This window comes from Peromyscus maniculatus, chromosome 6 (assembly GCF_049852395.1).
Source record: "Peromyscus maniculatus bairdii isolate BWxNUB_F1_BW_parent chromosome 6, HU_Pman_BW_mat_3.1, whole genome shotgun sequence".
In the NCBI taxonomy this organism is placed as follows: Eukaryota; Metazoa; Chordata; class Mammalia; order Rodentia; family Cricetidae; genus Peromyscus; species Peromyscus maniculatus.
This window is the reverse complement of record NC_134857.1, coordinates 22838274-22975729: the sequence shown is the minus strand read 5'-3', so window position 1 is coordinate 22975729 and position 137456 is coordinate 22838274. Positions and strand designations below refer to the sequence as shown.

The 137456-nt window shown below is 38.9% G+C and overlaps 2 protein-coding genes and 2 long non-coding RNA genes across 9 annotated transcripts; 3 read left to right on the top strand and 1 right to left on the bottom strand.

The window, feature by feature from the left end:
- The first annotated feature begins 16392 nt into the window (after positions 1–16392).
- LOC143273837 (uncharacterized) lies at positions 16393–94300 on the top strand. Of its 6 annotated transcripts, none has more exons than XM_076574022.1 (14): positions 16393–16785; positions 60239–60353; positions 60512–60685; positions 64770–64876; positions 65708–65845; positions 67833–67891; positions 76880–76910; positions 78150–78266; positions 80144–80216; positions 86658–86745; positions 88691–88773; positions 90705–90762; positions 92809–92837; positions 92921–94298. In XM_076574022.1, the coding sequence occupies exons 1-14, from the start codon at positions 16535–16537 to the stop codon at positions 92993–92995; spliced, it is 1398 nt and encodes a 465-aa protein (XP_076430137.1). In that variant the 5' UTR covers positions 16393–16534; the 3' UTR covers positions 92996–94298. The 6 variants fall into 6 exon arrangements, with proteins under 6 accessions (XP_076430137.1, XP_076430138.1, XP_076430139.1 ...); XM_076574023.1 differs by lacking the exon at positions 16393–16785 and adding an exon at positions 48341–48737; XM_076574024.1 differs by lacking the exon at positions 16393–16785 and adding an exon at positions 57835–58219 and having other exon boundaries at positions 88694–88773; positions 92921–94300.
- Positions 94301–95157: 857 nt separating this feature from the next.
- LOC143273793 (uncharacterized) lies at positions 95158–109754 on the top strand. Its single transcript, XM_076573788.1, has 10 exons — positions 95158–95161; positions 96062–96090; positions 96181–96241; positions 97689–97717; positions 97807–97867; positions 99669–99751; positions 102043–102148; positions 102680–102759; positions 108164–108262; positions 109253–109754. Exons 1-9 carry the CDS (start codon positions 95158–95160, stop codon positions 108236–108238), a joined length of 528 nt encoding a protein of 175 aa, XP_076429903.1. The 3' UTR covers positions 108239–108262; positions 109253–109754.
- Positions 109755–124478: 14724 nt separating this feature from the next.
- Positions 124479–126872, top strand: LOC143273836 (uncharacterized). The gene is made up of 3 exons (XR_013052036.1): positions 124479–124614; positions 124740–125468; positions 126734–126872. It is a non-coding gene; the product is annotated as an uncharacterized LOC143273836 (long non-coding RNA).
- Positions 124532–128103, bottom strand: LOC143273835 (uncharacterized). The gene is made up of 4 exons (XR_013052035.1): positions 127816–128103; positions 126701–126921; positions 125436–125615; positions 124532–124658 (listed from the first exon to the last, which is right to left on the bottom strand). It is a non-coding gene; the product is annotated as an uncharacterized LOC143273835 (long non-coding RNA).
- Positions 128104–137456: the final 9353 nt, after the last annotated feature.

The following is a 137456-nucleotide window of genomic DNA, read 5'->3' as shown; positions in this document are numbered from 1 at the left end:
TTATGTATACAGTGTTCTGACTGCATGTATGCCTGCAGGCCAGAACGGGGCACCAGATCTCATTGTAGATGGCTGTGAGCCACCATGTGGTTGCTGGGAATTGAACTCAGGACCTCTGGAAGAGCAGCCAGTGCTCTTAACCTCAGCCATCTCTCCAGCCCCACCCACAAATCTTAATAAACTTTGAAATTTGAAATCATGCCCTGTATCTTTTCTGATCATAATAAAATAGAATGAGAAGTCAACAATGAAAGGTATTTTATGAATCACACAACATTGGGACCGAGACTACACACTGTGAAGTCAGGGGAGATTTCGAATGTTCTCAGAACACCAAGAGGAAAAGGGAAGCAAAGCATACCAAAGGTGTAGGTGCAGAAGCAGCGGTGCCGAGGGACCAGCGCCTGTGTCTACAGTGAAAAAGTAGAAACAAAAATGGACCCAGTGAGTGGTTTGCTGATGCATTTCAAGGAATTCGAAAGAGCAAGAACCGAATCCAAAATCAGCAGGCGGGAAGAGATAGGACAGATCAAACAGGGGACAGAGTGAGCAGAGCCTTCGATGTGTGTGAAAAGAATAAGAAAATAAAGTCGGCTTTTCAAAAAGATAAAGAAAAGGGACACACTTTTAGTAGACCAATAAAGACTGAAAGGAAAAATGCAAACCAATACAACTAAAGACGGGAATGGAGACCCTGTCACAGAACCACAAATGTTATGGTTGTCATTACAGCAATTATATGATAACAAATGAGGAGAACCGGCTTAGGAAGACGGATCGGTGTGTGAAGTACTTGCCACACTGATCTGAGTTCAATCCTTAGACAGGCCATGGTGGTGTTCATTCACAGTCTAGCTGTAGGGATGTGGAATCAAACAGATTCCTGGGGCTCATTGACCGTACAGCCCAGCCCCTTGGTGAGGCCCAGGCCAGTGAACATTGTGTTCAAAACTAATTATTTCAAAGGTGGATATTACCTAAGGAATGACACCAAGCCTGGTCTCTGACTTCCTCTGCACATACACACCACACATGAACACTGCAAATGTTCGCCCACACACATCTGCATATGTGCACACACACACACAAATTAGAAAGTCTGAAATAAAAAGGAAAGAATTTTAGAATGTGTTTGGCCTACCAAAATTGAATTATCAGGACATAAATAGATCAGTAATGGATAAACAGATTGAAGAAATAGTGAAGAGTCTCCCTAGAAAAGGTGCAGTCCAGACGACTTCACAGGTGTTGATATCAAACTCTTAAAGAGCTAATGACAGCCGGGCGGTGGTGGCGCACGCCTTTAATCCCAGCACTCGGGAGGCAGAGGCAGGCGGATCTTTGTGAGTTCGAGGCCAGCCTGGGCTACCAAGTGAGTTCCAGGAAAGGCGCAAAGCTACACGGAGAAACCCTGTCTCGAAAAACCAAAAAAAAAAAAAAAAAAAAAAAACAGAGCTAATGACAGTTTTTCTAAGGCTGCACCACAGAACTAAGAGTGAAGAAAATTTATGAAAAACGTTCTATGAAACCCATATTACCCCGGCCAAATCCAGACAAGGACACAAAGTATGAAAACTACAGGGTCATGTCCCCAATGGATTCAGATGCAAATGTTCTCAGTGAAAGACCAGCAAACAGCAAGCCTGGTTATGGAGGTATTATATTTGTACTGAAATGTGATTTTCATTGTATGTTAATAAATAAAGTTGCCCAGTGGTCAGAGCTATTAGAGCCATAGCAAGAGCATGGTGGTGGTGGCACACGCCTTTAATCCCAGCACTTGGTAGAAGAGCTAGGTAGATCTCTGTGTGTTCAGGAATACAGCCAGCATTAGAGACATATGCCTTTAAGACCTGGAGGGCTGTACTTACAGGCAGTGACGAGGCAGTCATGTGTTTGGGTTTACAACCAATGAGAAAGCAGAACAGAAAGACTATTTAAAGACATACACATAGGAAGTAGCTCTCTCTCAGGGAAGCTAGGAGCACCGCAGGAGGAAGGGTAAGATTTTATCTCTGAGCTCTGACCTCTCGGCTTTCTCTTTTACATTGGTTCTGTGTTTCTTATTTAATAAGACGGTTGGTTACATCTACATCTGGTGCCCAACGTGACAAGAATCCATTAAAAATGGCTTGGCTTGGCAGCAGGTCTGGTTTCCCGCAAGGGTGGCTGGTTGCTAACCTGGGTGGCCGGCTTCATAGTCCGAGTGGCTGGCTCTCTAGCCTGGGCCCAGGACTGCTTGGCCTCAGGCCGGACTAAGCGTGAGCTGCTTGCTTAAAGCCGGTGATAAAAACAACTCAGCCTGCCCTGCCAAACAGGGCCCTTGCCTGTAAAGCCAACACACATGGTCAGAGCTTAAAGAAGCCAGAGCCAAGCCTTGACTCAGCTCAACAGTGAACACATGGCTAGATTTAAGCTTTAGCCAGCTTCTCTCTCTCTCTCTCTCTCTCTCTCTCTCTCTCTCTCTCTCTCTCTCTCGATTCACACCTAGGACACTAGGTGGCTGTTTTGAAATTTCCTCATATTTCTACTGTTCTACGCAGATTTGGTAAGTCATAACATATCAGATATTTTAAAGGAAACTATTTAAAAGAGAAAATTTTTTCCACATTAAAAATATGGGTTTATGTGTACATTGGAAGAATGGGTTTTGTTTGAAATTTTAGGCAGTCTGACAATGAAACAACTATATGAGAAGATTAGTATTGTTGGAATTATGCAGTTTATCACTATGCTTATCCTCATTTCACAATTTAAAAAGATAGTCAATTTAAGTGCCAGGATGACAGCTTTAGAAAAACTTGTTAAACCTGTAAAAATTCAGACAGAAGAAATTAACAGTGAAGTTGTTTCAAGTTTGGATCAGAAAGAAAGCCTGTTTTTACACAGTCACACTTAATTTATCCTGTAACCATACAGCAGGTGCCTGATCAAATGACTATACAAAATATTTGGGCTCCAATTGAAATGTTGGATTTAAAAAGGTTGAAGGAGGCAATAGTATCTTATGGCATGCATTCCCAATATGTAAAGCAAATGTTAATCTCTTGGTCAACATATAGTAGGATTGTACCACAAGACTGGCAGGAGCTGGCACAAACTGTTCTTGATCCCAGCCAGAGGCTTCAATTTTTAACTTGGTTCAAGGATGAAGCTAAAAACATAGAAAAACAATGGAGGGATAAAGGAATACAAGTTTGCCAGGATCAGCTTATTGGAGAAGGCCAATATGCTTCAGTAAAAACACAATGTTTGTATGACGTCCAAACCCTAATTTTATGTCGAATGGCAGCCTTGAATGCATAGGACAGAGTTTAGGAACCAGGAAAAAAAAAACTTAGTCATTTACAAAGGTTATGCAAGGCCCAAAAGAATCTTTCACAGATTTTTACAGTGACTGACTTCAGCAGTAAAGAGAATGGTCTCGGATTCAGAAGCTAGTAAGATAATAATTGAATCTTTGGCCTTTGAGAATGCGAATGCAGCATGCAAAAGAATAATCAGGCCATTAAAGGCAAGATCTGCTCCTTTGGAAGATTGGATTAGAGACACGGTTAATGTTGAGGCTCATGACCATGATGATATGTGGGTAGGAGAAGCAATTTCAAAAGGTTTGAGGAATGTTAGATGTTTTGGATGTGGAAAGCAAGGACATTTGAAAAGGGACTGTAAACAGGTCATTCCTAGAAACAATGATTCTTCAAGGAACAATGGAAACAGAATGCCCCTTCCTTCTGGAGTATGCAGAAGGTGTGGTAAGGGAAAACACTGGACCAACGAATGTAGATCAACAAAGGACAGACAGGGTAATCCTTTGCCTCAGTCTTCGGGAAACTCCCAGAGGGGCCTCATGCAGGACCCCATAGCAAATCCAATTCAAACCTTTCCTGCAGCCATAGAGGAAACCTCTGCTCTGAGCGATTAAATAACCAAATGCCTATTGGAATAAATCATGCTGGTCAGGATGATGAAACAGAGAGAATAGAAAATTCAGGAGAAAACATAAAGAAAATTTTTTGACAAACTTCTATTAAGAAACAGAGACCAAAATTAACGATAAAAATAAATGGTGTTTTGTTGTCTGGTCTGGTAGACACAGGTGCGGATGTTACCATAATTACACCACCAGAATTTTTGCTTCCAACTTGGCCTCTTCAGGAGGTAAACATTCAACTATTAGGAATTGGGACATTATCTCAGGTGAAACAGAGTGCAAGATAGCTGGAATGTATAGGTACAGAAGGACAGAGAGGAAAATTAAAACCATATGTGGCTAACATAGCTATGAACCTGTGGGGTCAAGACTTGTTGCAACAATGGAATACTCAGATTAATATCCCTCCAATTTCAGAAACAAATCATAAACTAGCACATGTTTCTGAGAGAAATATTAGAAGGCATTATTTTGAGTGGTCACCAGCCATCCATATTATATAAGAACAGGGCACAACAACTGATGATCTTCCAAAGACACAAACAGCTCTACCTTTGAAATGGTTAACAGACAAGCCTGTATGGGTCCAGCAATGGCCTTTAACAGCAGAGAAACTCCAGGCTTTAGAAGAGCTGGTAGAAGAATAGTTAAATGCTCAGCATATTGAAGAATCAACCAGCCCTTGGAATTCTCCTGTATTTGTTATTAAAAAGAAATCTGGTAAATGGAGAATGGTAACAGACCTTAGAGCAATTAACAAAGTAATTCAGCCAATGGGCTCTCTACAATCTGGCATGCCTTTGCCTACTCTGTTACCAAAAGGATGGCCTCTCATAGTTATTGATTTAAAAGACTGTTTCTTTTCAATACCCTTTCATAAAAAGACAGAGAAAGATTTGCTTTCACAGTACCTACTTATAATAATTCTCAACCAGTTAAAAGATTTGAATGGAGGGTCCTCCCACAGGGAATGTTGAATAGCCCAAATCTGTGCCAATATTTTGTACAACAGCCATTGGAAGTGATACGTAAAAAAATTTCTAAATCTATAATTTAGCATTATATGGATGATATTTTACTAGCTGACTCAAATGCAGATACTTTAGAAAGAATGTTTGAAGAAGTAAAGAAAATTTTTGCCTTGCTGGGGATTACAAATTGCTCCTGAAAAGATACAAAGAGGAGATTCTATTAATTATTTAGAATATAAAATAGAGCTACAAAAAATTAGACCCCAAAAGGTGCAAATTAGGAGAGATAGACTACAGACTCTTAATGACTTTCAAAGATTATTTGGAGATATTTCTCATCTATGAACTACTGTTGGGGTAAAAAACGATGAACTGACTAATTTGTTCAAAACCTTAGAAGGTGACAAGGACTTAAATAGTCCAAGAGAATTATCACCTGAAGCTGAGAAAGAATTGGCCTTGGTAGAAAAGAAAGTACATGAAGTGTACGTGGATCGCATTGATCCAAAGCTGGATTGCATTTTGGTTATTTTACCTTCTAGGCATTCTCCTACTGGAATATTAATGCAGAGGGAATATATTATATTGGAATGGATATTTTTACCAAATAAACCAAATGAAAAATTAAAACTTATGGGAAAAAAATCTCTGACTTGATTTGGAAAGGAAAATTGAGCCTTCGTCAATTAGCAGGAATAGACCCAGCAGAAATTGTAATACCTTTAACTAAGGAGGACATTGAAAAATTGTGGACAGAAAGTGAACATTGGCAAAGAGTTTGCAGTAATTTTTGGGGGGAAATTAACAGCCAATATCCCCAAAGTGATAGAATTGATCTTATAAAGAGAGCTGATTGGATCTTGCCTCGAATTGTACGGCAAAATCCCATATCTGGAGTTTGTACATTTTATACAGATGCCAGCAAACAAGGAAAGGCAGGTTACAAACCAGAAAATTTAAGTAAAGTGGTTCAAAGTCCTTATAATTCAGTGCAAAAATCAGAATTGTATGCTATTCTGTTGGTATTAATGGATTTTTCAGAACCTCTCAACATAGTAACTGACTCTCAGTATGCTGAAAGAGTAGTATTATATATTGAGACTGCAGAATTTATTCCTGATGCTTCAGAATTAACTTCACTATTTATTCAATTACAAGATACAATCAGGAAAAGGAATCATCCTTTATATATAACTCACATCCGATCCCATACTGGTCTGCCAGGCCCTCTAGCACAAGGCAATGATGAGATTGATAAATTATTGATAGGAAATGTGCTGGAGGCCTCAGAATTTCATAAAAAAAACATCATGTCAATAGTAAAGCTTTAAAAAAGGATTTTTCTATAACCTGGCAACAAGCCAAAGAAATAGTAAACAAATGTCCTACTTGTTCCTTCTACAATCAAACATCATTACCAGCAGTATGTAACCCAAAAGGTACTCAGAGGAGTGAAATCTTGCAGATGGACATGTTTCACTTTGCAGAATTTGGAAAATTGAAATATGTACACCACACCATCCATACTTATTCAGGATTTCAATAGGCAATTGGTTTGAGTTCTGAAAAAGCTGATTCTGTAATCACTCATTTGCTAGAAGTTATGGCCATCATGGGTATACCTGCACAAATCAAAACTGACAATGCTCCATCATATGTCACTGTTAAAATGAAACAGTTTTTTTTTGCTTATTATAATATAAAGCATATTACAGGTATACCACATCATCCTACAGGTCAAGCAGTTATAGAAAGATCAAACAGTACTCTAAAGGATATGTTAAATAAACAGAAAGGGGTAACAAAACCCCCAGAAATAGACTGCACAATGCTCTATTAACTTTGAATTTTCTCAATGCCAATGAGAAAGGAACAACGGCTGCAGAGAGACATTGGATAATAGAAAAAACTACAGAATTAAATCAGCCTATATACTTTAAGGATGTGCTGACCACTGAATGGAAACCAGGGTATGTATTACATTGGGACGAGGTTTTGCTTTTGTTTCTACAGGAGAAGATAAGCTGTGGGTACCATCAAAATTGATAAAGGTTCGATTTGAACATGAGAAACCTCTTAATTAGAGGAGGTGATAGTTCATCAACCAGCATGAACATTCAATTTAAACTAACTTGTACCAGTAACACGTGCCTTTTCATTTAATCAGATAATAACTTGCCAAAAAGGAACATCCCCAAAATTAGTCTTGGGGAAAGGTTTTTGTTTTTGTCTTTTAGGAGAATGAAGGTTAAGGAATCTGAAGAACACAGGACAAATGAGACAACTGAAGAAAAGGGACAAATCATCTATCCCAGGAAACAGAGTGAAACGGCATATTATCTAAAAAATTTTATGTCTTCCTACATGTTTGTTTCTGCTTTTCTCTAAAGATTTAACACTATTGGTCTTCTAATAGTCCCAGTTCAAATAAAATTTAAAGCTGACTTTGGATTTGGAGAATGGCTCTCTCCTTCTTTAAACTCAAGCATGTTGTTAAAAGGAAAATGTAAACTCCCTGTATCATGCCAGAATAAAAGAGCCATCTTCTGCTATGGGACAGGACAAAAGCCAAATTAATTAAGGGACTATTCTATTACTGATCTCAACTCTTTGAATCTATTCTGATTCTTTAAACTTTTCTTAAATATTAATTTTATATCAAAATTTACAAGATTAATTTATATATTATATATATAATATATATTAATTTATATTATATATAATTATATATATATATATAACTTTGTTAATATATGGTCATATAGAATACTAACTAATTCTAGAAAAAAGGCTTCAATTAGCTGCATATATATGTCTTTGTGTTCGAGTCTCTTATCAGTTTTCTGCAGGAAATCATGGCCAGGCCTAACATCAAATGAAGTCTCCAGGAGGAAGATGGGGCCCCACAACAACAACAATTCCACGTGGACAATAATAATATCATTAAGCTGACAAACATCATCCACAGATCAGCTTTGAACTACAAGGTGCTCAGAGCAATTTTGAGATGACTAGCTTAGATGATCCAGTCTCAAAGACTACTTGAATAAGGACTTGAGATAAACCCTGAACTTTGGCATTATACAAGGACTGGCTGATGAAGGTTATAGTTACCTTTCCTAGAATTTGACAATTAACCTAAAATTTTTCTTTCAGGATGAATATAACTTCACCCATACGCAGCAGGAAGCAATTTTGAGAATACAATGCCCACATTCCCAAAGAGGTGTTATGGGGCGGGTGGTTTTTTGGTCCTTTTAATGGGTTTTGGGTCTGGGATAATTTCATTGTTTAGAGGGCTTGGTTATAAGTTGTTGTCAAGGGTTAGGAAAAAGGCTAAGCAAAGGAGATAAGATTTAAGGTTCTTGTTTAACAAAAAAAGAAAAGAAAAAGACAATTACTAGTTTTAAATACTTTACATTGGATTGGATTGTTTTACATTATATACATATTTGATTCTGATATTTTTATAAAATGCTATATTTATATTTCTAATTGTATTTATACCATTCATTTAACAATGTAATGCAATTTTCTGATCTTTGAATGTTATTATTACCAAATATTAGGATATAAAGAAAGTTAGCAATTAGACATTACAATAGAACTTGTAGTCATATTAGATATGTTTTAAAAATTGAGCAGATATATTTTAGACAGGTCATCTTCAAACCCTTCAGAGATCTACAGAATATGGCATTTAAAATGTTTTAATAACTTAGAAATTTTTCTTTTTTGAGACATGTCGGCTCCTGGCAATACCAATCTACTTCAGAGAAAATATGGGCATTGAAGAAACTGCATATGGAGTTAACATTCATTGTGGCAAAAGTTAGCTACTGGACAACAAAATATCCTCGAATCAACAGGACAAAATTGACAGACAGGACATGAAAGAAATGACTACTGATTGTTTCCAAAACAAGTGTGCTTATGGCTTTATCAAAAGGAATCTTCTGAGGCCAGGACAATATGGCACTATCCCTGAAGTAGCCTTCACAATCCGGAAAAGGTACAGTGCCTTTTTCTTCAAAGGCAGCTGAACAGGCAGTGGGCCGATGGCTTCTGTTGTGCAATGGAACAGCAGCTGAAAACTCATGCCTCTCAATAGTAGACTGGCATTTAATAGAGGGATGTGGAGAAGAAGGTGATGCTGAGATGAAGCCATATATACACAGCCAAGAAGAATGGACAGCTGAATTCAAAAACCATCAACAATTTCCAGAATTTAAAATCCTGAATCATGACATGACACTAGTGGAATTCAGGTATTTCTGGTACATGGACTGCTCTCACTCAATGTGAGGTTGAACTGTTGACCTTGTGTACATCCTACTTCACAAATGAGTCTGTCAGATATGCTAAGCCTATAGGCTGAAGATGATGCCCCAACACTGTGGAGAAACCTCAGGTGACTGTCCAGGCAGCTGGCTGTTTCTGTCAACTTACAAATTTTTTAGAAGTTGCTTGCATGCACTTCCTGTTTTTATTTTTGTTAGCTAATATTATTTCCTTCTTGGGTCTCTGAGGGAGTTGATTAGTTAGTTATAGGTGAAGATTAATTAGTTATATTTGAAGATTAATCAGGATAGAAAGTGAATTAGATACATTTTTAACTTACCAAAATAGGATAGATAAGGGAATTATTTTCTCTGATTTGTCAAATACAAATGAACTAGACATCGTTTAGGTATTTGTTACTTGTATATATTGTATATAGTTATTGTACTTTTGTATATAGTTTTTCTTTTGTCTGTTGTAACCTTTTCCTTTTTTCTTTTTATTAAAATAGAAAAGGGGAAATATGGTAGTATTTTATTTGTACTGGAATATGATTTTCATTGTATGTTAATAAATAAAGTTGCCCGGAGGTCAGAGCTATTAGAGCCATAGCAACAGCATGGTGGTGACGGCTGCGGCGGCAGCACACGCCTTTAATCCCAGCACTTGGAAGAAGAGCTAGGTAGATCTCTGTGTGTTCAGGAATACAGCCAGTGTTGGAGACATACGCCTTTAAGACCTGGAGGACAGTACTTACAGGCAGTGATGAGGCAGTCATGCATTTGGGTTTACAACCAATGAGAAGGCAGAACAGAAAGACTATTTAAAGACATACACACAGGAAGTAGCTCTCTTTCGGGGAGCTAGGTGCACCACAGGAGGAAGGGTAAGATTTTATCTCTGAGCTCTGACCTCTCGGCTTTCTCTTTTACATTGGTTCTGTGTTTCTTATTTAATAAGACAGTTGGTTACATCTACACCTGCTGGCTACACCTTTAACCCCAGCACTCAGGAAGCAGAGACAGGCAGAGCTCTCAGAGTTCAAAGCCAGCCTGGTCTACAAGGAGAGTTCCAGGCCAGGCAGGGCTACCTAGAGAAAGCCTGTCTACAAAACAAAACAACAACAACAAAGAAAAACCAAAACCAAGAGGGTTGGAGACATGGCTCCATGGTTAAGAGCACCGGTTGCTCTTACAGGGGACCAGGCTTCAGTTCCCAGCAGCCACATGGAGGCTTACAACCTTCTCTAACTCTAGTTCCTTGAGAATCAATGCCCACTCCTGGCTTCTTTGGGCACTGGGCATGCACATGGTGCACATACAGACATGCAGGCAAATGCGCAAACATATACAATATAAAAATGAACCTTTAACATATCAAGAAAAGAGACCAAACAACAATGGTAACAAAGTTTGACAAACAGGACCCGCTGTGTTTTTGTGCTGTTGTCTGGCTGTCCCTGTTTGCTGTTCCTACTTAGTCTTAAATTTTCTGTGTCTCTTAGCATTTCAACTGAGTACGTACATGTTTCCATCTTCTCTCCTTGCATGTGTTCCATGTTTTATTCTAGAGTTTACAATATTTACTATAAATAATGCAAATCTACTTTCAAATAGCACCAGGATGTTTTCTTGAGAGCATAATTTTTTCATATAAAAATCTTCCTAGTCCTTTTGTATTATGATGCAGCCATTTCCTTGATCAATTTTAAGTATAGACCTAAGCATATGTGCATGCATACTTACATAGATAAAAATGTCATTCCTTTTATTATTGTGCATAAACATATATCATAGCTAAGAATAAAAACAAGTACTTATTTTACCTTCATGCAATCTACATTTCTGTCCTGTGTAGGTGCACATGTGTACAGCGTTGAGGAGGCCAGAAGAGAACATCAGATCCACTGGAGCTGGGGTCAAAGTGGTTGTGAGCCACCATGTGGGTGTTTGGATTTAAACTCTAGTCCTCACCAAGGACAGCTGGTGCCCCTAACCACGAAGCCATCTTTGCAGCATGACAATCTGCATTTCTGACCTACATCCTTTTTGTTTTTTCCTAACAAATTTTTAAATAAAGTTTTCAATTTAATCTTGGAACACTTCATACACATACATAATATATCTTAATGTTACTCCCTTCATTACTTCCCTAATTCCTAGCCCTCTCTTGGACCCACCAACCTGTCTCCTTCTAAACTGCGTGACCACTTTTTATATTTATTATAGTAGCAGCCTCTATGGTGGCTTACATAAAATGACCCCCATAGGTCCATAGTGAGTAGCACTATTAGGAGGTATGATCTTGGAGTAGATGTGGCCTTGTTGGAGGAAGTGTGTCACTGAGGATGGACTTTGAGGTTTCAGAAGCTCAATCCATGTCAAGTGGCTCACTCTCTCTTCCTGCTGCTTGCCAATCCAGATATAGAACTCTTGGCTCCTTCTCCAGCACCATGTCTGCCTGCACACCACCATGCTTCTGGCCATGATGGCAATGGACTGAACCTCTGAACTGTAAGCCAGCCTCAATTAAAGAGTTGCCTTCTGTGGTCACGGTGTCTCTCCATGGCAATAGAAACCTTAACTAAGACAGCCTGCAAGGACCACTAAGTGCTGACATATGGGCATGGTCATCGGGCTATCCACTGGGCAAGAGAACTGGTGGAGAAACGACTCTCCCTCCCTGGGCAGCCATCACCTGCTGAGAACTCCACAACTAGGGATGGCTCTCTAAACAATTTGATGAACACTTCTTACGTGGCAGGCTACTGGAAACAAACTTTCAGGGTTTTCGTTGTTGTTGTTTTCATTTGCTTGTTTGGGGTCTGAGAAAGCCCTACCTCATTAGGAGGGACAGTCTGGCTGGCGAATTGGCTCATGTTTTATACCCTCCTTCCTGTCTTTCTTCTGTGTTTATAAGGAGATTTTGGAGAAAATTCTTTTCCTTGTTCTTTCGTATGTGAGGCATTCTTGTTTCCTCAGGGTTATTGCTGGATGTTTCCTCTTTTATATTTTAATTTCTAGAATATGATTTTTTTTTCCTTACTATATGCCCAGGGTTTCCTTTTAAGTCTCCAGTCGTCACCCACTCTCCCAACTTCCGGGATTGATGGTTTGTTGCCTGAAGCAAACCAGCTTTAAATACTTCCTTTCTTTTGGGTTCTTTTTTCTCTTCTGATATACTGATTACATGAAAACTGCACACTGTTCAGTTGCCCACAGTTCTTGAATATTCTGTTCCCTTTCCTGATAATCACATCCGGTTCTACTGTGGTTTAGAAGTATTTATTTTCTCAGACTCTCCTCACCATGTCAAGTCTACCAAGGAGTACGTCGGATGCCTTCCCAGTTGGTAGAGCACTTTATTCCACAGAGGAATAAAGTGTTTATTTCATCCTATGTAGTGTAGTCCGTTTTCTTGGAAATCAGGGCATGAACTCAGAGCAGAAGCTAATGACTAAAGCTTTTGTGGATATAGTAGTCTGGGCTGGCATCTGTGGTCTCTTATACTCTGTAGCACTTGTGCTCAGCTCTTCTGACTTAAGAGTTTCCATTAAGAAGCCAGGTTTATATTCTAATGGGTCTTCCTTTATATGATACTTGTTTTTTCCCTTGCAGCTTTTAATATTTTTTCATTATACTATATTTTTAATGTTTTGATTAAATTTGATTTAACTATTCTTACATATATATGGAAAATATATAGATGCAACTTGCTGTGTGTAAGGATTATATACTTAATTTCATCACCAACCTGTGACAACGACATCCCAGCCTAAAAAGTGGGCATTCCCTCTGTGCCCTCTCTTTCTGCACTCTCTCCTTCCATATTCCCCCTCCATGTGGTATCTCTCACTCTCTCTCTCTCTCTCTCTCTCTCTCTCTCTCTCTCTCTCTCTCACACACACACACACACACACACACACACACACACACACACACACAAACACACCCTCTCTCCCCCATTAAAGCTCTAGAAAGGTAATATGGCTGCTACTCTTCTACCACTGATACATCCAGCACTCTTCTTCGTCAGTCTCGCATGAGTGTCGTCACTTAACTAACACTGTGTCCGTTATATATTGCTTATATGTACATGTTTTAGGTCTAAATACATGGTATTGGATAAACTATCAGGGTGCACATCTCTGGAAAAACTAATTTTTTCTCATTAGTCATGAAACATTTCTTATACAACATGTAGCGATGATTCTGCATGAGATTTTCCTCAACCAAAATAGCACATCAATGATGTTTTCATTGCTCAGGTCTTGTTTAAGAAGCCATAGTGCTGAGACTTCATGGACATAGCTTCCCTGTCATAGCTGGAAGACAAAATCTTTTAGCAGATTTCTGGATACTGCAACCCTTATCTTTCCACCTCTTTTCCAGCTATGTTCACTGAAATGCAGGTGTAGGAGTTGTGTTGTAGATGTTTCAAGTGGGGTTTAGTAAACATGTAAATGAGGCAGCAATTTATGAATACTCTATCTCCTTATACATCAGTGTGTACCGACCTATAAGGAGCTATTTATTATACATTAAGTACACCTTTCTTTCTCTAGGTGAAATATTCATCATAAAGTTTCTCCCACAAAATAGAAAGTTTCTAATTTGTTTCATCTATGTTATTGGACTTGAAAAACATATTCTCCTTTCCACCAAATCAAGTCTTCACAAGTAGATATAGAGAATGTATGCACATAAGGGGAATCTGTTTCTCCTAAGTTAGTAATGCATAATACGAATTGTTGTCTAATGGAATGGGGCACCATGCACATTCTTACCGACCTGTATAATAACTGCATTTTATAAATTCTAAACTAAAGTATTTTTAATAAAATACACATAGAGCTATAATGAGCAATAGAAATAACTATTTATAAGATAGAATACTGCTGAATTATTCATTATAAACTTTCTCTCATGTACTGAAAGAATGCCAAATCCTTACAACTTCTGTTAAGTAATTATCTCTAAGTCTTCTTGCAGAAAGGAACTTGGTTGATAATCATGTATGGGTAATATGTGCTTGAAAAAAGATCTCTTTGTTCTGGATAAGCAATATTCAAATATAATTTTCTCAAATTGAATGTACAGTTCTTCCTTACTTTCTTTTATATAATAGAAAAACAGAAGAGAACCTAATATCTTGTCCATAACATTTATATAACTATACTGAGTCAGAGGCCATATGAACTTGTAAAATAGAATTTGCTTGTTGTAGAAGAAATGTTGATGATATAAACTTTCATTGTGGATTGGAGGAATTAGCCCCTTTTCCACCCAGCTACATAATTTAAATGCTCTGATATGTATTTTACATAACTTTACCAGTATGTCAATATTGTACAGTAGTGAAGATGTGCTTACAGAACACAACAAGATCATAAACAGCTGAATATATAAGAAAAAGAACACAGATTGTGCATGTGAAACTCAGGCAAAAGAATATGAAAATGACTTCACTCTCTACATGGATATATCTATACAATAAGTATAGAAACTTTAGAATGCATCAGTAATAGAGAGAATCAAGCAGAAGAACATCAGGGCTGTGAGTCAAGGTGGGCATATTATTATATTAAGGCATTAATAAATTAAATGTAATGGCCACATCATTCAAGATCTCTAGGATGCTGCTATTCAGATATTGTACTTGTTAATTTTCTGTTTCTGTGATAAAACATCATGACCAGAAGCATCTTACAGAAGGAAGAGTGTATTTGGGCTTCCAGATCCAGAAGCATAGGAGTCTATCATGGTGGGGAGACTTAGCACAAATGGCCAACCTGGGAGCAGGAAAAGGAAGCTTAGAGGTTCCATATAAACCACACTCAGGAAGCAGAGACCAAACACAATGGGCAGAGACTTTGACCATTCAAAGCCTGTCTCCAGCGACAGATGTCATCTATCAAGTCTCCATCTCCCAGATGTTCCACATCCTCCCCAATTAGTACCACCCTCTGGGACCAAGTGTTCAATTATCTAAACCTGTGGGGGACATTCTCATTCAAAAACACCTCAGAGACTAATTATAAATATCTGGTATTGCAGATAGAGTGGAAATAATCAGAGCATAAAAATCATGTTCTATGAAACAATAGCATAAATTTCCTCATATCTAAGGAAATTTATGAACCAACTCTACAGAAGACATTTAGAACCTCAACAGCCATGGCTGGATAATAACTTCTCCACATTGTATTGTTAAGACGTTAAGCAGGGAGGAGGGGCTTGGACCTGCCTCATCTGGACATACCAGGCTCTGCTGACTCCACAGGGGAGATTTTGCTTTGGAGGACGTGGGAATGGGAGAATGGGTTGTGAGGGAAGACTGGGGGAGAGGGAGGAGGGAGGACAGAGGATTCCATGGTGATTGTATAAAATGAATAGAAAAATCTCTTAATGAAAGAAAGAAAGAAAGAGAGAGAGAGAGAGAGGGAGGGAGGGAGGGAGGGAGGGAGGGAGGAAGGAAGGAAGGAAGGAAGGAAGGAAGGAAGGAAGGAAGGAGAGAGAGAGAGAAAAGAAAGAAGGAAGGAAGGAAGGAAGAAAGAAAGAAAGAAAGAAAGAAAGAAAGAAAGAAAGAAAGAAAGGGAGAAAGGAAGAAAGAAAGGAAGAAAGAAAGGAAGAAAGAAAAGGCCATTTTTGAGGAGGTTCTCACTATGCCGCGCTGGCTCACTAGACCAGGCTGAACTCGAACTCACAGAAATCCATTTGTCTCTGCCTCCTGCCAAGGACTGGGATTAGGGTGTGTACCATCACCCCCACGCACACAAAAATCGTTATTTTACAGCTTTTCACCTCACTGAAAATTCCAAAAACACAGAACCAAAAACACCAGAGAGAAGATTCAGGAAATTCCATGTCCCTACGAAGGGAATCCATCCATGACCTCTTAGTAAAAAACGAAATAAAAAAAAGCCACAAACCCAAGGAGAAATTTTATAATGAATAATTGCAGTCCCCAAAGAAAAGAAGCACCAAGCAAGATTACAGTGGGGAAGAAAGGGATCCACCAAACCTGAGGAAGAGATTGAGACCTTGCAGGATATACACAAACTAAAGCCCAGGAGACCGCCACATTTACATTGCACATGCGCAGTGAGCACTATTTGCTCCATGAACTGTCACTTATGCCTGAGGAAGAACGAGCATGCTTTTGTTTACCAGTGTTGCTTAGCAACGACTGTTCTATAACTGGATGCTTCAGTTTGACTGGTCAAACCATAGCCTCGAACTTGTGGGAGTCACAGGGTTAGGCTCTGGTTGTTAGACGGTCAGTGGTTAAAAGTCCATCATTTCCTAAAATTACTTAGTGTTGAGTTGATAGAAAGGTGGTCGCAGCTATGTTGTCCACCCCGAGGAAGCTCTTATGCTTTAAGAAGGAGCCGAAAACTCCCTTGGGGTTTTGTGATGGCCCAAGCAGGGCAACGGGATACTTGTCCTGCTTTTACTGTGGAACTGAAGACAGGTACTGCCAGCCTTATGACCCTGAAAATGAATTTCATGAAGCAGTATGCATGGGAAAGCTCAAAGTGGTGCTGCGTCTCCTCATGAAGAAGAATTTTCATGTGAATGATGAGGATGAAGGGAAACGGTAAGAACACTTGGAAGCTAATGATGAGGGGCCTTGAGGAAATCGGGTGATGGGAGAAGCCTACCTTGACTAGCTCTGTTGAGGGCAACAGGGGTGAGGAGAGACCAGCTGTGCTTTCTGGACTACAGTCTCCTTGGTACCCGTGATCACACAGAGGTCCAGTGTCCAGATCTTCTTCTGGAGCAGGAGAACCATAGACCAAAGCTCCAGCAGGTTTACTGTCACCCCGCAATCCCCCTATGGAGCATTTTCTTATGGAGCATCGAATACACAATGGAATAATCTAACAAACTATAAGGAAATGGGATTTAATTTCAATGTACCTATTAAACACAATGTTGTGTGTAGATGTAACCAATCGTCTTATTAAAATAAGAAACACAGAGCCAATGTAAAAGAGAAAGCCAAGAGGTCAGAGCTCAGAGATAAAATCTTACCTCCTGCAGTGCTCCTAGCTTCCCAGAGAGAGAGCTTCTTCCTGTTTGCCTGTCTTTAGTCTTTCTGTTATGCCTTCTCATTGGTTGTAAACCCAACCACATGACTGCCTCATCACTGCCTGTAAGTACCGCCTCCAGGTCTTAAAGACGTATGTCTCCAACACTGGCTGTATCACTGAACACACAGAAATATACCTAGCTCTTCTAACCACCACTCTCTTGCTATGGCTCTAATAGCTCTGACCCCAGGGCAACTTTATTTATTAACATACAATTAAAATCATATTACAGTACAAAAAAAATACCACCATATTTCCCCTTTTCTATTTTAATAAAAAGAAAAGAGGCAAAATGTTATAACTAACAAAAGAAAAACTATATACAAAAGTACAATAACTATATACAATATATACATGTAACAAATACCTAAACGATGTCTAGTCCATTTGTATTTGACAAATCAGAGAAAATAATTCCCTTATCTATCCTATTTTAGTAAGTCCAAAATGTATCTAATTCACTTTCTATCCTAATTAATCTTCAACTATAACAAACTAATCTTCAACTCCCTCAGAGACCCAAGAAGAAAATAATATTAGCTAACAAAAATAAAAACAGGAAGTGCACGCAAGCAACTTCCAAAAATTTTGTGAGTTGACAGAAACAGCCAGCTGCCTGCACAGTCACCTGAGGTTTCTCCACAGTGTTGGGGCATCATCTTCAGCCTATAGGCTTAGCATATCTGACAGACTCATTTGTGAAGTAGGTTGTACACAAGGTCAACAGTTCAACCTCACATTGGGTGAGAGCAATCCATGTACCAGAAACACCTGAATTCCACTAGTGTCATGTCATAATTCAGGTTTTTAAATTCTGGAAATTGTTGACAGTTTTTGAATTCAGCTGTCCATTCTTCTTGGCTGTGTATATATGGCTTCATCTCAGCATCCCCTTCTTCTCCACATCCCTCTATTAAATGCCAGTGTACTATTGAGAGGCACGAGCTTTCAGTTGCTGTTCCATTGCACAACAGAAGCCATTGGCCAACTGTCTGTTCAGCTGCCTTTATAGAAAATGACACTGTACCTTTTCCGGATTGCGAAGGCCACTTCAGGGATGGTGCCACATTGTCCTGGCCTCAGAAGATTGTGGTGATATTTTATTTGTACTGAAATGTTATTTTAATTTTATGTTAATAAATAAAGTTGCCCTGGGGTCAGAGCTATTAGAGCCATAGTAAGAGCGTGGTGGTTAGAAGAGCTAGGTAGATTTCTGTGTGTTCAGGGATACAGCCAGTATTGGAGACATACGCCTTTAAGACCTGGAGGGCGGTACTTACAGGCAGTGATGAGGCAGTCATGTGGTTGGGTTTACAACCAATGAGAAGGCAGAACAGAAAGATTATTTAAACAGGGACACAGGAAGTACCTCCCTCTCTCGGGGAAGCTAGGAGCACTGCAGGAGGTAAGATTTTATCTCTGAGCTCTGACCTCTCGGCTTTTCTCTTTTACCTTGGCTCTGTGTTTCTTATTTTAATAATACGATTGGTTACATCTACAGAAGATGCCTTTTGATAAAGCCATAATCACACTTGTTTTGGCAGGAATCGGTAGTCCTTTGTTTCGTGTCCTGTCTGTCCATTTTGTCCTGTTGATTCGAGCATACTTTGTTGTCCAGTGGCTAACTTTTGCCACAATGAAAGTTAACTCCATATGCAGTTTCTTCAATGCCCATATATTCTCTGAAGTAGATTGGTAGTGCCAGGGGCCGACATGTCTCAAAAAAGAAAAATTTCTATGTTATTAAAACATTTTAAATGCCATATTCGGTAGATCTCTGAAGGGTTTGACGATGACCTGTCTAAAATATATCTGCTCAATTTTTAAAACATATCTAATATGACTACAAGTTCTATTGTAATGTCTAACTATTATCTTTCATTTCTTTATATCCTAATAGTTGGTAATAATGTAAAGTATTTAAAACTAGTAATTGTCTTTTTCTTTTCTTTTCTCTCTTTTTTTTTTAAACAAGAACCTTAAATCTAATCTCCTTTGCGTAGCCTTTTTCCTAACCCTTGACAACAACTTGTAACCAAACCCCCTAAATAATGAAAATTATCCGAGACCCAAAACCCATTAAAAGAACCAAAAAACCACCCGCCCCACACCACCTCTTTGGGAATGTGGGTGTCGTATTCTTAAAACTGCTTCCTGCTGGGTATGGGCGAAGTTATCTTTATCCTGAAAGAAAAATTTTAGGTTAATTGTCAAATTCTAGGAAAGGTAACTATATCCTTCATTATTATCCCATCTGTGTATAATGCCAAAGTTCAAGGTTTATCTCAAGTCCTTATTCAAGTATTCCTTCAGACTGGTTCATCTCAGCTAGTCATCTCAAAATTGCTCTGAGTACCTTGTAGTTCAAAGCTGATCTTTAGATGATGTTTGTCAGCTTAGTGATATTATTATTGTCCACGTGGAATTGTTGTTGTTGTGGGGCCCCATCTTCTTCCTGGAGACTTCAGTTGAAGTTAGGCCTGGCCATGATTTCCTGCTGAAACCTGATAAGAGACTCGAGCACAAAGACATATATATGCAGCTAATTGAAGCCTTTTTTTCTAGAATTAGTACTCTATATGACCATTCATATCTTAACAAAGTTTAAAATGTATATATATATTAACCTTGTAAATTTTGATATAAAATTTATACTTTAAGAAAAGTTTAAAGAATCAGAATAGAATCAAAGAGTTGAGATTAGTAATAGAATAGCCCCTTAATTAATTTGGCTTTTTTCCTGTCCCATAGCAGAAAATGACTCTTTTATTCTGGCATGATACAGGAAGTTTGCATTTTCCTTTTAACAACATGCTTGTGTTTAAAAAAGGAGAGAGCCATTCTCCATCTCCAAAGTAAGCTTTAAATTTTAATTGAACTGAGACTATTAGAAGACCAATAGTGTTAAATCTTTAGAGAAAAGCAGAAACAAACATTTAGGAAGACAAAAAATTTTTTAGATAATGTATACCTATAAACCATTTCACTCTGTTTCCTGGGATAGATGATTTGTCCCCTTTCTTCAATTGTCTCATTTGTCTTGTGTTCTTCAGATTCCTTAACCTTCATTCTCCTAAAAGACAAAAACAAAAACCTTTCTCCAAGACTAATTTTGGGGATGTTCCTTTTTGGCAAGTTATTATCTGAATAAATGAAAAGGCATGTGTTACTGGTACAAGTTAGTTTAAATTGGATGTTCATGCTGGTTGATGAACTATCACCTCCTCTAATTAAGAGGTTTCTCTTGTTCAAATCGAACCTTTATCAATTTTGATGGTACCCACAGCTTATCTTCTCCTGTAGAAACAAAAGCAAAACCTCGTCCCCAACGTAATACATACCCTGGTTTCCATTCTGAGGTCAGCACAACCTTAAAGTATATAGGCTGATTTAATTCTGTAGTTTTTTCTATTATGCAATGTCTCTCTGCAGCTGTTGTTCCTTTCTCATTGGCATTGAGAAAATTCAAAGTTAACAGAGCATTAAGCAGTCTATTTCTGGGGGTTATTGTTACTCCTTTCTGTTTATTTAGCATATCCTTTAGAGTTCTGTTTGAACTTTCTATAACTGCTTGACCTGTAGGATGATGTGGTATACCTGTAATATGCTTTATTTTGTATTAAGCAAAAAACTGTTTCGTTTTAACAGCAACATATGATGGAGCATTGTCAGTTTTGATTTGTGCAGGTATACCCATGATGGCCATAACTTCTAGCAAATGAGTGATTACAGAATCAGCTTTTTCAGAACTCAAAGCAGTTGCCCATTGAAATCCTGAATAAGTATTGATGGTGTGATGTACATATTTCAATTTTCCAAATTCTGCAAAGTGAAACACATCCATCTGCATGATTTCATTCCTCTGAGTACCCTTTGGGTTACATCCTGCTGGTAATGGCGTTTGATTGTAGAAGGAACAATTAGGACATTTCTTTACTATTTCTTTGGCTTGTTGCCAGATTATGGAAAAATTCTTTTTTAAACCTTTACTATTGACATGATGTTTTTTATGAAATTCTAAGGCCTCCAGCACATTTCCTATCAATAATTTATCAATCTCATCATTGCTTTGTGCTAAAGGGCCTGGCAGACCAGTATGAGATTGGATGTGAGTTATATATAAAGGATGATTCCTTTTCCTGATTGTATCTTGTAATTGAATAAATAATTCAGTTAATTCTGAAGCATCAGGAATAAATTCTGCAGTCTCAATACTTAATACCACTCTTTCAGCATACTGAGAGTCAGTTACTATGTTGAGAGGTTCTGAAAAATCCATTAATACCAACAGAATAGCATACAATTCTGATTTTTGCACTGAATTATAAGGACTTTGAACCACTTTACTTAAATTTTCTGATTTGTAACCTGTCTTTCCTTGTTTGTTGGCATCTGTATAAAATGTACAAACTCCAGATATGGGTTTTTGCCGTACAATTTGAGGCAAGATCCAATCACTCTCTTTATAAGATCAATTCTATCGCTATTGGGATATTTGCTGTTAATTTCTCCAAAAAAATTACTGCAAGCTCTTTGCCAAGGTTCACTTTCTGTCCATAATTTTTCAATGTCCTCCTCAGTTAAAGGTACGACAATTTCTGCTGGGTCTATTCCTGCTAATTGACGAAGGCTCAATTTTCCTTGCCAAATCAAGACAGAGTTTTTTCCCCATAAGTTTTTAATTTTTTATTTGGTTTATTTGGTAAAAATATCCATTCCAATATAATATCTTCCCTCTGCATTAATATTCCAGTAGGAGAATGCCTAGAAGGTAATATAACCAAAATGCAAACCAGCTTTGGATCAATATGATCCACGTACACTTCATGTACTTTCTTTTCTACCAAGGCTAATTCTTTCTCAGCTTCAGGTGATAATTCTCTTGGACTATTTAAGTCCTTGTCACCTTCTAAGGTTTTGAACAAATTAGTCAGTTCATCATTTTTTACCCCAACAATAGTTCGTAGATGAGAAATATCTCCAAATAATCTTTGAAAGTCATTAAGAGTCTGTAGTCTATCTCTCCTAATTTGCACCTTTTGGGGTCTAATTATTGTAGCTCTATTTTATATCCTAAATAATTAATAGAATCTCTTCTTTGTATCTTTTCAGGAGCAATTTGTAATCCCCAGCAAGGCAAAATTTTCTTTACTTCTTCAAACATTCTTTCTAAAGTATCTGCATTTGAGTCAGCTAGTAAAATATCATCCATATAATGATAAATTATAGATTTAGGAAATTTTTTATGTGTCACTTCCAATGGCTGTTGTACAAAATATTGGCACATATTTGGGCTATTCAACATTCCCTGTGGGAGGACCTTCCATTGAAATCTTTTAACCGGTTGAGAATTATTATAAGTAGGCACTGTGAAAGCAAATCTTTCTCTGTCTTTTTATTGAAAGGGTATTGAAAAGAAACAGTCTTTTAAATCAATAACTATGAGAGGCCATCCTTTTGGTAACAGAGTAGGTAAAGGAATTCCAGATTGTAGGGAGCCCATTGGCTGAATGAATTACTTTGTTACTTGCTCTAAGGTCTGTTACCATTCTCCATTTACCAGATTTCTTTTTAATAACAAATACAGGAGAATTCCAAGGGCTGGTTGATTCTTCAATATGCTGAGCATTTAACTGTTCTCCTACCAGCTCTTCTAAAGCCTGGAGTTTCTCTGCTGTTAAAGGCCATTGCTGAACCCATACAGGCTTGTCTGTTAACCATTTTAAAGGTAGAGCTGTTGGTATCTTTGGAAGATTATCAATTGTTGTGCCCTGTTCTTGTATAATATGGATGGCTGTGACCACTCAAAATAATGCCTTCTAACATTTCTCTCAGAAACATGTGCTAGTTTATTATTTGTTTCTGAGATTGGAGGGATGTTAATCTGAGTATTCCATTGTTGCAACAAGTCTTGACCCCACAGGTTCATAGCTATGTTTGCCATATATGGTTTTAATTTTCCTCTCTGTCCTTCTGGACCTATACATTCGAGCCATCTTACACTCTGTTTCACCTGAGATAATGTCCCAATTCCTAACAGTTGAACGTTTACCTCCTGAAGAGGCCAAGCTGGATGCCAAAATTCTGGTGTAATTATGGTAACGTCCGCACTTGTGTCTACCAGACCAGACAACAAAACTCCATTTATTTTTATCGTTAATTTTGGTGTCTGTTCATTAATAGATGTTTGCCCAAACATTTTCTTTATGTTTTCTCCTGAATTTTCTATTCTCTCTGTTTCATCATCCTGACCAGCATGATTTATTCCAATAGGTATTTGGTTATTTAATCGCTATGAGCAGGGGTTTCCTCTATGGCTGCAGGAAAGATTTGAATTGGATTTGCTATGGGGGCCTGCATGAGGCCCCTCCGGGAGTTTCCTGAAAACTGAGGCAAAGGATTACCCTGTCTGTCCTTTGTTGATCTACATTCATTGGTCCAGTGTTTTCCCTTACCACACCTTCTGCATACTCTAGAAGGAAGAGACATTCTGTTGCCATTGTTCCTTGAAGAATCAATGTTTCTAGGAATGACCTGTTTACAGTCCCTTTTCAAATGACCTTGCTTTCCACATCCAAAACATTTAACACTCCTCAAACCTTTTGAAATTGCTTCTCCTACCCACATATCATCATGCTCATGAGCCTCAACATTAACCGTGACTCTAATCCAATCTTCCAAAGGTGCAGATCTTGCCTTTAACGGCCTGATTATTCTTTTGCATGCTGCATTCACATTCTCAAATGCCAGAGCTTCAATTATTGCCTTACTATCTTCTGATTCTAAGACCATTCTCTCTACTGCTGAAGCAGTCTTTGTAAAAAATCTGTGAAAGATTCTTTTGGGCCTTGTATATCCTTTGTAAATGATTCAGGTTTTTTTCCTGGTTCTTCAACTCTGTCCCATGCATTCAAGGCTGCCATTCGACATAAAATTAGGGTTTGGACATCATATAAACATTGTGTTTGTACTGAAGCATATTGGCCTTTTCCAATAAGCTGATCCTGACAAACTTGTATTCCTTTATCCCTCCATTGTTTTTCTATGTTTTTAGCTTCATCCTTAAACCATGTTAGAAATTGAAGTCTCTGGCTGGGTTCCAGAACATCTTGTGCCAGCTCCTGACAGTCCTGTGGTACAATCCTATTATATGTTGACCAAGAGTTTAACATTTGCTTTACATATTGGGAATGCATGCCATAAGATACTATTGCCTCCTTAAACCTTTTAAATTCCAACAGTTCAATTGGAGCCCAAATATTTTGTGTAATCATTTGATCAGGCAACTGCTGTACGGTTACAGGATAAATTAAGGGTGACTGTGTGAAAACAGGCTTTCTTTCTATAACCTTATGATCCAAACTTGAAACAACTTCACTGTTAATTTCTTCTGTCTGAATTTTTACAGGTTTAACAAGTTTTTCTAAAGCTGTCATCCTGTCACTTAAATCGACTATCTTTTTAAATTGTAAAATGAGGATAAGCATAGTGATAAACTGCATAATTCCAATAATACTAATCTTCTCATATAGTTGTTCCATTGTCAGACTGCCTAAAATTTCAAACAAAACCCAATTTTCTTCCAATGTACACATAAAACCCATTTTTTTTTAAATGTGGAAAAACTTTGTTTTTTTAAATAGTTTCCTTTATGACTTACCAAATCTGCGTAGAACAGTAGAAATCCGAGCGAATTTCAAAACAGCCACCTAGTGTCCTAGGTGTGAATTCAGAGAGAGAGAGAGAGAGAGAGAGAGAGAGAGAGAGAGAGAGAGAGAGAGCAAAACCGAAAGTGAAAGCAAAGGCGTAGCCAGCTAAAGCTTAAATCCAGCCACTTGTTCCCTCTTGAGCAGAGTCAATGCTTGGCTTTACAGGCAGGGGCCCTGTTTAGCAGCGCAGGCCTGAGTTGTTTGTAGCACTGGCTATAAGCAAGCAGTTCCCAGTTAGTCCGGCCTGAGGCCAAGCAGACCTGGGCGGGGGCTAGGGAGTTGGCTGCTTGGACTAGGGAGCCGACCCCAAGCAGTTTTTAATGGATTCTTGTCAGGTTGGGCACCAGATGTAGATGTAACCAATCGTCTTATTAAAATAACAAACACAGAGTCAATGTAAAAGAGAAAGCCGAGAGGTCAGAGCTCAGTCCTAAAATCTTAACTCCTGCATGCAGTACTCCTAGCTTCCCTGAGAGAGAGCTTCTTCCTGTTTGTCTGTCTTTAAATAGTCTTTCTGTTCTGCCTTCTCATTGGATGTAAACCCAACCACATGACTGCCTCATCACTGCCTGTAAGTACTGCCCTCCGAGTCTTAAAGGCATATGTCTCCAATACTGGCTGTATCCCTGAACACACAGTAATCTACCTAGCTCTTCTAACCACCATGCTCTTGCTATGGCTCTAGTAGCTCTGACCCCAGGGCAACTTTATTTATTAACATACAATTAAAATCATATTTCAGTACAAATAAAAACATCACCATAGTTGTATAAACTGTAGAAACTACAGAGGTCAAGTAGTGTTCCTCATAATGTTTTCCTCCCACCAAAAATCACTCAAAAACATTCAATATGAATCTTTTATTTGTGTGCACTAACATTTATATTCCTCACTGAAAATAATAGAAATAATCAAAATTTGATAGATGGTTGTGTGTTCCTCTTCCTGTGCTCTTTCATTTTCTTGTTGTTTCTCACTAGTTTCCTGGGGATATCACTCTCCCATCTCCGTAAATTTCTCTTGGGTTTCTTTACTCATAAGTTTGTATATTTCTGAAAGTTTATTCAGTGCGGCCTTGATCAGCCACCATTTTAATAACACAATGTACTGACAAACTCCAAGTTCTCTGAAAGTTACTTCTGACATCTTTACTTACTTTTAATAGAGGTGATTGAAGCTTGCTGTGAATTTCATAATTTACAAATCAACAAATTAACTTGCTTTCCCAATTTTGGGTTTACTTGAGGTGACCCAAAATGTCCTAAATCCCCCTCATGAAATTGATATTAGATACTGATGTTAGGCATAGCATGCATCTAATTCATATGTATGCTGTGAATATAACTATTGTCAAAAATGGCCATTCTTATATATTTGAATTGAAGTTCCATACTGACTTCCTTTGAATTAAAGTTCCTTAAAAATCAAAGCCAATTTTGCTGTGCATTTAGATTTTGCTCTTGACACATTTCAGTTTTTATCAATAGTATACTTCATAACTATGTTAAAAACAGTATAAAGACTAATAATGATGTGTGTATATCACATTACATACCACATTTCACTTAGTAGGTATATCATGCATGGCACAATGATATGTATTAAGAATTGGTTTTAAGTGTTGCCAATCATTGTTGTACATTATGAATTATAAATGACATTTATCTTTAGCTTAATTAAAATGTAAGAAAAATCAAATCTCAAACTCAGTGCTGTGCCATATCTACAATCCAGGCTACCTGGAGGCTGAGGTCTCAGGAGCATACATTTACAGCAGAACAAGTCTCAAGTTTTGAAGAGATCAACTTGGACTTGAAAATATATACTTGTTCTGTACATTCAGTATTTCTTATATGTATATGTTTTAGGTCTAAATACATGGGACTGGATAATCTGTCCTGGTACACATCTCTGGAAAAGACTAATTTTTTCTCTGTCAGAGGTCATTAAATATTTCTTACAGACCATCTAGTGATGAGCTCTCATGAGATTTTCCTTATCCAAATTAGCATTTCAACTGATGGTTTCATTTTTCAGATCTCATTTAAGCAGCCATATTATTGAGATTTCATAGGTATAGCTTCCCTGCCATAGCTGGAAGACACAATCTTTTAACAGATATACTAATACTCCAACTCTTATCTTTCCACCTCTTTTTCAGTGATGTTCCTTGACCTGGAGATGTAAGAGTTGTGGTGTAGATATTTCAGCCTGAGTTTTGTAAATATGTAAATACAGATGTAATTTATGAATACTCTAACTAGAACCTTATACCAGTGTGTACAGACCTATAAAGAGCTATCCATTATATGTGCATTTAAGACGGGTTTTTATTTTTCTAGGTGAAAGATTAATCATAAAATTTCTTTTTTTATGTTTTTTTTTGTTTTCTTTTATTTAATAATTTAATTTTACACATCAGCCACGGATTTCCTTGTCCTTTCCCCTCCTGCCCTCCCAAACCCCACCTTCCCCCCAACCCACCCCCCATTCCCATCTTCCTCAGGGCAAATCATAAAATTTCTTGTATGATATAAAAAGTTCTACTCTAATTCCTTTACTCTCTGTTACTGGATTTGAGAAACATATTCTTCTTCCCACTAATCCAAATAGTCTAAAAGAGCTACAGGGTCCATGCACTCATAAGAGGAAGCCATTTCTCCTAGGTTAGTGATGCATTATATAAATGCTTGTCTAAAGGAATGGGACAGAATGTACATTCTCATGCACCCTGGTTAGAACTGTATTTCACAAGTTCTCTAATAAGGTATTTATAATAAAATGATATAGACCTATAATGACCAGAGAAAATGTCTTCCTCTGAAATAGAATCCTTATGAGGTATTCATCATAGGAGTTCTCTCATGGCCTGAAAGAATGCCACATCTTTACACCTTCTGTTTAGTAATCATCTCTAAGTCTTCCAGAGCAGTGCATTTGATTGATAATCATGTAAGGAGAGTATGTTCTTGAAAGATAGATTTCTTTATTCTAGATGAAATATCCTTAAATACAATTTTTCAAATTAAATGGACAGTTCTTATTTTCTTCCTTCTGTATATTGTAATAGGAGTAATGCCAAAGATATTTTCCATAACACTTACATTCCTATAATGAGCTGGAGGAAATGTGGGCTTATAAAATGGGACCTGTGTAATATAGAAGAAATATTGACTATAGACACATGAATCTCTCCCACCTGCCTATTCCCAAATAATGAGTTGGAGGTTTATTATCAATTACAAACTGTTTCGTGTATGGCTCAGGCTTATTGCTAGCTAGCTCTTACCTCTTAGATTAGCCCATTTCTATTAATTTATGTATTGCCATGTGTTTTGTGGCTTTACTTGTGTTCTATTACATCTTGCTCCTCTAGAGGCATGCATTGTCACCCCTAACTCTATCTTTCTTCTCCCCGTATCTCTCCTTGGATTTTTCACCTGGCTCTAAGCTGCCTTGCCATATAGGCCAAAGAGCTTTATTCATCATCCCATAAGAGCAACACCTATTCGCAGGGTTCGAAAGACCATTCCACAGCAATCGACAAAACTTTCATTGTGGATTGGAGAAATTAGCCACATTCTTATCCAGCTACATAATTTAAATGTTCTCCTACGTGTTTTGCATAAGTTTGCAAGTAGCTCAATAATGTACAGTTGTAAAGATGTGCTCACAAAATAGAATCTACTCATTCTGTGTTAATCATGCCTCATAGACTACATTTCAATTATCAAATATTGGATGAACGTGGTGTCTTCCAACCTTTTATGTAACCAATTTCAAAAAATTCTAACATTCTTCTTGTCCATAGTGCTATAAGATTTAAAAATGTGATAGTGTATACTTTTCACACAGCTTCTTCATTAATTGTAAAGAATGCACCATTCATAAACTTTTGTTTTGGAAAACAACAGTTGTTTCGTTTTCTTCTCTATTATGTAACTGCATTATCCAATGCAGTAACTATTTCTCCAGGGTGAAAATCTACCTAGATCATGCTCATGTGTTATATATCCTAAAATGAGAATACAGAATCTTGGTACATAAAAAGAATATATTCATTCATGACAAAATTTTAACGTAAGTTTCTGTCATGAAATGAAAAAAAAAAAACACCATGGACATGATATCTTCTAGACACAATGGATCTGATGCACAAGTGAATTCATAAAGACTGTGGCAGAACACAAAAAACTTGCACAGGTTCAACTACATGGAGTTCCAGCATTGAGGAGGGTGGAAAATGAAGTAGGGTTCCTATCCCTAACAAAGAAGGTATCTGAAATTTATACCTACAAGAAAAGGGAAAACCTGTTTTCTATAATGGAGTGACTCTGTGTGTACAAAATCCCATGGCCAAGAGTAGTTGGCCAACAAAAATGAATTCCAGGTTTTTTTGTGTATGTGTCAGGGGGAATTTGTGTTTTCTCATTTTTGTTTTTATATTTGTTTTGTGGTATTATTGCAAAAGAAAAAGAAAAGGGAAAGCTAAAGCTTAGGTTCATAATGTGGAAGGGAGGATCTGGAGTGAGTTGGGGGAAGGGAAAGCATGATCAAAATATCTTGCATGAAATTTTGAAAACCAGTAATCTTGTAATTGTTAAAAAATATGGATCTAAAAAATAAACATTTTAAACATTAAAAAAGTAATTTATAAAAGGAACAATAGACAGCTAACAACTACTGAAAGAGGGAAAATTAGTCTTTTCCAGGGATAAGTCCCCTAGTGGTCATGCAACAGTATTTAATCACACACTCTAAATAGCCAGACCTCCAACTTAGGAAGGAACCTAAGGCTCTTGCTCAGTGAGTTTCCCATGACCTTCATGTACATACCCTCTGCTCATCCATGCCTTTTCAATCATGTCCATTCTTGCTCTTTTAACAATAGCTAGGAAATGAAAAAAATCTTAATGTAGTTCAACTGATAGATGGATAATGAAAATGTGGTACATATACACAAAAGCAACATGAAGTGGACTCAGCAGGTTACATTCTCTCTCTCTCTCTCTCTCTCTCTCTCTCTCTCTCTCTCTGTGTGTGTGTGTGTATAAAACAGTAATAATTTTAAAAAGAGGCTATCAGTTTAAGAGGTAATGGAAAAACAGAATAATTTGGAAGGTGAAAACATTGGAAGAGATCAAGGAGGGAAAGAAAAAGGTAAAGTGATATAATTTATATGTTAATCAAAATATAATATGGAATTAAAAAACCAGAACTGGAGATATTCTGTAGTGCTTAAAGTGTTTCTTACTCTGCATTAGAACTAAAGTTTAGTTCTTAGAATGCAGTTCAAGTGGGCACAACTGCCTGTTACTTCAACTCCAGGGAATACAACACTTTATTCTAGCCACCTCAAGCACCTTCACACACATAACATATAGAATTACACAGAGAGACAGAGACAGAAAAATTTATTTTTTCATATATTTGTATTTTATTTTATTTTTTTCTTTAGAGTTTTTTATTCATTTTACATACCAATCAAAGATCCCTTCTTCCCTTCCTCTGCCCCTCCAGCTTCCCCTTCCCAACCCACCCTTCATTCCCTCCTACAAGAAGGTAAGGGCTCCCATGGGGAGGTACATTTAGTACAGGCAGGTCCAAGCCCCACCCCCTGAACCAAGGCTATGCAAGGTGTCCCATCATAGGTAGTGCTCTCCAAAAAGCCTTCTCATGCACCAGGGATGGATTCTGATCCTACTGCCAGGAGGCCACTTAAGCAGATCAAGCTACACAACTGTCACACGATGAAGAGGGCCTAGTCCAGTCCTATGCAGGCTCCACAGCTATTGATCCAAATTGCATGAGTTTCGACTAGTTTGGTTTGGTCATCTCTGCAGGTTTCCCCATCATGATCTTGATGCCCCTTGCTCATACAATCCCTCTTCTCTCTCTTTGACTGGACTCCTGGAGCTTGGCCTGATACATGGTTGTGGATCTCTGCATCTGCTTCCATCAATTACTGGAGAAAGGCTGTATGATGACAGTTAGGGTATTCACCGATCTGATTACCAGGGTAAGCCAGTTCAGGCACCCTCTCCACTATTTCTACTAGTCTAAGCTGGGGTCATCCTTGGGGACTCCTGGCAACTTCCCTAGCACTAGTTTTCTCTCTATACCCATGATATCTCCCTTTATCATGGTATCTCTTTCAATGCTTTCCCACTCCATCCATTCCAGCTCAATCATCCAGTTCCCTTATGTTCTCATCCTTCCCCTACCCCCTAACCTCCATGGCCCACCCCTCATCCCCAGTTTACTCACGGAGATCATCTCTTTCCCCTTCCCAGGGCAATCCATGTGTCCCTCTTTGGGTACTCCTTGTTAGCTAGCTTCTCTGGAGCTGTGGGTTGTAGTCTGAGTGAGTACATACCATGTTTGAGTGAGTATATACCATGTTTGTCCTTCTGAGTCTGGGTTACCTCACTCAGGATGATATTTTCTAGTTCTATCCATTTGTCTGAAAATTTCATGATGTCATTGTTTTTCACTTCTGAGTAGTACTCCATTGTGTATATGTACCACATTTTCTTAATCCATTTTTCTGTTGAGGGGCATCTAGGTTGTTTCCAGGTTCTGCCTATTACGAATAATGATGCTATGAACATAGTTGAGCATGTGTCTTGTGGTGTGATTGAATATTCCGTGGGTATATGCCATAGAGTGGTAGAGCTGGGTCTTGAGGAAAATTGACTCCCAATTTTCTGAAACACCACCATATTGATTTCCAAAGTGGCTGTATAAGTTTGCACTCCTACCAGCAGTGGAGGAGTGTTCACCTTGCTCTACATTCTCTCAAACATACGCTGTCTTCAGTGTTTTTGATCTTAGCCATTCTGACAGGTGTAAGATGATATCTCAGAATCAGTTTGATTTGCATTTACCCGATGGCTAAGAATGTTGAGCAATTTGAGAAATTTAATTTTTTTAATTTAAGAATTTTTTATTCATTTTACATACCAGTGACAGATCCTCCTCTCATCCCTCCTTCCACTCCCCCACAGCCTTCCTCCCCCTTACCCAACCCCCATCCCCTCCTCTGAAAGCGAAAGGCCTCCCATGGGGAATCACCAAAGCATGGTACATTCAGTTGAGGCAGAACCAAGGCCCTCCCCCTTGCATCATGGCTGAGCAAGGTGTCCCACCATTGGTAATAGGCTCCAGAAAGCCAGCTCATGTACCAGGGATAGATCCTGATCCCATTGCTAGGGTCCCTTCAAGTAGACCCAGCTACACAAATGTCTCCAGTGTGCAGAGGGCCTAGTTCAGTCCCATGTGGGGTTCCAAAGCTGTCTAAAGTTTGTGAGTTCCTATGAGCTTGGTTCAGTAGTCTCTGTATATTTCCCCATCATGATCTTGACCCTCTTGCTCATAGAATCCCTCCTCCCTCTCTTGGATTGGACTCCCTGAGCTTGGCCTGGTGCTTGGCTATGGATCTCTGCATCTGCTTCCATCATAATGATGACAGTTATGCTATTCACTAATCTGATTACCCAGCTGGGTAGTTCAGGCATCCTCTCGACTATTTCTGGTAGTCTAATCTGGGGTTGTCTTTGCAGATTCCTGGGAATTTCCCTAGCACCAGGTTTCTCCTTAACCCCATAATTACTCTCTCTATCAAAATATCTCTTTCATTGCTCTCCCACTCCATCCATCCCCCCCTTGACTATCCTGTTCCCACATGTTTTCATCTCCCCTCCTCTCCCCATATTGCCCCCCATCACCAGTTTACACATGGAGAACTCATTTATTTCCCCTTCTCAAGGTGATCCATGTGTCCCTCTTAGGATCCTCCTTGTTTCCTAGCTTCTCTGGAGTTGTGGGAAGAATAACTACTATATAAATAAAATTTAAATTAATTAGAAATGAAACATCTATTATTACATTGAGGATACAAATAAAACAACTGAATGTATAAGAAAATTAATACACAACTTGGATGTGAAATTCAGGAGAAAGAATGTGAAAACTATCACAGTAATTTTTCCAACATAATATTTGTATTGCTTATTGGGAATTGCAAAAAGTGTGTAACAATCACATTAGCTTCCCATTTCTCCCAGGTCCACCACCCAACACCTGTGTCCCTGCTCCAAATACACCAAGTAGAATTTGTGTTGCTCATGTACTCATTGGAGTCACTGGCTATTGGGAATTTCACTTTTGCAGGTTTTCTTTACTGGAAATATGTCTCTATACACAAAGCATAGAAATTCTTTCAAAAGAATCAGCATTAGAGTGAAAATCCAGTACAAAAACATTAGAGATACAAAGGTATGTGTATTATTATATTTAGATATTAATAAATTAAAAGTAATGAGCACATCTTTTATGATCCCTGAGATGCTACTGTTCAGAGATTGCGTTTGTTAATTTTCTGTTTCTATGATAAAACATCATGACCAGAAGCATCTTACAGAATGAAGAGTGTATTTAGGCTTTAAGTTCCAAAAGCATAGGAGTCTATCATGGTGGGGAGACTTAGCACAAATGGCCAACCTGGGGGCAGGAAAAGAAAGCTTAGAGGTTCCATCTCAACCACACTCAGGAAGCAGAGAGCAAACACAATGGGCAGAGACTATGACCATTCAAGGCCTGTCTCCAGTGACAGATGTCATCTATCAAAGCTCCATCTCCCAGATGTTCCACATCCTCCCCAATTAGCACCACCCTCTGGGACCAAGTGTTCAAATAGCTGAACTTGTGTGGGACATTCTCGTTCAAAAGTAGCTCAGACAGCAAATATAATTATCTAACACTATAGATAGTGTGTGGAGATTTTCAGGGATAGAAAATATGCTCTATGAAACAACAGCAGAAATTTCCTCATATCAAGAGAAATAAATACACCCAGGTACACAGAATAAATTTAGAATCACAACAGACATGACCAGATAAAAACTTCTCCTCTTAGTATTGAAATCATGTAAAACTAAAAACATTTTTTCATTTCATTTTCGTTTTTGTTTTTGTTTTTCGAAACAGGGTTTCTCTGTGTAGCTTTGCTCCTTTCCTGGGACTCGCTTTGTAGCCCAGGCTGGCCTTGAACTCACAGAGATCCACCTGGCTCTGCCTCCCGAGTGCTGGTACTACAGGCGTGCGCCACCACCGCCCGGCCTCATTTCATTTTCTTTTTTTTTTTTTTTTTTTTTTTTTTTTTTTTTGGTTTTTTTATTATTATTATTATTATTATTATTATTATTATTTTATAACACCATTCAGTTCAACATAATAGCCACAGAATCCCCTGTTCTCCCCCTCTCGCCCACCCCTCCCCCCAGCCCACCCCCCATTCCCACCTCCTCCAGATCAAGGTCTCCCCCGAGGACCGGGGTTGACCTGGTAGACTCAGTCCAGGCAGGTCCATTCCCCCCTCCCAGATCGAGCCAAGTGTCCCTGCATAAGTCCCAGGATTCAAACAGCCAACTCATGCAACGAGCCCAGGACCTGGCACCAATGCACAGCTGCCTCCCAAACAGATCAAGCCAAATGACTGTCTCACCCATTCAGGTGGCCTGATCCAGTTGGGGGCCCCTCAGCCTTTGGTTCATAGATCCTGTGCTTCCATTCATTTGGTTATTTGTCCCGGTGCTTTATCCAACCTTGGCTTCAACAATTCTCTCTCATATAAATCCTCTTCTTACTCACTAATTAGACTCCCAGTGCTCCACCAGGGGCCCAGCCGTGGATGTCTGCCTTCAGATTCCTCAGTCCTTGGATGGGGTTTATGGCACCACTATCTGGGTGTCTGGCCATCCCATCACCAGAGTAGGTCAGTTCCTGCCGTCTCGCGACCATTGCCAGCAGTCTTTTGAGGGGGTATCTTTGTGAATCTCCGTGGGCCTCCCTAGCTCTCTGCTTCCTCCCCTTCTCACCTTCTCATGTGGTCTTCATTTACCATGGTCTCCTATTCCTTGTTCTCCCTCTCTTTTCTTGATCCAGCTAGGATCTCCCACTCTTTCCCTCGACTGTCGCCCTTCATTGTTCCCACTCATGACCAGGCTATTCATGTAGATCTTGTCCATTTCTCCGTGTCTTTTTTTGGGGTCCCGTTTTCCAGGTAGCCTCACTGGTGATGTGAGTAGCAGTCTAGTCATCCTTGTTCCACATCTAGCATCTTCCTATGAGTGAGTACATACCATATTTGTCTTTCTGAGTCTGGGTTACCTCACTCAGGATGATTTTTTCTAGATCCATCCATTTGCCTGCAAACCGTGTGATGTCGTTGTTTTTCTCTGCTGAGTAGTATTCCATTGTGTATATGTGCCACAATTTATTTATCCATTCTTCAGTTGAAGGGCATCTAGGTTGTTTCCAGGTTTTGGCTATTACAAACAATGCTGATATGAACATAGCTGAGCAAGTGCTCTTGTGGTATGATTGAGCATTTCTTGGGTATATGCCCAGGAGTGGTATAGCTGGATCTTGGGGGAGATTGATTCCCAATTTTCTAAGAAAGCGCCATATTGATTTCCAAAGTGGTTGTACAAGCTTGCATTCCCACCAGCAGTGGAGGAGAGTTCCCCTAGTTCCACATCCTCTCCAGCATAAAGTGTCTTCAGTGTTTTTGATCTTAGCCACTCTGACAGGCGTAAGGTGGTATCTCAGAGTTGTCTTGATTTGCATTTCCCTGATGATTAGGGAAGTTGAGCAATTCCTTAAATGTCTTTCAGCCATTTGGGATTCCTCTGTTGAGAATCTTCAACAAATGGTGCTGGCATAACTGGATATCAGCGTGTAGAAGGCTGCAAATAGATCCATATCTGTCACCGTGCACAAAACTTAAGTCCAAGTGGATCAAAGACCTCAACATAAATCCAGCTACTCTGAACCTGCTAGAAGAAAAAGTAGGAAATAGTCTTGAACGCCTTGGCATAGGAGATCACTTCCTAAATATAACACCAGTAGCGCAGACACTGAGACAAACAATCAATCAATGGGACCTCTTGAAACTGAGAAGCTTTTGTAGAGCAAAGGATACGGTCAACAAGGCAAAGCGACAGCCTACAGAATGGGAAAAGATCTTCACCAACCCCACATCTGACAGAGGACTGATATCCAGAATATATAAGGAACTCAAGAAATTAGACATCAAAAGGACCAACAGTCCAATTGAGAAGTGGGCTTTAGAACTCATTTCATTTTCTTAAGGAGGTTCTCACTATGCAGCTCTGGCTCACTAGACCAGGCTGACCTAGAACTCACAGAAATCCATATGTCTCTGCCTCCTGCCAAAGGCTGGGATTAAGGAGTGTACCATCACTCCTGAGTCACAAAAATAGTAATTTTACAGTTTTTCACTACATTGAAATTTCAAAGAACACTGAACCAAAAATATCAGGGAGAAGTTTCAAGAGAGAAATTTCCTTACAAAGACATGCCCATTAATGAAAAAGGAAATAAAAAAACCAACACTCAGCAAAACAAGAACAAAACCAAAAAAAAAAAGATATCATAATGAGTAATTACACCCCCAAAGAAAGTAAGTACCAAGCAAGATTGTTGTGGGGAATAAAGAAATAAAGAGATCGAGATCTTGCAGGATATATGCAAACTAAAGCCCAGGAGACTGCCACACTTACATTGCACATGCGCAGTGAGCACTATTTGCTCCATGAACTGTCAGTTATGCCTGAGGAGGAACGAGCATGCTTTTGTTTACCAGTGTTGCTTAGCAACGACTGTTCTATAACTGGATGCTTCGGTTTGACTGGTCAAACCATAGCCTCGCACTTGTGGGAGTCACAGAGTTAGGCTCTGGTTGTTAGACGGTCAGTGGTTAAAAGTCCATCATTTCCTAAAATTACTTAGTGTTGAGTTGATAGAAAGGTGGTCACAGCTATGTTGTCCACCCTAAGGAAGCTCTTATGCTTTAAGAAGGAGCCGAAAACTCCCTTGGGGTTTTGTGATGGCCCAAGCAGGGTAATGAGATACTTGTCCTGCTTTTACTGTGGAACTGAAGACAGGTACTGCCAGCCTTATGACCCTGAAAATGAATTTCATGAAGCAGTATGCATGGGAAAGTTCAATGTGATGCTGCGTCTCCTCAAGAAGAAGAATTTTCATGTGAATGATGAGGATGAAGGGAAACGGTAAGAACACTTGGAAGCTAATGATGAGGGGCCTTGAGGAAATCGGGTGATGGGAGAAGCCTACCTTGACTAGCTCTGTTGAGGGCAACAGGGGTGAGGAGAGACCAACTGTGCTTTCTGGACTACAGTCTCCTTGGTACCCGTGATCACACAGAGGTCCAGTGTCCAGATCTTCTTCTGGAGCAGGAGAACCATAGACCAAAAGCTCCAGCAGGTTTACTGTCACCCCGCAATCCCCCTATGGAGCATTTTCTTATGGAGCATCGAATACACAATGGAATAATCTAACAAACTATAAGGAAATGGGATTTAATTTCAATGTACCTATTAAACACAATGTTGTGTAAACTGTAGAAACCACAGAGATTAAGTAGTGTTCCTCATAATGTTTTCCTCCCACCTAAAATCACCCTAAAACATTCAATATGAATCTTTTATCTGTGTGTACTAACATTTATATTCCTCACTGAAAATAATAGAAATAATCAAAATTTGATAGATGGTTGTGTGTTCCTCTTCCTGCTGTGTTCCTCTTTCATTTTCTTGTTTCTCACTAGTTTCCTGGGGATATCACTCTCCCATCTCTGTAAATTTCTCTTGCGTTTCTTCGCTCATTACTTCGTATATTTCTGAAAGTTTATTCAGTGTGGCCTTGATCAGCCACCATCTTAATAACACAATGTGCTGACAACCTCCAAGTTCTCTGAAAGTTACTTCTGACATCTTTACTTTCTTCTGATAGAGGTGATTGAAGCTTGCTGTGAATTTCATGATTTACAAATCAACAAACTATCTTGCTTTCCCAATTTTGGGTTTACTCGAGGTGACCTAAAATGTCCTAAATCCCCCTCATGAAATTGATATTAGATACTGATGTTAGGCATAGCATGCATCTAATTCGTATGTATGCTGTGAATATAACTATTGTCAAAAATGGCCATTCTTATGTATTTGAATTGAAGTTCCATACTGACTTCCTTTGAATTAAAGTTCCTTAAAAATCAAAGCCAATTTTGCTGTGCATTTAGATTTTGCTCTTGACACATTTCAGTTTTTATCAATAGTATACTTCATAACTATGTTAAAAACAGTATAAAGACTAATAATGATGTGTGTATATCACATTACATACCACATTTCACTTAGTAGGTATATCATGCATGGCACAATGATATGTATTAAGAATTGGTTTTAAGTGTTGCCAATCATTGTTGTACATTATGAATTATAAATGACATTTATCTTTAGCTTAATTAAAATGTAAGAAAAATCAAATCTCAAACTCAGTGCTGTGCCATATCTACAATCCAGGCTACCTGGAGGCTGAGGTCTCAGGAGCATACATTTACAGCAGAACAAGTCTCAAGTTTTGAAGAGATCAACTTGGACTTGAAAATATATACTTGTTCTGTACATTCAGTATTTCTTATATGTATATGTTTTAGGTCTAAATACATGGGACTGGATAATCTGTCCTGGTACACATCTCTGGAAAAGACTAATTTTTTCTCTGTCAGAGGTCATTAAATATTTCTTACAGACCATCTAGTGATGAGCTCTCATGAGATTTTCCTTATCCAAATTAGCATTTCAACTGATGGTTTCATTTTTCAGATCTCATTTAAGCAGCCATATTATTGAGATTTCATAGGTATAGCTTCCCTGCCATAGCTGGAAGACACAATCTTTTAACAGATATACTAATACTCCAACTCTTATCTTTCCACCTCTTTTTCAGTGATGTTCCTTGACCTGGAGATGTAAGAGTTGTGGTGTAGATATTTCAGCCTGAGTTTTGTAAATATGTAAATACAGATGTAATTTATGAATACTCTAACTAGAACCTTATACCAGTGTGTACAGACCTATAAAGAGCTATCCATTATATGTGCATTTAAGACGGGTTTTTATTTTTCTAGGTGAAAGATTAATCATAAAATTTCTTTTTTTATGTTTTTTTTTGTTTTCTTTTATTTAATAATTTAATTTTACACATCAGCCACGGATTTCCTTGTCCTTTCCCCTCCTGCCCTCCCAAACCCCACCTTCCCCCCAACCCACCCCCCATTCCCATCTTCCTCAGGGCAAATCATAAAATTTCTTGTATGATATAAAAAGTTCTACTCTAATTCCTTTACTCTCTGTTACTGGATTTGAGAAACATATTCTTCTTCCCACTAATCCAAATAGTCTAAAAGAGCTACAGGGTCCATGCACTCATAAGAGGAAGCCATTTCTCCTAGGTTAGTGATGCATTATATAAATGCTTGTCTAAAGGAATGGGACAGAATGTACATTCTCATGCACCCTGGTTAGAACTGTATTTCACAAGTTCTCTAATAAGGTATTTATAATAAAATGATATAGACCTATAATGACCAGAGAAAATGTCTTCCTCTGAAATAGAATCCTTATGAGGTATTCATCATAGGAGTTCTCTCATGGCCTGAAAGAATGCCACATCTTTACACCTTCTGTTTAGTAATCATCTCTAAGTCTTCCAGAGCAGTGCATTTGATTGATAATCATGTAAGGAGAGTATGTTCTTGAAAGATAGATTTCTTTATTCTAGATGAAATATCCTTAAATACAATTTTTCAAATTAAATGGACAGTTCTTATTTTCTTCCTTCTGTATATTGTAATAGGAGTAATGCCAAAGATATTTTCCATAACACTTACATTCCTATAATGAGCTGGAGGAAATGTGGGCTTATAAAATGGGACCTGTGTAATATAGAAGAAATATTGACTATAGACACATGAATCTCTCCCACCTGCCTATTCCCAAATAATGAGTTGGAGGTTTATTATCAATTACAAACTGTTTCGTGTATGGCTCAGGCTTATTGCTAGCTAGCTCTTACCTCTTAGATTAGCCCATTTCTATTAATTTATGTATTGCCATGTGTTTTGTGGCTTTACTTGTGTTCTATTACATCTTGCTCCTCTAGAGGCATGCATTGTCACCCCTAACTCTATCTTTCTTCTCCCCGTATCTCTCCTTGGATTTTTCACCTGGCTCTAAGCTGCCTTGCCATATAGGCCAAAGAGCTTTATTCATCATCCCATAAGAGCAACACCTATTCGCAGGGTTCGAAAGACCATTCCACAGCAATCGACAAAACTTTCATTGTGGATTGGAGAAATTAGCCACATTCTTATCCAGCTACATAATTTAAATGTTCTCCTACGTGTTTTGCATAAGTTTGCAAGTAGCTCAATAATGTACAGTTGTAAAGATGTGCTCACAAAATAGAATCTACTCATTCTGTGTTAATCATGCCTCATAGACTACATTTCAATTATCAAATATTGGATGAACGTGGTGTCTTCCAACCTTTTATGTAACCAATTTCAAAAAATTCTAACATTCTTCTTGTCCATAGTGCTATAAGATTTAAAAATGTGATAGTGTATACTTTTCACACAGCTTCTTCATTAATTGTAAAGAATGCACCATTCATAAACTTTTGTTTTGGAAAACAACAGTTGTTTCGTTTTCTTCTCTATTATGTAACTGCATTATCCAATGCAGTAACTATTTCTCCAGGGTGAAAATCTACCTAGATCATGCTCATGTGTTATATATCCTAAAATGAGAATACAGAATCTTGGTACATAAAAAGAATATATTCATTCATGACAAAATTTTAACGTAAGTTTCTGTCATGAAATGAAAAAAAAAAAACACCATGGACATGATATCTTCTAGACACAATGGATCTGATGCACAAGTGAATTCATAAAGACTGTGGCAGAACACAAAAAACTTGCACAGGTTCAACTACATGGAGTTCCAGCATTGAGGAGGGTGGAAAATGAAGTAGGGTTCCTATCCCTAACAAAGAAGGTATCTGAAATTTATACCTACAAGAAAAGGGAAAACCTGTTTTCTATAATGGAGTGACTCTGTGTGTACAAAATCCCATGGCCAAGAGTAGTTGGCCAACAAAAATGAATTCCAGGTTTTTTTGTGTATGTGTCAGGGGGAATTTGTGTTTTCTCATTTTTGTTTTTATATTTGTTTTGTGGTATTATTGCAAAAGAAAAAGAAAAGGGAAAGCTAAAGCTTAGGTTCATAATGTGGAAGGGAGGATCTGGAGTGAGTTGGGGGAAGGGAAAGCATGATCAAAATATCTTGCATGAAATTTTGAAAACCAGTAATCTTGTAATTGTTAAAAAATATGGATCTAAAAAATAAACATTTTAAACATTAAAAAAGTAATTTATAAAAGGAACAATAGACAGCTAACAACTACTGAAAGAGGGAAAATTAGTCTTTTCCAGGGATAAGTCCCCTAGTGGTCATGCAACAGTATTTAATCACACACTCTAAATAGCCAGACCTCCAACTTAGGAAGGAACCTAAGGCTCTTGCTCAGTGAGTTTCCCATGACCTTCATGTACATACCCTCTGCTCATCCATGCCTTTTCAATCATGTCCATTCTTGCTCTTTTAACAATAGCTAGGAAATGAAAAAAATCTTAATGTAGTTCAACTGATAGATGGATAATGAAAATGTGGTACATATACACAAAAGCAACATGAAGTGGACTCAGCAGGTTACATTCTCTCTCTCTCTCTCTCTCTCTCTCTCTCTCTCTCTGTGTGTGTGTGTGTATAAAACAGTAATAATTTTAAAAAGAGGCTATCAGTTTAAGAGGTAATGGAAAAACAGAATAATTTGGAAGGTGAAAACATTGGAAGAGATCAAGGAGGGAAAGAAAAAGGTAAAGTGATATAATTTATATGTTAATCAAAATATAATATGGAATTAAAAAACCAGAACTGGAGATATTCTGTAGTGCTTAAAGTGTTTCTTACTCTGCATTAGAACTAAAGTTTAGTTCTTAGAATGCAGTTCAAGTGGGCACAACTGCCTGTTACTTCAACTCCAGGGAATACAACACTTTATTCTAGCCACCTCAAGCACCTTCACACACATAACATATAGAATTACACAGAGAGACAGAGACAGAAAAATTTATTTTTTCATATATTTGTATTTTATTTTATTTTTTTCTTTAGAGTTTTTTATTCATTTTACATACCAATCAAAGATCCCTTCTTCCCTTCCTCTGCCCCTCCAGCTTCCCCTTCCCAACCCACCCTTCATTCCCTCCTACAAGAAGGTAAGGGCTCCCATGGGGAGGTACATTTAGTACAGGCAGGTCCAAGCCCCACCCCCTGAACCAAGGCTATGCAAGGTGTCCCATCATAGGTAGTGCTCTCCAAAAAGCCTTCTCATGCACCAGGGATGGATTCTGATCCTACTGCCAGGGGGCCACTTAAGCAGATCAAGCTACACAACTGTCACACGATGAAGAGGGCCTAGTCCAGTCCTATGCAGGCTCCACAGCTATTGATCCAAATTGCATGAGTTTCGACTAGTTTGGTTTGGTCATCTCTGCAGGTTTCCCCATCATGATCTTGATGCCCCTTGCTCATACAATCCCTCTTCTCTCTCTTTGACTGGACTCCTGGAGCTTGGCCTGATACATGGTTGTGGATCTCTGCATCTGCTTCCATCAATTACTGGAGAAAGGCTGTATGATGACAGTTAGGGTATTCACCGATCTGATTACCAGGGTAAGCCAGTTCAGGCACCCTCTCCACTATTGCTACTAGTCTAAGCTGGGGTCATCCTTGGGGACTCCTGGCAACTTCCCTAGCACTAGTTTTCTCTCTATACCCATGATATCTCCCTTTATCATGGTATCTCTTTCAATGCTTTCCCACTCCATCCATTCCAGCTCAATCATCCAGTTCCCTTATGTTCTCATCCTTCCCCTACCCCCTAACCTCCATGGCCCACCCCTCATCCCCAGTTTACTCACGGAGATCATCTCTTTCCCCTTCCCAGGGCAATCCATGTGTCCCTCTTTGGGTACTCCTTGTTAGCTAGCTTCTCTGGAGCTGTGGGTTGTAGTCTGAGTGAGTACATACCATGTTTGAGTGAGTATATACCATGTTTGTCCTTCTGAGTCTGGGTTACCTCACTCAGGATGATATTTTCTAGTTCTATCCATTTGTCTGAAAATTTCATGATGTCATTGTTTTTCACTTCTGAGTAGTACTCCATTGTGTATATGTACCACATTTTCTTAATCCATTTTTCTGTTGAGGGGCATCTAGGTTGTTTCCAGGTTCTGCCTATTACGAATAATGATGCTATGAACATAGTTGAGCATGTGTCTTGTGGTGTGATTGAATATTCCGTGGGTATATGCCATAGAGTGGTAGAGCTGGGTCTTGAGGAAAATTGACTCCCAATTTTCTGAAACACCACCATATTGATTTCCAAAGTGGCTGTATAAGTTTGCACTCCTACCAGCAGTGGAGGAGTGTTCACCTTGCTCTACATTCTCTCAAACATACGCTGTCTTCAGTGTTTTTGATCTTAGCCATTCTGACAGGTGTAAGATGATATCTCAGAATCAGTTTGATTTGCATTTACCCGATGGCTAAGAATGTTGAGCAATTTGAGAAATTTAATTTTTTTAATTTAAGAATTTTTTATTCATTTTACATACCAGTGACAGATCCTCCTCTCATCCCTCCTTCCACTCCCCCACAGCCTTCCTCCCCCTTACCCAACCCCCATCCCCTCCTCTGAAAGCGAAAGGCCTCCCATGGGGAATCACCAAAGCATGGTACATTCAGTTGAGGCAGAACCAAGGCCCTCCCCCTTGCATCATGGCTGAGCAAGGTGTCCCACCATTGGTAATAGGCTCCAGAAAGCCAGCTCATGTACCAGGGATAGATCCTGATCCCATTGCTAGGGTCCCTTCAAGTAGACCCAGCTACACAAATGTCTCCAGTGTGCAGAGGGCCTAGTTCAGTCCCATGTGGGGTTCCAAAGCTGTCTAAAGTTTGTGAGTTCCTATGAGCTTGGTTCAGTAGTCTCTGTATATTTCCCCATCATGATCTTGACCCTCTTGCTCATAGAATCCCTCCTCCCTCTCTTGGATTGGACTCCCTGAGCTTGGCCTGGTGCTTGGCTATGGATCTCTGCATCTGCTTCCATCATAATGATGACAGTTATGCTATTCACTAATCTGATTACCCAGCTGGGTAGTTCAGGCATCCTCTCGACTATTTCTGGTAGTCTAATCTGGGGTTGTCTTTGCAGATTCCTGGGAATTTCCCTAGCACCAGGTTTCTCCTTAACCCCATAATTACTCTCTCTATCAAAATATCTCTTTCATTGCTCTCCCACTCCATCCATCCCCCCCTTGACTATCCTGTTCCCACATGTTTTCATCTCCCCTCCTCTCCCCATATTGCCCCCCATCACCAGTTTACACATGGAGAACTCATTTATTTCCCCTTCTCAAGGTGATCCATGTGTCCCTCTTAGGATCCTCCTTGTTTCCTAGCTTCTCTGGAGTTGTGGGAAGAATAACTACTATATAAATAAAATTTAAATTAATTAGAAATGAAACATCTATTATTACATTGAGGATACAAATAAAACAACTGAATGTATAAGAAAATTAATACACAACTTGGATGTGAAATTCAGGAGAAAGAATGTGAAAACTATCACAGTAATTTTTCCAACATAATATTTGTATTGCTTATTGGGAATTGCAAAAAGTGTGTAACAATCACATTAGCTTCCCATTTCTCCCAGGTCCACCACCCAACACCTGTGTCCCTGCTCCAAATACACCAAGTAGAATTTGTGTTGCTCATGTACTCATTGGAGTCACTGGCTATTGGGAATTTCACTTTTGCAGGTTTTCTTTACTGGAAATATGTCTCTATACACAAAGCATAGAAATTCTTTCAAAAGAATCAGCATTAGAGTGAAAATCCAGTACAAAAACATTAGAGATACAAAGGTATGTGTATTATTATATTTAGATATTAATAAATTAAAAGTAATGAGCACATCTTTTATGATCCCTGAGATGCTACTGTTCAGAGATTGCGTTTGTTAATTTTCTGTTTCTATGATAAAACATCATGACCAGAAGCATCTTACAGAATGAAGAGTGTATTTAGGCTTTAAGTTCCAAAAGCATAGGAGTCTATCATGGTGGGGAGACTTAGCACAAATGGCCAACCTGGGGGCAGGAAAAGAAAGCTTAGAGGTTCCATCTCAACCACACTCAGGAAGCAGAGAGCAAACACAATGGGCAGAGACTATGACCATTCAAGGCCTGTCTCCAGTGACAGATGTCATCTATCAAAGCTCCATCTCCCAGATGTTCCACATCCTCCCCAATTAGCACCACCCTCTGGGACCAAGTGTTCAAATAGCTGAACTTGTGTGGGACATTCTCGTTCAAAAGTAGCTCAGACAGCAAATATAATTATCTAACACTATAGATAGTGTGTGGAGATTTTCAGGGATAGAAAATATGCTCTATGAAACAACAGCAGAAATTTCCTCATATCAAGAGAAATAAATACACCCAGGTACACAGAATAAATTTAGAATCACAACAGACATGACCAGATAAAAACTTCTCCTCTTAGTATTGAAATCATGTAAAACTAAAAACATTTTTTCATTTCATTTTCGTTTTTGTTTTTGTTTTTCGAAACAGGGTTTCTCTGTGTAGCTTTGCTCCTTTCCTGGGACTCGCTTTGTAGCCCAGGCTGGCCTTGAACTCACAGAGATCCACCTGGCTCTGCCTCCCGAGTGCTGGTACTACAGGCGTGCGCCACCACCGCCCGGCCTCATTTCATTTTCTTTTTTTTTTTTTTTTTGGTTTTTTTATTATTATTATTATTATTATTATTATTATTATTTTATAACACCATTCAGTTCAACATAATAGCCACAGAATCCCCTGTTCTCCCCCTCTCGCCCACCCCTCCCCCCAGCCCACCCCCCATTCCCACCTCCTCCAGATCAAGGTCTCCCCCGAGGACCGGGGTTGACCTGGTAGACTCAGTCCAGGCAGGTCCATTCCCCCCTCCCAGATCGAGCCAAGTGTCCCTGCATAAGTCCCAGGATTCAAACAGCCAACTCATGCAACGAGCCCAGGACCTGGCACCAATGCACAGCTGCCTCCCAAACAGATCAAGCCAAATGACTGTCTCACCCATTCAGGTGGCCTGATCCAGTTGGGGGCCCCTCAGCCTTTGGTTCATAGATCCTGTGCTTCCATTCATTTGGTTATTTGTCCCGGTGCTTTATCCAACCTTGGCTTCAACAATTCTCTCTCATATAAATCCTCTTCTTACTCACTAATTAGACTCCCAGTGCTCCACCAGGGGCCCAGCCGTGGATGTCTGCCTTCAGATTCCTCAGTCCTTGGATGGGGTTTATGGCACCACTATCTGGGTGTCTGGCCATCCCATCACCAGAGTAGGTCAGTTCCTGCCGTCTCGCGACCATTGCCAGCAGTCTTTTGAGGGGGTATCTTTGTGAATCTCCGTGGGCCTCCCTAGCTCTCTGCTTCCTCCCCTTCTCACCTTCTCATGTGGTCTTCATTTACCATGGTCTCCTATTCCTTGTTCTCCCTCTCTTTTCTTGATCCAGCTAGGATCTCCCACTCTTTCCCTCGACTGTCGCCCTTCATTGTTCCCACTCATGACCAGGCTATTCATGTAGATCTTGTCCATTTCTCCGTGTCTTTTTTTGGGGTCCCGTTTTCCAGGTAGCCTCACTGGTGATGTGAGTAGCAGTCTAGTCATCCTTGTTCCACATCTAGCATCTTCCTATGAGTGAGTACATACCATATTTGTCTTTCTGAGTCTGGGTTACCTCACTCAGGATGATTTTTTCTAGATCCATCCATTTGCCTGCAAACCGTGTGATGTCGTTGTTTTTCTCTGCTGAGTAGTATTCCATTGTGTATATGTGCCACAATTTATTTATCCATTCTTCAGTTGAAGGGCATCTAGGTTGTTTCCAGGTTTTGGCTATTACAAACAATGCTGATATGAACATAGCTGAGCAAGTGCTCTTGTGGTATGATTGAGCATTTCTTGGGTATATGCCCAGGAGTGGTATAGCTGGATCTTGGGGGAGATTGATTCCCAATTTTCTAAGAAAGCGCCATATTGATTTCCAAAGTGGTTGTACAAGCTTGCATTCCCACCAGCAGTGGAGGAGAGTTCCCCTAGTTCCACATCCTCTCCAGCATAAAGTGTCTTCAGTGTTTTTGATCTTAGCCACTCTGACAGGCGTAAGGTGGTATCTCAGAGTTGTCTTGATTTGCATTTCCCTGATGATTAGGGAAGTTGAGCAATTCCTTAAATGTCTTTCAGCCATTTGGGATTCCTCTGTTGAGAATCTTCAACAAATGGTGCTGGCATAACTGGATATCAGCGTGTAGAAGGCTGCAAATAGATCCATATCTGTCACCGTGCACAAAACTTAAGTCCAAGTGGATCAAAGACCTCAACATAAATCCAGCTACTCTGAACCTGCTAGAAGAAAAAGTAGGAAATAGTCTTGAACGCCTTGGCATAGGAGATCACTTCCTAAATATAACACCAGTAGCGCAGACACTGAGACAAACAATCAATCAATGGGACCTCTTGAAACTGAGAAGCTTTTGTAGAGCAAAGGATACGGTCAACAAGGCAAAGCGACAGCCTACAGAATGGGAAAAGATCTTCACCAACCCCACATCTGACAGAGGACTGATATCCAGAATATATAAGGAACTCAAGAAATTAGACATCAAAAGGACCAACAGTCCAATTGAGAAGTGGGCTTTAGAACTCATTTCATTTTCTTAAGGAGGTTCTCACTATGCAGCTCTGGCTCACTAGACCAGGCTGACCTAGAACTCACAGAAATCCATATGTCTCTGCCTCCTGCCAAAGGCTGGGATTAAGGAGTGTACCATCACTCCTGAGTCACAAAAATAGTAATTTTACAGTTTTTCACTACATTGAAATTTCAAAGAACACTGAACCAAAAATATCAGGGAGAAGTTTCAAGAGAGAAATTTCCTTACAAAGACATGCCCATTAATGAAAAAGGAAATAAAAAAACCAACACTCAGCAAAACAAGAACAAAACCAAAAAAAAAAAGATATCATAATGAGTAATTACACCCCCAAAGAAAGTAAGTACCAAGCAAGATTGTTGTGGGGAATAAAGAAATAAAGAGATCGAGATCTTGCAGGATATATGCAAACTAAAGCCCAGGAGACTGCCACACTTACATTGCACATGCGCAGTGAGCACTATTTGCTCCATGAACTGTCAGTTATGCCTGAGGAGGAACGAGCATGCTTTTGTTTACCAGTGTTGCTTAGCAACGACTGTTCTATAACTGGATGCTTCGGTTTGACTGGTCAAACCATAGCCTCGCACTTGTGGGAGTCACAGAGTTAGGCTCTGGTTGTTAGACGGTCAGTGGTTAAAAGTCCATCATTTCCTAAAATTACTTAGTGTTGAGTTGATAGAAAGGTGGTCACAGCTATGTTGTCCACCCTAAGGAAGCTCTTATGCTTTAAGAAGGAGCCGAAAACTCCCTTGGGGTTTTGTGATGGCCCAAGCAGGGTAATGAGATACTTGTCCTGCTTTTACTGTGGAACTGAAGACAGGTACTGCCAGCCTTATGACCCTGAAAATGAATTTCATGAAGCAGTATGCATGGGAAAGTTCAATGTGATGCTGCGTCTCCTCAAGAAGAAGAATTTTCATGTGAATGATGAGGATGAAGGGAAACGGTAAGAACACTTGGAAGCTAATGATGAGGGGCCTTGAGGAAATCGGGTGATGGGAGAAGCCTACCTTGACTAGCTCTGTTGAGGGCAACAGGGGTGAGGAGAGACCAACTGTGCTTTCTGGACTACAGTCTCCTTGGTACCCGTGATCACACAGAGGTCCAGTGTCCAGATCTTCTTCTGGAGCAGGAGAACCATAGACCAAAAGCTCCAGCAGGTTTACTGTCACCCCGCAATCCCCCTATGGAGCATTTTCTTATGGAGCATCGAATACACAATGGAATAATCTAACAAACTATAAGGAAATGGGATTTAATTTCAATGTACCTATTAAACACAATGTTGTGTAAACTGTAGAAACTACAGAGATTAAGTAGTGTTCCTCATAATGTTTTCCTCCCACCTAAAATCACCCTAAAACATTCAATATGAATCTTTTATCTGTGTGTACTAACATTTATATTCCTCACTGAAAATAATAGAAATAATCAAAATTTGATAGATGGTTGTGTGTTCCTCTTCCTGCTGTGTTCCTCTTTCATTTTCTTGTTTCTCACTAGTTTCCTGGGGATATCACTCTCCCATCTCTGTAAATTTCTCTTGCGTTTCTTCGCTCATTACTTCGTATATTTCTGAAAGTTTATTCAGTGTGGCCTTGATCAGCCACCATCTTAATAACACAATGTGCTGACAACCTCCAAGTTCTCTGAAAGTTACTTCTGACATCTTTACTTTCTTCTGATAGAGGTGATTGAAGCTTGCTGTGAATTTCATGATTTACAAATCAACAAACTATCTTGCTTTCCCAATTTTGGGTTTACTCGAGGTGACCTAAAATGTCCTAAATCCCCCTCATGAAATTGATATTAGATACTGATGTTAGGCATAGCATGCATCTAATTCGTATGTATGCTGTGAATATAACTATTGTCAAAAATGGCCATTCTTATGTATTTGAATTGAAGTTCCATACTGACTTCCTTTGAATTAAAGTTCCTTAAAAATCAAAGCCAATTTTGCTGTGCATTTAGATTTTGCTCTTGACACATTTCAGTTTTTATCAATAGTATACTTCATAACTATGTTAAAAACAGTATAAAGACTAATAATGATGTGTGTATATCACATTACATACCACATTTCACTTAGTAGGTATATCATGCATGGCACAATGATATGTATTAAGAATTGGTTTTAAGTGTTGCCAATCATTGTTGTACATTATGAATTATAAATGACATTTATCTTTAGCTTAATTAAAATGTAAGAAAAATCAAATCTCAAACTCAGTGCTGTGCCATATCTACAATCCAGGCTACCTGGAGGCTGAGGTCTCAGGAGCATACATTTACAGCAGAACAAGTCTCAAGTTTTGAAGAGATCAACTTGGACTTGAAAATATATACTTGTTCTGTACATTCAGTATTTCTTATATGTATATGTTTTAGGTCTAAATACATGGGACTGGATAATCTGTCCTGGTACACATCTCTGGAAAAGACTAATTTTTTCTCTGTCAGAGGTCATTAAATATTTCTTACAGACCATCTAGTGATGAGCTCTCATGAGATTTTCCTTATCCAAATTAGCATTTCAACTGATGGTTTCATTTTTCAGATCTCATTTAAGCAGCCATATTATTGAGATTTCATAGGTATAGCTTCCCTGCCATAGCTGGAAGACACAATCTTTTAACAGATATACTAATACTCCAACTCTTATCTTTCCACCTCTTTTTCAGTGATGTTCCTTGACCTGGAGATGTAAGAGTTGTGGTGTAGATATTTCAGCCTGAGTTTTGTAAATATGTAAATACAGATGTAATTTATGAATACTCTAACTAGAACCTTATACCAGTGTGTACAGACCTATAAAGAGCTATCCATTATATGTGCATTTAAGACGGGTTTTTATTTTTCTAGGTGAAAGATTAATCATAAAATTTCTTTTTTTATGTTTTTTTTGTTTTCTTTTATTTAATAATTTAATTTTACACATCAGCCACGGATTTCCTTGTCCTTTCCCCTCCTGCCCTCCCAAACCCCACCTTCCCCCCAACCCACCCCCCATTCCCATCTTCCTCAGGGCAAATCATAAAATTTCTTGTATGATATAAAAAGTTCTACTCTAATTCCTTTACTCTCTGTTACTGGATTTGAGAAACATATTCTTCTTCCCACTAATCCAAATAGTCTAAAAGAGCTACAGGGTCCATGCACTCATAAGAGGAAGCCATTTCTCCTAGGTTAGTGATGCATTATATAAATGCTTGTCTAAAGGAATGGGACAGAATGTACATTCTCATGCACCCTGGTTAGAACTGTATTTCACAAGTTCTCTAATAAGGTATTTATAATAAAATGATATAGACCTATAATGACCAGAGAAAATGTCTTCCTCTGAAATAGAATCCTTATGAGGTATTCATCATAGGAGTTCTCTCATGGCCTGAAAGAATGCCACATCTTTACACCTTCTGTTTATTAATCATCTCTATTCTTCCAGAGCAGTGCATTTGATTGATAATCATGTAAGGAGAGTATATTCTTGAAAGATAGATTTCTTTATTCCAGATGAAATATCCTCAAATATAATTTTTCAAATTAAGTGGACAGTTCTTATTTTCTTCCTTCTGTATATTGTAATAGGAGTAATGCCAAAGATATTTTCCATAACACTTACATTCCTATAATGAGCTGGAGGAAATGTGGGCTTATAAAATGGGACCTGTGTAATATAGAAGAAATATTGACTATAGACACATGAATCTCTCCCACCTGCCTATTCCCAAATAACCAGTCGGAGGCTTATTATCAATTACAAACTGTTTCGTGTATGGCTCAGGCTTATTGCTAGCTAGCTCTTACCTCTTAGATTAGCCCATTTCTATTAATTTATGTATTGCCATGTGTTTTGTGGCTTTACTTGTGTTCTATTACATCTTGCTCCTCTAGAGGCATGCATTGTCACCCCTAACTCTATCTTTCTTCTCCCCGTATCTCTCCTTGGATTTTTCACCTGGCTCTAAGCTGCCTTGCCATATAGGCCAAAGAGCTTCATTCATCATCCCATAAGAGCAACACCTATTCGCAGGGTTCGAAAGACCATTCCACAGCAATCGACAAAACTTTCATTGTGGATTGGAGAAATTAGCCACATTCTTATCCAGCTACATAATTTAAATGTTCTCCTACGTGTTTTGCATAAGTTTGCAAGTAGCTCAATATTGTACAGTTGTAAAGATGTGCTCACAAAATAGAATCTACTCATTCTGTGTTAATCATGCCTCATAGACTACATTTCAATTATCAAATATTGGATGAACGTGGTGTCTTCCAACCTTTTATGTAACCAATTTCAAAAAATTCTAACATTCTTCTTGTCCATAGTGCTATAAGATTTAAAAATGTGATAGTGTATACTTTTCACACAGCTTCTTCATTAATTGTAAAGAATGCACCATTCATAAACTTTTGTTTTGGAAAACAACAGTTGTTTCGTTTTCTTCTCTATTATGTAACTGCATTATCCAATGCAGTAACTATTTCTCCAGGGTGAAAATCTACCTAGATCATGCTCATGTGTTATATATCCTAAAATGAGAATACAGAATCTTGGTACATAAAAAGAATATATTCATTCATGACAAAATTTTAACGTAAGTTTCTGTCATGAAATGAAAAAAAAAAAACACCATGGACATGATATCTTCTAGACACAATGGATCTGATGCACAAGTGAATTCATAAAGACTGTGGCAGAACACAAAAAACTTGCACAGGTTCAACTACATGGAGTTCCAGCATTGAGGAGGGTGGAAAATGAAGTAGGGTTCCTATCCCTAACAAAGAAGGTATCTGAAATTTATACCTACAAGAAAAGGGAAAACCTGTTTTCTATAATGGAGTGACTCTGTGTGTACAAAATCCCATGGCCAAGAGTAGTTGGCCAACAAAAATGAATTCCAGGTTTTTTTGTGTATGTGTCAGGGGGAATTTGTGTTTTCTCATTTTTGTTTTTATATTTGTTTTGTGGTATTATTGCAAAAGAAAAAGAAAAGGGAAAGCTAAAGCTTAGGTTCATAATGTGGAAGGGAGGATCTGGAGTGAGTTGGGGGAAGGGAAAGCATGATCAAAATATCTTGCATGAAATTTTGAAAACCAGTAATCTTGTAATTGTTAAAAAATATGGATCTAAAAAATAAACATTTTAAACATTAAAAAAGTAATTTATAAAAGGAACAATAGACAGCTAACAACTACTGAAAGAGGGAAAATTAGTCTTTTCCAGGGATAAGTCCCCTAGTGGTCATGCAACAGTATTTAATCACACACTCTAAATAGCCAGACCTCCAACTTAGGAAGGAACCTAAGGCTCTTGCTCAGTGAGTTTCCCATGACCTTCATGTACATACCCTCTGCTCATCCATGCCTTTTCAATCATGTCCATTCTTGCTCTTTTAACAATAGCTAGGAAATGAAAAAAATCTTAATGTAGTTCAACTGATAGATGGATAATGAAAATGTGGTACATATACACAAAAGCAACATGAAGTGGACTCAGCAGGTTACATTCTCTCTCTCTCTCTCTCTCTCTCTCTCTCTCTCTCTCTCTCTCTGTGTGTGTGTGTATAAAACAGTAATAATTTTAAAAAGAGGCTATCAGTTTAAGAGGTAATGGAAAAACAGAATAATTTGGAAGGTGAAAACATTGGAAGAGATCAAGGAGGGAAAGAAAAAGGTAAAGTGATATAATTTATATGTTAATCAAAATATAATATGGAATTAAAAAACCAGAACTGGAGATATTCTGTAGTGCTTAAAGTGTTTCTTACTCTGCATTAGAACTAAAGTTTAGTTCTTAGAATGCAGTTCAAGTGGGCACAACTGCCTGTTACTTCAACTCCAGGGAATACAACACTTTATTCTAGCCACCTCAAGCACCTTCACACACATAACATATAGAATTACACAGAGAGACAGAGACAGAAAAATTTATTTTTTCATATATTTGTATTTTATTTTATTTTTTTCTTTAGAGTTTTTTATTCATTTTACATACCAATCAAAGATCCCTTCTTCCCTTCCTCTGCCCCTCCAGCTTCACCTTCCCAACCCACCCTTCATTCCCTCCTACAAGAAGGTAAGGGCTCCCATGGGGAGGTACATTTAGTACAGGCAGGTCCAAGCCCCACTCCCTGAACCAAGGCTATGCAAGGTGTCCCATCATAGGTAGTGCTCTCCAAAAAGCCTTCTCATGCACCAGGGATGAATTCTGATCCTACTGCCAGGGGACCACTTTAGCAGATCAAGCAACACAACTGTCTTACGATGAAGAGGGCCTAGTCCAGTCCCATGCAGGCTCCACAGCTATTGATCCAAATTGCATGAGTTTCGACTAGTTTGGTTTGGTCATCTCTGCAGGTTTCCCCATCATGATCTTGATGCCCCTTGCTCACACAATCCCTCTTCTCTCTCTTCGACTGGACTCCTGGAGCTTGGCCTGATGCATGGTTGTGGATCTCTGCATCTGCTTCCGTCAGTTACTGGAGAAAGGCTGTATGATGACAGTTAGGGTATTCACCGATCTGATTACCAGGGTAAGCCAATTCAGGCACCCTCTCCACTATTGGTAGTAGTCTAAGCTGGGGTCATCCTTGGGGACTCCTGGCAACTTCTCTAGCACTAGTTTTCTCTCTATACCCATGATATCTCCCTTTATCATGGTAACTCTTTCATTGCTTTCCCACTCCATCCATTCCAGTTCCCTTATGTTCTCAACCATCCCCTATCCCCTAACCTCCATTGCCCACCCCTCATCCCCAGTTTACTCATGGAGATCATCTCTTTCCCCTTCCCAGGGCAATCCATGTGTCCCTCTTTGGGTACTCCTTGTTAGCTAGCTTCTCTGGAGCTGTGGGTTGTAGTCTGAGTGAGTACATACCATGTTTGTGTGAGTATATACCATGTTTGTCCTTCTGAGTCTGGGTTACCTCACTCAGGATGATATTTTCTAGTTCTATCCATTTGTCTGAAAATTTCATGATGTCATTGTTTTTCACTGCTGAGTAGTACTCCATTGTGTATATGTACCACATTTTCTTAATCCATTTTTCAGTTGAGGGGCATCTAGGTTGTTTCCAGGTTCTGCCTATTACGAATAATGATGCTATGAACATAGTTGAGCATGTGTCTTGTGGTGTGATTGAACATTCTGTGGGTATATGCCATAGAGTGGTAGAGCTGGGTCTTGAGGAAAATTGACTCCCAATTTTCTGAAACACCACCATATTGATTTCCAAAGTGGCTGTATAAGTTTGTACTCCTACCAGCAGTGGAGGAGTGTTCCCCTTGCTCTACATTCTCTCCAACATATGCTGTCTTCAGTGTTTTTGATCTTAGCCATTCTAACAGGTATAAGATGATATCTCAGAATCAGTTTGATTTGCATTTACCCGATGGCTAAGGATATTGAGCAATTTGAGAAATTTAATTTTTTTAATTTAAGAATTTTTTATTCATTTTACACACCAGTAACAGATCCTCCTCTCTTCCCTCCTTCCACTCCCCCACAGCCTTCCTCCCCCTGACCCAACCCCCATCCTCTCCTCTGATAGGGAAAGGCCTCCCATGGGGAGTCAGCAGAGTCTGCTACATTCAGTTGAGGCAGAACCAAGGCCCTCCCCCTTGCATCATGGCTGAGCAAGGTGTCCCACCATTGGTTATAGGCTCCAGAAAGCCAGCTCATGTACCAGGGATAGATCCTGGTCCCATTGCTAGGGTCCCTTCAAGTAGACCCAGCTACACAACTGTCTCCAGTGTGCAGAGGGCCTAGTCCAGTCCCATGTGGGGTTCCAAAGCTGTCTAAAGTTTGTGAGTTCCTATGAGCTTGGTTCAGTAGTCTCTGTATATTTCCCCATCATGGTCTTGACCCTCTTGCTCATAGAATCCCTCCTCCCTCTCTTGGATTGGACTCCCTGAGATTGGCCTGGTGCTTGGCTATGGATCTCTGCATCTGCTTCCATCATAATGATGACAGTTATGCTATTCACTAATCTGATTACCCAGGTAGGGTAGTTCAGGCATCCTCTCGACTATTTCTGGTAGTCTAATCTGGGGTTGTCTTTGCAGATTCCTGGGAATTTCCCTAGCACCAGGTTTCTCCTTAACCCCATAATTTCTCTCTCTATCAAAATATCTCTTTCATTGCTCTCCCACTCTATCACTCCCCCACTTGACTATCCTGTTTCCACATGTTTTCATCTCCCCTCCTCTCCCCATATTGCCCCCCATCACCAGTTTACACATGGAGAACTCATTTATTTCCCCTTCTCAAGGTGATCCATGTGTCCCTCTTAGGATCCTCCTTGTTTCCTAGCTTCTCTGGAGCTGTGGGAAGAATAACTACTATTATATATATAAAATTTAAAATAATTAGAAATGAAACATCTATTAATACATTGAGGATACAAATAAAACACCTGAATGTATAAGAAAATTAATACACAACTTGGATGTGAAATTCAGGAGAAAGAATGTGAAAACTATCACAGTAATTTTTCGAATGTAATATTTGTATTGCTTATTGGGAATTGCAAAAAGTGTGTGACAATCACATTAGCTTCCCATTTCTCCCAGGTCCACCACCCAACACCTGTGTCCCTGCTCCAAATACACCAAGTAGAATTTGTGTTGCTCATGTACTCAATGGAGTCACTGGCTATTGGGAATTTCACTTTTGCAGGTTTTCTTTACTGGAAATATGTCTCTATACACAAAGCATAGAAATTCTTTCAAAAGAATCAGCATTAGAGTGAAAATCCAGTACAAAAACATTAGAGATACAAAGGTATGTGTATTATTATATTTAGATATTAATAAATTAAAAGTAATGAGCACATCTTTTATGATCCCTGAGATGCTACTGTTCAGAGATTGCGTTTGTTAATTTTCTGTTTCTATGATAAAACATCATGACCAGAAGCATCTTACAGAATGACGAGTGTATTTAGGCTTTAAGTTCCAAAAGCATAGGAGTCTATCATGGTGGGGAGACTTAGCACAAATGGCCAACCTGGGGGCAGGAAAAGGAAGCTTAGAGGTTCCATCTCAACCACACTCAGGAAGCAGAGAGCAAACACAATGGGCAGAGACTATGACCATTCAAGGCCTGTCTCCAGAGACAGATGTCATCTATCAAGGCTCCATCTCCCAGATGTTCCACATCCTCCCCAATTAGCACCACCCTCTGGGACCAAGTGTTCAAATAGCTGAACCTGTGTGGGACATTCTCGTTCAAAAGTAGCTCAGATAGCAAATATAAGTATATAACACTACAGATAGTGTGTGGAGATTTTCAGGGATAGAAAATATGCTCTATGAAACAACAGCAGAAATTTCCTCATATCAAGAGAAATAAATACACCCAGGTGCACAGAATAAATTTAGAATCACAACAGACATGACCAGATAAAAACTTCTCCTCTTAGTATTGAAATCATGTAAAACTAAAAACATTTTTTCATTTCATTTTCTTAAGGAGGTTCTCACTATGCTGCTCTGGCTCATTCGACCAGGCTGACCTGGAACTCACAGAAATCCATATGTCTCTGCCTCCTGCCAAAGGCTGGGATTAAGGTGTGTACCATCACTCCTGAGTCACAAAAATAGTAATTTTACAGCTTTTCACTACATTGAAAATTCAAAGAACACTGAACCAAAAATATCAGGGAGAAGCTTCAAGAGAGAAATTTCCTTACAAAGACATGCCCATCCTTGACCTCTTAGTGAAAAAGGAAATAAAAAACCAACACTCAGCAAAACAAGAACAAAACCAAAAAAAGATATCATAATGAGTAATTACACCCCCAAAGAAAGTAAGTACCAAGCAAGATTGTTGTGGGGAATAAAGAAATAAAGAGATCGAGATCTTGCAGGATATACACAAACTAAAGCCCAGGAGACCACCACGCTTACATTGCACATGCGCAGTGAGCACTATTTGCTCCATGAACTGTCAGTTATGCCTGAGGAAGAACGAGCATGCTTTTGTTTACCAGTGTTGCTTAGCAACGACTGTTCTATAACTGGATGCTTCGGTTTGACTGGTCAAACGTTAGCCTCGAACTTGTGGGAGTCACAGGGTTAGGCTCTGGTTGTTAGACGGTCAGTGGTTAAAAGTCCATCATTTCCTAAAATTACTTAGTTTTGAGTTGATAGAAAGGTGGTCACAGCTATGTTGTCCACCCCGAGGAAGCTCTTATGCTTTAAGAAGGAGCCGAAAACTCCCTTGGGGTTTTGTGATGGCCCAAGCAGGGCAACGGGATACTTGTCCTGCTTTTACTATGGAACTGAAGACAGGTACTGCCAGCCTTATGACCCTGAAAATGAATTTCATGAAGCAGTATGCATGGGAAAGTTCAATGTGGTGCTGCGTCTCCTCAAGAAGAAGAATTTTCATGTGAATGATGAGGATGAAGGGAAACGGTAAGAACACTTGGAAGCTAATGATGAGGGGCCTTGAGGAAATCGGGTGATGGGAGAAGCCTACCTTGACTAGCTCTGTTGAGGGCAACAGGGGTGAGGAGAGACCAGCTGTGCTTTCTGGACTACAGTCTCCTTGGTACCCGTGATCACACAGAGGTCCAGTGTCCAGATCTTCTTCTGGAGCAGGAGAACCATAGACCAAAAGCTCCAGCAGGTTTACTGTCACCCCGCAATCCCCCTATGGAGCATTTTCTTATGGAGCATCGAATACATAATGGAATAATCTAACAAACTATAAGGAAATGGGATTTCATTTCAATGTACCTATTAAACACAATGTTGTGTAAACTGTAGAAACTACAGAGATCAAGTAGTGTTCCTCAATGTTTTCCTCCCACCTAAAATCACCCAAAAACATTCACTATGAATCTTTTATCTGTGTGTACTAACATTTATATTCCTCACTGAAAATAATAGAAATAATCAAAACTTGATATTTCTCCTCTTCCTGCTGCTCCTTCATTTTCTTGTTGTTTCTCACTAGTTTCATGGGGAACTCACTCTCCCATCTCCATAAATTTCTCTTACGTTTCTTCACTCATTACTTCATGTGTTTCTGAAAGTTTATTCAGTGCGGCCTTGATCAGCCACCATTTTAATAACACAATGTGCTGACAAGCTCCAAGTTCTCTGAAAGTTACTTCTGATATCTTTACTTACTTCTGATAGAGGTAAATGGAACTTGCTGTGAATTTCATGATTTACAAATCAACAAACTATCTTGCTTTCCCAATTTTGGGTTTGTTTGAGGTGGCCCACAGTGTACTAAATCTCCCTGGTGAAACTGATATTAGACACTGATGTTAAGCTTAGCACGTATCTAATTCGTATGTATGCTGTGAATTTAACTATTGTCAAAAATGGCCATTCTTATGTATTTGAATTGAAATTCCATACTTAGTTCCTTTGAATTAAAGTTTCTTAAAAATCAAAGCCAAGTTTGCTGTGCATTTAGATTTTGCTGTTGATACTTTGAAAGTTTTTATCAATAGTACATTTCATTACTTTCTTTAAAAAATCCAGTAAAAGTCTAGAAATGTTTTATATACATGGATATGTATATATGTATATATATATGTATATCATATTATATATCACATTTCACTTAGTAGAGACATCATGCATGGCACAAATGACATGCTATCTTATGTATTAAGAATTGCCTTTAAGTTTTGGCAGTCACTGTTGTACATTATGAATTGTAAATGACATTTCAATTTTAGCTGAGTTAAAATGTGCAAAAAACCAAATCTCAAGCTCAGTGGTGTGTCATATCTACAATCCAAGCTCTTTGAAGGCTGAGGCAGCAGAAGCATAAGTTTATAGTAGAACTTGTCTCAAGTTTTGAAGAGATATCCTTAGACTCTAAAGTTTATACTCCTTAATATATTTACAGAATAGAGATAATAGAACTAATATTGACTTGAAATATGTTTATTATAGTGTTAACGTTCATAACTTAAATACCTAAAAGATTGTTCAGTTGTTGTTGAAGAATATTTTCTGAATAGTTGCAAAAAATCTAATTGAGTCATCCTAATTTGATAGAAGTATTCCTTTTAACACTCATTTTCTGGACAAGAATTCACAACACAGGAAGGCTGAGAAGTAGGTGGTTGATGGCAGTGTCTAGAGTAGGATTCAAACTGAAAATGAGTTCACCCAATAGTCATGTTTTTTTTGTTCAAATAGGCTGCTCTTTACTACGTAGTTCACTAATAGAGCACTTCTCTAGGCTGCAGCAGGTGTGTGTATTATTCACACTGCCATAAATGATAGTTGTAGTAAATTTTTAAATACAGTAAATTATAAGAGCAAATAAAAATAAATTTTGAAGTTAAATATTTTTAGAGGTCTATGGACTTAAATGTTATATAATATTTATAAATGCCAGAGTGATTGTGTATGTTGATAATAGTGCCTTACAGTTTTCCTTCAAAATGTCTCTCATTCCCACAGAACTGCGCTCCACTTTGCGTGTTTCTATGGTCATATCGATCTGGTTCGTTTACTGTTATTTAAGGACTGTAAGATAAATGCCCTTGACAATCAAAAGTCCACACCACTAATGAAGGTATTTCAAAGACTTCAATTTCAGTAATTAAGTTGATCTAAGTGTTTAGAACGAAAGTAAAATTAAAGTCACTTAAATATAAATCATGGTGAAAGCTGGGGGAAGTTTCTCGTGTATTCTTTAAATTAACAGTGTTTTCCTGGTAACAATATCCACAGGCTATACAGAGCTGGGAGATAGAGATCGTGTCTGTCCTACTTCATCATGGAGCAGATCCCAATATTAAAGACTGCAATGGAGAAGCAGCGATCCACCATGCAGTGTATGTAGACAGGCCAGATATTGCCAGCAGTCTTCTTGAATTTGGGGGAAACATTGAAGATACTACAAAGGTAAAGATTTTCTAAATTGAATTCCCAAGTATTTGAAAACTATATGCTTTAACAGTTGTCATATCTTGGTCCAAATTTTTCATGTTTAGAAGTTTAAGTATTACTTGACCGGCCCTTTGAAATAACTTGATCGGTATCCATCTAAGTATTGATATGTTGTTATTGTTTTTTACCCCCATTGAGTCCAATTTGTGCTGCCCACATACTCTTGGGTATATGACCATCCACTGGAGCATGATCAGTCCACCCAGGCCACACCTTTAAATGAAAATGTCTATCCAGTCCTAGCAGCTGTAACTATAGAGAAGTCCTCAGCTCAGAGCAGACCTTCATGCTAAATTCCTGCTTGCATAATGAGATTTTGTGTCACTTGAGCTTCCAAGGGTCTTCTGCATGTTTTCACGGTGACTGTGATGTCATATGAACATCTACACTGGTGTGCCCATGAGACACTCTTTGCTTTTGATCATCCAGTGGACCTGGCTCTTACAAGCTTTACCCTGATCTTCTACAGTGACCCCAGAGACTTGAGAGGGGGTTTATATCAATAAGGTTAGAAAGATGGATGGGTACAGAAGAGGGGTGCATTTGGAAAGTAGTGAAAGGGAAGGGGTGAATATGATTAAATTGCATTGAATATAGCTCTCAAAATTATTTCCAAATGGGGAGAAGTAAATGTTAATTTATTGAAATCAGTATTAGAGAATTTAGCTTACTTTTATGGAGCCATAGAAAATATTTATAAAAATAGGTAATGGACTAAAAGGATTATTTGACTTACATTTCCAAGTTACTATATATTACTGGGGAAAGCACAGAATCAGGATCTTGAGAAAGCTGTTGACATATCATCTATCCTCAAGAGAGGGAGAAATGAATGAGTCCAGAGTGCCTGTTTGCTTACTATGCAGCTATCTCTGTAAAGTCTTACACAGCCATGTTCTGAAACAAGGCTGTGGTGCCGCCCACCAGGGGCTGGGTTCTCTTCATTGGTTAGCCATCAAGATAACTTCCTATAGGCAGCTGGAGATAGCTTGGTCCATGGTATCAGGAACTTGTGATCCTTCCTTTCTCCTCTTATCTCCACAGAAACAGAATCAGTGGCCCCTTGAAAAACTCAGAATAGGTGTACCCCAAAACTGCCTACATACCAATATCACACCCATCAAATATCCAATTCCAAAAGTTTCAACACCTACCCAAAATATTGACAAGCTGTGCTGGGATATAAATCACTTCAGGCTGTGGGTGATACTTAACCTTCAAACTGCTATCACAGACTGAATATTTGCAACTGAAGCATGGTACATTGCACTACAAGCACTTGATTTCCACACATCCATTAGTACGCATGCAGCAGAGGTTAAAATTTTAGTAAACAAACCAAATGGCTATGGAACAGCGCAGTCCATTCATACCTCCGTTTTCTCCAGGAACGCCGTGCATGCTCAATCTCTAGGAGAATTTTAAAAACTATGCTTCATCCTGACTATAACAAATCAAATCATTTTGCTTTTGAGCCCCTATGATGGAATGGTTCCCTGCAGGAGGTACTTCCACGATCCAAACTCCAAGTGTGTTTTATTTGCTAACAAACCAGAGCTGTATTCCCCCATTTCACCTGCTTTGCCAATACAGGTATTTCATTCTACTAGCCTTATTTCTTAGTGCTTTGATATAAATTTAAGATGTCTGAAGATTCCTTTTCTCCTTTGGCAGTTTGCAGAGCACCACAGATTCTAAGGAAGCTAGTACTTGGGTAGGAATCACTGGGTTAGTTCCAGCTTTATTCCTGCCAGTCTTCCCTCCAAAGGATTTGGTGTCTTTTGCAACAAGATCTTACACTTAAGTGACTGGAGGCAACCAAGAGCAGGGGTTGTTAGCTCATACTGTTTGGGAAATCTCTGGAACTCCCAAAAAGCCTAGGGAATTTTTACCTACCTGGCACTGTGTCTTTTGTTAGCTGTGGAGTTGGGCAAGGCTTTTTCACTCCTGTCAATTACAATACATCTTCTTAATCTCACAGATATTGATAATCCTAAAATCATCATAGACTTCCAATATTAATTTTTTAGATAGGGTTTCACTATGTAGCCCAGACTTTCCTAGAAGTCATGATCCTCCTGCAATACCCTGCACTCTCTTGATGGGATTACAGTTGTGCCTTCATTTCTGAATCACCCAATGTTTAAAATACTTTTAAATTATTGCTCTATTTTGATTTCTGCTTAGATTGTTTTCTAAGCAAAATATAAATCAGAAAGAAAGCAATGCCTTGCCCATCTCTAAAACTTCAATTACACAGATCTGTATAGCTATAGCACAGTACAGTCACTCAGTAAATTGGACTTAGATGCAATGATGATTAAAATGCAGCAAATACAGAGTATAACAGAGATCCACAACTAGTGAAAATGCAAAAACCAAAGGAGCATGGGTGCCTACCACAATCCTACATCTACAATACAACACCCACACTTAAGTTTTAGGTGACACTGAGAAAGAAAGTTCTAAAGAAAAAAAGCCCAAACAATCAAACATACAAACAAAAAAACAAAACAAAAAAACCCTCTGAGTTCCAGTGACCAGGATGACTGTTGCAGAAAAGTGTCTTCTAGATACAGAAGGGATAATTCATCTATGAAATCTCAATAATATGGTTGCCTAAATAAGACCTGCACAAGGAAAACACCAGTTGACATGCAAACACTTGATAGGGGAAACTTCAAAACTACACTCGTAAATAAAGAGTTGCCCATTATCCATAACTGCTGAGAGTAGATTTCAATTTTCTCCAGCGATACACTCTAAACTCCTCAATAGTTTATCCAGCCACAGTGGCCATCCTTAAACACACACATTTACACACATGCACATACACACACATGAACACACACACAAACCAACACACATACAGGAAAAGAGGGAGACAGAGGGGGAGGGAAAAAGAAAAGGAGAGGCAGAGACATAAAAAAGAGGCACACAGAGAGTCTGTTCACATTACATGGAACCAGTAAGTTGTACATAATACACATGTGTGTGTGATAGTAATAAAAAACATGTCCTGAATTTCAGAGGGAGTTAGGGGGAGTTGGAGGTGTGAGGGTGTAGAAACTACGTAAATACAGATATCATGTAGGAAATTGTCTAAAAATAATATAAATAAAAAACATTTTAAAAATGTACTGGATTTTCTAAACACTAAAACACTTTTCAACTTGTAACAGGACAGAATACATTTCAAGGTAAGCAATAAAAGATTCTTTGAGTTGGGCAGTGTTGGCGCACGCCTTTAATTCGAGCACTCGGGAGGCAGAGGCAGGCGGATCTTTGTGAGTTCGAAGAATGAAAAAAGATTCTTTGAGATTGTACTCATTTTGAGGTCATTTCTTTGGTGACCTGTTCAGAGCAAGAGGCAGACATTGTTACCCCTGGCCCTTCCTGAATGGAGAATCAAGCAGAGCTTCCTCTGTGTCCTCAGCAAATACCACATCATTACAATACTCGGAGAATTGTGCCTGAGAAACAACTTCTGCTGTCGCTCATGTTTGCCCCACAGAAGATGTGCCAAACAGTACTTCAGAAATCAGGTTTTAAATACTGGACAATTCCATAGTTTTGTCATCATGCTTAATTGAATTTTTCTGTTGGGAAATGGTACATCTGCCACATAACTGTCTTTTGAAATACAGGAGAATTTTTGACATAGAAAAGACAATTTTGCTCATCCATGCAACTTAGGATCTAACACCTTTGCTACTGTGTGTCGGTGTGTGTCTCTTTAGATAAACTCTGAGGGGAGAGGGCCATGGCTTCAAAGTACTATGACAACTTCTGTGACAGGAACCATAGGTCCATGGGTGTCACATGAGTTCTGTAATGGACTAGAGGACTTTGTGATGACTGTAGCCGTGGTTAGAATATTGCAATCTTGAGGATTGTTAGAAGGTGCATTAGGCTAATAAGGAAAAGACTACTGTGGTCAAGTCTATGGTAAACATTATGATCACAGGGCTACATACATGATTTTCAGTTCAGTTGTGAAATATGCAGTATTGTGAATGATTAATTGATATCATTACAGGATGGGTTGACCCCTCTGCTGCTAGCCCTCCGAGAAAGGAAACACCGCATGGCAGCATACCTAATCACAAACGGTGCGAATCTTCACGTATGTGATAAATATCAAAGGTACTACACTTTGCATTTTTAAAACACTGCTTGTGTTGAAAATAGTCTAGAATAGTAAAAATCATTCATTTCAAATGTGTTATTGGAATAGATTAGAAAAAGTCAATAAAACATCAGTTACATATCTAAAAAATATCTATTACATGAAATGGTTATGCCAAAGAATGATAGTCAGGTTCATATTCCCTTTGATAATGAGAGGTTGTTTTTTTGATTTTTATTTTGACTGCCATATGATCTTATATGAGTTGATAGCATTTTTATTAGATTTTACATTTACAGTGTCAGTTCCAAAGTTTTCAAGTTTGCAATCACACAACCTTGTGAACAACCTTTAATCTTCAAATACTTTTGGTGGTGTGCAGAGAAGGATGATATATGAATGGTAGTTGTAAACTTACATATATGGCATGATATTAGTATCAGCAATTGAAAACATTCATTTTAACATTAAAATTATTTGATAACATTATTACTATTATTTTATGCAAATTGCAGTTCCGTATTTAACAGTGAATTATATTACAATAGAATATAAAGGAAATGGCATTCTTTTTCATATAAAGCTTTCTGTACTTCTGGTCACTTTTCTCCAAACAGTTATTCACCATAAACAATTTAAAATACAAATTTTACTCTATAAAGTATCATAGTGGGCTAAGAAGTTTTCTAGTTTTAGCCTTGGACATATTTTAGGAATCTGAACTCTGCTTTCAGGATGCTTAAGGCTACTTAGTTAATGGTCAATTCTACACACAAAGGCTTTATACTTATATGGTAAAATGTATACAGTTCACCATTTTAGTAATTGAATTGCCTCTGTCATTCTAGAACAACACTCATGTATGCAGTTAAATGGGATTGTGAAAATATTGTTGAAATTTTATTGAAGAAAGGTGTTGATCACCACTTAAAGGACACATTTGGATGGAGTGCTCTTTATTATGCCATTATGGGGAAACGCAAAACGTAAGTACAGAAGTTAAAACGCTATTTGAAACTAAATTCAGACATGAAATATTTACCAATGTTGTATTTTAACCAAGCGTGACTTCATTATTTAAATGCTTTTGGAATGGAAGCATTTTAGTCAACTCCACTTGCCATGAGATAAGCAAAGGGATAGATTGGTCAGAATAACAACGGGTGTACAAGAGTCTTAATCTCAAGACTGATCTGTGATGATTCTGAGAATCACACTCAGGGACTTGAATGTATGAGGCATTTATTTTACCACTCAACTTCATGGCTAAACTCTCCTTTGGAAGCCTTAATATCTTTATCTTTCAAGATCCCAGCATGCTCTGGTCGTTCCAAAAATAAAGCAATGCATGGCACAGAATTTTAGTTTTTGAGTTACTTCTTTGAATCTAAACATTTGTAGTTTGACAGAAAATCTTGATACTTATCTTCCAAATATTTCATCCAACTTATTACCTGAATGCTCAACAATCTAACATGCTCCCTCAGTCCAAGAAAGTAAAAATTCCTACATATATCAGATAGATATGGCATACATGAGGAAAACTTAGGAAGCATTTATTCATGGGGATTTAATGTGATTACACCTGTCTTTTAGTCCAGTGTTAAATAAACTTGATTATCAGGTTGTACCTACTGATCTGTATCTTTATCATAATAGTTATGGAGCCATGAGAAAAGGGCAGTTGAAAATTCAACTATGTGCCTGAAAATTCAAATTTTCTCCTAATATAACATAGTGTTCTCTGGCAGCTAAAACTCTTAAGATTTCTCCAAAGCTGTTGCTAGGCATCTGAACCTTATCACTTATTCAAAGCATTCCAGTATCCTAGAAGACCATCATGGCACGATACTTTGGAGGAGTCTCTCTTTTTAGCCATCAGATGGGTTTGCGGATATACTAAATTATCACATGAATCCAAGCACTTGCAGAAAGAGGCCAGAGATGCTTTCTTTCTTTCATAGTAATCTGTAGGCAAGGGTTCCTTTATATCATCCTCTGTAGCACAATCTGTGTTTGTGACAGATCTCTAGCGCCTTTCCCAGGGAAGTTGACAGAAAGTGATTGGCCTACTAAGTGCTTTTTCTGTGTAAAGGAACATTTTTCAAGATACTTGAATCTTTACCTCAAGATTTCAGGATATTTCACAACTCTGCCTCAGAAGGAAGACAATGAATACAATTTTGTGAATCTAAATTATATTAACTGTATTCAGTATTTAAGCCCCATCACAACCCATGAGTATACTTATAGCATTTATAAAAAATGATTTTTGTCTTCCATGTAGGTTGATGATAAGCATGGCGATTCAGGATCATTATGACAAAACTCTGATCATTGTTCCCTTCTTGGCTAAAGGAAGACCAGCAATAGAGCAACCTATGTCTTGGAATCCATTAGTGTTCTTACCATGGGCTTACTCTCACCATGGGCTTACTCTTTATTTCAGTAATATCAAATTCTGAATTCTGTAGCATTTGATAATAGGTCCATTCATGAATTACAGTGTGCTTTCATTTAGGATTCTAATCAGTTCAAGACTGAGAATCAAGTTAGATACTGCTTTACTATTTCCGTGCCTGTTTTTAGGTGGTGAAATGTTCATAGCAAACTGTTAAACTAAAGTAGGGAAATCCTGAGTTTTGGAAACTTAAGCTGGAGCCTAAGGAAACACTTTCCCAGAGCAAGAATACTTAGGACTCCTTCCTATATTAGGGCACTTTCCATCCTGTCAAGATAATCCAGATGGTTTGAACCATAGTAAATCTACACCATTTCACTCTGTTCTTTCCTTCTAAAATGAGAAACTTTGTAAAACCTTTTAGAACTAATAAATTTGAAGGGTATATCCAGATGACCTGATGGAATCTTATATTGTATTTGAAATATCTTAAATATTTAATATATTGATAAATGGTTTTCCATCCATATTAAAATAATAACATTGTCTACCACCATTTCCATACTTGGCAGAAAAATGGTGATTATTCACCATGACTTACTCCTCTTCAGACAACAAAATACCTTCACACGTAAGTCTTTTAAAGTTTCTTCTCTGTAGCCCTTCTTTAGATTAAAAATGTTGCATTTAGAATTTTTTCAATTCTCTGTAATTAGATAGTATTTGGGTAGCTGGATCTTGAGGTAGATCCATAACCAGCTTCTTGAATAATGGCCAAACAGATTTCCATAGTGGTTATAAGTTTGTACTGCCCTTACCTTTGGGTGAGTGGATGAGTGTTCCTCTTACCCTTCACCCACAAAGAGCAGTTTTTATTTTTAAAATGCATTTAAATTATGATACAATTAATATCCTTTCCCCCTTTCCATTCCTCTTTCCAGCTCCTCCTAGGCAGTTTTAAAAATCAAGTGTCTATTGACAGCTGAATTGTTTAAGAAATTAGTTGTATGAAACTGCTTTGTTAAAAAGTTTCTCAGTTTTGCACCAGAATTACATACTTGCATGTAAAAATATTTTTCAAATTACCATACTGGGGTGACATGCCAGCCTCTCCCCAGCTCACAGCACATTTTAGTTTACTTCATACATTTTTTTCCTAAAAATGTTGACATAGTGTCTAGTTCATTAATAGTTCCACTACACTGTATTGTAATTCATTTTATTTGTTTATTTCATGTGTGAGTGTTTGCCTGCATGTACACCAGGCATGTGCACCATGTTCATGTCTGGTGCTTGTGGGAGAGAGAAGATGGTGTTGTATTCTTTGTAACTGAAGTTACAGGTGATTGTAAAATACCACATAGGTTCTGAGAACAGAACACAGGTCCTCTTGAAGAGCAAAGCATGCTATTAACTTCTAAGTTGTCTTCTTAGCTACCCACACACATTATAAAAAACACATTAAATGAATGCATTGCAGTAAGTGAACATAATTACTTTGTTATACATATCATAGAAAACATGATTTGTATGGGTAAACATGACACAATATTCAATTCTTTTATGATTTCCTTTCTTGTGTATGTTATTAAAGGAATGTTTTCTTTTCTATAGATTTTAACTAAAGTACAATTGGATCCCTTTCCCACTTCCCTTTCTTCCCTCCAGCACTCTCCCCATGCTCCCGCTTCTTCCATGTCCCCACAGGTCTCAAATCGATAGTCTCTTCTTCCCTTATAATTACTCTTCAATGCACACATTCACACACAGAGGCACAAATGGATAACTACAACCTACTGAGTTCAGTTTTCTTGTTTGTAGTTACATGGTTTCAGTGTTGACTACAGTTTCATTGGTCAAGCAATTAGGCATTCCTGTCTGAGAGAGACTCATTATTCCTATCTCAGCAGTCATTAGTTTCCTGCAGTTCCTTGTCCAGGAGCATGACCCTCAGAGATTCCTCCCCACTTCTTCCTTAGCATGTCTATTGATATTGTCTCTGTTCAGATCTTGTTAATGTAGCCATTTCCATGAGAGACTGTTTGTTTCACAGCAGACTTCCTGATGTTTGCAGTCTTTCCACCTGCCTCTTCTGTGATGTTCCTTGAGCTATAGATGCTGGAGTTGTAAAGTTGATGTATCAACTGGGACTGGGATCCCTAGACTCTGTTGATCTCTGCTTCGTGTCTACTTGTACATTCTGGTGTGGGACTCAAGAGAATCTTCTTGATAAAGGGGTCAGTGGGTCATCTTTATCTTCTCAGAAAAATAGCAATTAGATTCATTAATTCTTTGTACAGTTTTCTTTGTTTCTATTTAATTCATTTACTTTTTATTATTTCTTACTATCTACTGTTTGGGGGTTTGGTTTGTTCTTTTTTTTTTCAAATTCTTAACTTGGATCATTAGGTTATTTATTTGTTTATATGCATACTGGAGTTTATTTTCCTGTCAATTTTAACTTTTATGACTCAATGGTTACATACTGTACATGGCATTATTTCAATTTTCTGTTATTTCTTAAAGTTTCCTTTGTCTCTAGGCATATGCTCTATTTAAGAGAAGCCTCTTTGTGCTGCTGAGTGGAATATATATTCTTTGGTGTTGAGGTGGAATATTTAATTATTGGTTAGGTCAATTGAATGAAGATGTCATTTAATTCTGAGATTGTATGTATGTATTTGGGCCAGATGACCAATCAATTGGAAAACTCGGTGTTTGCAATCACGTAATGTTATTGGGTCTGTGTTGATCTGTGCCTTTTGTTCCATTAGGTTTCTTGTGAAGTTGGGTGCAGCTGAAGATATGACTCTCTCTCTCTCTCTCTCTCTCTCTCTCTCTCTCTCTCTCTCTCTCTCTCTCTCTCTGTGTGTGTGTGTGTGTGTGTGTAAGTATTCTATTTTGTATTTGTTGAAACTTTAATTAGTATGAAGAACATATCTTTGTCTCTTCTGCATCATTTTAGTTTGAAAATGATTTTTCATATATTAGGATGGTGATACCTGCTTGCTTCCTGACACTGTTTGCTTAGAATACATTTTGCATCCATTCATTGTAAGATGGTGCTTGACTTTTAAACTAAGATGGGATTTTTCATAGACAATAGATAGTTGGATTTTGTTTCTTAATTTGTTTAGGTAGCCTTTGTCTTTTGACTGGAGTGTTGAGGCCATTGATATCTGGATTCGTTGTTGAAAGTTGTACCTAGATTGCAGTGTTTTATTTTCCTGTTGTTTTTTGTTGTTAGATGCCCTTTGTATTTCCTTTAATTCTAGTTTTGCTTCTTTTCTTTCTAAAAGTCTCCTCTCACACTTACTCCTCTGTTCAGTTAGAAGTATTACATTTAGCAGTCTGTTTAGACTTTGTTATTTGCTATGACTGTTTCAGGCTGCTTGTATCATGGAAGTGTTTCTGCTTCAGCTATGGCAGACAGATTCACTGGGTCCATGAGTCCTGGTTGACATGCATGGCCTTTTAGTATTTGAAGTTCATTGCTTCAGGTTCTTCTGCTTTTCAGAGTTTTATTTGATAATCCAGCTGTTGCCCTGGGCATGTTCATTTCCAAATGACTTGTATACTTTTTTTTCTTAAGCTTTCAATATTTTTCTTAGTCCTGTATATTTGGTGGTGCTACTATCATATGCTTTGGAGTTTTCTTTTTCTGATCTTGTCTGGTTGGGGTTTTGTTTGATTCTTGTATCAGTGTGTGTATATATTTCCTTACTTGGATGAAGAATTCCTCTGTGATCTTTCTATTAATCTTGTCTATGCTATTGATTGAGAATACTGTTTCCTCATGTATCCCAATAGAATTCAAAGATCTGAGCTTTTGATGGTATCTCAAATTTCTTGCCTGGTCTTGTAGTAGATGTAACCAATAGTCTTATTAAAATAAAAAACACAGAACCAATGTAAAAGAGAAAGCCGAGAGGACAGAGCTCAGAGCTACAATCTTACCTCCTGCAGTGCTCCTAGCTTCCTGGAAAAAAGGCTACTTCCTGTGTGTCTGTCTTTAAATAGATTTTCTGTTCTGTCTTCTCATTGGTTGTAACCCCAAACACATGACTGCCTCATCACTGCCTGTAAGTACTGCCCTCCAGGTCTTAAAGGTCTCCACTGCTGGCTGTATCCCTGAACACACAGAGATCTACCTATCTATTCTACCAAGTGCTAGGATTAAAGGTGTGCGCCACCACCACCACGCTCTTGCTATGGCTCTAATAGCTCTGACCCCTGGGCAACTTTATTTATTAACATACAATAAAAATCACATTTCAGTATAAATAAAATACCACCATATTTCCCCTTTTCTATTTTAATAAAAAGAAAAAAAAGGCAAAAGGTTATAACTAACAAAAGAAAAAACAATATACAAAAGTACAATAACTATATACAATATATACAAGTAACAAATACCTAAACAATGTCTAGTCCATTTGTATTTGTCAAATCAGTGAAAATAATTCCCTTACCTATCCTATTTTGGTAAGTCCAAAATGTATCTAATTCACTTTCTATCCTAATTAATCTTCAAATATAAGTAACTAAACTTCAACTCCCTCAGAGACCCAAGAAGGAAATAATATTAGCTAACAAAAATAAAAACAGGAAGTGCACTCAAGCAACTTCCAAAAAATTTGTGAGTTGACAGAAACAGCCAGCTGCCTGGACAGTCACCTGAGGTTTCTCCACAGTGTTGGGGCATCATCTTCAGCCTATAGGCTTAGTGTATCTGACAGACTCATTTGTGAAGTAGGATGTACACAGGGTCAACAGTTCAACATCACATTGGGTGAGAGCAGTCCATGTACCAGAAACACCTGAATTCTACTAGTGTCATGTCATGATTCAGGATTTTAAATTCTGGAAATTGTTGACAGTTTTTGAATTCAGCTGACCATTCTTCTTGGCTGTGTATATATGGCTTCATCTCAGCATCCCCTTCTTCTCCACATCCCTCTATTAAATGCCAGTCTACTATTGAGAGGCATGAGCTTTCAGCTGCTGTTCCATTGCACAACAGAAGCCATCGGCCCACTGCCTGTTCAGCTGCCTTTGAAGAAAAGGGCACTGTACCTTTTCCGGATTGTGAAGGCCACTTCAGGGATGGTGCCCATATTGTCCTGGCCTCAGAAGATGCCTTTTGATAAAGCCATAACCACACTTGTTTTGGCAACAATGAGTAGTCCTTTGTTTCGTGTCCTGTCTGTCCATTTTGTCCTGTTGATTCGAGTATACTTTATTGTCCAGTGGCTAACTTTTGCCACAATGAAAGTTAGCTCCATATGCAGTTTCTTCAATGCCCATATTTTCTCTGAAGTAGATTGGTACTGCCAGGAGCCGACATGTCTCAAAAAAGAAAAATTTCTAAGTTATTAAAACATTTTAAATGCCATATTCTGTAGATCTCTGAAGGGTTTGAAGATGACCTGTCTAAAATATATCTGTTCAATTTTTAAAACATATCTAATATGACTACAAGTTCTATTGTAATGTCTAACTACTAACTTTCATTTCTTTATATCCTAATAGTTGGTAATAATGTAAAGTATTTAAAACTAGTAAATGTCTTTTTCTTTTCTTTTCTTTCTTTTTTTAAACAAGAACCTTAAATCTAATCTCCTTTGCTTAGCCTTTTTCCTAACCCTTGACAACAACTTGTAACCAACCCCCCTAAAGAGTGGAATTTATCCCAGACCCAAAACCCATTAAAAGAACCAAAAAACCACCTGCCCCACACCACCTCTTTGGGAATGTGGGCATTGTATTCTCAAAATTGCTTCCTGCTGGGTATCAGTGAGGTTATCTTTATCCTGAAAGAAAAAATTTAGGTTAATTGTCAAATTCTAGGAAAGGTAACTATATCCTTCATTATCCAGTCTGTGTATAATGCCAAAGTTCAGGGTTTATCTCAAGTCCTTATTCAAGTAGTCTTTCAGACTGGATCATCTCAGCTAGTCATCTCAAAATTGCTCTGAGCACCTTGTAGTTCAAAGTTGATCTGTAGATGATGTTTGTTAGCTTAGTGATATTATTATTGTCCACGTGGAATTGTTGTTGTTGTGGAGCCCCATCTTCTTTCTGGAGACTTCAGTTGATGTTAGGCCGTGATATCTTGCAGAAAACTGATAAGAGACTCGAACACAAAGACATATATATACAACTATTTGAAGCCTTTTTTCTAGAATTAGTTAGTACTCTATATGACCATTTATTTTTATCGTTAATTTTGGTTTCTGTTCCTTAATAGAAGTTTGCCAAAAAAATTTTCTTTGTTTTCTCCTGAATTTTCTATTCTCTCTGTTTCATCATCCTGACCAGCATGATTTATTCCAATAGGCACTTGGTTATTTAATCACTCTGAGCAGGGGTTTCCTCTACAGCTGCAAGAAAGGTTTGAACTGGATTTGCTATGGGGGCCTGCATGAGGCCCCTCCGGGATTTTCCCAAAAACTGAGGCAAAGGATTACCCTGTCTGTCCTTTGTTGATCTATATTCATTGGTCCAGTGTTTTCCCTTATCACACCTTCTGCTTCTAGGAATGACCTGTTTACAGTCCCTTTTCAAATGTCCTTGCTTTCCACATCCAAAACATCTAACACTCCTCAAACCTTTTGAAATTGCTTCTCCTACCCACATATCATCATGCTCATGAGCCTCAACATTAAGTATGTCTCTAATCCAATCTTCCAAAGGTGCAGATCTTGCCTTTAACAGCCTGATTATTCTTTTGCATGCTGCATTCGCATTCTCAAAGGCCAAAGATTCAATTATTATCTTACTAGCTTCTAAATCTGAGACCATTCTCTTTACTGCTGAAGCCAGTCTTTGTAAAAAATCTGTGAAAGATTCTTTGGGGCCTTGCATAACCTTTGTAAATGATTCAGGTTTTTTTTCCTGGTTCCTCTGTCCATGCATTCAAGGTTGCTGTTCTACATAAAATTAGGGTTTGGACATCATATAAACATTGTGTTTGTACTGAAGCATATTGGCCTTCTCCAATAAGCTGATCTTGGCAAACTTGTATTCCTTTATCCCTCCATTGTTTTTCTATGTTTTTAGCTTCATCCATAAACCAAGTTAAAAATTGCAGCCTCTGGCTGGGTTCAAGAACAGCTTGTGCCAGCTCCCACCAGTCCTGTGGTACAATCCTATTATATGTTGACCAAGAGTTTAACATTTGCTTTACATATGGGGAATACATGCCATTAGATACTATTGCCTCCTTAAACCTTTTTAAATCCAAAATTTCAATTGGAGCCCAAATATTTTGTGTAGTCATTTGATCAGGCAACTGCTGTACGGTTACAGGATAAATTAAGGGTGACTGTGTGAAAACAGGCTTTCTTTCTGTAACCTTATGATCCAAACATGAAACAACTTCACTGTTAATTTCTTCTGTCTGAATTTTTACAGGTTTAACAAGTTTTTCTAAAGCTGTCATCCTGTCACTTAAATTGACTATCTTTTTAAATTGTAAAATGAGGATAAGCATAGTGATAAACTGCATAATTCCACAAATACTAATCTTCTCATAGAGTTGTTCCATTGTCAGACTGCCTAAAATTTCAAACAAAACTCAATTTTCTTCCAATGTACACATAAAACCCATTTTTTTTAATGTGGAAAAAATTTCTCTTTTAAATAGTTTCCTTTAAAATATCTGATATGTTGTGACTTACCAAATCTGCGTAGAACAGTAGAAATATGAGGAAATTTCAAAATAGCCACCTAGTGTCCTAGGTGTGAAGAGAGAGAGAGAGAGACAGAGACAGAGACAGAGACAGAGACAGAGAGAGACAGAGAGAGAAAGTGAAAGCATAGCCGGCTAAAGCTTAAATCCAGCCACGTGTTCCCTCTTGAGTCGAGTCAAGGCTTGGCTCTGGCTTCCTTAAGCTCCCACCAGGTGAGTTGGCTTTACAGGCAGGGGCCCTGTTCAGCAGGGCAGGCCTGAGTTGTTTGTAGCACCGGCTTTAAGCAAGCAGCTCAAGGTTAGTCCGTCCTGAGGCCAAGCAGACCTGGGCCAGGGCTAGGGAGTAGGGCCGACCACTCGAACTAGGGAGCCAACCCCAAGAGGTTTTTAATGGATTCTTGTCACGTTGGGCGCCAGATGTAGATATAACCAATCATCTTATTAAAGTAAAAAACACAGAACCAATGTAAAAGAGAAAGCCAAGAGGCCAGAGCTCAGAGCTAAAAATCTTACCTCCTGCAGTGTTCCTAGCTTCCCGGAAAAAAAGCTACTTCCTGTGTGTCTTTCTTTAAATAGACTTTCTGTTCTGCCTTCTCATTGGTTGTAAACCCAAACACATGACTGCCTCATCACTGCCTGCAAGTACCACCCTCCAGGTCTTAAAGGCGTATGTCTCCAATGCTGGCTGTATCCCTGAACACACAGAGATCTACCTATCTCTTCTACCAAGTGCTGGGATTAAAGGCATGCACCACCACCACTATGCTCTTGCTCTGGCTCTAATAGCTCTGACCCCTGGGCAACTTTATTTATTAACATACAATGAAAATCACATTTCAGTACAAATAAAATACCACTATATGGTCTTGTAGCATGGCTTTTTTTCTTTTTTATATTATTTGCTAATTAATTCTAGATTTTCTACTTTTTCTTTACATTCTCATATTCTATTTTTTGTTTGATTTGTTATATTGGTAAGGTTTTTCTCTGAACTTTCTAATTGGGATGCTGCAATTTTCAGTATTATATCTATTGCAGCCATTGATCTAGTCTTCTGTGTATGGTGACAGCCACAGGCAAAAAAATGTGGGGCCAGAACAGGGAAGAAGTGACTTACCCAGAAAAGGTTGTAATATATTGTATACTCTAATAAAATTTGCTTAAAGATAAGAGGACAGAACAAGCCATTTGATTAAATATAGAGGCCAGGCAGTGGTGGCACACATCTTTAATCCTAGCACTTGGGAGGCAGAGACCCATTTGGATCTCTGTGAGTTATATCCACCTTGGATTACATGAGATTGAATCAGTCTAGGAGAGAAACAGAGCCAAGCAGTGGTGGCACCCACCCTTAATCCCATTACTGGGAAGTCACATGCCTTTAATCCCAACACTAGGAAGGACATGATGGCTGGGTAGAGAAAGGTATATAAGGCTCGAAACATTGTCCTGATAGGTTTCCATAATTTTAGGGGAGTACAATGATCATTGCTTCAGGTTCTCTCTGATAGGTTGTTTCATTCTTACCTGAAGGATTGCAGCCGTGTATCTGGAGAATATTTGTTGTGTTATAACAAAATATTTATACTCTCTTGAAATTGATCCTGGTACCATTCTTCCAGAAAACTACTCTCTTTGCTATTTATTTATGATAGGCACTGATTCTGGCAATGGCACTATTTGCCGTAAGTTGGAATTGTTGTGAGTATACATGGTCACCTACTTTGAGGTATCAAATGCTGATAATTTCTTTCATTGTTTTATTCAATAAATCCAAAGAAGGTGATTTCCTGATGCATTTGTTATATTCCAGTACCATAGTTATTATTTATCCTAGAAGATTTTTTACTCTAGAAGATTTACCATATGATATTTTATAGACTAATATAATCGACTGAAATATGTTTACTATTCATTCAATTATAGGAAATGAGCCTGAAGATGTCGTTTCATCAGGGTAAGATTTTAAGGTCTTTGAATATGAATGTTAACTTATAATTAGAACCAGGGAAAAGAACTAATGTTTATTGAATATTGTGTTCTTCACTGATTCCATCTGATTTATTTAGTGTCCATGATGCATTAATATAATCATATGTTTTAAAGCTTTTATGTCCTTGTGACTAAGTGTCTTACTACTTTAGCAAAGGTCATGCAGAGAGTTTGATTAATTCTATAATCCCATAGGTAACAAGTTGCCAGCTCTTGACTGAACTGTCAGCCTCTTCATTCTCTTGTTCCTGTGACTACATTGAGATGATCTCATGTAGAAAGCCAGTTTTCCTTATGTGTCAACTCTGGATTAGAGTTTTCCTGAGAAACCTATCTATAACTCCATAGTTTTTCTTTTTGAAAGTTGTTCTTAGATACTACATTGCTATCAAGATTGGAGGGGGAACCTCTCTTAATTGTGTCTGTAGTGCCATAGGTTTGAAATGAGCAAGATGACAGAAGGCTTGGAATTACATTATTGGAATGGTAGTCCATGTGCACATACACCATGTTATGCTGTTACAATTGAGCATCTATTTAAGGGACATTATGAACTTATACTCAGTTTTGTTTTCTCTTCAAACTACTAGACTGCCTGGGCACAAGAGGGTTTTTTTTCCTCGTTTTATCAAGTCTTTGTTTCCCCCATGACACTAAGCATTTTGAAATTTTTACTGTACATTTATTTTTCCTCATGTTTCTTTTTTATTATTATTATTATTATTATTATTATTATTATTATTATTATTATTATTTTACAACACCATTCAGTTCAACATAATAGCCACAGAATCCCCTGTTCTCCCCCTCTCGCCCACCCCTCCCCCCAGCCCACCCCCCATTCCCACCTCCTCCAGATCAAGGTCTCCCCCGAGGACCGGGGTTGACCTGGTAGACTCAGTCCAGGCAGGTCCATTCCCCCCTCCCAGACCGAGCCAAGTGTCCCTGCATAAGTCCCAGGATTCAAACAGCCAACTCATGCAACGAGCCCAGGACCTGGCACCAATGCACAGCTGCCTCCCAAACAGATCAAGCCAACTGACTGTCTCACCCGTTCAGGTGGCCTGATCCAGTTGGGGGCCCCTCAGCCTTTGGTTCATAGATCCTGTGCTTCCATTCATTTGGTTATTTGTCCCGGTGCTTTATCCAACCTTGGCTTCAACAATTCTCGCTCATATAAATCCTCTTCTTACTCACTAATTAGATTCCCAGTGCTCCACCAGGGGCCCAGCCGTGGATGTCTGCCTTCAGATTCCTCAGTCCTTGGATGGGGTTTATGGCACCACTATCTGGGTGTCTGTCCATCCCATCACCAGAGTAGGTCAGTTCCTGCCGTCTCGCGACCATTGCCAGCAGTCTTTTGAGGGGGTATCTTTGTGGATCTCCGTGGGCCTCCCTAGCTCTCTGCTTCCTCCCCTTCTCACCTTCTCATGTGGTCTTCATTTACCATGGTCTCCTATTCCTTGTTCTCCCTCATTTTTGACTGCCAGGTACTCCTTCTTGTTTTATTAGAAAATTTCAGATATGAAAAATTAGTAGTTTTTAAGGGATTTTGAAAACTAATAAAAGTATCCTGAGCACAGAAAACTAGATCCAACATTATACATAAACAGTTGCTCTGAGGGAGAAGCCAAAACTAAAACACAGTATTCTACGGAGGTGGAAATACAAATGGCCCAATTTAGATTCCCGTGCGTTCCTTCACTAAAAGACCAGTCATTACTGATCAGTATTTGATTGAGAATTTCTGTAGGAAAATATGGGAATGAGTCAAGTGTTCCAAGAATGGCATTAAAAGTAGCATAGTGGTGGATGATTTGAATGACTTTAACAGGGGAAGGGCAATTTTGAAAGTAAAATCATGGAGGTCAATAGGACTAAGAGTTTGGCCTCGTGATTAGTTTTTTAAAGACAATAAAGTTAATTACATAGACACAGGATGGTGAAAATCATCTGGGAATGGATAGGGTTGAATGTAATTTGGAAACTATATTACCTTTTGTGCTTAATTGATAGAAATGACAAATAAATTCTTCTGTTGAAACTTTCTTGAGAAACCTGAAGTCTTTATAGAAAACAGGGAATGTGGTATCACAGAGGGTGGGCTAGAGAATGTTCAGCACCAAGGGCTGAAATGAAATCTGAATGAAAAATATCTATGATCCACTGCCACTGCTTCTTTTCCTGTTACCTTTGCCAAATTCCTGTCCTTTTCAGATTGGAATTGCAGAACATAATCATAGAATTTTATAACATGCCTAGGCTTGGGATGTGTGTTGCTGACCCTCCATTTAGCTTATATGCCTGAACCAGGGAACTAGCTGTCTTTCAGGTTCTTTGAGCCTGTACTTTCAGGAATCTGCACCTTCCTGGGATGAATATTTAAAGGCCAGAGAGCATCACTGAAGACTGCAAAAGAGGGAACGAGGAGTGGTATCCTATATAAGGAAGACATCTAGAGAACATAGAGGGAAACAGAGGCAAAAGTCCCAGGGATCTGCTTTTCCAGAAGTCTCTGCCATCAACCGAGCACATATGAAGGTTTTTAAGTGCTTGGTAGTTTTTGAATCAGCCTGCACCAAGTAGGAAGCACAACTGAATTATTATATTTTAATGTTTGAACACCCATGATAAAAGGATTTCAAATCTCAGTGTGCACATTTGTTTGTTCACTTATAACTTTAATGTTCAAGGATTTCACATTTGTTTCATGACTTCATTAGTTATTTTACAATGAATGGATGTGATGGTTTCCTTTCAATGGGTATTTTCCATGCTCAAGAATGAAGGTTGCCATTTAGTAGTTATACAGTTTTGTGCTTTATTAATAGAGTAGAAAGAGGTCACTATTGCTTTGCTTTATTTGGGGCTATTACCTTTATTTAAATTAATGGTTAAAGAGTATGTGAGCAATTAATTGTAATTTGCGTTCAATCATCAGGACAGTTTTCAAAACAAATGATTTTCAGGTTCCACAAATACATTGACTGACACTATTTGATGTGGAACTATGTGTAACTCTTTCTTGACAAGTGCAGAGATTAGGAGAAGTGGAGACAGAAATTAACAGCTGAACAAATTTTATAAAACAGTTGTCTAATAACAATAGAAACACCATTTGCTATTCAAATAACTAAACATTCAGGACAAATGCTTTTGTCCACTACTCACTTATTTGTTGTGTGTTTTGCTTCAAAGATATCACTTTGAATCCAAGTCACTGACGTCTGTGTGTGCAAGAATGGAGGACGCAGCTAATTTGAAAACTCAGGTAATCAATGCCTTCTTGAGGTAAATTCTTGTGCTGAATTTCTTCTTTGTGGAGTTTAAAATGGTATAATATAGCAGTTGTCAAAATGTCATCACTTTAGATGAAAAATTGGCTAGAATTTTTTTTATAAAATTATGAAAATATTACTATATTGATGGTGAAAAATACCAAAACATAATAACTATTTTAAAGTTCTGAAAGCCAAAAATGAGATAAGAAATAAGTAATCACAGAAAAATTAGTTTGTATAGTTTTACCACATTGGAGGGAATTTGAAATTTGGGAATATTTAGACAAATAAACATTAGTTGTTTTATTTTTATTTTTATAGCATGACTTAAATAATTTTCAGGCTTCTCTAAATATGTAGACTAACCTATTCATTATGTTACTTAAGGTATCTTATCAATAGCTTACATTTCCAACCCATGTATTGAAGGGCTCAGAAATTATCATTAGTTTTTAATGTACCTTTTAAAAACTCTTTTACTCATGATACTAACTTTTAAAAACTGTTAACTGGCTGTCAACTACATGTTAACTGGATGTCAATATGCAGAAGATTGCATATAGATCCGTATCTGTCGCCATGCACTGAACTCAAGTCCAAGTGGATCCAAGACCTCAACATAAATCCAGTTACACTGATCTTGAGAAGAGAAAGTAGGAAGTAGCCTAGAATGCATTGGCACAGGAGACCACTTACTAAATATAACACCAATAGCACAGACACTGAGAGAAACAATTAATAATTGGGACTTTCTGAAACTGAGAAGCTTTTGTAGGGCAAAGGACACAGCCAATAAGACAAAACAACAGCCTACAGAATAGGAAAAGATCTTTACCAACCCCACCTGACATCTGACAGAGGGCTGATCTCCAAAATATATTAAAGTATTCAATAAGCTAGACATCAAAATTCCAAACAATCCAATTAAAAATGGGCTACAGGGCTAAACAGAGAATTCTCAAAAGAAGAATCTCAAATGGCCAAAGGACATTTAAGGAATTACTCAACATCCTTAGCCATCAGGGAAATACAAATCAAAATGACTCTGAGATACCATCTTATACCTGTCAGAATGGCTATGATCAAAAACACTGAAGACAGCTTATGTTGGACAGCTTATGTGGAGCAAGGGGAACACTCCTTCCTCCACTGTTGGTGGGAGTGCAAACTGGTACAGCCACTTTGGAAATCAGTATGGCGGTTTCTCAGAAAATTGGGAGTCAATCTTCCTCAATACCCAGCTATACCACTCTTGGGTATATACCCAAGGAATGCTTAATCATACCACAAGTACACAAGCTCAACTATGTTCATGGCATCATTATTCGTAATAGCCAGAAACTGGAAACAATCTAGGTGCCCCTCAGATGAAGAATGGATAAAGAAAATGTGGCACATACACACAATGGAGTACTAGTCAGCAGTAAAAAATAATGATATTATAAAATGTGCAGGCAAATGAATGAAAACCCAGACTCAGGAGGAAAAATATGGTATGTACTCAGTCATACATGGATACTAGATGTAAAGCAAAGAATAACCAGACTACAACCCACAACTCTAGAGAAGCTGGCTAACAAGGAAGACCCTAAGAGGGACTCATAGAACAAACAGTGAAGGAAAAATAGATGAGATCAACATGAGCAAACTGAGGGTGAGGGTGAGTCATGGAGGACAAGGAATGGGGGATGAGAACACAAGGCAATGGGAAGTTTGAGCTGGAACAGGGACAGAGTGGGATAGCAAGGAAAGAGATACCATGATAAATGAAGACATCATGGGAACAGGGAGAAACAGAGTGCTAGGGAAGTTCCCAGGAATCCACAAGGATGATCCCACCTTAGACTACTAGCAATAGTCGAGAGTGTGCCTGATCTGGCCTACTCTGGTAATCAGATTAGTGAATACTGTAACTGTCATCATAGAGCCTTCATCCAGTAACTGATGGAAGCAGATGCAGAGATCCATGGCTGAGCACCAGGCCAAGCTCCAGCAGTTCAATTGATAAGAGAGAGGAGGAATTCTATGAGCAAGGGACATTGAGATCATGATGGGAAAATGTACAGAGAGAGCCAGCCAATCTAGTGGAAATACATGAAGTGTGGACCAATAGTTGTTGAGCCTCCATGGGACTGGACTAGGCCCTCTGGATAGGCGAGACAGTTGTTTGCCTTGAACCGGTTAGGGGACCCCCAGGCAGTGAAACTGGATCTGTCCCTGGTGTGTGAGTGTGTTTTTTGGAGCCCAGTGCCTATGGTGGGACACCCTGAGCAGCCTTGGTGCATGAGGGAGGGGCTTGAGCCTGCCTCAACCAAATGTACCAGGCTCTGCTGAGACCCCATGGGAGACCTTGCCTTGGAGGAGGTGAGAATGGGGGGTGGGTTGGGGATGAAGGCTGGGGGTACAAGGAGGGAAGATAGGGGAATCTATGGTTATTATGTAACATGAATAGAAAATTTCTTAATAGTAAAAATACAAAAAAACCCACTTTTACTCATAACACTAACTTTTGAAAACATTTTTTTCAAGTCTGGTGTAGATGGAAGTTTTCCTGTGTCCTGCAGCCACTTGGTCCCAAATAAACACACAGAGGTTTACATTAATTATAAACTGTTTGATATATGGCTCAGGCTTATTGCTAGCTAGCTATTATATCTTAAATTAACCCATTTCTATTAGTCTATGTGCCTCGTGGCTTTACCTGTATTTTATTACATCATGCTCCCCCTGACAGCTTGCAGCATCCTCCCTGACTCTACCCTTCTTCTTCCTCTTATCTCTCTTGGTTTTCCTGCCTGGCTCCATCCTGCCCTGCCATATTTATTAATGCAGCATTATTTATTAACCCATGGGAGCAACATATATTCACAGCATACAGAAAGACCATCCCACAGAATTTTGGTACTTTATCTAGAAAAAAAGTATTATTTAAAGTGATCAAAATGTAGAAATACAAAATCTTTCTCTCAAAATTAGTATAATAATAGCTTTGCATTATTCATTCTCATAAAATATTGGATCCATTCATCATGGCACAGTCTTTATCCTAAAATTCAGATGACAGAGGCAGGTTGAACTTTCCAAGAGTTCAAGGATGTTCCTAATGAGTTCTGTCTCAGGCTGCCAATATATAATGAGGTAGAAAAAGAATGTTTGAAGGCTCTTCATATCCAAGAATAAGTTTGCACTTTCTTCAGGAAGGAACAAGTGTTTCCCTTTCCTTGCATACTCCCAAGCTGAGCTGTCATTTGTTTTATTGATCTTGGCCATTTTGACTTAGGTAAAATGAAATCTCAGAGGGGCATTGATTTACATTTACATTGATGACTAAGGATGTTGAACATTTATTGAAGTGTTTCTCAGGCATTTGTGTATCTCTGCTTAGTTGTATACCCCATTTTTTAGAACATGTTATTTGTTTTCTTGATATTCAGTTTATTAGTTCTTTGTGGTTTAGATGCTAATCCCCTATCAGATGTATAACTGACAATGGTTTATTTATTTTCCATGCCATAATTTTTTCCATGATGCTTTTCTTTTCTAAGGAGAAGCTTTTCATCTTCATGAAGTTACAGTTGCTAGTTTCAGTTCTAATGCCCGTGTTATTGGTATCTGGTTCAGAAAGTCAGTCATTGAGTATAACAAGGAATTGAAGCCTTTTCCAGACATTTTCTTCTATCTTAATCAGAGTTTATGGTCTTATGCTGAAGTCTTTGATCCATTTGTAGTTGAGATGTATGCAGGGTGATAGATATAGATCTACTTAGTTCTTCTGCATGTAGCCATCCAGTTTGACCAGAACCATTTGTTGATGATGCTATAGGCACATAGAATTATCCAAACATAACAGGCTATGGCTAAGGCCTTTAGTCTCACTCCACAACTAAATAGGAAGACCCTATTGGTGAAGGAACCACATATTAAATCACCAAACATAGAGTAGTTGCATTTGTGCCCAAATAGAATCCTTACACCTTCTAACTAATGTTCATGGTACTAGAAGATACACCTCATGCTCCCAGAGGAGAAATGTAACCATCAATATCACCAGCTACAACCCTGTGACCTACAACAGTGACCTGTATGAAACATATGCTGGTCCCATAGTAGCACAAACATTATGGGAGTAACAAATGACTTTTTCATTGGACTTAAAGACTGAATAAGATGGAATACAAACCTGACACTGCCAAAGGGGCCAATAACATGTGACAATATAGGGTATGGGCCATGGACAAACCCAATGCTACTCTTCTTCTGAATGAAAATGAGCAAGAAAATGAGTCCTAGAGACATGTCACTATACCTTTCCCAATCCTCCTTACAGAAGTTTTCTCTTGCAGTAGATGGGAATCAGCACAGAGATCAACTGGTCAAAATGCAGTTTTGACCTAGTCATAAATTGGATGTCTTCATCAAACCTCCTCCAACAAGGCTCAGTGTTTATGTAGAAAAAGTAGAATGATTATAAGAGCCAGTGCTTATGGATAAGGTCAAGGAAACTTTGTCTTCCAGACACAGCAGGACCAAGATCAATGCACATATGAACTCAGAGACTATGCCAGTACACAGATGATTTGCACAAGTTCCAACAAGACAGGTTGCCAGCACTAAGAGGCAGAAGACACAGGCTGCCATCCATAACCAGGACACCATTTGTAATTGATAGCTGTTGGCAAAGTAAAAATCAGTGTTCTACTAGAAGCATCACTGGGTATATCAAAGGCACTCCTGAGCAGACACTATGACCAGGGGAAGTTGATCAACACAAAGGAAACAGTGTTCAATTTTGTGTTTGTGGTATTGTTGGGGGCTGATGTGTTCTCTTGTGGCATTTTTGTCTTATTGGTTGTAAGTTTGTATTTTCAATTTGGGGATAGATTTAAGAGAGAAAGATTACAAACTTGGGGGGGTAGGTAGATGAGGAATAATCTGGGAGTATTTTGGTTGGGAAAGTATGTTCAAAATATATTGTACATGCACATTTTTAAATCAAAAATGGAAGAAAATACTCTTCATATAATTGAGGTATACATGTTTCCCCCTAATTATAGCAAGTTCTAGAATAAGGTCTTTGATAACAAATGCTAAAGGCAAAATTTCAATTTCATCTTATTTTTGCACTCAAAATCTTGAAAATTAAACTGAAATTCTTTGCATCATATGTAACACTTCAAATTTTAAAGGATGTCTATACAGTAGTTTCATTGCTCATTTAAATCTCCAGAATCACTCTGAGGTTAGGCTTCCTGTTTCTGGGTGTCCAAGATCACTTGTGATTGGTGTTTTTTAGTTTTCCTTTTTGTTTTTTCATTTATTACATCAACTGTGAAATTAATGAATGCAAGGCAAATTCTCTACCACTCAACCACACACCCAGTCCTTCGAGTCTTATTGTGATAAGCTATACATAAATTCTTCAAATGTGGATTTCAGCATACAGTCAATTAGGCTTTTTTATTCCTTTCTTCGTGTGTTTTATGAATGTTGGGACCAGACTAACATATATTTCAACAGTATTTGAAGACTTAAAAATCCTCAACTGGCATAATGACATTGATGTTTCATCACAGAATCTTTCTGAATTAAAACTACCAGTTCATATGACTTAAATATGAGGTGATAACTATTAGTGTTATGCCATTTAGAGAATAGTGAATCTATGTGAACCTTAAATTTTCTTACCTATCTTACAACTAAATGACTAACAATGCTGAGTGTGTAATTGCATAAGGACATCTCTACTATTTTAAGTATAAATAAGCACCAGGAACATTACAGACATCGAATGAATGTTCTGATGCTTCCCTTCATGTTAATGCTTGTTATGCTCTAACGATACCTGTTTTTTACTGTGAAAGAGTTTGAGATTTCATTGAATAATTACATGCATTGTATAAAGAGAGAAGAATCACTAACTGCTTTTTAATTTTATGAAACTATTTTCTCTATATCTAAGATTTTAACAAAACTATTTTTGTACATCCTTCTTTTCATAAGCAAAACTGATTCTAAAATATTTCAGTTCTTCTCCACATGGCATAGTCTGTATTTTCATACTAATCTAAGGGCCTTACTATAATATTAAATTGATTTTCTCAAGGAATTGATTTTTAAATCAAATACTTTGGTATGGCAAGCACATTAATAGTTAGTACTTAAATGTATTCTTTAACTGTTTAATTTTCAGTGAGGAATATAAGTTTCATATTATGAGTTTAGTTCCTTATTGAATTCTGCAGATGATCTTTTTCTATTTCTGCTTCAAAGCTTGATTTTAGCATATGTGACTGTATGAGGTGAAAAGATAGGTTGATCTCAAGAGCATGCAAAATGTTATCTATGAAAATATGCTATCCTATTTTTAAGTTTAGTTGAATTCAAAATAGGAAATTCAACTATATTCTCATTATTATTTTTCATTATTTTAGCAAGATATTCCTGAGAATAGTCTGAAAAGTGGTGCGGATGACTTACCAATAGCTTCCAAACAATATGAACATGTAGAAGAACAAGAAGGTAATGCACATGCTTAACTTGTAAGATCACTTGGCAGAGAGGTTTGCTTAAAACATGACAACAAATACCTTAGCCAAATAAAATAACCCACGTAATATATGTTAAATCAAACAAAAGTAAAAATGTAATGGTAGACAAGAAAAATTTTCATCCAAAGGTTGAAATAAGAACGTCAGCCTTTTATTTTATTTAACTTTTGATAATTTCATGCTTGTGTACTATATTTACATCTTTTTCAGGTTTCTGGCTATTTCTACAACATTCCCTGTGCTCAAGTCCTTAGTAACTCTGTGTGTGACTTCTCTTCTATACTATTAGTAAAGACACACTATATTTGTGTGTGTTTATGCACGTATGTGCATGTGTGTGTGCATGTGTGTTTGTGTTTCTGTGTGTGTATAAGTGTATGCATGCTTGTATGTATTTGTTTAGTGTGTTGCTTATATGTACATGTGTTTAGGACTGATCACTGGAATTGCACAACCTATTATCCTACTAGGATGAGCTCATCTCTGGAAAATCACCTGATTTATCTTTGTTTATCAGCCACTGATTGCCTACAGATCTTCATCTAGGGGTTGTGCATTGTGAGATTCACTTCACCCACAGTAGAATTTCATCTGGTGTTGTCCTTATACAGGTGTTTTTTCAGATATCATACCTTTGAAATTTCATGGTAGCAATATCTAAGTCATGCATAGAAGATGCTGTGTAGCTTCAAGAGTGCTGGTACTTTGATTTTACAATCTATCTTCCCAATTCTTGCTATTTTTTTCTGATCCTTAGATTTAGGACTTTATAAGTGGAGTTGGGGCATATTATGGTCACTCCTTGGATTTTGATTAATTGTATATACTGTAATACTTTTATGTACTGTGAAAAGTAAATTCTTTGAGGAAAAATGTCAGCTACATTCTTCTGTGGGTATAACTGTGACTATAAAAAACAATATTTAGAACATAGTAAGTATACTGTTATGAGAAAATGGGAGTAATTGATGACTCCTAGTGTTTATGATTTCTCCATCCATGGATAGTTGATTAGTTTCCCAGTACTTGGAATGAATTTCTCATTGAGTGGGTCTCCAGACCAATAGGACAGCTGTTGGTTACCCCAAAAATAAAAGTATCGCTATCCTACCATGAGCGTTATCTTGCCAGGCTTTTCAACATCTTGGTGGTGTACCATTTTCTGCTGGTGGGATTACTGATTGCTTATCTCCCTTGGCACTTTGCAAAGCATGTTCTCATAGTATGAGAGCAGGTTTCTATGTCAGGTCCAGTTAAATTACTCCAAATTCTGTGTCTAAAGTGTGGAGTCTTGAGCAATAGGGCCTTACAACTAAAACTATTTTGCTAGTTTCAATAAAAAACAATTATTTCAACTGGGCACTGGTGGCGCACGCCTTTAATCCCAGCACTCGGGAGGCAGAGCCAGGCAGATCTCTGTGAGTTCGAGGCCAGCCTGGGCTGCCAAGTGAGTTCCAGGAAAGACACAAAGCTACACAGAGAAACCCTGTCTTGAAAAACCAAAAAAAAAAAAATATTTCATAATCCTTTTCCAATTTCCTTAATTTGTACATTTTTTGAATGTGCTTGTGGGTATAAGCACATGATAAATGTTCTGAAACATCGATGACATCTGAAAGTGTAGATTTTAGAGAGCTTGGTCATTTATGAGAGGTGTGTGAATTAGTCAAGTATTTGGATGTCTTGAAGCTGGCAACATGCAGTTTCTATACAAGTGATATACAGGTATTTCTAAAACTTGGGCATTTATCTAAGCATGTGAATATTCATCTATAAAGTACATTTAATTGAAATATTTGATAAGAGTAAATTATTTTCTAAATTCTGATTGTGAATGTATTTCAATCTATTGTCATAGAAAATTATGTATCTAATTGTTATATTTATTTTTTAAATAAAATATGTGGATATGTCAGAAGAACTAGAATTAGAAACAATACCGGATTTAAAACTGGAAAATGAAAATGTTTGTAATAAGTATGAAGACTATCAAAAATTGGTATGTAACTGTTTAAAATTAAATTTCTCACTTAATACTGTTTGGTTTGATGATCTTACCATAGGCCAAAAGAAACTACACTTCAGGCTACTATATTCAGTCCATCAATGATGATTTAACATTGAAATGAAAGTCTTTTACCTAGTATAAAACACAGGGTATTCTTAGAATCCAGTCACACAGCTAATCATTGTCTTTTATATGTAATTTAGTAAATAATTATATGATTATTACTTGTGCTTTATGTTAAGCTCTTTACATGGCTGGAGAGCCATAGACTCTCTATTTAAAATAGTGGACGATATAAAATTATGACTTTAGAGTTGGACTTATTTCATAAAGTTGATTCTTCCTGCAAAAACTAAATTTGTTATGTGATGATTATACTCAATTATGTCAAGGAGAAATTTTTTCCTTATGGTCATTGGGTTATTTCAAGGTCCTCATTTGAGAAGATCATATGGACATATAATCAACTAATCTTCCAACAGAAAGAATTTTTGATTCCATAAAAGAGACCTAATTGTGAAGGAAAAACTCAATTATTTTGCTCAACTCAATGAAGGAAATTAATTATTTCCACATTATTGTCCAATATGCTTTATATATATATATATATATATATATATATATATATATATATATATATATATATATGGAATTGAGTTAATGTAGAGAATTCAAATAGATTCAAGACACTATACTTTCTCTTTCACACAATCTGTTCAGAGACATAATACAATTTTAGGTACTTACTGAAGTATGAGTATGTTCTGAAGACATTTTTCATGTTTTAAACCCACATAAATCTGTATAGTCAATATCTACTCTATGTTGAGAAATCAAGAACTGAGAATTTCAGAGGGAAGACTATGCCATAGTAATAGAACACCAAACAAATAAAAAGCAACTGTTTTAGTTCAGATAGGTGCATTTTGTCATAAAGAAAACATATGGTAGAGAGAGATATTTAGGCAAAATTGTCGTTAATACAGGGTAGGAGTGAGAATGGTATTTTGTCATCAGAGATCAAAGTATGAAGCCAAACATGTTTTAGAAGATGAGGGAGTGTCCACTCAGTAACTGTCAAATAGGATGGCATTACTGTACATATAGAATAGTGGACAACATATTCTCATAACTTTTAAAATTCTTGAAGAACAAGAAAGCAAGATTTGTTTATTCTCTTAAACATGCAAAAACTGTGAAATGGTGTTTGGGGAAGATTTCTGTTCATTGAGAAGCATTTGTAAAATATTAAAAAACTGCATAATGGTCTAATGTTATTGTCTAAAGGTAACATAGGAAATAAAAACTTGCCTGCTAATCATTTTGATCCAGAATTACCATGTATAAGAAATTAACAAAATATGTCAGTTTTGTTTGTTCACTTTTACCGAAATTGAGCCCATTCTGCCTTCTTCACTACACAATCAGCATGATACAATATGAATGCTTTTAACATAATACATACCTCCTATCAAGCCTAACCACACAAATAATGTCATTGTACAACACCTCATAATTAATGTTAATCGTGTCCTAGAGGAATGGCCCTACTAAAGATGTGAACATTTGTCTCATTAACATCCTCCAACTTTACTAATAAGAACAAATTAGTTTCATTCATTATAATATAAAATGATTACTTTTATTGATACATGCACATCAGGCATTAATATGTCTGTGGATGCTTTTCCTCTACTCTATATTTCTTGTATATAATTGGGAAATGAAAGGCTTAAACTTAACTGTGTATATAAGATTCTCCATTCAAATACCATGGTTTTTGATATATACTGCATATATTCTCATGAACAATTTCCTTAAAGTCAAATATCATGATATGTTCAGAAATAGAAAATAAGACCTTTTGGAATTACACTACTAATATCATGTGACAGAGTGTGTTTTATCCTAATCCACTGCAGAAAGCTGCCCAGTCATCCAGCATAGGAAATGGTCCAGAAGAAAATGAAATAATTGAAGGTAAGAGTCATCATGAAAAGACTTTATGTAAGACAAATGCTGGTATGTTATGCTACTGAAAGAAATCACTGAATAAATTTACACTTAAATAAAAGACAACAAAAGTGGTAATAAGTCCCATATGTTAATAAGCATGAGCGATGTGTAAAATTGAGATAGTCCCAGAAAGATCTCTGAGTTTTCTTCTACCTGAGATACCTAAGGTGCCCCATTTGTCCATTGACTCAACAAGGTATAACTAAAGGTTTCATGTTTAGCAAAAGATGTCTAATTGGGGGTTTATCTCCTCTCTTATTTGGAGACTCCATTTGTATTTATTTTATATGCTTATGTATTTAGAAATCTTCTACAGTAGTATGTTTCCATACGGTTTTTCACGTGGATGTTAGTAAATTGTTCATCCCCATATTCCTACCCTAACCTCTCACTTGCATCGCCCTTCCCCCCACTGTCTCTCTACAATTATATATTCTATTTCCCTTTACTTGAATGATCCTCACAAGCAATCCCTTACTTGATGCAGAGTCTCTGTGGTTATATGGATTTTAGCACACATGTTGAAGACTTAAATGCTAACACTCACATATAAGGAAAATTATACAGTATTTGACTTTTGGATCTGGGTCTCCTCATTCGTGGTGATTTTTTCTAGCTTCATACATTTATATGTAAATTTCCTTTTTTGATAGAAGCAAAACACCCCATCGTGTAAGTTCACCACATTTTCATTATATATTTGTCAGTTAAAGGACATCTAGACTGCTCCTAAATCTGGCTATTGTAAATAGTCAATAATGAGCATGTATGAGCAGATATTTATGTAGTAGGATATAGAGTCCTTTGGGTATATGCCAGATAGGTGTATAGGTGAATTTAGAGAAGGATTAGTAGCCAGCTTCCTGAGAAAATGCCAGAGTCATTTCCATAATGGCTGTAAAAGTTTACATTCTCATCAGTAATGAGCAAGTTCCATTTTCGTCATATCCTCACAAGCATGAGTTGTCATTTGCTTAATTGAACTTCGCCCTTTAGACAGGAGTAAAATGAAATCTCAAAGTACTTTTGGTTTGCATTCTTCTGATAAATAAAAATGATGAAAATTTCTTTAAAAGTTTGTCAGTAGTTTGTGTTTTATCTTTAAAAAATTGTCTTTGTATTCCCAAACACCATTATCATTGGGTTATTTGTTTCCTGGGAGTCCAATTTTTTCTTCTTTATTTATTTTAGATACTAACTGTACATTAGAGGTTTAAATGATTAAGTTCTTTTCCTATTATGTAGCCTGATGATGGTGTCCTTTGCCATAAAGAAGCTTTCAGTTTCACGTGGTCCCATTTACTAAATTTGGGTCTTAGTGCTGTGCTACAGATGTTCTGTTTCCTATGCCAGTGAGTTCAAGCCTGTTAAAATTTTTCTTCTGTCATATTCAGGGTATCTAGTCTTATTTAGAGATTCATGATCCATTTGGAGTTAAGTTTTGTTCAGGGTAATAAATACTCCTATGTGTATTCTTCTTCATGTATCCATGAAGTTTGGTAATCTCCATGTATGGAGGCTATTTTTATCCAGCGTGTATTTCTACTTTCTTTGTGAAAAATCAGGTATTCATAGGTGTTTTGACATTAATTTGATTTCATTGATCAACATGTCTATTTTGATGATAGAACCATGATATTTTTATTACTCTAGCTCTGTAACAAAACATACCATCTGAAATAGTGATTTCTCCAGCCTATTTTAGTATTGAGAATCTTCTTAAATATATCTAAGACTTTTTTGTATTTCCATATGAGCATGAAAGGCTTTTTGATGCTATTGTGGTTGTTTTTTAAATTTCTCTGAATTTTGATGGAATTAAATTGAATCTATAGATTTCTTTTGATATATTTCAGTATATTTCTTGTCAGCTGCTTTCCTAACCAGTAAAATAATAGATGTTTATTTTGAAAGAAGGGAATAGAACTCATTGCCCTCTGAAGCCTTCATAAAGGTAGGTTTGGAATTCTCATTGTGCATAAGATTGACTGTACTTTCTTTTTCTTTCAGTTTGGGCTGAAAAATGTCCACATCCAGAGGTAAGTGACTTTTAATATTTATATTGAATAATTATATATTGTTGAAATCCAAAATATTGATTAAATATCTCTTTTCAAAATAGCTGAGGGATTTTTGTCATCTAGCCTCCAGACCCATGCCTGAAACACAGCAATCTCAAACAGGTAAATTTTGTTAAGTCACTTTCTTCTGATCAATTTATTCTAATACATTTCAAATGCACACAGTCTTCCCGATGCCAATTATATCTCGACTATAATGTTGGAAGGTTTTGTCATAAGCAATGCCAACTCACTAGTGGCATACATGCTTCAAAATTATTACATTGACAATATAAAACATTTAGAAATGTCAGCTCAGCTTCAATGTCTAATACTCATGTTCGACTGCCTTATCATTTCCAGTGTGCAATCTCTGTTTATTAGTGACTTATAGAAGTCAATCATGAGACTAATGATACTTCCCCAATGTGTGACCATAATTTCTTGATGGATCTCAGAATGCGCACCTACACACATAGCTATCTGTAAGGACAAGGTAGAAACTTATTTGAGCTCAGAGATTCTGATCTGGACTGGACAAACAGCAATGTACAATATCTTCAGAAAAGAAAATCAATTTTTGTGTTGCTCTATAATTCATAGTGCACTGCTTCACTTCACTCATAGTGCACTGTAATTTAATTACAAGGAATAGGAAATGCATTTAGAATTCTTACCTACAATCTATTTCAATAGCACAGCATACACTATCATATAGTGGAGCAGTCATTGACAATCCCAAAACTTACATAGATATCTTGCCATAGGAAACTTTCAGCTTCATGTGGTCCCATTTATTAAGTGTGGGTCTTAGTGCCTGTGCTACAGGTGTCCTATTCAAAAAGTCTTTTCCTGTACCAATGAGTTCAAGCCTATCACACACTTTCTCTACTGTTACATTCAGTGTCTCTGGTCTTATTTAGAGATCCTTGATTCATTTGGAATTAAGTTTTTACTTAGGGTAGTAAATACAGATCTATGTGCAGTTTTCTCCATGCAGCAATGAAGATTAGTTCACTCTCATGTTGGAAGATGTTTTTTACCCAGTGTGTATTTCTGGTTTCTATATGAAAAATCATGTGTGTGGACCTCCATTTGGTGTTCAATTTGATTTCATTGACAACATGTCTATTGTGATGCTAGAATCATGCTGTTTTTATTAGTCTAACTCTGTAACAAAACATGAACTCTAAGATAGTGATTTCTCCATCCTCTTTTCATATTAAGTATCCTTTTATCTCTATTCAATGTTAAGTCATTATTTTGTTCTTTTTTTATTTAAAATTTTATTTTACATACCAACCACAAATCCCCCTCATCCCTCTTCCCACTCCCCTCCAGCATACCCCCAACCTCTCCTCCAAAAGTGTTAGGTCTCCTATGGGGAGTCAGTAAATCCTGGTACATTCAGTTAGGCAGGATCAAGCACCTCCACACTGCAGCAAGGCTGAGCAAGGTATCCCACTATAGGTAATGGGCTCCAGATTGCCAGCACATGCACCAGGTATAGATCCTGATCCCACTACTGGGGTGCCTTCAAACAGACCAAGCTACACAACTGTCTCCCATATGCAGAGGGCCTAGTCCAGTCCCATGCTGGTTCCACAGCTGTTGGTCTAAAGGTCCTGAGTTCCTACAAACATGGATTAGTTGTCTCTGTAGATTTCCCTATCATAATCTTGACCCTGCCCCCTTGCTCATATAATCCTCTTCCCTCTCTTCAACTGGACTCCCCAAGCTCAGCCTGGTGCTTGGTTGTGGATCTCTGCATCTGCTTCCATCAATTACTGGATGAAGGCTCTATGATGACAGTTAGGGAATTCACCAATCTGAATACCAGGGTAGGCCAGTTCAGGCACCCTCTCCACTATTGCCAGTCTTATAATCTGGGGTCATCCTTGTGGATTCCTGGAAATTTCCCTAGCAACAGGTTTCTCCCTTACCTCATAACGTCTCCCTCTAACAAGATATCTCTTTCATTGCTCTCCCACTCTGTCCTTCCCCCAGCTCAACCATCCTATTATCTCCTCATATTCTCATCCTCCATCCCATGCCCTTTATTGCTCCCCATCCCCACTACTCATGGAGATCTCCTCTGTTTCTCCTTCCCATGGCAATCCATGTGTCCCTCTTAGGCTCCTTGTTTCCTAGCTTCTTTGGAGCTGTGGGTTGTAGTCTGATTATTTTTCTCTTTACGTCTGGTATCCACTGATGAGTGATTACATATCATGTTTGTCTTTCTGAGCCTGGGTTACCTCACCGCAGGAGTCCTGCCTGCTGGCTGGCAGCTGGGGCTGCAATGGGTGGGGGAAGGGGGCTTGGGTTGTGCCTCTGAAGCAGGGTGACCAGCTGGAAATATGGTGAGTCACCTCTTGGTCCAGGGGGAGCCAGCTAAGTCTGTGTCTCAGGGAACAGCTATGGTCTTGGGGGATGGGTGGATTTGGGGGAGCAAGTGGGACTTGTAGATAACAGGGTCATATGTGAAGTGGAGGTTGTCAGGTCTGCCTGCAGGAAACTCTCCAACTGGCCTGCAATTGGGGTTGCAATGGAGAGGGAATGGGGGCATGGGTTGTGCCCCTGGGCCTAAGGCCTGGAGGCTGGGGTGACCTGCTGGAAGAATGGTGACTCACCTCTTGGTTCAATTGGACCTAGCAGAGTCTGTGTCTCAGGGGGCAGCTGCAGTCTTGGTGCAGTGGGTAGATTTAGAGGGACAGAGTAGTAGGACTTGCGATTAAAGGATCTGATGGTGTGGTGGTAATCAGACCTGCCTGCAGGAGTATTGCCTGCTGGCCTGTAACTGTGCCTAGGAGAACAGTGACTCACCTCTTGGTCCAATCTGAGCTGGTGGAGTCTGTCCATTCTTTTGTTTGTTTTATTTTTATTCTTTTTATTTTTATTTTTGAATTTCCACATGAACCTGAAAGGTGTTTTGATGCTGTTGTGGTTGGTTTTTTGTTTTGTTTTGTTTTTTTTCAATTTTTCTGACAAATTATATTGGAATTTTGATGGCTCTTGCACTGAATCTTTAAGTTACTGTGCTAAGTTTCAGTATATTTGTGTCAGTTTTTGTCCTAAGCAGTAAAATAATAGGAGTTTATTATGAAAGAAGGGAATGAAATCTCACTGCCATCTGAAGCCTACATAAAGGTAGTTTTGGTGATCTCATTGTGCATGAGAATGACTCTACATTCTTTCTCTTTCAGTTTGGGCTGAAAAATGTCCACACCCAGAGGTAAATGTTTTTTAATATTAATATTGAATAATTACATCTTGATTGAAATCCAAAATATTGATTAAATATCTCATTTCAAAATCCATTCAGCAGAGGGATTATTCTCATCGAATTTCCAAACCCAAGTCTGAAACACAGCAATCTCAAGCAGGTAAATTTCGTAAGTCACATTCTCCTGATCAAGGTATTTCAATAAATTTCAAAAGCACACAGTCTTCCCGATGCCAATTATATCTTGATGATGGTGATGATAGAATTTGACATACGCAGTGCCATCTGATAGTGGCATACATGCTGGAAAATATATTACATTGGAAATATAAAACATTTGCAAAATAAGCTCAGCTTTAATGTTTAATACTTATGATCTAAGGCCTTATCCTTTCCAGTGTGCAAACTCTCTGTTTATTAGTTACTTATAGAAGTCAATCGTGAGACTAATGAGATTTCTCCAATGTTTGACTATGATTTCTTGATACCTGGGTCTCAGAATGAACACCTGTCATACTCAAAGCTACCAGAAAGGACAAAGCAAAAACATATGTTACCTCAGAGATTCTGTTCTGGACTGGACAGCCAGCAATATACCACATCTTCAGAAAAGAAAATCAAGTTTTGTTTTGTTCTAGAACTTATAATGTATATCTTACCTTCATCTGTAGTACACTACTGTAACTTAGTAACAAGAAATAGGAAATATATTTAGAATTCATATCTATAATTTATTTCAATAACACTATCATATGGTGGAGTGATTATTTAAAAGCCCAACACTGATATACATATCTTGCCATAAAGAAGCTTTTAGCTTCATGTGGTCCCATTTATTAAATGTGGATCTTAGTGCCTGTGCTACAGGTGTCCTATTCAGAAAGTTTTTTTCCTGTACCAGTAAGGTCAAGCCTATTACACACTTTGTCTTCTATCTTATTCAGGGTCTCTGGTCTCATTTTGAGATCCTTGATCCACTTGAAGTTGAGTTTTATTCAGGGTTAGAAATATAGTTCTCTGTGCATTCTTCTTGAAGCCATAAAGTTTGGTGAGCACCATGTATTGAAGTTGTTTTTTTTTTTTTTCCAGTGTGTATTTCTAGTTTCTTTATCAAAAGTAAAGTGTCCATAGGTGTGTGGACTTATGTTTGGTGTTCAATTTGATTTCATTGATCAACACGTGTACTGTGATGCTAAAAACCATGATGTTTTTAGTACTCTAGACCTGTAAAAATCATGAAATCTGGGGTGGTGGTTTCTCCAACTCTTTTTGTATTGGGGTTTGTTTTACCTCTCTCCAGGGTTTTTTCTTTGTTCGTTTGTGTTTATTTCTATGTGGAGCTAAAAGGCTTTTTCATGGTGGTGTGGTTATTTTTTTCAATTTCTCTGACTAGTCATGTTGTAGTTTTGATGAGGATTACATTGACTCTAAGATTGCTTTTAGAACATTTCAGTTATTTCTGTCAGCTGTTGCCCTAACCAGTAAACTAATAGGTGTTTATTTAGGAAGAAGGGAATAAGAACTCACTGCCATCCAAAGCCTACATAAAATTACTTTTGCAGTTCCCATTGTGTAGGAGATTGATAAATTTATCCTTTCTTTTTTAGTGTGGGCTGAAAAATGTCCTCACCCAGAGGTAAATGACTTTTAATGTTTATATTAAATGATTAATGTTTATTGAATTCCAAAACATTAATTAAATATCTCATTTGAAAATCCATTCAGCTGAGGGATTATTCACATCCAATCTCCAAACCTGAGTCTCTACCACACCAATCTCAACCAGGTAAATTTTGTATGTCACATTCTTCTAATCAGTTTATTTTATTACATTTCAAATGCACACAGATTTCCTTATGCCCATTATATCTTGATGATGGTGATGACAGGGTTTGACATAAGCAATTCCATCTCACTAGTGGCAGGCATGCTTCAAAACATTCACAAGGACAATATGAATTATTAGTAAATGTAAGCACAGCTTCAATGTTTAATACTCAGGTTCACTCACCTTAACCTTTCCAGTGTGCAAACTCCTTGTTTATTATTGACTTCTGTAAGTCAACCATGAGACTAATGTGACTTCCCCAATGTTTGAACATCATTTCTGGACACCTAGGTCTCAAAATGCACACCTAGAGTAAAGGTCTCTGAAAGGTCAGGGCAGAGACATGTTGAGCTCAGAGATTCTGTTCTGGGCTGGACAAACAGCAATATACCACATTTTCAGAAAAGAAAATCAATTTTTGTGTTGTTTATAAATCATAGTGCACTGCCTTCCTCCATCTGCAGAGCATTGTAATTTATTTACAAGGAAAAGGAATGGCATTTTAAAATCGTATCTACAATCTATTTCAATAAATTAGGATACACTCACATATGACAGTTCAGTCACTGAAAATCTCATTACTTATATGCACATGTTGTATGCTTTTACACCTTTTTTTTTTTTTTTGGTTTTTCGAGACAGGGTTTCTCTGCGTAGCTTTGCGCCTTTCCTGGAGCTCACTTGGTAGCCCAGGCTGGCCTCGAACTCACAGAGATCCGCCTGGCTCTGCATCCCGAGTGCTGGGATTAAAGGCGTGCACCACCACTGCCCGGCTGCTTTTACACCTTTTTATTTTTCTGTACTCTGTTGTCTGAAACTCATCTCTCTGTGTCACAACAGGCATTGTATCAGTAAAGAAACCATGTCTGTAATGACTTACTTACTTTCAAAACTTAAAGTCAAAACCTATCAGAATCACACAAAGTAATTAAAAGAAAAAAGGAAACAAAAGCAAATGAGATCTTCGGAGCTTAGAATAACCTTTAATATAGGTCCTACATGTCAAGGAGAAAAAGATATAACTGTAAAAAAGTGGGTTCGAGTTGAAGTCGCAAAGAAGAGTTTAAGCATTATCTTAAGCTAGGGTAGCCACAGCAATACCCATTTTTCCTGGGGGAAAAAAGATGTACAGAATGACTCCATGTGATAAAGTGAGTCAAAAAGGAGCAATTTGTCATGCGGTAGTGCCTTTAATTCCAGCACTTGGGAGGCAGAGTCAGGTGGATCTCTGTGAGTTCGACATAAGCCTGGTCTACAGAGTGAGTTCCAGGAAAGGCTCCAAAGCTATACAGAGAATCCCTGTCTCAAAAAACAACAACAACAACAACAACAAAAATCAATTTGTCAGTGCAGAGCAAAAGCATGTTATCCTGTTCACAGAAAAATGTGTGGTAAACCAAGTATCATTTGGGGGAAGTTAACAGTGAGTTATTTAAAGTTACTCTTGCAAGGCAAGGATAGTTTACAGGGTGAAAGTGTTATTTTCCCACAGTTTCTGCAGATGTGGATGTAAGCATATATTTGTGAGTTTCCTGACAAATCATATAAAGCATGTATGACTCAAAACTGGCCAATATGTAGTATATGTCCAAGTGTTGATTTGTCTACAATTACAAGTTTTCTTGAGGATGTAAATATATACCTATACCATGTGGTTAAATGAAATAACATATAAAATGTAAAACACTAACTTTACATTATTTCCATTTTTATAGAGTATTATTTTGCCTAATTGTTGTTCATATTTTTTATGTAAAAGATATAATTTCTTCAGAAGAAATAACAGAATCAAAGGTGGAAAATAAGAGAAGTTTTGTTAAGAGTGCAGAAAATCAAGAATTTGTACGTAAAATTTAAATTTAAATTTCTCATTTCCTATTGTTTGCTTCAATGACTTTGCCATAGGCTCACATGCTACATTTTAAACCACATTATTCAATCAAAAAATTAATTATTGAATAATAAATTGAAAGCATTTAGTATTCTTAGAATCCCATGACATTGCTAAATATTTCCATTGATGTATAGTAAGTAAATTTCTGAAAATTGTAATTGCTCTATTTTTAATGTATTTGCACACCTGGGTAAAGATAAGACTCAATGTGAATATCATGGATCAGTTTTTGTGGATCCTCAACCCTTTTACAGCTGATAAAATCCTACCATCTTTAAGTAGGGGCATTCTGAGTTCTCTTACACTTTGAATGCTTTAATATCCTTCTTACCTTATTGGGTCTATCTAGAACTTCAGTTCTTTATTGAAAAAGTATAGAGACAGTGAACAATCATTGCCTTTTTTCCCATCATAATGGTTAGATTAATATTTTTTCTCCATTTTAGAAGATGTAGATTGTAGGCTTGTTATTTATCACTTGTATAATTGTGGCATATTCTCTACAAATACCTAGACACTCCTTGAATTTTATCACTAAGTTCTAAATGTTCAATTGTTCAAATGTTCAATGACCAAGTTGTTTTTATCTCAGAGAAGCAGAGATGATTTGAAATACACAAGTCAACAGATTTAACAAAGCACAGAAACAGACTTAGACAAAAAGTCACCTAATCTTCTCAATACATGTAGATAAGGCACTTGCCAAAATCCAATATACCATCATGATAACAATCCAGAGAGTGTAAGACAAGAAGGAGCATACCTCAATGCAATAAAAATTATGTAATGAGAAACTCAGCGCCAACATCATCCCCAGTGGATGAAAACATGAGTCCCATGAGGTCATAAGAGACAAATTTGTCTATCATCTTGAATCCTTTTCAATGTTGTGCTCAATCTATTAGCTGGAGCAATAAAGCAAGAGAACAAAATTAAAGGAGACAAATAGGAGAATAGAAAACAATACTGTTTGTATTAGTTATGGTTTCTATTGCTGGGAAGAGAATCCATGACCATAGCTACTTTTATTAGGGAAACATTTCATTGGGATGGATTCCTGTTTCACAGGCTTTGTCCACTATCATCATAGCAGGACATGGCAGCATGCAGGCAGACATGGTCCTGGATAAGGAGCTGAGAGCTCTACATCTTGATCAGCAAGCAGTAAAAGAACCTATAGATGTAACCAACCGTCTTATTAAATAAGAAACACAGAAACAATGCAAAAGAGAAAGCCGAGAGGTCAGAGCTCAGAGCTGAAATCTCACCCTTCCGCCTGTGGTGTCCCAGCTTCCCGAATCAGGGCTCTATTTCCTGTCTGTTAGTCTATTTAAAGAGACAGAACAAGCCACAGCTATCTCACCTCACCAGTTCCTCAGCTGGTCCTGTTTCCTCAGACTGGAAGCTTCTGTGTCCTCATCCCAATAGCTCTCAGCTGAACTGTGTTGCTCCAAAGCCTGAAAGCTTAACCAGCCAAATGCTTCTAGTTTCTGGTCCTCACGCCTTATATATCTTTTTGCTTTCTACCACCACTCCCTGGGATTAAAGGCTGGCTTTCTGGGATTAAAGGCGTGTGCCACCACCGCCACACTCTTGCTATGGCTCTAATAGCTCTGACCCCCGGGCAACTTTATTTATTAACATACAATCAAAATCACATTTCAGTATAATTAGATTACCACCACAAGAACCTGTGTTTAGTCTGGGTGTAACTTGAGCACAGGAGACCTCTAATGGCCCCCAGACAGACAAACTTCCCCCAACAAGGTCACACCGCTGCCAACAAGGCCAAACCTTCTGATAGTGACACTTCCTATAAGCTTATGGGGCCCAATTGCATTCAAAGTACCACACTGTTTAAAGAAATTTTCCTGGTAATAGGGTAGGCCCTTCTTTATTTTATAAATATCCTCCAAATTATTTTGGGAATATAAATAGCATTAACAGTTCTTATATAAAAGTAGTTGCTTTTATTTTTGTTAATTTTGTGCATCAGGTCATATCCTCTGAATGTGTTTCCTTTTTCCTTTGTACCTCTTACATAGTGAAGTGCCATGAAAAATGAAGGATAGATTTAAACTTTACTGTGAATAATAGATTTGCTATTAAAATGACTTTGTCTTAAATATATACTACATAGAATTTCAAGTACACTTGTCATGAAATTAGGAATTCAAGTATGTTCTTAGAAATCAAATAAGACCTTTCTAAAATATATTACCAATACTCCTTTTGATAGAGTGTGTCTGACCCTAATGGACCACAGGAATCTTCCACAGAAGCTCCTGACTCATCCAATATGGACAATGTTGCAGAAAAAAATGTAATAATGCATCAGGAGAAAAGTAAGTAGTACATTTTAAAATATACTTGTTCTATAGAATAATTGTGTATAGAACAGAACACTGTCTGTTATAGACAGACAACTACATATATAGGAAGCCAAAGGATTAGTAGAACGGTAATAATACACACATTATCAAATCTGAGCAACAGATAAGATTTTGTTTGTCAAAGACAGAGTCCTTGCTCCCACCTCTCAGGTGTCCATTTTCTTTTGCTTTATCTTCAGAAATATATGAGATCAATCTGAATATGTAAGTGAAGGGAACTCCCATACAGTGGGGGCTGCTTCCCAAACCTCTGTTTAGAGAAAAAAGACACCCAAACACCTGTTTTTGAGAGAGATCCTTTATTAAGCAGAGAAGATAAGTTAAATATTTCCACTGCAGTTTATACTTAAGTCAAACTATTGCTTGGGAAAATGAAAATAAATATTTTCCCATCCCTAGTGTGTCTTCATTATAGCAATGGACAGCTTTTCCCCTCAATGTTCATTGTACTTTGCTTAGTGAGATGTGTGCACTTCTTAACAGCATCTGTCATGGAAGACCAAGCGCATGCCTCAGAAGAAGAGCAGAGGCAGCCCAGTGCTAGAAAAACTAAGCAGTCATTTGTAAGTAAATACTTCAGTTTACATTGCACATTTATGCTATTTCCACAGTAATGTTCCATAGGCCAAATAAGGTTAAATTTAGTATGTCTTCTAGAATTAATACATAAAATGTAAATGTTTTTTAAATATTCTTATTATTTATTCTTTGAAAACTGCATTCACCACTGACTTCCTCCACCTTGTGCTGGTGGAACTCATCCTTCTTCTTTCTTCTTCTTCTTCTTCTTCTTCTTCTTCTTCTTCTTCTTCTTCTTCTTCTTCTTCTTCTTCTTCTTCTGCTTCTGCTTCTGCTTCTGCTTCTGCTTCTGCTTCTGCTTCTGCTTCTGCTTCTGCTTCTGCTTCTGCTTCTGCTTCTGCTTCTGCTTCTGCTTCTGCTTCTGCTTCTGCTTCTTCTTCTTCTTCTTCTTCTTCTTCTTCTTCTTCTTCTTCTTCTTCTTCTTCTTCTTCTTCTTCTCCTTCTCCTTCTCCTTCTCCTTCTCCTTCTCCTTCTCCTTCTCCTTCTCCTTCTCCTTCTCCTTCTCCTTCTCCTTCTTCTGCTTCTTCTACTGCTTCTTCTGCTTCTTCTTCTTCTTCTGCTTCTGCTTCTTCTTCTTCTTCTCCTTCTTCTCCTTCTCCTTCTCCTTCTCCTTCTCCTTCTCCTTCTCCTTCTCCTTCTCCTTCTCCTTCTCCTTCTCCTTCTCCTTCTCCTTCTCCTTCTCCTTCTCCTTCTCCTTCTCCTTCTCCTTCTCCTTCTCCTTCTTCTTCTTCTTCTTCTTCTTCTTCTTCTTCTTCTTCTTCTATTTATTCTTTGCTTAATGTCTCTTAAAATTATTTTTTTGTTTTTGTTTTGTTTTCTGAGACAGTGTTTCTCTGTGTATCTTTGTGACTTTCCTGGAACTCACGCTGTAGACCAGGCTTGCCTTGAACTCACAGAGATCCTCCTGCCTCTGCCTCCCGAGTGCTGGGATTAAAGGTATATGCCACCACTGCCTGGCTCTTAAATTATTATCAATAGCCCAGTGAGTCCAAGTGGGGCTGACCATCTGTGAATGTGTGTGAAGACACCTTCTGGGACATGAGGCAATCTGTCCTAAGCCACAGCCCACAGATAAATTAGGATCCTCCTTTCACAACCAGCCATGGCCAATTGCTCCTCATCTAGTCCTGGGGCCTTGAGAGATGCTTCCTCACTCATGCTGGCATCTTGATTTGCTTGAGCTTGTGCAAGTCTAGTGTAAGACACAGCTGTTCTGAGTTGATCTGTGCACCCGTTATTCCTTGTCCCCAAAGAACATTTCAGTGTACTTCTCTCCACATTCAAACTCTTACATTGTTTTCAGACCATTCTTCCTCATTGTTTCTTGAGCTTTCAGTAGTGGGAGGTCAATGCAAATGACCCATCTGCAGATGAACCTTCACCCTGGCTTATCCTTATCATGTTAACTAGTTATGAGTCTCTATATTAACCATTACTCCCTGAAAAAAAAGGAATCATATGACCAACAATGAGGGCAGAACAAACCTATGGGTATAAACACAAATAATAATAGCACTAGTTGCACTAGCTTATGACTATTCCAGACATAAGCTTTTGACAAGGTTTACAGCATCAGACATTTAATCCATTGCTTGGAGCAGCTCTCCCATCCATTCCTAACAAGGTTGGTTATTTACATAACTACCACACAATCATTGTGGACAGCTTACCTGGCTGGTCACTGTTGTCATAGGAAAGGTCCAAGACTGGATAGACTCTTCATGTATTTCATGACCAGTGGCTGGAACTACAACTTTTATTGTGATGAAAGGCAGAAATTCCTTGTCTGCTAGAGATTGGATTCTAAATGCCCTACATAACCAGACTGTGTGGTATCTTCAACAAGAGAGTCTTACCATTTAGTTATGACAAACAAGCAGAATGTGTAGAAATAGACTGTGTTATTTGGGGTGACATGGAGGCCTAATTGACCAATAACTCATAAGGAGGTATCTTGTCCTTTGTTTTGGAGTTTCAATATAAATCTCATGTCTTATGAGGGAAGTCAACACATTCCAGGTACCTCTGAACAAACTCTTTTTAGTATGTCTTTTAAACTATTTTACAAACGAGTCACTTCTACAAGCCTTCATACGGTTCAGTTACACCTTAGTCCCTGCTCTGACTTATTTTTCCGCCTTCATTGCCACTTAAACCTTAGCCCAGAGTACTTATTGATCCAGTGTTATTTCTTGTCACCTGTGTTCTACCTCCGTTCAAAATGTATTTTCCTTAATTTGCAACATCATAGTTCCTATAAGGCTTTTTTCATAGACCTTCATTTTTATTCAGCACTCATCCTTTTGTCCTTTATCCTCCAGTCCTTCCATGATTGAAACTGTCAACATCCAGTATTCTCCTTCTCTGATTTAATTTTACATATATTTTACTATCTCCCTTTCAATGGGTCCATCTACAATAGACCATGTCTAATTTCTAGGCTTCCTTATGTAATCCTATTTGAACACACGAAAGTCTAATATCTACACACGAGGACAGCATATCACATTTGCTTTTCTAATCCTAGCTGGCCTCATTGAGTAAAACTCTTCTAGTTCTATTAATTTACTTGCAATTTTTACTATTTCATTTTTTTCTTTATTGAGTAATATTCCATTGTGTGTATATACCACATTTTCCTTATCCATTCATCTGCTGATGGCTATCAAGATTGATTCTATATCCTAGGGCACATGAGTGGGATTCTTTTTTTGATTTTTTATTCAGTTTGCCATCATTGATTTAGGTGTTAAATTTGTGAAATGCTAATTTGTTATAGTGTTTATCAGCTGTAAGACTTTTTGTGGAGCCTCAACCCCTTTTACAGCTGATAAAATCCTACCATCTTTAAGTCGGGGCATTCTGAGTTCTCTTACACTTTGAATGCTTTAATATCCTTCTTACCTTATTGGGTCTATCTAGAACTTCAGTTCTTTATTGAAAAAGTATAGAGACAGTGAACAATGATTGCCTTTTTTTCCATCATAATGGTTAGATTAATATTTTCTCTCCATTTTAGAAGATGTAGATTGTAGGCTTGTTGTTTTTCACTTGTATAATTGTGATATGTTCTCTACCCCTACCTAGCCTCTCCTTGACTTTTATCATTAAGTTCCAAATATTCAATTGTTTTAGTGGTGGTTTATGCATATATTGGGATAATCATGTGAATTTCTTCATTCTATTTATTTGATATGTTGTATTTATTGATTTACATACATTTGTCTTACCCTGCATTCTTGGATGAAACCAAAAGGGCCATCATGGATAATATTTTTGTTATGGTCTTAAATTCTCTTTGCCATTGCCATTTTTAATTTTATATATATGGTTATTTGTCTACATTATTCTTGTCCATGCCATATGTGCTTGGTATTTTCATAGGCCAGAAAAGAGCATCCAGTTCCCTGGAACTGGAGTTACTGATAGCTGTGAGATATGATATGGATGCTGGGAATTGAAAGCGGGTCCTCTGGAAGAATAGGCAGTGTTTGTCAATGCTGGGTCATCTCTCAAACCCCAGCTTGTCAATCTCACATTTAGAAGTTTTATATCTGTTCTCATCATGAAAATCAGTCTGTGGTTTTAATTCTCTTCATGTGAGTCTTTCTTTAGTTTGGGTATCAAGTTATTACTGGCATCATAAAAAGGATTTAGGAGAAATCCTTTATTTTTCTATTTCATGAAATGATCTGAGTAGCAATGATATTCATTTTTCTTTGGTATTCTGTAAAATTCTGCAAATAATCCATCTTGTCCTGGTCTGTTTTTAGTTGAAAATATTTTGTTACTTCTTCAATCTCAATATATATGTATATATATATATATGATCATCTCCTTCCTCTTGACTTAATTTCATTACATACAATGAATCTAGAAATACATCCATTTCTTTTAGATTTTAGAATTACATGCACTGGAGATTTTTAAATATGTTTGTGATTTCTGAATTTCATTGGAAGTTGAAAAACAAAACAAACAAAAAAAAGAACCTTGTATAGAAGCAGTAGTGTAGCCTGCTAAGATACACAATTTACCTCTTAATCTGTTCACCTTAACTTGCAAGTGTTAATTACCATGAGTAATTGGTCTGCTTCAAATCCTCTGGTTTCTGTTTCACCACCAATAATGGTCTCTTCCTGGTGCTCCTCTTGGGCATCCTGTTGTTGTCCTGTGTCTTGGAGGTCCTGCTGTTTTGAATCTGTAGTTTTGTCCCCTTCACATTCTCCAACAGTACATAGATTTGGTGGGAACCAACTCAAAACCCCGGTTCTGGGCCTGGGTTTTAGCTGGGTTGGCCAGCTTGCTAGCTTTTCATTATTATCACTACCCACATGTGTTCTCCAACACTGCCTAGGCTAGCTCACCCAATACAGACCAGAGCAAAGAAGGCCAATTCTCCTTCTCTTAGGTTCTCAGATCCAGTTCACCCTCACTCATATTGCCAGAGTGAGCTCTATGGAAACATTGTCATTTCTATTTTATTAGTTTCAGCCCAGATTTTTATTATCTCAGAATTGCTTGGACATTGTTAAAATCATTCTCTTGAATTATTTCTCCTGAATTTCATCCACATCGTTCTCTTTTATAACTCTCTATTAAGTGATCAATAATTTTTCAGAAGATGTTTTCGGTTGTTAGTTGGATTTTTCGTATTCCTTTCCTTTTTTCAAGACACCTTATGTTTCAATGGAGGCATTTAAAACCACCAGGAGAGACTAAATTTTGGTAGGGTTGATATGCAGTTTTTCCTCTGTGCCATTGATATTGAGGGCCACAGCCTTAGTCCTATCCTTCATCTGTGAGTCAGCCTCTGTCTAAGCCTAGAGCGGGGTTCCTGTGTCAGTACAGGTGGTGCCTGGCAGGTGAAACCTAGCCACCTGTGGGAATGGTCCCAAGCAAAATACATAGGTTGAATCAAAGCAGTGAGAGCCTCTCAACTGGTCATGGAGTTTGCCTAGTTCATCAGTAGGCCTAACCTCCAGAAGGCAGGGCTCCTCACTTGTGTAGGAAGTCATACTGCCTGGGATCCTGGAGAAAAATCCCTGGGCTTTATGTTGTTGTAGGATATCATGCAAGTCAGGCCCCAAGACAAAGTTCATGGGTATCATATGTGGCCCTAAAGGGAAGTCAGAATCTTTCATCTGGTTCTGGAGTTTCTGGAATATCAGAGGTAGCCTAAGCCTAGAACTCAGAGTCCCTCCCTTTTTGAAGGAGTCCTAGTACTTAATTCTCATACTATTGTAACTTATTCTAAAATTGTGAATATATGTAAAATATGCAATCAGCCATAGTTGCCTTTTTTAGTTGAATGGATGGTTCAAATCTTTCGTGACATTGTTTTAATTTTCAGTTTAAAAATTCCTTATTTTACATAATCTCTTTCAGATTGATACTATAAGAGCATGTTTTTGTGCATGTTTCACCAAAAAACGAAGCTCTTCTCGCCACCACAAGAAATAGAAGAGAAAACATAAAAAAGTGATGGTAAGAGTTATATTTTGTTTTAAAATGTATTAGTATTAGAAAGAATGTTTATCTAAAATACATACTCAGTTTTCCAGCTCAGGAATATAAGTATTTCAGTGCAGTACAGGGGATAAAAAGAGTTAACTGTCAATGGAATGATTGTCTCATGAGTCAACAACTGGCTAAATCAAGATTGTCATCAGTCACACACACACACACACACACACACACACACACACACACACATATATAGTTATTTAGATAGATTAGATAGATAGATAGATAGATAGATAGATAGATATGGATGGATAGATGATAGATAGATAGATAGATAGATAGATAGATAGATAGATAGATAGATAGATAGATAACCGATTGATAGATATCTAGAATGTATGTGTATGTATGTTTTGGTCACATTTCAAAGGTTCAAGAATACTAGGAAACAAAGCTGAAGAGAGAAAGCTGGGAGCTAAAGAATATGAACAGTTTCAAATACTGGGCATAAAGGAGGAAAATGGAGCAGTGTGTCTGGTGGTGGGAGAGAGAATAAATTCTTTAGAAAAGGAATAGCATAGTGTTGAATATGTAATAAGAACATAAATCAATTTCTAACACAAAGGTTTCATTCATAAGAAGAAAAGGTATTCCTAACCATCTTCCATGTTTTCCTCACTGTTATTACATGCTGAGTTAGGATCCAATTTAGAGTTTAAGGCTAGGTTGAATTTTATGATTAGGCTTCCTGTTATATAGTTAGAGTAGATTTAAGGTTAGGTGTTAGCATTAAGGTTTACAAATGTCATGGTGCATATAGGTCTGTCATGAAAGTGAAGTATTAAAGGGAATATTCATGATGGATGAAAGGTGAATTTTACAAAAACGTCTCCATTGGCACACATGTTCTAGAAATGCATTTTATGAGTGCTCTAACTAGCTCTTTTCACCATATAGTTTATAAAACAGAAGAGAGCACTGTCCATTTAAATTGAATTATTCTCATCCTAGAACTTGGACAAGTCTACGACAATTGCCTGACAACTTCTCTGACCATCTACAATAAAACAACTCAGGAAAACAGTCTGACCCTTCTCCAATAATTGCTTCAAGAAAAAGCACATTTTTATTTTATGTTTTAGAATATTATAGTATTATATTACATAATCTTCAGTGTTATATTCACCTGTTTATTTTGTTTCATTATATTGTAGTATATTACACTATTATATTATCTTCAGTTTTTATTTCCATATGTTTATCTTGTTTTATTAGATTATGTTATATTATGTTAATATATTATACTATCTTCAGTGTTTATTTTATATTTACCTTCCTTCCCTTGATGTAAATAGTTCTTGTATATGTGTATATATGTATATATGTATATATTTATATGTATATATGTTTATGTGCTTTGTAATATATTTTTAGAAGATATCATTTTTGAATGTACAAAGTTATTGAATAATTAATAATAATTAAATAAAAATAATTTAATTATCCATTCAAAGTTGTTTGAGTCCATTTGATTGCTACATTTCCCTTTAGCTCTTCTAGTTACTAATGCAGCTATACAGTATTTGATGATGGTCATTAATGGTTCATCCATACCTTCTTTATGTAAATGAGCACTGCTTTAGTTTTCTTAGTTTATCCATTGTTTATTCATTTACCCATGAATTGATTTCTTTTTGGTGGCTTTCAATTACAATGAGTAATGAGGAGGTGTGTTTTCTCAGAGGTACATGAGTATCTGAGGCCTGACATAAAATTCTTTGGGGAATAAATATAGATGTGAAGTAAATATAAATGTGTATGAAAAAATCATATGGTAATTCCCCATTTAGCTTTGTGAGGAGGCACCATACTGTATGCCCCGCCAGTTCCTGCCTGCATCACTCTCTGTCCCTATCAGCAATACACAAAGGTTACAATTTCTCACACCCTTTCTGGCACTTCTTCCTCTTATGTATAGTAGCTATCCTGACTGCTTTTGCAATATCTTTCTTACTGCTATTCCAGTGATTCAGGGTAAAATAAAACCTACTGAAGCCTTTTCTGTTGACTAAATGAGTGCCCCATGCAAGGCAATCAGCAAATATTGGTCCCTCTCTTGTTACCTTGTTTTTTCCTTTTTTTTCATTAAATTTTTTGTTTATTTTACATACCAATCACAGTTCCCACACACCCCTTCCTCTCTCATCCTATTCCCTCCCCAACCTCATTTCTATTCCCCAACCCACTCCTCAGAAAGGGTAAGGCCTCCCATGGGAGTCAACAAAGCATGATATGCCAAGTTGAGACAGGGCCAAGCTCCTTCCCTGTCCATCAAGAATGAAGCACTGCTTTAGTTAAAGTGCTGCATTTGGAACACTTTTCTACATCATTATATATCGTCTGAGATAAATATAAATGCAGGCATTTTCTGTTTCAAAAACAGCCTTATATGTGAAAAAAATATATGTGATATGTCAATATTTGTTTTTAAGATACTTTAAGCTCAGAACCAAGCCCTGATGGGAATTCATTTTGAACAACATTTGCTCAGTAGAATTTATTCTTTCATTGGTGAAAAAGACAGGAGTAGAAAAGGAAATTTATGATGAAATGTTCTCTGTTCCATGATACTGTATTAGTTCTTTAAGTCGTGTGACAAACACCATTTGACAAACAAAGCATGGTTTTGGCACATCACTTTAGAGAGTTTAAGTCCGTGTGAATGAAGAAGGCATGGTGTAGGAAATCAGTGGAAGGTGGCTGGACTATGAGGCGGCAGATGTTCTGGTTCTGGTTGACCTATAAGCTGAGCACTTCTGAAACTAAAAATTGAGGATAATCCCTCAAAGGGGTGGCTCTAGCGATCTACTGTACAGGGCATTCCTTAAAGGCCAGCATTCTAAAAGGACAGTGTAGGTAATGGTACACAAAAATCTTAAAAAGAGCTAGACCAAATACGTGAGAAAAATACCAAAGCTTGCAGCTCCAGGACAAGAAAGTGGGGAATATGATTACAAGAAATGAACTCCAAAGGACATAGGCAGACCCTTTTCAGCCTTAACTCCTTCAGTCTATCTGGACTCTCTCAGGTTCATTCCATTTTTTAAATGCAAGAGTTCTTACATACATCCCACATTCCTGGCATCTCCAGCATCCTAGCATGTCCATGGCGCTTTAGACCTCACCCTCATGCATACCTGCCTTAGTTAAGGTTTCCATTGCTGTAAAGAGACAACATGACCATAGCAACTCTTATAAGGACAACATTTAATTGAAGGAGCTCACTTACACTTTCAGAAGTTCACTCCATTATCATCATGGCAGGGAGCATGGCAGCATGCAGGCAGACATGGTGCTGGAGCAGTAGCTGAGAATCCTATATCTTGCAGGCAGTGGGAAGTTGACTAAGACACTCAGTAGTATCCTGAGCATAGGAAACATCAAAGCCTATACTCTCAGTGACACATTTGCTCAAAAAAGGTCATGTCCACTCTAAACCATACCTCCTAATAGTCACTCCCTATGAAACTATGGGGGTCAGTTACATTCAAACTACCACATTCCACTCCCTTGCACCCATAAACTTGTAAAAATATCATAATGCAAAATGAATATAGTCCAACTTCAAAAGTCTCCATTGTCTATCACAGTCTCAATAATGTTTTAAAGTACAAAGTTCAAGGACTTTCCTGAAATTCATAAGTCTCTTAAATGTAATCCCTTATAAAATCAAAATAAGCCGGGCGGCGGTGGTGGCACACGCCTTTAATCCCAGCACCCGGGAGGCAGAGCCAGGCGGATCTCTGTGAGTTCGAGGCCAGCCTGATCTCCAAAGCGAGTTCCAGGAAAGGCGCAAAGCTACACAGAGAAACCCTGTCTCAAAAAAATAAATAAATAAATAAAATAAAATCAAAATAAAACGAGATCACATACTTCCAACATATAATGGCACAGGATATACATCAACATTCCCAAATGTATTGAAGGGAACATAGTGAGGAAAACTGAATTAAAGCAAGATTGAAAATCAGCCAGCCAAACTCCAAAGGCTGCATTTCAATGCCTGATGTTAAAAAGCTCTTCAGATGTCCAACTCTGTCCAGCTTTGTTGAGTGCAACACATTTCTCTCTCTCTTGAGCTGGTTCCATCCCCCATCAGCAGCTCTCCTCTGCAGGTATCCCATGACACTGGCATCTCTAACATTGGGGTCTCCAAGGCAATCCAGGCTTCAACTTCCCAGCTTCACACAATGGCCTCTACTGGGCCCCCATTCAGGGACATCCTGACACACGCCATTTCTTCTATCCTTAGCTCTAAAGCCAAAACCACATGGTCAAATCTGCCAAGAGCTGCTGCTTACTGGAGTTGGAACATGAGACACTTATTCAGTTGAAATCTTTCCCAGCTTTCTGTTCTTCACTGCCTAAGCTTGGCTCTCCTGAAACTGGCTCTCTAGACCAGACTGGCCTAAAACTCAGAAATCATCCAGCCTCTGTGTTTCCAGTGCTGGGAATAAAGGTGTGCCCCACATCTTCTGGTGCTAAGTTTTTCTTTAGTTCCTGTTCCCAAGTTGGAAACTTACCCTGGGTGGGATCTTGCCCTGAGGTCACCACTCCCTTAATTCCTTTTCTTAATCTGTTTTTCTCCTTGACCAGAGGACTTAGATCCCTTCCACTCTTGGTGCTCCTTTTCTCCTTAAATGGTATATTTTGTAATTTACCCTGCTCATCTTGCTACTTTCCATTATAAATCTTCATTAGAGGTACCACTAACAGCCACACGACAAAGCCTAAACCAGGCTGTTTTGAGATTTCCTTTGCCAACGGAATTCAAAACTCTTCACTTTAATTTCAGGCGAACTTTTCAAACTAGGGCAAAAAGCAGCCGCTTTCTTCACCAAAACATCACAAGAATGATCTCTAGGCAACATACTAAAATTCCTCACTTCTGAAAACTCTTGAGTAAGCGCCCCCCCCCCCATTTCATCAAATCACATTCGACACCAAGGACTTCCATGCTCATTCTAGTATGGCCCATTAAGCAACACTAAAAGCTTTCAATTGCTTTTTTAATTCACAGTCCCAAGGCCCATATTCCTTCAAACAAAAACATTGTCAGATCCGTCACAGCAATGCCCCACTCCTGGTACCAACTTCTCTCTTAGTTAGGGTTACTATTGCTGTGAAAAGACACTATCATCACAGCAACTCTTATTGGGAAAACATTTATATGAGGGAACTCACAGTTTCAAGATTCATTCCATTATCATCATGGTGGGAGAAAGGCCACATGCAGGCAGACATGCTTCTAGAGATGTAGCTTAGAGTCCTATATAATGCAGGCAACTAGACATTGACTGAGACACTTGGCATTATCCTCACCATCGGAAACTTCAAAGCCTGCCTTCATAGTGGCGCACTTCCTCCAACAAGGCCCTACCTCACTCCAAAAACAGCCTTATCTCCTAATAGTGCCATTCCCTAAGAGATTATGGGGCCAAATTACTTTCAAACTATGACAATAGCCTACTCTGGGCTGCCAGTATGAAACCTACTACATATTCCCTGAACAACATGGTTTTTCTCGAAATCTTAGTAGAAGTTTTCATGTCTCCATAATTCTTGCTATCCTGGTTAGCTTCAGCTCTCAACTTGACACAGTCTGAGTGAGTCTTACCTAATTATTAAGATCAAGTTAGTTTGCAGCTATGACTGTGAGGGACTGAGTTGATGAACCATTGATTGAGGAGGCTGTAGCACACTGTGGGTGGGGTGGCATCATCCCTGGAGAATTAGTCCTGGGTTGTGTAAGAAAGCTAGGTGATCAAGACAGAGTGAAAGTCAGCAAGCCATGTTCTTCTCTAGTTTGAGCTTGAGTTCTTGCCATATGTGTCCTCAATTTTGATTAATAACATGGAAGTGGAAACGGAAGCCAAATAGACACTCCCCTCTTCAGGGGTCAGAGTGTGTTACCACAGCAATGGAATAGAGCTAGACCACTTGCTTTCTGTATGTTTGAAAACTACAGCCAGCAAGACCAGCTCTGCTGCCCACTTGAGCAGTGGCTGGAATTTAGACAACTGTAGTGATGTCTCAGTGCTGGGGTTGGAGAGAATGCAGAAAAAGACTTATACACTCTCCCTATTCTAAAATAGTTCACAGAAATATATCATGTCTCAACCATAATTTTCTTTTCTATAAAATGAAGCACATACTTGTGACTCAATTATAAAGTCATTCAAATAAAATAAGATAACATACTTGACAGAGGAATGTACACAATGCTTTATTGAACTAAGGTTTTATTTTTAACTTAAATTTCTCTAATAGCTTGCACTGTTCAAAATGTTATTTTATATAACCTAAATTAAGATTTTATAGTATTAAGATCATGACGACCATATGGTGCATTTAAAGTAGATTGTACTGTGTTCATTAACATCACTAAAAAGAAACAATACCCAGATATCACAACTAAAGCAGAATCCATTCCTTGTAATACTTATATTATTTGAATCTTATTTGCATCAATGTTTGTGAAGCGTCTGAGGATAAAATACAAATATCTATGCCCTTCAAAATCAACAAAGCTGAGACTGTAAAATGTGACTATTAAAATTCTAATAACAGAAAAATTTATAAAACTTCATGGAAAGCAATATTCTTAAAGGATGAGGATAACAGCTTCTCTTTTTAGATGGGTGTTACTCTATTCATTCTGAGGGTGACCCTAGAAAGTACTCCGAGTAATGGAGATCACAGAGCCTGAACTATCCATCTTCTGCAACCAGACAAGGCTTCCAGTCAGTTGGGTATGAGACACCAACCCAGCCACTAAACACTCGACCTACAATCTGTCCTAACTATATGATGTTCTGGTACAATGACACTTAACCAAAGAAGACTCACAAAAAATCAGTGAAATGACTTTTTTTTAATTTAATTTTTTTTTATTTTACAATACCATTCAGTTCTACATAACAGCCACAGATTCCCTTGTTCTCCCCCTTCCTGCCCCCCTCCCCTGCCCCCCAGCGCACCCCCCATTCCCACCTCCTCCAGGGCAAAGCCTCCCCCGAGGACTGAGATCGACATGGTAGACTCAGTCCAAGCAGGTGCAGTCCCCTCCTCCCAGATTGAGCCAAGCGTCCCTGCATAAGTCCCAGGTTTCAAACAGCTAACTCATGCAACGAGCCCAGGACCTGGTACCACTGCCTAGATGCCTCCCAAACAGATCAAGCCAATCAACTGTCTCACCTATTCAGAGGGCCTGATCCAGTTGGGGGCCCCTCAGCCTTTGGTTCATAGTTCATGTGTTTCCATTCATTTGGCTATTTGTCCCTGTGCTTTATCCAGCCTTGGTTGCAACAATTCTCGGTCATATAAACCCTCCTCTTTCTCGCTAATTAGACTCCCAGAGCTCCACCAGGGGCCTAGCCATGGATGTCTGCATCCAGATTCCTCAGTCCTTGGATGGGGTTTCTGGCACAACTATTAGGGTGTTTGGCCATCCCATCACCAGAGTAGGTCAGTCCCAGCTGTCTCTCGACCATTGCCAGCAGTCTTTTGTGGGGGTATCTTTGTGGATTTCTGTGGGCCTCTTTAGCACTGGAGAAATGGCTCAGCCATTAAAGGCTAGGCTCACAACCAAAAATATGAGAAAGAAATGACTTTTAATGATGTTCTACTTTGTTGAAAGAACAGTACCCAGTTTAATGGCCATCAATCAGACTGCCACTGGAAGCAGATGGGAGCAGGTGCAGAGATCCACAGCCAAACATAAAGCAAAGAGAGGGTGCAGGTTTGAGGTTTCCATCCAGGCCCTGCCCTTGGAGCTCAGGGAATCCCAGGGAAGAGCAAGAGTCAGAATTGTGGGATGCAGAGGGGTCGAGGACACCAGGATATCATGGTTGAGAAATCCATGGGGACTCACAGAGCCTGGAGCTGCAGCAGGGAGCCTGTATAGGTCTGCACTAAGTCCTCTGCATAGCTGGTATGCTGTTGCCTTGGCCTTTGGGGGCACTTCTGAGAATGGGAGTTGGGGTGACTCTGACATTTCTGCCTGCTCTGGGGACTCTTTTCCTCCTTGGGCATGCCTCACCCAGCCTTGATGTGAGGGTTTGTGGCTGGTTGTGTTGTGTTCTATTGGGGTGATGTCCCATGGGGGCCTGCTCTTTCCTGGGGAGAGACGGAAAGAGGGAAGCAGACAGAAAGGAGGAGGTTGTAGCAATGCCCGCATTACTACCCGTTCACCATGTCTTAGTGATGGGCTGAGGATTAAAAAGAAAGACAAGACAGCAGTGGGTCATTCATCTCAGTAGAATGCCATTTATTGAAGGAGGGAAGAGGCCTTAAATACAGACTTACAGTACGGTCGAAGAGCAAAAGAGGGCAAAGGTAAGCTACAGATGTTTTACACTCTAGCATTACACCAATATGCAGGATACGCGAACAAGGAACCTTCGGTAAGCTGTTTAGGAAGAATGAAACCGGCAGGGAATCAGCATAGTGAGGATATCTGATCAAGGAAGGTCAGCAAGCAAGGCAACAGCTCCCCCAAAAAACGGGGGCTAGGGCCCAACAGGAGGTAAGGGACAACATGGAGGAGTAGACAGAGGGGAAGCTCTGGTCTGGATGAATTATATCTGAGTACAATAAAAAAAATTAAAAAATTATACCTGTAATTGATGTTTATTAAATACACTATTACACATAAAAATGCTCTAATAAACCAGTTAATACATAAAGTTGTAAATAATAATCTTGGCAGTATGTAAATGTCTTGGGAATATCCATAGCTATTTTCTAGTAATGTAATTATATTAGACTGTGAGTTACTTCCCACGAAATTATTCTAGGCTATGAGTTATATAGTGGAATTTTATTTTATCAACTAGTTAAAACATCAATGGTATCTTAGGAGTTTGTAATGAACTTTACAGAACCTAGATGTTTTCAAGTGGTTATTCTAAACTGGAGATTTAAGTGTGTTGTCTGTAACTATTTGAGTGATTGTAAGTAAATTATTATTTATTGAATTACATAAACAAGGGAAATCACTTCTGGTCCCCATATTATATGAGTCTATGAGACATAAATAAATTAACTAAATAAATAAATGCATGAATGAATCGGAAGCTGGAGGGGACAGCCATGAGTGATGAGAACTCATCCATTATATTTTTGGTTGTGAGTCTGGCCTTTAACGTCTTAGCTATCCCTTCAGCTCCCCCAGAGACCACTAGAGCATGTAAAAAAAAATCTATGAAGGTGGTGAAGGCTAAGGAAAACTTCTTATCCATCTTAGAGCTAGACTTTTTCTGTCTGAGGGGAAAAATAAGGAAACACACATGCTTTCTGATGGTGGTAAGTTTCTCTTTTACTACATCTTAGAAAATCTCTTTCTCTGAGAATCTCTCTGTCTCCACATGATACATTCCACATTGTTACATTCTCCATAAATTCTCCGCACACCCACATACCTCTTTTGCACAGTTACATCTACACATTTCTTCTCTCTACTCTCTCACATTCCTTCACTAAGTACCACATCTTTCATTCACTCTTTACTCACTCATTCTCTCATTCATTCACTCATCATACTCCCACAATCTTTTATTTCTCATACTTCTCCTTTTTCTCTGCCTATACAGCTGCATCTCTTCACACACATCTATATGTTACATTTCTTCACACACTACTGCATCATTCACTCACTCTTCATTCACTCCCACCCCCACCCCCCGCCTCCGCCCCAGTCTTTTCTATTCTAAATCTTTGGTCCCAGTTCTCTCTAGTTCCAGTTCTCTTCAGTTCCGGTTCTGTCTCCACGCAGCTCCATCTCTCACTCAGCACACAAACACTGTCACCTGTGCCCAGCTCTTTCCACAATTCTCTCTCTCTCTCTCTCTCTCTCTCTCTCTCTCTCTCTCTCTCTCCTGCTGGATATCAATCTTTATTTTTTTCTTTTTTAATTTTTTTATTCATTTTACATAGCAACAGCAGATCCTCCTCTCATCCCTCCTTCCAAACCCCCCATATTCCCTCCCCATCCACCCCTCATGTCCTCCTTCAAAAGTTCTCCCATGGGGGAACAGCTAAGCCTGGTACCTTCAGTTAAGGCAGGACCAAGACCCTCCCTGCTGCATCAAGGGTGAGCTAAGTGTCAGACCAGAGGTAATTAGGATCCAGAAAGCCAGTTCAGGCACCAGAGATAGACTTGATCACACTGCCAGGATCCCCTCCAACTCTTTTTCTTTCTTTCATTTCTTTCTTTCTTCCTTCCTTTCTTTCTTTCTTTCTTTCTTTCTTTCTTTCTTTCTTTCTTTCTTTCTTTCTTTTATTTTTTATTTTTTGTTTTGTTTTAGAGACAGGGTTTCTCCATGTTGTTTTGGTGCCTGTCCTGGATCACATTCTGTAGACCAGGCTGGCCTTGAACTCACAGAGATCCACCTGGCTCTGCCTCTGAGTGCTGGGATTAAAGACGTGTGCCACCACCACCCAGCTCCCTCAAACTCTTAGCACAAGATAACTCACATAGTTTCTCTTAGGCTAGTAATGTCACATTGACCCATGACACCATAGCTCTAAGTTGGTGAGGGATTCCAGATGGTAAACAGTTGCCTGAACCTTGAGCCTGAGACTAGGACTACATGCAAAAAGTCAATTACTGAGAAAGTTACATCTAATAAAGTTCCTTCAATCCAGACCTCGAATCAGCAACAAATAACACCTGGGAAATTGACCTCATGTATTTATCTCTAGGGGAAACCAGATATTTGTCTCCAGGGACAACCAGCCTGCTTTGAATCTGATCTGAAGTCTAAAATTATCTGTCTGTGTAAAGGCTGTCTTTGTGACTGAGAATCCTATTTCAGTCTGAGTAATGTAAAATATAGGCAGAAATCTTCCTGACCATTCACGGCTAAATGTGTGCCCAACAAGTATAAAATACACCACCAAAGGGCAGTGGAAAGTATCCCACAGCTGTTCTTATTAGGGAGGCATAGCAGTGGCACCCTAGAAAGTTACGGACAGAAAACAATTAGTCATTCAGTCAATAACCCCACAGCTTTGCTACATGGGGGCCCTCCAACAGGGAATCACGTGCCTGGTGGGTCAACTTATTAAATACTAGTGGTCACTGTAGTACATTCATCTAGCCCCCTGCATTAGTAAAGAGAGAAAGAAGAAAGAAAAAGAAAGAAGGAAGGAAGGAAGGAAGGAAGGAAGGAAGGAAGGAAGGAAGGAAGGAAGAAAGAAAAAGAAGGAAGGAAGGAAGGAAGGAAGGAAGGAAGAAAGAAAAAGAAGGAAGGAAGGAAGGAAAGAAAATGTTTTTTTTTTTTTAATTTTTCAAATGTTTTTGGACCATAAATGACTGTATCTGAAGTCACATAAAGAAAAAAACAAAACTAAGATTTGAATGCTGTATGTAAATTCTTGCCAAGTCTCTTCTTCTCATTAAATTAGCATCAAAACTCAAGGGGAAAAACTAAGCTCCAAAAATGAAAAACAAATAACAAACATTTTTTTTTCTGAAATGTCTACAACGGGAGTCTGAATGAACTTTCCAACTTTCAGTGATTGCTACTGGGAATGTGTCACATTACCTGACAAGTGGTGAGTCATGAAGGAATCGGGAAGGGACATTCTGCCTTCCTGCGAAAAGAGACATTCAACATGCAGCCATGCAAAACACGAAACCATCTGCATGGAGGAACAGTTCTACAGAGCTGGGCATGTAGCTGCATTCTACAGCACTAGCTCAGTGGAAAGGAGGTCCTGAGTGAAAGCTCTGACACCTCATGGGCCTGCAGGAGGAGAGATAAACAGGCTCCAGGGACATTTTCAGTAAGGACTGGTAGACATTGTCATATTAGTTAGTGCTTTCTGAGGCAGTTATGTGGGTGATATTGTGTTCCCCAGTATATCGAGTACCCTAATAAATTTATCTGGGGTCAGAGAACAGAACAGCCACTAGACAGACATAGAGGCCAGAAAATGGTGGCACATTTTAATCCTAGCCTTCTGGAGGCAAAGATCCATCTGGATCTCCGTGAGTTCAAGGCCACACTGGAAACACCCAGGCATAGTGACTCACATCTTTAATCCCAGGAAGTGAGCCTTTAATCCCAGGAAGTGATGGCAGAAAGCAGAAAGGTATATAAGGCGTGAAAACCAGGAACTAGGGTGGTTAAGCTTTAGGCTTTTGAGCAGCCGTTCAGCTGAGATCCATTTGGATTAGGAGTCAGAAGCTTCCAGTCAGAGGAAACAGGATCAGCTGAAGAACTGATGAGGTGAGGTAAGGTGAGGTGGCTGTGACTTGTTCTGTTTCTCTGATCTTCCATCATTCACCACAATACCTGGCTCTGGCTTTATTTTTATTAATAAGAACTTTTAAGATTCGTGCTACACAGTTAGAATAAGAAACATATTGAAATGCATACTAGTACCATGCCACAATACAGTCTGTGAAACTACCAGTGACTGACAGAAAGGATGATACAATACAAACCAAAATGAGAAAAGACACAAGGTTTCCCCATATTTCAAAAAAAAAAAAATCCAAAACCTTCCTGTCTGTGGAGATATACTGAGATGGAAAAGGAATTGTTATTCTTTTTACATATAAAGCAAAAATACCTACTTTGCTTTTTTCATGTAACCCAGCATCCGGTACCAAAAAAATGCCTTCTTCCTCCAAGTGTTCCAATATTTTATCTATCCTCTATTTATCCTGGCCTCAGACCCAAGCATGGCAGAGAATGCTAGAAGCCCAGGATTCTACAGAGCGTGTGGTGTAACACGAATCTTAAAAGTACTTATTAATTAAAAAAAAAAAAAAACCTAGAGCCAGGTATTGGGGTGAACGCTGGAAGATCAGAGAAGCAGAGCAAGCCACAGCCACCTCACCTCGCCAATTCCTCAGCTGATCCTGTTTCCTCAGACTGGAAGCCTCTGAGTCCTCATCCAGAAAGGATCTCAGCTGAACTGCTGCTCAAAAGCCTAAAAGCTTAACCAGGCTTCTAGTTCCTGGTCTTCACTCCTTATATACCTTTCTGCTTCCGGCCATCACTTTCTGGGATTAAAGGTGTGTGTCACCATGCCTGGCTGTTTCCAGTGTGGCTTTAAACTCACAGAGATCTGGATGGATCTCTGCCTCTGGAATGCTAGGATTAAAGGCATGTGCTACCAATGCCTAACCTCTATGTTTAATATTGTGGCTGTTCTGTTCTCTGACCCCCAGATAAGTTTATTGGGGTGAACAATATATCAACCACAGTGTGGTGATCTGGAAGAAGCTTCGGTAGCTGTCACACTCATACTTTTGGATGAAGAGAGAAGGCAGCCAGACTCACTGGCTCAAAACCTTGTCACTATAAGAAGGGAGGCAAGAAAAAAGACTGTCCATGTGTCTGAAGCCAGAATGAGGTGCACAATCAGTTCTAGAACAACAGGTGCTACAGAGACAAGCCTATCTCAGGAAAACAATAGAGGAGAAGAAGAAAAAACACCCAGAGGTAGGTGAGTCTGGGCAGCAGAAGAGCAACCGAGGCTTGACAGAGGGAACATGCACAGCCTGACTCACCATCAGCCCCTCGGCTGTTTGCTTCTCCCAGCAACTTCCAATTACAAGCATCTTCATGAGGAACAGAAGACCACTGCTCCTGGAACTTCACAGTAATATCACCCATGAGTGTGTAAGGATGCAGCGTCAAGCGGCTCCAAGGATGAAATCCTACAAAGAAGGGATGAAAAGCAGAGAAGACAGACCTTCCTTAGTGTGTACTGTCCCAGGCTGGACTCCAAGAGAAGAAAGCCAAAGAGTAGTGTCTTGGAGCTCATCATCCAACGTGCACTCAATGCACTCAGCCCTGCCCTTCAACACAGCCATAAAGGAGCCCTTAATTCTCTTCCTTGAGTCATGCAAAGATGCTGACAGCCCATAAATAAGATCAACTGAAAGAGTTTCTCATCTGAGTCCCTCAATCTAGGTGCTCCTCTCCTTCCTGTCCAAGGCTGCTGACTGTATGTACAGTATATGGTGATGGGACACTTTCTGTCGGAATGTGACACATCATATGCACTTTATACACATTTTCATCAGTGAACCATAAAAGAACTGCCGTGATACATAGGCTAGACATCATGGGAAGCAAGACTTCCATGCCAGGATTGCCTCCTTTCACTAGCCCACACCTCAGCCTCCATGGCTACTGTTGGTCTCCTGGCATCCTCTCCAACCAACCCCATCCTTTAGCTTGGAATCTGATCTTGCCATTGGCTGCTGCCTGATTTACGACATCAATCTCCCTGTAACCCTACCAGCACCTGCTAGAATCTTTCTGTTTCCACAGTGATGCACAGGTTTGGATCATCACAGGTAAGCTGTGACCACTGACCAGTGAGTGCTGTCTGGTATTGGACACACTGGCCACTAGGTCAGCTCATGAGACAAGGAGAACCAATGATCTAGCGCCATTGTACTGTGGATTGCTGTTATTATCCCTCTGACCATGTCGGTAAGGAAAGAAACTTTACAAAGTGTTGTGGATCCCTTCTCCCAGTTATTTTTACTACACTTTTAAATCTTTGTTTAATGGGGATACTATTGATGTTGATATAGCTATCTCAAGTCAAATGCCAGATTTAGCTTTGGTTATTACTAGGTATGTGATTTTGGACAGACAGTTTACTCTCAAGTGTTTTCCATTCACCTCAAGGAGATAAGAGTGTCTCCATGCTCTGGGCTCTGTATTGTCAAGTCTTAAGAGGCAAGTAAACAGGGAATAAAATCAGGCCCATCTTGATGGTGCTAAACTCAAGAGACCCTGGGAACATGAAGAAGGTATGCAGAGATCTAGCACTCGTTACCATGAATGGGACAGACTCCCTCCACTACTATTAACTTATTATGTCAAATTCAGGGATATTCTAAAAGTAATGTTCACACCAGGAATGGTGGCACACACCGGTAATCACAGCATGCAGAGCTTGAAGGGATGAAGGTCCCTTCAAGTCTAGGATGTTCTACACTGGCCTGTCTCCACACTCACCAAATAAATGTTAAACATAGACAGAGAGAATGGCTGCCATGTTTTGGAGTTACTTGGACTTCCCTGGATGAAAAAAGGAAAGTGGAAAAGATTAAGAGGGCTGTGGGTTCTGAAAAGGGCAGTTACTGTAGTGGAAGAAATATCGAGGGAGTTACATGAAAGACAGACTCACAGTAAATGGGGGAAGGGAGAAAACCTGGTACACAGGGTTAGAAAATCTAAAAGTACAAGAAGGCACTCCAGAGATGCCCTGGAGGTACACAAAGGCAGTTTGGAACAGAATGCTTCAGACAACAACAAATTTTAAATCCAAGGCACAAGGCATTGCCATTTCCCGAGCCATGTTTAGGCAAGCACACTGCTGGGATTAGTCTGGGCAAAGGTTCGCTGTCACGTATGGAAAACAGTTTCCTGCTCTGGTCCCTGGCTCTCACGCTCCACGAAGCCCATCTTCTGCAGTATTCCCCACATCTTACATGCATGGGTGGTGTTGGATGTTATCAAGTGTGACTGGGCATTCCACAGATAGCTGTTGTCTGCACAAGGACAACTGATAGGTGTGGAGGCGGTTCTCACAAGGATGCCTCACTAGAAGAGTTTAAAAAATTAACAGTTATTGAGGAACTCTTTAAGAACAATTTTTAACCAACAGTTAAACTGAGAAACAATCTTATTCAGAGATGAACCCCAAAATACATTAGCAATCTCAAGAGGTCTCAGTAAACGGGTGCAAAAAAAGAAAGAAAAATATCAGCAGGTTACATTCATGAAGTCATATATGCATATGTGTTTAATGGTTATATAAATAATAAGAGGTCATAAAATATACAAGGAATGGACCAGGAAGGGTAATTAGCTAAATACAGTACCTATCTATGAAATTCCTGAGTTATCATTTCATAGTAGCGTCAAGCCAAGTGGACATGGCATGTGCCTTCTGCACCAGCTCTCGGGAGGCAGAGGCAGGGCAATCTGTGCGATTTCCAGGCCCGACTGGTCTAGCTGCAGAGACACTGTCTCTCTCTGTAGAGCAGGAACTGCTCCGAACAGGCTGAAGGCACAGGCGTGAGAAACTGTCTAAGGTTCTCCCACCTCTAAACACTTCCGTTTTCTGCCTCTGAACACAGTTGTGAAGCAGTGTCACAGCAGGGATAAGAACAAGGCAATGCGGGCCAAGGAAGGGCAGTGTCCAGATCAGAGCAAGGGTCCAAGTGGATCAACTAGGAATTCCATACCCACACAGGAAGAACGAGCAGTTCATCGAATGAGTGTCATCCTATCCAGTACCAATGATCATTCTGAACCATTTTCTTTGGGGTATGTGAGGGAACGTAGGTCTTAGACTCTCCCAGGCTGTAAAACTGGAGATAACACAGCTCGTCACAGGAAGCTACAAAGCTTTCATCTCACCATTTTTTCCACTGTCCTCTTGCTTCCTACAGAAAATTTCTTTGGGACAGAATGTGCTCTGCCGCCCTCTGTGTCTCTGCTGAGGAAGGCCACACCCTCAGCAGGAAGTGTGGGCAACTTCTCCAGGGTCTTGGACCCAGCTGTGAGTTCAGCATGGCTCCTGGCATCGGACTCCAGCACTTGTTGCCAGCAGCTCATGGACAGTGCCTACCCCTACCAAGGAGTTAGCACGAACATGCTGACTTCGCTGACTGACCAGAGCCTGATCTCTGCCTCGGCACTCTCCTGTCCAGGTGTTCTCCAGTGGGATCTCACAGGAAGCACTGACAGGAGGGGGGGTGTATCCCTGGACTTCACTGTAACTGTCAGTGACCAGAATACCACTCTCCCTGCCTGTCTATAGCAGTCCGTGTGATAATATTTTAGATCCCAATTCCTTAGTCCTTTCCTATCCAACACTGTCTGCTAGTCTTGTCCAGGCCACACCACTAGAGGTGCCAAAGCAAGGATATAGCCTGGCACCTTCCCACCTGGAAGGCAGTCAGCTCTATGACTATGGCCACAACAGTCTGTGACCGCAATGGCTGGAGGATTCGGGCAGTGTCGATGACTCTGTGTCCTACCCTGGGAGTCCCACCCTACCACCAGAGATGGTGATGGTGCTAAAGGAGATTCAGCCAGCAAATGTCCAAACCATTTCTCCACCTCTGCCATCTACAATCCCACACCTGCTCAAGCCATGCCAGACAGCAGTCTTCAAGGTGAGTAAAGCCAGGAGGGGAAGGAGTGAGATCCGCACTCAAAGGAGACTCAGATCTTCCTTTTAGCGTTGGATGTCCACACACAGGAAGAACGGGAGTCCTGGCAGGTTAGCTTTGGCTCTGGCTCACCATCCTCATCTTCATTCTCTATAATGAGAGACAATGCAAGACAGTGAGTGACAGCCATACTTCATTATGTTCAAGGCGTGTGCCAAAGGACACATGTCACTGCCCAAACTAAGCAGTCCCATGCACCAATACAATACAGTCACCTCCTTCCTAATCTATTTCTTGGGATTCTTGAAGACAGCAAGAATTTTCTAGTTTGGTAACACTTGATTTTTCCTGAGTTGAAATCGGACTCCAGAGCAATGCAACTCTGAATCTGTCCTGGAGGAAATGTTCCTTCCATATTCCAAGTGTCTGTTGTGAAATTATAGTGAGAGTCTGGTGGACCTGTGGAATACTGCTAAGTGGGGGCAGAGTGTCTCTCTCTCTCTCTCTCTCTCTCTCTCTCTCTCTCTCTCTCTCTCTCTCCTCTTCTCTCTCTGTCTCTCTTTCTCTCTCTCTCTATCTCTTTCTTGCTCTCTCTTTTCTTTTTCTTTCTCTTTCTCTGTGGTTCTTCAGCAGTGACCCAAGTCCATGATCATGTTGATGTGTTCTCTACTATAAAGTCACACTCAAGCTTAAAGATTTCACCTTCTTAAATTAATTTTCATGTCACTTATAAAATGTCTGTGAAATGGGAGCTCAAGGAAAGTCAGGGTTCTTGAACTCCTTTCAGGAATGTGGAGCTGGGTTTGGATACCTAAACCCACACAAAAATTCATGCTTCTGGGAGCTTATGAGTGATACCATAAACGGAAAGAAGCGGGCAGAGATGAGTAAGTTTTTAAAATTATGGACCAAACTGCCTAATAGCAAACTTCTAAAAAATGAGAGGCACAGTTTCCAAGACAAAAGGGAGGGTAACAGGACCAAACACCAAGGGAAAGCTTTCACCTCCTCCCATGATTACTACACATGTATACACTGCCCAAACAGGAAGGAACCCGCAAGCATCTGAGAAAACATGATATTGCATGGTCACCAGAAACACCTGAGGAGTTACTACGTCTCCAGAAAGAGGGGCTGCCCTCGCTACTCAAGCCGAGCTCATAGGAATGCCCGTCCCACTGCTACAGGAGCCTGAGTGCTGAGGTGCGCTGAACGGAGGGGAGCATCTCACTTACCAGGCACTGACTGCTTCCTTGACTCTTTTGCAGTGGTGGAAATGGAGAGGTCCCTGGGATTGACACCTTCAGGCCAGACACTGTCTGCTGCAGAGTCCAAACCTCTGCAAGCCTGCTCCCAGGATGTCCAGATGAAGACACCACTTGTTGACAGGGACAGGTCATTGACTGGCCTCATTCACAGTCCTTCAGAATTCCTGGACTTCTCTCCAGCTCCAAGCCTGGAACAAACAGAGAATAAAAACGTGGAAGAGATGACTGCTGAGCAATCAACGCCTCTGGACACCTATGAGGGCACAAAAGTAAACCAAGACCCATCACACCTCCCTTTCACACACCCTGACATGCAGCAGCCCCTGAACTACACTGATGCTGGGAGCCTAAGGCAGAAGCTAGCTTCTGATAATGCCACCCTGGGAAGGGAAAGACAGAGACAGAGAGGGGGAGACAGAAGGAGAAAGAGAGGTTGAGAGAAGGAGAAATATTTGATTCAGTCCAATGCTATGACTTCATATGACCCTAAATGTCTCCTGAATGTTGTGTTTCCAAAGTTAGGGATTCAACATGTGATCTTTAAATTAAATAACTGATTAATTTTGGTCTGGGGGATGGGATCTAAACCTTTGCACATGCTAGAATAGCCCTTTACCACTGAACCACATCCCTGGCACTCTTCATTTTTATCCTCTGTGGAGTCCAGGCTATACTGGAACTCACAGTCTTCCACAGACTGGGACTGAGGTGTGCAATCATTCCTGGAGACACATGAATTTTGAGGGATCACAGTTCTAGCCTACACATGACAGCCAGAGTGCCCCACAATATCATATTAGTCCATTCACAGGAATTCAACACATCACCACTTGCAAAGATAGCTTGTTCTACATATCTAGTATGCTATTACTCCACTCTACAAAATTTAAAAATTATTCTCTAGTGTCTTTGGATATCCAGTATCCACCGGCCACCACTCTTTTCATAATTTGTGACAGTCATTAAGCTAAATCATCTTATTTAATCCTTTAAAATTTATGGAACCCAGATGTCCTCCTCATTTTCTTGGCAAGGATATTCCCACTCAGAAAGAGACCCCAAGTCCTGTGTGCTCCCCATACCTCCAGGTTCTGCCTCCTTCTGCAGTGGGTGCCCTTGGTGACTCTCCACGGTGCCCTGATGACTTCTGTCTTGATAGTGAAGTCAGGGACCACCCTGTACACAATTAATAAGACAGTCAACATACACCACTGTGGTGAGAATTCTCTGCGGGATGCGATTCTCTAGGTAGAAGGCTGCTTTCTGCGAAGATGGACAGCAGATATGAAAGAGAAGTGAGAGCATTTTCTTGATTATCTGTGTAAACACCATGTTAACAACTGAGAAGGATATATTTTTCTCTGTTTTTTTTTGAGTCTAAATTATCATACATTTTTGACATTCATAAACATATGTAAATATTATTTAAGACAAAGACAAACGTCTTTCCTTAAACCAGGCTATTTGGTTCTCTCCTAAGATGATTTAAGGCTTCAAAATGAACCAACAGAAATACAAAGTAATATTTAGCATACATGACATAATAGCCCTGAAATCTCATGCTGTGGGTCCTCCACTAGGTAAGGCTGAAATGCTGAGCAGGCTTTTTTTTTTTTAAGTGTATTTTTCTTCTTGCCACAGGGTGGCAGGTTTGTCCTTAAAAATGGAGCTTCCATACAACCATTTGCTATTTTTTTTTCCTTTCCATGACTAATAGAAGCTAGAAGTCACTGGGAATGGCGTCTTCCTTTTCCTCTCTTTGGTTGGGTCCCCTGGTGACAGTTTTCTCTGGTTTCCTTCTGAGCAGCAGGCCTTCAGGTAGGGGGTGATGACTTCCTGTGTGCTGAATCTGGACCTCCAGGAGACAGGAGAAATTTGCCTTGCCTCTCTTTCCTGGTAGGACAGATCATCCTTGGGGCCAGCCGGGGCATGTGGCTCCTGCCCTCTGACCCTGTGAATGCATGGCCTCTTTCGAATGACATCTCTATGGATGCTCAAACCGCAGAGATCAGTCTGACATCTGTCTTCTCTCTTCATGTTCCCATGTTTATTTATACTAATAATCCTTAAATTCCCAGCCCTTTACTTCCCAGATAAGAGATCAACATTTATCTACACCCCTACCCCCAGGTCCACTTTTTCACAGGACAGTAGAGAAAGGTCCCATTCCCAGTGCTCATAATCACTGCAGCCACCTGGTGGTCGCATTCTCTTTGATACTGTTCAGAGTCACCATGAAAATAAACCTCTGGGCTGTCTTTGAGAAATATTTTAAATTAGGTTAATTAAAGTGGAGAGACCCATCCTAAATGTAGGCAGCACCTACCCACGAGCTAGGGTCCCAGGGTGGCCTAAAAGGGAAGCAACCGAGCACATGCATTCCTGTCTCTCTGCTTCCAATCTGCAGGTGTCATGTGCCCAGCTAGCTGCTCTGACTTCTCTGCCATGACAGACCATACTGCTTGCAGTGTAAGCTGGAATTAATCTGCACCCTGTAGCAAGAATCTTAAAAGTTCTTATTAATAAAATCAAACCTGGAGTCAGGTATTGGGGTGAACACTGGATGATCAGAGAGACAGAACAAGCCACAGCTAAACTCACATGGCCAACTTCTCAGCTAATCTTGTTTCCTCAAACTGGAAGCCTCTGTGTCCTCATCCAGAATGGTTCTCAGCTGAACTGTGCTGCTAGAAGCCTGAAAGCTTAACCAGCTAAATGCTTAACCAGCCAAATACTTCTAGTTTCTGGTCCTCATGCCTTATATACCGTTCTGCTTTCTACCACCACTCCCTGGAATTAAAGGCTTGCTTTCTGGGATTAAAGGCATAAGTCACGTATCCTTGAACAGATGGATTTCTGCCTCTGGAATGCTAGGATTAAAGGCGTGTGCTACCACTGCCTATCCTAAGTATCTAGTGGCTTTTCTGTTCTCTGACCCCAGATAAGTTTATTAGGGTACACAATATTTTGGGGAACACAATACCACCACAGCACCCCCTTAATTTGCATTTTGTAACATATTTATCACATCAGCCAGAACTATTGTGACTGTACAAGAGCTAATTTTAGACAAATTCAATGATGTCCCCCAAGTGTAGAATAATTTTGTATCAAAATTCTTTCTAGAATTATATTTGCATATTAGAAAACATAAATCTAGGATCTGCTTGGCTGAATGTGTCTTGATTCACTTTGTCCTCTATTTGGTGAACACATAGGAAGTATTTTAACACCAGCATGTACATATTTTCTTTAAAATTAATTTACTATATTTGAGGTCATTGAGTTTCCTACAAAGAAGGGTTTATACTGACTCCTAGGTCCAGGCAGAGGTCAATGTAATTCTGTGGTCATGGGTCAGGCTAGGTGCTTAAAAGCCAGTTGAGACAGTCTTTACACCATAACCAGGGGGGGACACAGCCTGATACTGTTTGTTACGTCATTATTAACTCCCACTGAGGCAAGCTTCGTGGTGACAAAAGTTTCTTACATTCAAAAAATGAGTCTCTGTTTAATGTAGCTTAACAACCATTCAGCAGTGTTATAAGAATGTTCAGTTCAGATGGAAATGCCTGTCATACTGAATCTTGTATAATTTGGATAACATTATAAAATTCTGAGTAAAATATACATTAATTCAGTGAATTAATACTAGATATTAAATTAAAAATCTGATGTAAATTTATTCCATCTGTCTTCTGAGTTGTTCTTTATTAGATTTTCATGAAGATTAAAATTAATTAGGTTTATAATGAAAGGATATTGTGTGCTTGTGTGCCACCTCTCACTACAACTTTTCCAAACTCCTCTGTGCGCAGAGCTGAAGGTGCAGACTTACAAAAACCAAGATTAAAAAACAATGCAGTGACAGCATATGTTTCCAGAGATCTCTATCTCTGTGCCTATATTGAAGCACATGAACACGTGTGTGTATGTATACATTTGTTTTTTCAAGGATTGTATCCCATGCTCCTTTAAAAGTTTTTAAGTTTAAGATGTCATGGTCATTTTTCCAGATTAGCCTATGACCTAATTTGGTTTCCTGTTGCTGTGATGAAACACTGACCAAACACAATTTTGGGAGAAAAGAGTTTATTTGGCTGCTTGCAGGTTACAGTGCGTCCATCCTCAAGGGAAGCCAGGACAGGAAGTTGGAGGCAAAAACTGAAGCAGAAGCTATGAAGGAATGCTGCTGGCGGGCTTACCCTCAGGCTCTAGGTCAGCTGGCTTCTTTATATATCCCAGGACCCAAGGCCTAGGGGTGTGGTATAGCCCTGTCAGGTTGGGCTTTCTTACACCAATTAGCAATTAAGAAGTGCCCTATAGACAAGGCCATAGGCTAATCTGGAGGTAATTCCTCCATTGTTAGTTCCTCTTCCCAGGTGTGTCAAATTGACACCAAGATTAGCCATTGTATTATAGAACCCTACCTAAATCCACTTTCTTGCTAAAAGCCCTTGGGACCACATGTACTTTAAAAGTCCAGACTGGGGGTAGTGTGGTCCCCAAAGAGCCAAGGTGGATATTATTATAGCATTTCTGACTGAGTCTTGGGGAACACATGCTAATCAAATTCTTTAACATTGGTCTAGGGACCTGCAGAAATACACACTAATCAGAAAATAGAAGATTATGAGTGACCATGTCTGGGAAGCCGGCTTTATCCCCAGGCAAATCTGTGGCTGAGTCTCAGGTGGGGTGTGTATCATTGTAACTCTTTGCCTTCCTTTGGTGCAAAGCGCTGGGCTGGATGAAGCCAAAGGAAAAGTCATAGAATCTGGCATCCTGATGGTGTCAGAAGGCACAGCTCTCAGGGCAGGTGGAGGTCTGTGGGATGGTGGTTTTCTGTATCCTCTGATGACTGAGATACAAACCAGGCCCAGAGCTGCATTCGGCTTTGTGACTAAACCCTGCGTGGAGGCAGCACATCACATGCAGCCATCCTGTACTCCTGGGAGAACTTTCCTGAGATGCTGAAAGATTTACTGAGTCTGCGGAAGAAGGCCAGCGTGGGAATTCTCTGCCAGGCCAGAGGAGAAGCAGAGGGAACATGAAGCAGGGTATGCTGTGGCGTCCCAGCCTGTAGAAACAAGCCCGTTGATACAGCCTGCGCATGCGCCTTTCAGGGATCTGATGGAACAAGAAAGTTCTGCCTCTGGATAGATTCCCATTCTCTGAAAGACTTTGGAAAACCTTTTGTGATTCATACATTGTGGTCATGAGAAGGTAGGGTTTCTTTGCAATCTCATGCTGAATGCAATGAAACACATTTTATTTTTTAAATATTATATATTAATTTATTTTCTATGTGTATGTGCATATGTGTTCATGCTCGTGGAGGCCAGAGGACAATTTACAGGAGTCGGTTCTCTCCTTCCACCATCTGGGTCTCAAAGAATCAAACTCAGGTCATCAGGTTTGGCTGGCAAGCCTCTTTGCTAAGCCATCTCAGTGGCTGAGAAAAGACATTCTTTTAAAAGCAATTCCATCTCTTTACTCTCATTGAATATCAGGTGGGTAAAGAATACCATGGACTGTGTCCCAGGACAGGGGCATGGCCTTTAATTCCCCATGTACGTGGTTGTTGGACAGTGGAGCCTCGAATGTCTCAGATGTATACATACCTATGCATCCAGTACACTAAGAGACTTCAAAGGAACATTCTGGAGGTTTGGGGCACTCTTCACTCGGTGACTTTTGCTGTTCCTGTGATACAGTGTACCAATGAAAGAAGAAAGGGTGTCTGTGCTCGTAGTTGGAGGGTGCAGTTTATCACAGTGGAGAAATCGGGAGGCCAGAGCTTGAAGCAGTTCGTCATGGTGCAGCCTCAGTCAGAGCATGAAGACAGATGAGTGTTCATGCTCAGAGAGCTTTGTTTCCACACAGTCCAGGAGCTTAGTCCAAGGATTAGTCCTCCACACCTAGGGTGAGTCTTCCCTCTCAATTAACATAACCTAGACAATCCCTTACAGGCCTGCCAGAGACTTGCCTCACAGGTGAGTCTATATCCTGTCAAGTAGACAACCCCTATAAAAACCACATCAATAGACTAGTTATTTTATTGCATTGCTATGCTCTTACATTTTTATAGTCTATTCAACAACAACAACAACAAAACCCAAGCTACTTAATAAAAATGAGTAAATGACAAGATTACTCTAAAATCCATATAGGATGAAATAGAGATACTCATTTGAAACCAGAAGCTGAAATACTCCAGGTTTTCCCACAACTGAATCTTACGCTCATCTTAAAATTGATCCATTTCTGGGACAGTCTCCTGCTTTTCTCAGAGTTGCTGTAACATTGTTTGGACAGTGATTTCTAGAACATTAAAGCATTCCTCGAACGTTTCTGAGTCTTCCCAAGTGTTAAGCTTGCGAGTTCATAGGGCGTATAGGACGGCCCTGTAGCTGTGAATCTGTGAAGTCAATATCATTTCACGGCCCTGTAGCTGTGAATCTGTGAAGTCAATATCATTTCCAACCTCCTTTACTGATCACACCTTCACCTTCAAACTGTGGTTTCTCAGAGAAAAGGCAAGGGAACCCTGGTTTAAAAAAAAGAAGCCAAGTCATGACTCTTCTGTCCAGAACCGGAGCTTCCCGTCTCATCTTGAAAGCACAATCTTTCACTGGTTGTCAAGTCTCCACCAGATCTGGCTTGCCTCTGTTTCCCCTCCCTCCTGTCTTGAAGCTCCCATGGGGCTCCAGTCACACAGGTCTCATCGTTCTAGGCCAGGTGACTCAGAGTGTTTGCATTTACCATATCTTCTGCCTGGAAAACCCCTCTACATATTCACACACCTGGGTTCTCATGCCCTCCAAGAAGAGGTTCAGCCGCCACCTTCCTGGTGAAGCTTTCATCATGCCACTAAAAATGTTAAATGACACCCGCAGCACTCTTGATCCCCCAATATAAATTTTGATGTTGTGTATTGCCTGAGCCTACCTTCTTGTATGTAAGCCCTGTGAAGCCTTTTTTTTTTTTGGCCAAGTTGTTGCTCACTGCTGTAGTTTCAGTACAGACTTGAATGCATGCATGTAGGAGGGACGCCCCAGCATGAATGTTTGTTGAATGAGAGACAGACAAAGAGTAGCATCTAAGTTGAATAAAGTATGTACTTGAATGGAAAAAAAAAAAAGGAAAGGGATACATGAGACTGCTCCTAGGTATTATGAAGGAGAAGGTTTATTGTAGATATGTGGGAGAGCATAGCCAGAGGCTAAAACATCTGGGAGAGCCCAGAATGGACATGACCAGACTGAGGTGGGCCATGTGAGGAGATGGAGGAAGGGAAGGGAGAGAGGAGAGAGGGGAACCAGGTGCAGAAGACAGGAGGCCCAAAGGTACACAGATAGCACTCAACCAAAATGATTGGATTAAGGAAGGGTAGCTAGGAGAAGGGCAGCCCAACCCCAGGGCTGGAGAAGGTCAGGGTAGCGGGCTGGGTATGCCAGCCAGGAGGACCCTTTAACAGGTAGGGACTGAGGGATGCCGGGAGAACCTGGTGGCCAGGTCTATTTTGATATGTTGTATAGGCACCTCAGCCGTTTGTCCCAGGTTTGAAACCTAGCAGTACTGAGGAGCACAAAGGAGTGAGTTGACGTTACGTGACATAGGAAAGACCAGATGTGACATTTGAGAATGCTATTAGCTGCCTCTGTGGAGATGCTGAGGAACACACACACGCTTTGGGGGGAATCTTGAGATGTTCATGCATCACTGATAGATTTAGAACTCGCTGTATTAAGAAAGGGTGAGGTTAGCAAGGACTTAGAATAGACTGCAGAAGATCCCTTAGACTAGACATGGGCCATGTGAACATCAAGGCAGGCTGAGGACGCTCAGGGACACCAGGCCAGTTAAACACACTCAAGACTGAATACCATCTTCAGCTACTAGAAGATGCTGGAAGAAATCTTGCAAACAAATGCAGGGAGGAGAAACACCTTAGGTGTCTAGAAGCAACAAGAGACAGAGCACCGTGAAGAAGCCCAGCAGAGGAGGAAAGTGGGGTGCGACTGTCAAAACAGTGTGGAAATTCTCGGAAAGGACGAGCATGGCAGAAGGAATCGGTGAGAGGGAAGTCAGTGTGTTTACTGTTTCTGTTCTTAACTGACCTAGCGCACACAGCAGGAGGAGACAGCATAGCATGGCCACCAGCAGCCTGAGACTAGGGTTAGGTTTCTGTCAGAAACTGGAAAGCTGCAGGCATTGTTACCACAAATACATCTTCTCCTTCCTCCTCCTCTGCCATTTCTCCTACACCCCTGTAAATCTTCAGTAGCAATATGATGCCACATCACTTATCCTTTCTCTGGGGACATGTCTATGAACCCATCTTCAGGTTCTCATACTGCCTGTCGTAGTATGCTAGTGAGTCTACACCAGTGGTGTTTTATATTCTAGGTAGCCTTAATCTTCAGCCCTCACCCTTGAATCCCAGAGTGTCCATCATCCCTCTGACGTCCACTTGCTCTGGAGCTGTTCTTGATTTTCCAGTAGTTCTCCTAGGAAGTAATCAGTTTGACCTTCCCTGCCTCTGTGTTTTTTTTTTTTTTTTGGTTTTTTGAGACAGGGTTTCTCTGTGTAGCTTTGCGCCTTTCCTGGAGCTCACTTGGTAGCCCAGGCTGGCCTCGAACTCACAGAGATCCGCCTGCCTCTGCCTCCCAAGTGCTGGGATTAAAGGCATGCGCCACCAACGCCCGGCCTGCCTCTGTGTTTTGAAGACTGTCAGGGAAAGAGGGAATCACAGTTTTATCAGAAGCATCAAGAGCTCAGATACACAGTACATGGTGCTGCCTTGCAGAAGTGCTTAAACTTAGAATAGACACAGGAAGAAAACTGTTAACAAACGGCCTGCAGACAAGAACAATGGCATATAAACATTCCAAGAGATAGGTTTAACTCTGAGTTGTGGTCCTCAGTAAGGTCAATGTGTTGTCTCAACTTCAGCTTGACACAGGAAGTCATTAAGGCTGTCAGCCACACTGCTAGACCAGAAGAGAGGATAACTGAGACAAGCAGAAATCAGCTCAATAAGCAAAAATCAGAGCTGATGTGAGGTGGCACATGCCTTTGATTCCAGCACACCTGAGGAAGAAGCGAGCAGATATCTGTGAGTTCAAGGCCAGCCTGGGCTACATATCAAGTTCCAGGCCAGCCAGGGCTACATAGTGAGACCCTGTCTCAAAGAAAAGGACAAGGAAGCGAATCAGGAATGAAGCATGCTCCAGGCATGGGATGTGAGGGTGATTCCTTTCAGATATTTATTTTTGAATGAAATATCTGATATGAGTCCTTCAGACCTTTAAGTAAAAATATGATGAGGCCAGGTGGCTTGTCTATTTCTCACTTTCCCCTCCATGATGGGTGGATGTTTAGAGGAACTTCTGAATTTCAGGACACTATGAAAATTTATAAGAAAGTCTTGATTTGTGCACAGTTAAATGCCTTTGAGCAATGATTTAATATTCTTGTCATTACGACTTGGCTACAATGCATTCACAGTTCTTTATAAACTACAGAGTTACAAATACTAGTTCCTGCCTGGATCAAACAACATGAATGTTGGTTTAACTCTTTGTAAAAATTCAGTTTGGAAGGAAGGGGCTGTCAGCCTTTTAAACTATGAACAGTTGCCCATCCTTTTCTGACCTCTGGGGGTCACTGCTACATTATAAATATATTTCATAATTCCTCGAAAAAAGTAATCAGTTAGGATTTACTTAGGACATTACAATCTATACATTGTGATTACTTGAAAATAATAGTTATTTTTGAGTAAATTTACTCAAAAATTTGAGTATGGTAATTTGAGGAGATTTTTCCTTAAAATGGATTATTATGAAATTCATATTAATATTTACATGCAAATATTCATCTATAAAGTGGAATTTTTATTATCAAAGCCTGTGTCCTTCAATATTTATAGGTCAACAGTAAAATTTCTTTGCATGGAATATCTTTGCAAAAGAGGACAGACCCTAAAAGGTAACAGAAATCAGTAAGAAGTGGAACATATTATCAATGTTAGTGGCAAATATTATTTTGAGCATTTTGCAGTCATTCAGCCAATTAGTTTTTGTAAGACATCTGCATCCTCCAGAAATGATATCATCAGAGTCTAAGCAAGGAGAGGCTGTCCAGGGGAAATTAGGTGAACAGCACATGTTTAGTATACTGTTACAAGACAGGTGAAATGTACATGTATGTGTGCATACGAACGACACACACAGAATTACATGCATGCACATACAACATTATCTGACTTTTAGCAATGACTTCCTGTTCAGAATTTTGTAAAATCTCAGTTCACCCTCTTGGGAAGCTAGAAAATTTCCTTTTTCATATCCAGCGCCAAACACCTGGCTCAGAGATGGAGGCTTTCCCTGCTGTAAGGAGAGCAGAAGGCAGAGCAACAGGTTGGGATGTGGCTCCCAGAAGCTCAGATGCTCAAAGTGCAGCCGCAGCTGACCGTTTCTGTAACCTAGGGGAAGGACCTCATGAATCTTCTAGATTTCATATTTTCCAGATGTGTGGTATCTCAGGAGCCTCCCCTCTCCTTCTGGAGGGGATATTTCAGCTCCAGGTAAATTACTAGGCAGAGCCCATGTTAGGCCATTTACATGGTCATATCTGGCACCCTCCCTTTTTACATGAAACCTAGCAGAAATGGGCTTTCTTGGCCAACTGACTTCTTTCATGTGTTAGCCTTGAT

Bases quoted from the DNA above. Each gene is read 5' to 3' on its own strand.
- LOC143273837 (XM_076574022.1), top strand. From the start codon at position 16,535: ATGTTGTCCACCCCGAGGAAGCTCTTATGCTTTAAGAAGGAGCCGAAA. The intron at 67,892-76,879 runs GTAAGTCTTTTA...ATTCAATTATAG, and splicing joins ACAACAAAATACCTTCACAC to GAAATGAGCCTGAAGATGTC. The intron at 88,774-90,704 runs GTATGTAACTGT...AATCCACTGCAG, and splicing joins ATGAAGACTATCAAAAATTG to AAAGCTGCCCAGTCATCCAG.
- LOC143273793 (XM_076573788.1), top strand. The intron at 96,242-97,688 runs GTAAATTTCGTA...TTTCTTTTTTAG, and splicing joins AACACAGCAATCTCAAGCAG to TGTGGGCTGAAAAATGTCCT. The intron at 99,752-102,042 runs GTACGTAAAATT...TCCTTTTGATAG, and splicing joins GTGCAGAAAATCAAGAATTT to AGTGTGTCTGACCCTAATGG.